This window comes from Camelina sativa, chromosome 7 (genome assembly GCF_030686135.1).
Source record: "Camelina sativa cultivar CO46 ecotype springtype chromosome 7, ASM3068613v1".
Classification (NCBI taxonomy): domain Eukaryota; kingdom Viridiplantae; phylum Streptophyta; class Magnoliopsida; order Brassicales; family Brassicaceae; genus Camelina; species Camelina sativa.
The window spans coordinates 16,379,977-16,506,131 of NC_141886.1; the positions used below are offsets into that span (position 1 = coordinate 16,379,977).

The 126,155-nt window shown below is 38.5% G+C and overlaps 6 protein-coding genes, 1 long non-coding RNA gene, 4 other non-coding genes and 1 pseudogene across 18 annotated transcripts; 9 read left to right on the forward strand and 3 right to left on the reverse strand.

Annotated features, from left to right (window-relative positions):
- The first annotated feature begins 18,945 nt into the window (after positions 1-18,945).
- On the forward strand, positions 18,946-19,052 carry LOC147941304 (small nucleolar RNA R71). The gene has a single exon (XR_015563056.1). It is a non-coding gene; the product is annotated as a small nucleolar RNA R71 (small nucleolar RNA).
- An 11,876-nt stretch (positions 19,053-30,928) lies between these two features.
- LOC104701125 (cytochrome P450 72A13-like) lies at positions 30,929-33,142 on the reverse strand. 4 transcript variants are annotated; one of them, XM_087456658.1, is made up of 4 exons: positions 32,441-32,657; positions 32,087-32,334; positions 31,555-31,934; positions 30,929-31,472 (listed from the first exon to the last, which is right to left on the reverse strand). In XM_087456658.1, exons 1-4 carry the CDS (start codon positions 32,609-32,611, stop codon positions 31,048-31,050), a joined length of 1,224 nt encoding a protein of 407 aa, XP_087312784.1. In that variant the 5' UTR covers positions 32,612-32,657; the 3' UTR covers positions 30,929-31,047. The 4 variants fall into 4 exon arrangements, with proteins under 4 accessions (XP_087312784.1, XP_087312783.1, XP_087312785.1 ...); XM_087456657.1 differs by having other exon boundaries at positions 30,929-31,481; XM_087456656.1 differs by lacking the exon at positions 30,929-31,472 and adding an exon at positions 32,755-33,142 and having other exon boundaries at positions 31,473-31,934.
- A 1,787-nt stretch (positions 33,143-34,929) lies between these two features.
- On the forward strand, positions 34,930-36,020 carry LOC109125016 (2-alkenal reductase (NADP(+)-dependent)-like). Its single transcript, XM_019227240.2, has 2 exons — positions 34,930-35,256; positions 35,719-36,020. The coding sequence occupies exons 1-2, from the start codon at positions 35,023-35,025 to the stop codon at positions 35,791-35,793; spliced, it is 309 nt and encodes a 102-aa protein (XP_019082785.1). The 5' UTR covers positions 34,930-35,022; the 3' UTR covers positions 35,794-36,020.
- A 7,636-nt stretch (positions 36,021-43,656) lies between these two features.
- LOC104701127 (acyl carrier protein 2, mitochondrial) lies at positions 43,657-45,282 on the reverse strand. Its single transcript, XM_010416769.2, has 2 exons — positions 44,796-45,282; positions 43,657-44,099 (listed from the first exon to the last, which is right to left on the reverse strand). Exons 1-2 carry the CDS (start codon positions 44,997-44,999, stop codon positions 43,923-43,925), a joined length of 381 nt encoding a protein of 126 aa, XP_010415071.2. The 5' UTR covers positions 45,000-45,282; the 3' UTR covers positions 43,657-43,922.
- Positions 45,283-45,534: 252 nt separating this feature from the next.
- Positions 45,535-47,062, forward strand: LOC104701128 (uncharacterized). Its single transcript, XM_010416770.2, has 3 exons — positions 45,535-45,752; positions 45,956-46,237; positions 46,341-47,062. Exons 1-2 carry the CDS (start codon positions 45,669-45,671, stop codon positions 46,217-46,219), a joined length of 348 nt encoding a protein of 115 aa, XP_010415072.2. The 5' UTR covers positions 45,535-45,668; the 3' UTR covers positions 46,220-46,237; positions 46,341-47,062.
- Positions 47,063-48,979: 1,917 nt separating this feature from the next.
- LOC104704611 (MADS-box transcription factor PHERES 2 pseudogene) lies at positions 48,980-49,838 on the forward strand (annotated as a pseudogene). Its single transcript, XR_015562046.1, has one exon. The product of XR_015562046.1 is annotated as an MADS-box transcription factor PHERES 2 pseudogene (transcript).
- A 3,231-nt stretch (positions 49,839-53,069) lies between these two features.
- On the forward strand, positions 53,070-54,953 carry LOC147941305 (uncharacterized). The gene has a single exon (XM_087458461.1). The coding sequence runs from the start codon at positions 53,070-53,072 to the stop codon at positions 54,951-54,953; it is 1,884 nt and encodes a 627-aa protein (XP_087314587.1).
- Positions 54,954-76,342: 21,389 nt separating this feature from the next.
- On the forward strand, positions 76,343-82,790 carry LOC104701129 (uncharacterized). Of its 4 annotated transcripts, none has more exons than XR_015561327.1 (6): positions 76,343-76,589; positions 76,686-76,737; positions 76,848-77,058; positions 77,147-77,242; positions 77,838-77,907; positions 82,692-82,790. It is a non-coding gene; the product is annotated as an uncharacterized LOC104701129 (long non-coding RNA). The 4 variants fall into 4 exon arrangements; XR_015561328.1 differs by having other exon boundaries at positions 77,147-77,227; positions 82,692-82,789; XR_015561326.1 differs by lacking the exon at positions 82,692-82,790 and having other exon boundaries at positions 77,838-78,052.
- A 3,855-nt stretch (positions 82,791-86,645) lies between these two features.
- Positions 86,646-86,752, forward strand: LOC147941306 (small nucleolar RNA R71). Its single transcript, XR_015562951.1, has one exon. It is a non-coding gene; the product is annotated as a small nucleolar RNA R71 (small nucleolar RNA).
- A 9,288-nt stretch (positions 86,753-96,040) lies between these two features.
- Positions 96,041-96,147, forward strand: LOC147941307 (small nucleolar RNA R71). Its single transcript, XR_015563051.1, has one exon. It is a non-coding gene; the product is annotated as a small nucleolar RNA R71 (small nucleolar RNA).
- Positions 96,148-103,760: 7,613 nt separating this feature from the next.
- On the forward strand, positions 103,761-104,084 carry LOC147941308 (uncharacterized). Its single transcript, XM_087458462.1, has one exon. The coding sequence runs from the start codon at positions 103,761-103,763 to the stop codon at positions 104,082-104,084; it is 324 nt and encodes a 107-aa protein (XP_087314588.1).
- Positions 104,085-117,495: 13,411 nt separating this feature from the next.
- Positions 117,496-117,602, reverse strand: LOC147941309 (small nucleolar RNA R71). Its single transcript, XR_015562942.1, has one exon. It is a non-coding gene; the product is annotated as a small nucleolar RNA R71 (small nucleolar RNA).
- Positions 117,603-126,155: the final 8,553 nt, after the last annotated feature.

The window sequence follows — 126,155 nt, forward strand, 5'->3', positions numbered from 1 at the left end:
TTTATACAATAGTCCCTAATACTCCCCCTCAAATTGGCGCATGAAGATCCCGAATGTCCAACTTGCGTAGAAGATAAGAAAATTGCGGACCGCCAAGAGACTTAGTGAAAATATCAGCAAACTGGTTGGAAGTGTGTATCTTGAAGGTCGCAATAAGCCCAACCTTGAGTGCATCACGTACAAAATGACAATCAGCTTCAATGTGCTTAGTATGCTCATGGAAAACAGGGTTTGCGGCAATATGTAGAGCAACTTGATTATCACAGAAAAGTGATATAGGAGTATCATGCTGAACCCCAAAGCAGGATAGAAGTTCACGTTCCCACTTCAATTCACCCGTCGTGTAACGCATCGCCCGATACTCCGCTTCAGCAGAAGAGATTGAAACCGTCTTCTGCTTCTTTGTTTTCCACGCAATAGGAGACCCACCTAGAAGTATAACATAGCCAGACAACGAGCGACGAGTAAGAGGACAAGTCTGGTAATCAGCATCACAATAGGCAGAGAGTGTAAGATCAGTATTAGCAGTCAACAAAATCCCTTGTCCAGGACAGCCTTTAAGATAATGAACCACCCGAAGTGCTGCTTCCCAATGTTTGACCTGCGGTTGCTTGAGAAACTGTGCAAGAATATGAATAACATAAATAAGATCAGGACGTGTAACCGTGAGATACACTAAGCGTTCGACAAGACGACGATATCGCCCTAGATCAGCATAAGGACCTTCTTCAATGACTTGCAACTGATGATTCTCTTCCATTGGACTCGCAAATGGCCGGGAGGCTAACAATCCACATTCGTCAATAATATCCAAAGTATATTTGCGTTGAGACAAATAGATACCCTGCGGAGATCTTGCAACCTCGATACCCAGAAAGTATTTGAGATGACCCAAATCTTTCATTTTAAAACATTCACTCAAATACTCCTTAAACTGAGAAATAGTTCTCGAATCATTGCCACCAATCAACAGATCATCAACATAGACCAAAACGTATAGCCTCATATCTCCACGTTCAAGTAAAATAATGAGTAATCAGGATATGTCTGAACAAAACCATACTCGAGTAAAGCATTTGTTAGTTTGGCAAACCAACAACCGGGTGCCTGGCGCAATCCGTACAAAGACTTGCGAAGGCGTAAAACTTTATTTTGACCCGATCCTCGATAACCTGGAGGTAATGTCATGTAGACCTCTTCCTCTAAGTCACCATGAAGAAATGCATTGTGAACATCCATTTGATGCACCTCCCAATTCTTTGCAGCCACCACTTTAAGAAACATTCGAATCGTAGTCATCTTGGCAACAGGAGCAAAAGTTTCTTCATAATCTTTCCCTGCAATATGTCGATCCCCTCGAATAACCAGACATGCTTTATAGCGTTCGATAGAACCATCAGAACGATGCTTAATGGTGTAAACCCAATGACACCCAAGTGCTTTCTTTCCCGGGGGTAGATTGGTTTCATACCATGTATTAAGCAATTCAAGAGCATCAACCTCAAAACCCATTGCCTCGCACCAAACCTTTATTTGAACAGCTTCAGCGTATGTCTTTGGTGCCACTGCAGCAGTAACTGCCGCAAGAAAAGCCCTGTGCTTATCCGAGAAACGATCACATGTAACATAATTTGAAATCGGATAGAGGACCGTACCTGGAGAAGAAGATGCTGAAGTGGGAGTGCGTGGTGAGGGATCAGTTATACATTGCGTTGTGTTCAGGATATAGTCATTCAACTTCACTGGAGGTTGCTTTCGACGTTTGCCAATTCCCAACTCTGGTTGAACATCAGAAACCAACAGAGGTTGGTTAATCTCCCCCTAAGATCGATCATTCTCCCTCGTAAATCGATCAGTCTCCCCCTTAGATTGATCAGTCTCCTCTGTCACTGTGGCATGTGACGGAGCTGTAAGTGAGTCTCTAGATACTGCAAATGGAAATACATGTTCATGGAAGATAACGTCGCGAGATACAAAATATTCCTCCTTCTCGATATCAAAGACTCGCTATCCTTTCTGACCATACGGATACCCCACAAACACACACTTGTGACCCCGTTCTCCAAACATATCCTTATCATGTGACTTGTTATGAGCAAAACATAAGCATCCAAACACCTTGAGACGATCAAACAGAGGTGCCGATCCATATAGTAATTCATAAGGTGTTTTTCCATGAAGGATAGTAGATGGCATTTGATTGATCAAGTGTGCAGCCGTCATAACACATTCTCCCCAAAATTGAATTGGTAAGCTTGCTTGAAACATGAGAGATCGAGACACGTTCAAGATATGACGGTGCTTGCGCTCGACACATCCATTTTGCTGAGGCGTATAAACACAAGATGTTTGGTGAAGAATTCCTTCATGCTCAAAAAATGCCCTTAAGAACATAAATTCAGATCCATTGTCACTCCGCACAACACGGACTTTTTTGTCAAATTTCTAGCAACCATCGCACAAAATTTATTAATGGAATTGGCCACTTCTCGTTTTTCGTGAAAAAGATAAATCCAAACAGCTCGGGAGTAGTCTTCCACGATAGTAAGGAAATATGAAGCGCCCGAAGAAGAAAGAGTACAATAAGGTCCCCAAACATCAAAATGAATCAAATCGAATAACTCGGCAGCTTTATTAGAACTTTCATGAAAGCAATCACGAGTTTGTTTAGCTCGAAAACATACGTCACAAATAACTTCTGACTCCGCAGTTTTTCCAACTTCAACAGACCCCCACAAAAATGATAACACCCTACTAGATGGATGTCCTAAACGGTGATGCCATAAGTCTCTTGCTCCTGAACTGGATGCTGCCTGAGCTTGAGTCCCCATAACACCATGCAAAACATAGACTCCTCCGCACTCTTCACCGCCAATCAGCATCTTCAAAGTAAGATCCTGCAACACACATAAATCTTCAGTAAACGTCATTGAAACCTTTGTCAATTTAAGTAACTTAGCAACAAATATCAAAGAGCATTGCAATTGTGGAGAGTATAAAACTCCCCGAAGCCACAAATCTCCCCCTAAACAAATATCCCCTTGTTTAACAGCAATTGCTCTATCACCATCTGGTAATCTAATCGAGCATGGATATATATCACAAACATTGCTCAAAAGGTCCAACTTCCATGTCATGTGGTGAGAAGCTCCTGTATCGATAATAAAATCTACATTATCTCTCTTACTGGTCAGTTTGTCAACAGAATCTTGCTTAGTTGTGTTGACAAATTTTCAAACCGCACGCCACTGGTCATCCGTTAATTGTGGGAAAGCACTCTGATCAAGCTCCACTTTCCTCGTCCCAACATGAGTTGCTTGAACAGCATTCGACTGTGGTGCTTGTGTGGAATTCACACGACCTCCATTGCCTCTTCCGCGGCCAGAGCCTCCAAACGCTCCACCACCACGACCAAACCTCCCACGAGCACCACCTCCTCTACCACGACCACCAAATTCACGCCCTCTCTCTCCCCACCATTCGGGATAACCTTTCAACTGGAAACAATTGGCTGATGCATGCCCATACTTCCCACAATGAGTGCATGTTACATCTTTTTCACGAAAAGGTTCACGGTTAGTACGACTGCCATGTGGTCCAGCGGCCACCGAGAACCCGACAACATCTGTGGTGCTTGTCTCCCTATTTCGTATCACTGTTTGTTGTCTCTCCTCCCAGATGATACGTTGATAAACTTGAGAAAACTTAGGTAGAGGGTCTAAGCTCGTAATTGTAGAACGTATTGTTCCAAAGCGAGCATCATCGTAATTGTAGAACGTATTGTTCCAAAGCGGGTACGTATTAGAAGTGTATATATATTAAACATAAAATTATATTAATAAAATATTGAGACATACAAATTAAAATTTTTATTACCTTCTAAACATTTATCTAACAACTAATACATATTTAAATTAATTAATAATTGAAAGGTAAAAAAAATAAAGAAAAAAAATAAACACTAACTAGAGGGGGGGGTATTCAACTTGATGTTTTAAGGATTTGGTAGGATTTTAATATTTTAGAATTTTGAAAGATTTCAGAGATTTTTAGGAGATTTGATTGTATTTTAGATTTGTTTTTATTTTTATTTTTAGAAAATGAAATGTGATTCTATAAGATTCTATGATATTTTATTGGTAAACTTTGTGTGATTTTAGAATATTTTGCAATACAAAAAAAAAGAAAGAAAATCTGTCGAAAAAGAAAGAAAGAAGTTGTGGGAGATGAAGACGTAAACTTGTCGAGACACCACCACAGAGCCTAAATTATGCAAGAAAGAAAAAGAAGCTTTAAGTGAAATGAAGAACAGAGGAAGAAGATGAGCAAAAGGGAGAAGAAGAAGGTGGAAGACACATGAGGAGAAGAAGGAACAAGTCAATAAGGAAGTTGGGCTTAGTAGTTTTGTGTGTGTGTTGTAAGAAAAAATCCACGTGATCCTATATTTCAATTGTTCTCTATAGACAATAACCAAAACAGCAGAGTAAAGGGACAAAGAGAGAGAGAAGCAAACATGAATAGAAAAAAAAAAAAAACAAACGTGAAACAAAAAAATGTCGTGTGATGAGATACAACTTGAGGAAGAAGATGATGTGGCCATAGTTTCAGTATTAAATAGTTTCAGCATTCTCTATTGTGTAATCAGACATGAGAGAAAATTGTCATAAGTTACTTGTGTTCTGTTCTAATTTTCATTGTTAAACACTTGATTATCCCATAATTGTGACCTATCATCGTGAATGTGTTTCTACGAACAGAGATGGTCTGCGGAGAGTTGCCAGAGTTATCTGCGGAGAAAGCTTACAGAACAGAGATGGTTGTGGTTTTAGGACTGTGTTTTTTTGTTTTGTTTTTAATGAAATCCTTTAAAATTCCACCTCAAAGGGTATGATTTTGAGAGGAGTATTTTTTAACTAAAAAGCAAAGAAAAAGTCTCTTAGAATCATTCAAAGTAGTATTCTAAAAAAAGTTGTGATATTTTGAATAACAAGAAATTTTAAGTTGGTTTTATAAACTATTGATTGAATAACAAGAGATTCTGAATTATTTTAAAGGATTTATAAAAATCTTAGTTGAATAACATAAGATTTCATAAAATTTTTTTAAATTAATTGAATAACAGAGGATTTTAAAAATACTTTAAAAGGTTCAATACCACCCTCTAAGTAACAATTAGACAAACAACACTTTAAAACACACAAGAACAAGTGACGTGGGGCAATTGACGAAGTCACTAGTCCATGAGAACAAGGCCCCGCCCATTATCACTGTCGATTGTCTTCTCCGTTCAAATCGCATCTTCTAAAGCCATCTCCGTCGTCGTATGTTCAGGCCCATGGTGCAAAGTAATAAACAAATGTTTGTTTCATCTATAAGCCGAAAACTATTTCATCTTTTCCGATTTAACACCACGACGCTTCTAACCACCTTATTTTGGGAATCGCAAAAAATTGGTATTGGTGTAATAGGTGAGAATCAAACTGTGGTTAAGGGGTCAATTTAGAGGGAGACGAACCAACTGTGCTACTGATAATTATCTGATTTATATGCAAAAACAACCATTTTATTATTTTAGGGGGTCAATTACCCCTACCTCCTACATAGGTCCGTCACCGTATAGAGTCATCATAAACTAATAACATAATAATTCAATTCATTAACAATTTTAGATTCTTTTGTTTTAGTTGAATAACAATAAACTTTAAAATGATTTATTAAAATTTAATAACTTTTTACAAATCACAAACTAATGTCACCAAACTTTAAAAAGATTTAACAAAATTCCAATTGAATAACAATAGATTTTACGTAACATTGAAAATCATTAAAACTTTATTGAAATCACAAACCAATAACAATGAAAATACGCTTGAAGAATATAAATGACCGCAAGTCACCTCGAGCGAGCAACATCAATTACTAACATTTTTGTAGCATATTGCATATATAAATGTTTGGTCCAAAGTCTTTCTAAAAAACATGACCACCTTCAAGTCCCTCCAAGCTAGCTATTATGCACCTCACATGGAAAATTATGCAGATCCAGTCTAGTCTGAATTCTATTACTATCACAAAAACTTAATTTATGATTATATTTCTTGTGGAAGTTACTACTATTTTTAATATCTTAATAGACAAAGTTCATTGTAGATGTATACCTTCTTAATATTATCACATAGGTCGTTTTTGCCTCGGATGACTCTAAGGTTCCCTCTTTTCATAGTTTGATCACGTGGAAATCCGTTTTTGTCCATTCTGCCATGTCCAGAATATATCAACCACTAAATATCCTTGGTTTCATGATCATAATGTGATGATGTTACCATACTTGTTGCAAGAGTATATGTTGAGCCATCTTTAGTTGTCATATACTCAATGTCGGTGACCGTATGTTTGTAAAGTCCGACTAAGCTCATTTCACCTCATTAATAGAATATATCGCCTACTTGTACTCTAGGAACTGTAAAAGACCTCTTTTTCATAGTAGTTTGGACCTCCATAAACCTACAATTAGCGTCCGCAGTTGTAATAATGTCTTTCGAGAGTTTTAGTTGGCATAATTCTTCGTTAAACCATGTCAAACTGCATAAAAACCGACTCTACTATCTCATGGTTTCCGGTTTCTCTCTCTGTTTTAGTCATTCTTGAATCAAAAATTTTAACGTCTGCAACCGTTCTGCTATTGGGATCTTCTGTCTTACAACCGCAGAACGGTTGCAGATGTTAAAATTTTTGATCCAAGGATAACTGAAGCAGAGAGAAACCGGAAACTACGAGATAGTGGAATCGGTTTTGATGCGGATTGATGCGGTTAGATGAAGATAATGCCGAATAAAACTCTCGAAAGGCATCCTTACAACCGCGAAAGCCAATTGCAAATTTATGAGGGGTCTAAACTAATATGAAGAAAAGGACTCGTCCAATTCCTAGAGTACAAGTAGAGGATATTTTCTATTATTGGGGTGAAATGTGCTCAATTGGACTTCACAAGCATACGGTCGTCAGCATTGATTATATGACGGCTAAAGATGGCTCAACAGATACTCTTGCAACAAGTATGGTAACATCATGACTATATGATAATGAAACCAAGGATCTTCTGTGGTTGATATGTTATGGACATGGCGAACAAAGAAGAATGGTTTACCTCGTGATCAAACTATGAAAAGAGGGAACCTTGCACTAGATACAAATAGAATGAAAGGAAATGATGTTAGAGTCATCCAAGACAGAAACGACCTCTATGAAAATACTAAGAATGTATACATTTTTGATGGACTTTATCTAATAAAATATTAAAAATAGTTGTAAATTCCGCAAAAATCATAACTATTAAATTTCTGTGATAATAATAGAATTCAGACTAGATAGTCTAGAAAACGAGAACCTTGTAAGGATGGGACCTACACAACACCAACCATCCTTCCTGCTTCTTAACCAATCTATAAACGCAAAACTTTCCTAAGAATTATGGAACTGTAACATAATAATCAAATATGTAAATATATATGCTTCTGAAACAAAGACACAATTACCAACAGTTTCAAACTTTTTTTTTTTAATAATCTCTCAAGGAAATAAGGGTAAAATCTCAATTCTGACAACACATTAATCAAGTAAATAAACAAAAAAATTCACAGCTTCAAGAGAAAATTAAAATGCATATATATAATCATCAACATAAGCTGTATATAAAACAATAAAATAGTGAAACAATAAATTGAATGAGTAAGTACCTTGACAGATCGAGAAAATAGATTTAGATTACAAAATAAGGAGTCGGAGACAAAAAGAGAAAAGGAAAACTACAAATGAGAAATGGTGGAAAAATATCAATTGGAACATTGTTTTTTTTTCTTCTTTATGAGAGTGTGGTAGAGAGGAAAGAAAAACCCTCTATTTAAAAGAATTTTAGGATGATGCGTTAGATGAACTTTCACCGTAGAAAGTTTTAGTCATTAATAACCCCAGATTTTTTTCTTACAATTCAATGTATCTTATGATTTACTCATTAATTTGTTTTGGGGACATTTGTTAGAAAAATCTTTAAAATGAATGGAAAATATCTATATTTTCTTTTTAAAATAATATATTTTACATATATGTAATATATTCAGCTATTTTGAAAAAGTTGAATGGGTACAACTAAAAATAATGAATCATATAATTATATGTTAAGTTTATAAACAATTTTTTTTATATATATAGTCAAACTCATACAAATTGAGATTTTGGTTTGATTTATTAATGTTTGAAAATTTGAAATAATCATGGTTTCACCAGGATTTTAAAATTTGGAACGACATAACAGGTTGGACTGGCAACAAACTTAATCAAATAAATAATTGGTTAGATTCTATTAAATTTGTGAACTATCAAACTAGATAGATATATATATATGATGAAAACCCATTTGAGACAAATACAAATATTTAGGGGCGGACGTAACTCTCTTTCCGTTTGTCATGTTCCATTATGTCCTACACTCGTTCTCAAATTTTTGTTGCATAACAGAAAGCATTTCCAATATGGGACATTCCAGATATGGGACAAATTTGTCTTTATGATTGAATACGGAGGGGAACAGACAAAAACATAAATTCTCGAACTCCCGTATGAAATAAACATAAATATAATTTATAGTATATTTATATATCATATGTTATAATAAAAATATTACAAACTTAATTGAATTCTTTATTCTTATTATTTTATATATGGTTGACCTATATAGATTATGCTTTTTATTTTTTAATATTTTTAACTGTTATAGAACATATTTTATGTATTTTTATTTTTCTTTGATTTTTAACGTATGCTAGTTCAATTGAAAATAGTAAGATTTTTTTAGAGAAAATGAAATGTATTTTAACCTGTAATAGAACATGTCAAGAATTAGAATTATTTATTTAGTATATGTAAACATATTTATATAGTATAACATCAGTAACCCTATTTTTATTTTTGGTTCAGTTTCATTTTGGTTTATGGATATTTGTGTGTTTGAGTGTTAATCAGTACTTTATGACTTGGATTAGACCCACAGTTGGCCTGGAAACGATTAAAATTAGTTATAAATGAAAGAACATAGGCATGTATATTTTGTAATCATATTGGCTGTAATTTATTTTTTTATAGTCACGGTATGTTATTAAATTTTAGGGGAAAATCATTAGTTTGTATCTTAAATTAAATATTATAGATATATATAAAAAATTTGTCTGAAGTTTCAATCCAATAGTTTTAGGTTTTTTTTTGGCTAGTTTCTTTTTTTAGTGGATTAAATATTAGGATGATTTTTTTTTTTGTCGTCTGATAAAACAAAGTCTGAAGCATACAAAAACGAAAACAGATAGCAAAAAAACAGTAAAAAACAATGACAAAAAAAAATTATTAGGGTGATTACTTGGCCGTCAGGAAAAAGGGATGATTGAATTTATTATTTTTAATTTTTTCTAAAGAGTACAATAGCCAATGCGTGAATTTATTATTTATAATCTGTTAGATCATTAATATAGTACGAAGCGCTTGTGGCAGTTCTTTATATACATAGATTTTTTCCAAAACGTATGCGCACAAACCAATTTGGCTTAAGAACATATACATATGATGAAGTTGTTGAATGGATATATTAATGTTTCGTTGCAACGACAAAAGTGAAGAAATATAAGTAGAAAGATTTTTGGTCACAATATTTTGAAGACAGTTAGGGTTAAAAACACATATCCTACATACTGAGATCAGGAGATATTTTCTGCTAAGCCAACACCAAGACTGCCAGGTTCGTGCAAGAGAAGAACTGAAGCAATTTTTCGGCGATAAAGAACCAGATACAAAAGGCCTTAACCAGCTCAAAGTTGTATGTAAAACCAACTTAAGAACCTATCAGTACTTTTGTTGTGTGTTACATGGCTTAAGCATTTAATTTCGTCCAGCCATGGATAACACTGTTACGTCGTGGCATATGCTAAAAAATCGAGCATGCTACAAAACTAGGTTGCAATATACATACACTCATTCTTGTATTATTATTTTCATGTGTCGCCCATTGGCTTGGCAATAAAGTTGAGTTTGTATTAATTGATGTGTTATTTCAGTTTGAGCTAAAGAATAAGTGAAAGTGAATAAATAAAAAAATTTCTGTTAAGCCAATACCAGTTTATTTTCTTGATATAAACAACGGCAAAAACAACGACATCCATATATAGAATTCGTCCATATATGGAATGGCATCCACGTGCGTGTGGGAAGGTGATAGGAAATATCCGAATTCTCATGCTTCTTCTTAGGATGATTTTAAGATATATATGTTTGATTGAGCTGTGTTGTCGATGGATAATTTTAAAGCTTGGACGCGGAGGGAGATCGTATACGGCTGAGAGATATATTTAAGTACACTACGTCGGATATAATTAAAAAAATTTCTGTTAAGCCAACACCAGTTTATTTTTTTGATATAATCAACGACATCCATATATGGAATTCGTCCATATATGGAATGGCATCCATATAATCTGCGTTGTTGACATCCATTAATTGATGTGTTATTTCAGTTCGAGCTAAAGAATAAGTGAAAGTGAATAAATAAAAATTTATTGTTAAGCCAACACCAGTTTATTTTCTTGATATAAACAACGACAAAAGCAACGACATCCATATATGGAATTCGTCCATATATGAAATGGCATCCGCGCGAGTGTGGGAAGGTGATAGGAAATATCCGAATTCTCATGTTTCTTCTATGGGTGAAATTAAGATATATATGTTTGATTGACCTGCGTTGTTGATGGATGGATAATTTTAAAGCTTGGACGCGGAGGGAGATCGTATACGTCTGAGAGATGTAAATAAGGACACTACGTCGGATAAAAATTTCTGTTAAGCCAACACCAGTTTATTTTCTTGATATAAACAACCACATCCATATATGGAATCCAGATATGGAATGGCTAAAGAATACGTGAAAGTGAATAAATAAAAAAATTTCTGTTAAGCCAACACCAGTTTATTTTCTTGATATAAACAACGACATCCATATATGGATGATATTAATATATATATGTTTGATTGAGCTGCGTTGTCAATGGATGGATAATTTTAAAGCTTGGACGCGGAGGGAGATCGTATACGGCTGAGAGATGTAATTAAGGACACTACGTCATATGTAATTAAAAAAATTTCTGTTTAGCCAACACTAGTTTATTTTCTTGATATAAACAACGACAAAAACAACGACATCCATATATGGAATTCGTCCATATATGGAATGGCATTCGCACGCGTGTGGAAAGGTGATAGGAAATATCTGAATTCTCATGTTTCTTCTATGGATGATATTAAGATATATATGTTTGATTGAGCTGCGTTGTTGATGGATGGATAATTTTAAAGCTTGGACGCGGAGGGAGATCGTATACGGATGATAGACAAGTTTTCACCCAGGGTATCAATTCCCTATGCAGTTGTAGTACAAAGGGTTATCAATCCAAATGGTTATCTATTGCTAGCAGGAAGGATATGATCAGATAGGATTTTGATCTAACAGTCCTAGAATAAATGAAAGACAAGAATATAAACCAAGAAACCACACGACCTAAGCACTCGATGCAAGCAATCGAGTACAGGATCATGTGGGGTGATCGAGTAAGCAATTAGGATATGAACAGCTCGAGGTATTACTCGATACAGGTTATCGTGTACCTGATCGGGTAAGTGGTCGAGTAATGAAAGAAAATGCAAACAATTAAAATACGAAAGCTTCTAAGGATGGGGTAATTGAATCCTAAGTATTCTTGACCAGTACAGATGCCTTACATGCCTCAAGCAATTATTTCCTAGACAATGAATCTCTAAAACTTTGTCACCACACTCTCGCACTAGCAACAATCAACCTTGATCACTTCCCTACTCAACTCTCGTTGGAGAAACATGACCAATCATGCATTAAGATCGATTCATTATTGTCCGTAAACCCCAACTCATCTAATCTCTTACTCATAGCGAGTGAACCTCTAGCATTGGCTGATTCAAGCATCTCATCTACACCTCTCGGTGGTAAAACACCCTAGATCTAATCTCAACCTCTCGGTCTGTTGACAACATTAAGAACACTAACCTAGAAGGAAATCTATCAAACATTTACAATCAAACTAAGGCATCCTAACAGATCAAGAACACAAAATCATCTATCCCATCCCTAGAAACTTTACTACACTACTCGGACATAATAACAAGAAACATAACAACGAATAAGAATGAAAATTGCATTATATTAAACAGTAGAGTAAAGTAGAAAGAGTACAAGATAGAAATCTAAGAAAAACGATAAAAACTATGAAAGAAAATGTAAAAACAAAAGGAAAAGTGTTTAAGTCGCTCAGTTCTCTCACAGAAGCTCTCGCTCTCTGGTTTGAGGGTCTGCGGCGTGCTCGTTTGCGAGCTAGGAGAGAAGGGGGTTTATATATGGAAACCCTTTTGACCTAGCTTCCCAGACCTGCCCGATGGTCTACTCGATGGGGTACACAAGGATGAAGTCGGGTTACTCCTCGGGTGGATCTTCGGGTTGTTCTTCATGCTCTTGGATCCTCCTCGATCGTGTTGGGGTTCGGACTTGTTCTTCCAGCTCGATGGCTCCTTCGGGTACATGTTCGAGTTTGTCCTTGTTTTTCCCCATTTTAGGCTCTTTAGCACCTGTTTTCATCCAAAACATGCAAATGCAAAAATGCAACACCCTAAATGGTCTAAAAGTGAATTCCTACAGTTAATGACCTAAAAATGCTAAGTTAAGGTTATGAACAATGCAAAATATGGACAAAAAAGGATGCTAAAAACTGTAAATTAGAGAGTTATCAGACCCCCAAACTTAAATCTTGCTAGTCCTCTAGCAAGGAAGTAAGAGGGTGCAGTTTCAAAGTGGGGACTCATAACCTTTATATGCTAAGCGAAGGATTCAAGCTATAGTCCTTAAAGATAGTTTAATGGTGCTAAGATCAATCAACATAATTACAAATATTTTTCTATGCTTATTACCAAGGGTAAGGCTTTTTAGTAAGGTGGTTTCAAACAAATTCTTTGGGTGGTTTTCTCTCAAAAAAAGGAATGCTAGACAGTTGTGAAAACTATCTAAGATTGAGAACAATTTGGGCATACAAAGCTTAACTCTTGATGATCTACCCCTTTCTCATTCACTTTTTTTTTTTTTTTTATCAAACCCCCTAGAAGTAAACTACCCACATCCTTGATTTTAACTCTCTTTTTTTTTTTAACTCCTTAAGGTTTAAACTTTAAATTTCCAGCTCTCTCTCTTTTTTTTTTTTATTTTTTTTCTTTTCTTTCTTTGCTAGACTCCTAATATATATATATATATATATATATATATATATATATATATATATATATATATATATATTCTTTCTTTCGGAGACTATAGCAAGATCTTTTCCTTTGATTCTAACCTTAGGGACTTTTTTATTTATTTATTCCATAACCCAACCCCAAATAAACATAATAACCACCTCACTTTCAAAACCGAATCTATTAGCTAGTTCAAATCCTAACTTAGCTAAATCAAGAGGCAGTTATTTCTCGTTCTCAATACTCTCAAGGTTTCACAACCTATAATACAATGAAAAAGGCCTCACTCAACAATTCACAACAAGGTTTGAAAGAAAGGTTTGGGTTCATGGGTAGGACAAGCAATCGGGTTAAACGAAAAAGATTGGTAAAATGGAGTGCTAACCCGAATTTAGAGTTACCATGAGCAAGTATTCAAGTTCCATAAGCAAGACAATTAAAGTTCAAATTAAATCCAATAATATAGAGATGTTCTAATGTTAAACAAGTGGAGGAAGAATTCAAAAGACATAAGGTTCTAAGCAAAGATTTTTCATTTTTTTCCAAAGATTGATCTAGCAGCAGTAAACTGTGACTAAGGGCTATAGCTTCAATCCTAAGGTTTGATTTTAAACAAGGTAGTTTTAATTATTGTCCCCTAAGATGCATATGCAACAATCCTATATGAAAAAAACTAGACTCAATCCTAATATGTAAATGCAACTACATGAACACTCTTTTTTTTTTTTTTTTCAATGCACATAGATGCAGACTCAAATGAATAAATATAGCATGCAAAAATTTGAAATAAGAAAAATAAGAAAATAAAACACAATGTTAAATACATTCTAGGACCCTCCCCCAAACTTAAATTACACAGCCTCTGTGTTAATAAAAGTTGGAAAAAGAGTCCAAGAATCACACAAAATGAATTAAACTAAATCCAATGTTATATACAAGGGTCGGATGAAAGTGGTACCTTATGGGTTGGTGAAGAAGGAGGTTGCAGCAGCCTCCATACTCGCCAAAGTGTAGCCAGGGTCGTCTCTGGCTTCAGCAGGTGCCGGTGTTTGCTCATCAGCGAGCTTAGAAATATGCACAGACGACTTACTCGGACCAGCATCCGAGGTGTTGATCGAGGGTGGGATCGCGTAGCTCATCGGTTAGGGTATCGGGTAGTACGATGAGTACGACAGAAGAGGTCCAGAATGATCACCCGTGTATCTACTCGCAGGGTGCATCGTGTACGGCATCGTGAATGGCATCTGGTAAGGTGGAGGGAAAATACCTGAGTAATCACCCGATTGGGTGCTCGATGGGTGCATCGGGTAGTTCATCGTGTATCCCATAGGGTTAGGCATCGGATAAGCACCTAAATGGCTTCTCCGCGATGCTTCAGGTTGCGTGATGTTCTCAGCTTGGGACTCGTATGATGATGCTCTTTAAGGTTCTGGAGGTGGCAGTCCTCGAGTTCCTCCTATCGGTCCGCTTCTCCCCATCCAAGTTGGTGCTTGTGCCGAGGTAGGAGCTGAGGCACAGCTTGTCTTGTCTTGCATCTCCTTGATCTGACCTCCCATAGTCTTCACCAAACCGGTGAGATCTTTCACCTTCTTCACCAAAAACTTGTTCATCCTCTTCAACCATCTGATCCTCTTGTGGGCTTCCCTCACTCCAACCGGTTGCTTTTGAGAGCACACATACTCCTCAAAATCGAAATCTTCCGAGCTATCTCCCTGTCTCTGCCCGGTCTCCTCTCATTCTCAGCTTCAGACTCCTTCTTTGGATTGTACAGCTCCTCCAAAGGTGGTGCAAAATCGATGTTGTCTCCCAGCCGAACCTTGGTGCATATGACGTTAGGTAGGATCATTTGGGCGGCTCCGGCGGTTGGATGGATGAACTTGAAAAGCATCATATCATTAGGCCTCTCATGGGCCAAAAATCTCGCCAGCACGAGGTAATCCGCATCCAGCCAACTCGGTCCGTGCACAATTCCCTTCAAGGGCACATCGCATGCCACCAAGATCGGTGTAATCAGTCCTCCTATGGAGATCTCTCTGCCTCCTTCTCTTCTCTTAATCACCCAAGACTTGAGGTAGAGGAACTGATCGAGCAGTACAAACAACAAACTAGTATCCGCAATGTCTCCAACTAGTGGTGTACCATCCCTAGCATTGTCCAAAACTCCACACAATGCAATATCCAGCAACTAGTGGTGTACCATCCCTAGGAAAAAGAGTGCATGCGAGAGACTTGTGAAAATACCTCAAAACGGGGCTCCTTATTTGAGAGGATTTGGAGCTTGTGGACTTGTAGGGGATCTTGTCTCCTATTGTCATCCATAGGGACCTCATCTCTTTCTTGCTAACCTCCATTCCTTCTCCACTGCTAGCTTTGAAGCCATACAACGTCTCCATCTCTTTGAAACTGAGCCGGTACTCCTTGTTCTTAACGGAGAAGGTGATGAACCCGATCCCCCCATCGGGTAGTAGGGTCGGGTGGTCCTTAAAGTAGTGCAGCTTCAAGGTCGAGAGAAAGTGGACCGTCTCCTCCTCATAGACTTCAAGGTGGGATCGAATCATTTGGCACATGTCAAACAAGAACTCAACATCTCTAGCGATGCCCAACTGCTTCATGGTTTCACGGTGAGGGTATCGCGTACCGACAAAGCTCATCTTCCGGAAGACCTTGAAGAGTCTTGCCGGAGTCTCCGCCTCCTTTTGCTTCAGCCTCCGTGAGGCTTGGCGTGTTCTCTCTCTCCGCTCCTCCTCTCTCTTTTGGTTCTCCTCCTCTGCTCGTTGATCCTCTTCCTCAACTGCTCTCTCAACTACCCTCTCAGCTTTCTCTGAAGCCGGTCTCTTCCCTCTTGCAATCGCAGCTCTCCTCCTTGATCGAGAGGTTTGGATCTCCCCTTTCTCTTCTCCTCCAGCATCAAAATCGACCTCCATGGGGTCGGTAATGGTTCTTTCAGACGTAGACAGGTCCCTACGTCGAGGAGATCGGCAAACAGCACTCGCCATTGGGCTCGGTGAGCGAACTCGGTGGTCTACTCGATCAAATGTTCAAGCACCGGATCGGGTTGAGCATCGGGTTGGGGAAGCGAAATGTCTAGCCAGCGGTTGGGAATACAGAACCTTTCCTCTCCCTTGGGAATCTCGAGGTTCGGCGGTATCAACTCCGGTTGTAGCAGCGGTGGAGGTTGATCTTCTTCCCTTCCTTTGGTAGGTTTTCGCGTGTGACTCCATGTTCGAATCCTTGAGAAGAAAAAGTAAGCTTCGAGGTTAATAGGGTTAGTTCCCAAAGAAAATCGAATAAGACTTGAGGTTTTGAGAGAATAGAAACTTAAAGCTCTAGGGTTGAAAGAAGACTTATCGGTGATAATGAGGGAGAAGGGTTTCGAAACCCTTAAGTAGGCTAGGGTTTGGTTGGTAAGATTTACCGAGAGTGGGCTTGGCATGTGGAATTCGGACTCCACTCGCCACCCGAACATGGACACGATCAGGCGCGTCGAGTACGGTGTTGGGTTGACCCTCAGGTTCTCCAATTTCGTCTTTTACTTTTCCATTTTTTTTTATGAAAATTCAAAAATAGAAAATGAGATAAATCAAATAAATCAAAATTAAAACAAAACAAAAGATACCTTTGGGACTTCCTCCCAAGTGAGCTTGTTTAAAGTCGCTAAGCTTGACTCTTCATGCTCCTTAAGCATGGGTTCTTTCAGGGAGAGGTTCTGGGATCCTCTCCACTGTAGCAGGCCGGTTCAACAGATTCTCCAGGTTTTGTCCAGGTTCTAAGGCAAATGTGGTATTGACCTCCTCAAGATGTTGTACCTTCCTCTGCTTGGTCTTAATGGAAAAAGCTTGACCATCAATGGTTGGCCTTTTAATCCCCTTCTTCACATCAAATTTTATCTTGAAGTGCTCACCATGCTCTATTCTGATCTTGCCTTGCTTTACCTCAATCACAGCACCAACTGTTGTCAGGAATGGTCTTCCTAGAATTAGTGGATCATCTGGTTCTTTGTCCATATCAAGGATCATGAAGTCAGTAGGTACTTCAACTCCTCCAATCCTGAGAGGCAGATTTTCCAGGATCTCAATCGGATGTCTGACCGTTCCATCAGCCAGAACCAAATACAGATTACTTGGTTTAAAACTGGTGAATCTCATCTTGTTGGCTACTGACAGCGGCATAATGCTAACTGAATCTCCAAGGTCGCACAAACAATTCTTGAAGATCCGAAGTCCTATCGAGCATGGTAAAGTAAAAGAGCCAGGATCTTCCAAGTTTTCCTCGATTCGCAGCTCAGGATCCAAGCACACTTCACTCCTGGGAATTTCAAACCCAATTTCTTTAACAGCTTCCTTAACCTCATTCTCCAGTCGAGCTGCTTCCTTGGCAGCTTCCTCCTGAAGTTCGTGTGGTGGCAAAAGCTTAAGTGGTGGAGCTTTACGCTTTTCCATACGCTCTGCAAGCGCCTCCAGCTGGATGTCAAGTGCAGCATTGAACCTTTCCTCTAGCTCCCCTTCTGCTGTTGCAGGTGGTTGAGGCTGATCTCTCTTCTCAACATCTACTCGATGCATCATCCGATCACCATCATCGGGTAGGTGATCGGGTTCCACCTCGGGTTATTCTTCAATTTGTGATTCTCGAACTAGTGCTCGATCATCAACTCGATCAGTCTCCTCTGGTGAAGGCTCGGGTTCATACTCGGATATATAGTACTTGGCCTCATTTTTCATTGGGTGATCCATATCCTCCCCATCTTGTTCATCATTGTCCCCAGTGAGGTAGGCCTCATAGTCATCATCAAGGAAGATGGCTTGGGCAGTGGCATAATCCTTAGGGTTTTGAACAGCCTTTCCTGGGAGTTGGTTAATCTTTGGAGCTGGTTGGTTGTTGTGGTGGCCTTCCAGGTATCTAACTTTAGTGTTGCTCATCTCTGTAAATCGTTTTGCGATGTCCATAGATGTTGAAGCCTGATTCTGAATCATTTGCTAAATGAGGCCGCGTAACTCACCTTCTTGTGATTGGTTCTGTGGACCTTGAGGTTGTTGGAATCCAGGTGATTGGTTGTAGTTTCCAGAGTACTGCTGCTTATGTGCATAGCCTTGGTTGTACTGGACAAAAGGCTTCTATTGTACCTGGTTCCCTTGAACTGCAGATGGGTAAGTTTGGTCCTGAGGAATGGCAACATTCGGGTTCCGATAAGATAGATTCGGATTCGGTTTGTAATTGTTGTACCATTTGTTGTAACCTCCCTGATTGTTAATGTAGTGAACATCCTCTATCTGTATAGTCTCCCCATCTTGTTGTAGAAACTGCTCTTCCTCTGATATTGAATGAACGTGCTTCTTCTGGTTGAGGATCTTGTCGAGCTTGTCATTGAGGGCTTGTATGTCCCTCTTGTATTTGGCATATTCCTCTCCAGTAGATCGCATAGTGCGATCGTAGTCCTCATTGTAATGCCCATCAGATTGAGCTAAGTTCTCCACTAGGTCCCAACCTTCATCAACATCCTTGTTGAGGAAGTTACCATGGCTTGCGGTGTCCAGCAACATCCGAATCTTGGGGACCACTCCTCTGTAAAGTGTGCTCAGCAATGAAACATTGCTGAAGCCGTGATGTGGACATCGGGTAGTGTATCCCTTGAAACGTTCCCAAGCTTCATTGAATGTTTCATTGTTCTTCTGAACAAAGCCGGAAATGTCATTTCTCAGCCTTGCCGTTCTGGAGTTGGAGAAGAATTTGGCCAGGAATGCCTTCTTGCATGCTTCCCAAGTAGTGATGGACTCCTTGGGGAGTTATTTCTCCCATATGTGTGCTTTGTCTCCCAAAGAGAATGGGAAAAGCCTGAGTTTGAATCCATCCTCACTAACTCCATTGATCTTAGTGAGGCTACAGAGCCTATCAAATTCATCCCGATGATCCAATGGGTCCTCCATTGGCAAACCATGAAACTTATTACTCTGTAACATCTGGATGAGACTACTCTTGATCTCAAAATTGTTGTTCTACACAGCTGGTGGCACAATGTCATTCCTTTGAGTATGAGTAGATGGAGCATCTCCTGCTCCTATATTGGTCCTTGCTTGAGGAGCTGGTGGACCGTTTTGATTATTCATCGTCTCCTCAATGATTGCTGGTTCCGGTTGAACTTGTTGTTGTCTGAGTAGCCTTGGTCTGTCGATGTTGTCGATGAATGGGCTCAGGTTCTGGCTACCTCTGGATCGTGTTTGCATGCACAGGTAAGTGTCCGAGTGTGTACACGAGGGTCAACTCGATCCAGGTGATCGAGTGACGGGTCGGGTGGGTGCTCGGGTTCTACCTGAGATTTAAAACAAACAAGAACGAAAGCAAACAAGTTAGATTCCGAACCAATATAAACAAAAGGAACTTGATCTAGCAAGTGCTGAAATCCTAAATGTAGCAAAATGAAATCAACCAAATGGCAACAGCGCCAAATTGATAGACAAGTTTTCACCCAGGGTATCAATTCTCTATGCAGTTGTTGTACAAAGGGTTATCAATCCAAATGGTTGTCTATTGCTAGCAGGAAGGATATGATCAGAATGTTACAAGTCAAGCCAAGCAGATAGGGTTTTGATCTAACAATCCTAGAATAAATGAAAGACAAGAATATAAACAAAGAAACCACACGACCTAAGCACTCGATGCAAGCAATCGAGTACAGGATCGTGTGGGGTGATCGAGTAAGCAATTAGGATATGAACAGCTCGAGGTATTACTCGATACAGGTTATCGTGTACCTGATCGGGTAAGTGGTCGAGTAATGAAAGAAAATGCAAACAATTAAAATACGAAAGCTTCTAAGGATGGGGTAATTGAATCCTAAGTATTCTTGACCATTACAGATGCCTTACATGCCTCAGGCAATTATTTCCTAGACAATGAATCTCTAAAACTTTGTCACCACACTCCCGCATTAGCAACAATCAACCTTGATCACTTCCCTACTCAACTCTCGTTGGAGAAACATGACCAAGCAGGCATTAAGATCGATTCATTATTGTCAGTAAACCCTAACTCATCTAATCTCTTACTCAGAGCGAGTGAACCTCTAGCATTGGCTGATTCAAGCATCTCATCTACACCTCTCGGTGGTAAAACACCCTAGATCTAATCTCAACCTCTCGGTCTATTGATAGCATTAAGAACACCAACCTAGAAGGAAATCTATCAAACATTTACAATCAAACTAAGGCATCCTAATTGATCAAGAACACAAAATCATCTATCCCATCCCTAGAAACTTTACTACACTACTCGGACATAATAACAAGAAACATAACAACGAATAAGAATGAAAATTGCATTATATTAAACAGTAGAGTAAAGTAGAAAGAGTACAAGATAGAAATCTAAGAAAAACGATAAAAACTACGAAAGAAAATGTAAAAACAAAAGGAAAAGTGTTTGAGTCGCTCAGTTCTCTCATAGAAGCTCTTGCTCTCTGGTTGGAGGGTTTGCGGCGTGCTCGTTTGCAAGCTAGGAGAGGAGGGGGTTTATATATGGAAACCCTTTTGACCTAGCTTCCCAGACCTGCCCGATGGTCTACTCGATGGGGTACACGAGGATGAAGTCGGGTTACTCCTAGGGTGGATCTTCGGGTTGTTCTTCATGCTCTTGGATCCTTCTCGATCGTGTTGGGGTTCGGACTTGTTCTTCCAGCTCGATGGTTCCTTCGGGTACATGTTCGAGCTTGTCCTTGTATTTCCCCATTTTAGGCTCTTTAGCACCTGTTTTCATCCAAAACATGCAAATGCAAAAATGCAATACCCTAAATAGTCTAAAAGTGAATTCCTACAGTTAATAACCTAAAAATGCTAAGTTAAGGTTATGAACAATGCAAAATATGGACAAAAAAAGATGCTAAAAACATGTAAATTAGGGAGTTATCAACGGCTGATAGATGTAAATAAGGACACTACGTCGGATGTAATTAAAAAATTTTCTGTTAAGCCAACACCAGTTTATTTTCTTGATATAGACAACAACATCCATATATGGAATTCGTCCATATATGGAATGGCTAAAGAATAAGTGAAAGTGAATAAATAAAAAAAAATTTGTTAAGCCAACACCAGTTTATTTTCTTGATATATGGATGATATTAAGATATATATGTTTGATTGAGCTGCCTTGTCGATGGATGGATAATCTTAAAGCTTGGACGCGGAGGGATGATATTAACATCCATATATGGAATTCGTTAAAATATATTGATGATATTAACACCAGTTGTTTCTTCCATATAAACAACGACATCCATATATGGAATTCGTTAAAATCTATGGATGATATTAAGATATATATGTTTGACTGAGCTGTGTTGTCGATGGATGGATAATTTTAAAGCTTGGACGCCGAGGGACATCATATACGGCTGAGAGATGTAATTAAGGACACTACGTCAGATGTAATTAAAAATTTTCTGTTAAGCCAACACCAGTTTATTTGCTTGATATAAACAACGACATCCATACATGGAATTCGTCCATATATTGAATGGCATCCGCGCGCGTGTGGGAAGGTGATAGGAAATATCCGAATTCTCATGTTTCTTCTATGGATGATATTAATATATATATATATATATATATATATGTTTGATTGAGCTGCGTTGTCGATGGATGGATAATTTTAAAGCTAAGACATGGGGAGGGAGATCATATACGGCTGAGAGATGTAATTAAGGACACTACGTCAGATGTAATTAAAAATTTTCTGTTAAGCCAACACCAGTTTATTTGCTTGATATAAACAACGACATCCATACATGGAATTCGTCCATATATTGAATGGCATCCGCGCGCGTGTGGGAAGGTGATAGGAAATATCCGAATTCTCATGTTTCTTCTATGGATGATATTAATATATATATATATATATGTTTGATTGAGCTGCGTTGTCGATGGATGGATAATTTTAAAGCTAAGACGTGGGGAGGGAGATCATATACGGCTGAGAGATGTAATTAAGGACACTAAGTAGGATGTAATTAAAAAAATTTCTGTTTAGCCAACACCAGTTTATTTTCTTGATATAAACAACGACATCCATATATGGAGTTTGTTTCATATATGGAATGGCATCCGCGCGCATGTGGGAAGGTGATAGGAAATATCCAAATTCTCATGTTTCTTCTATGGATGATATTAAGATATATATGTTCGATTGAGCTGCGTTGTCGATGGATGGATAATTTTAAAGCTTGGACGCGGAGAGAGATCGTATACGGCGATAAAGAACCAGATACATAAGGCCTTAACCAGCTCAAAGATGTATGTAAAACCAACTTAAGAACCTATCAGTACTTTTGTTGTGTGTTACATGGCTTAAGCATTTATTTCCATCCAGCCACGGACAACACTGTTACGTCGTGGCATATGCTAAAAACGCGAGCATGCTACAAAACAAGGTTTCAATAGACATACACTCATTCTTGTATTATTATTTTCATGTGTCGCCCATTGGCTTGGCAATAAAGTTGAGTTTGTATTAATTGATGTGTTATATCAGTTCGAGCTAAAGAATAAGTGAAAGTGAATAAATATTTTTTTTTGAAAAATTGTTAGAGAGTTCTTTATAACTTTGTTGATTACGTTTTCTACGTTTTGTAAGTCTCCCAAACAATCTCTATATTTTAATGATATTTTCAATAATTTTACTTGTGTAAAAAGTGTATAGAGTCGTGAAGTAATTTTAGTGTAGTGGCCAATGGTCTAAGTTACTTAGAATTGGGAGCGGGTACGCGAAAGCGGAAGCGTTTGAAAGCGAGAAAGCTGATTTTTTATAAAAAATTAGGAAGCGGGTAGGTATTAGAAGTGTATATATATTAAACATAAAATTATATTAATAAAATATTGAGACATACAAATTAAAATTTTTATTACCTTCTAAACATTTATCTAACAACTAATACATATTTAAATTAATTAATTATTGAAAGGTAAAAAAATAAAGAAAAAAAATAAACACTAAGTAACAATTAGACAAACAACACTTTAAAACACACAAGAACAAGTGACGTGGGGCAATTGACGAAGTCACTAGCCCATTATCACTGTCGATTGTCTTCTCCGTTCAAATCGCATCTTCTAAAGCCATCTCCGTCGTCGTATGTTCAGGCCCATGGTGCAAAGTAATAAACAAATGTTTGTTTCATCTATAAGCCGAAAACTATTTCATCTTTTCCGATTTAACACCACGACGCTTCTAACCACCTTATTTTGGGAATCGCAAAAAATTGGTATTGGTGTAATAGGTGAGAATCAAACTGTGGTTAAGGGGTCAATTTAGAGGGAGACGAACCAACTGTGCTACTGATAATTATTTTATTTATATGCAAAAACAACCATTTTATTATTTTAGGGGGTCAATTACCCCCTACCTCCTACATAGGTCCGTCACCGTATAGAGTCATCATAAACTAATAACATAATAATTCAATTCATTAACAATTTTAGATTCTTTTGTTTTAGTTGAATAACAATAAACTTTAAAAGGATTTATTAAAATTTAATGACTTTTTATAAATTACAAACTAATAACACCAAACTTTAAAAGGATTTAACAAAATCCCAATTGAATAACAACAGATTTTACGTAACATTGAAAATCATTAAAATTTTATTTAAATCACAAACCAATAACAATGAAAATACGCTTGAAGAATATAAATGACCGCAAGTCACCTCGAGCGAGCAACATCAATTACTAACATTTTTGTAGCATATTGCATATATAAATGTTTGGTCCAAAGTCTTTCTAAAAAACATGACCACCTTCAAGTCCCTCCAAGCTAGCTATTATGCACCTCACATGGAAAATTATGCATATCCAGACTATCTAGTCTGAATTCTATTATTATCACAAAAACTTAATTTATGATTATATTTCTTGTGGAAGTTACTACTATTTTTAATATCTTATTAGACAAAGTTCATTGTAGATGTATACCTTCTTAATATTATCACATAGGTCGTTTTTGCCTCGGATGACTCTAAGGTTCCCTCTTTTCATAGTTTGATCACGTGGAAATCCGTTTTTGTCCATTCTGCCATGTCCAGAATATATCAACCACTAAAGATCCTTGGTTTCATGATCATAATGTGATGATGTTACCATACTTGTTGCAAGAGTATCTGTTGAGCCATCTTTAATTTTCATATACTCAATGTTGGTGACCGTATGTTTGTAAAGTCCGACTAAGCTCATTTCACCTCATTAATAGAATATATCGCCTACTTGTACTCTAGGAACTGTAAAAGTTCTCTTTTTCATAGTAGTTTGGACCTCCATAAACCTACAATTAGCGTCCGCAGTTGTAATAATGTCTTTCAAGAGTTTTAGTTGGCATAATTCTTCGTTAAACCACGTCAAACTGCATAAAAACCGACTCTACTATCTCATGGTTTCCGGTTTCTCTCTCTGTTTTAGTCATTCTTGAATCAAAAATTTTAACATTTGCAACCGTTCTGCTATTGGGATCTTCTGTTTTACAATCGCAGAACGGTTGCAGATGTTAAAATTTTTGATCCAAGGATAACTGAAGCAGAGAGAAACCGGAAACTACGAGATAGTAGAATCGGTTTTGATGTGGTTTGACGCGGTTAGACGAAGATAATGCCGAAAAAAACTCTCGAAAGGCATCCTTACAACCGCGAAAGCCAATTGCAAATTTATGAGGGGTCTAAACTAATATGAAGAAGAGGACTCGTCCAGTTCCTGGAGTACAAGTAGATGATATTTTCTATTATTGGGGTGAAATGTGTTTAATTGGGCTTCACAAGCATACGGTCGTCGGCATTGATTATATGACGGTTAAAGATGGCTCAACAGATACTCTTGCAACAAGTATGGTAACATCATGACTATATGATAATGAAACCAAGGATCTTCAGTGGTTGATATATTATGGACATGGCGAACAAACAATAATGGTTTACCTCGTGATCAAACAAGAATGGTTTATCTAATAAGATATTAAAAATAGTTGTAAATTCCACAAAAATCATAACTGATATGATCGTGGACAGCAAGGAGACAGAAGCTGCAGAGAAACCGGAGATCGTGGGAAGGATCACTCGTTCAAGAGCTAAGGAGATGGCCAAGGAAGCTCATGCACTCATAGCTGACGGGTCATTCAATCTACTGAGGATCCAAGTCTTCAACATATCCACCCTGAAGACTTCACCCGGTAATGATAACTAGATAACTTAGGTGTGAAGTTTGTACTCTTTTTCCCATAGCTGAGTTTTGTCCCAATGGGTTTTCTCGGTATGGTTTTTAATGAGGCAAATGGATCACTACGTCGAGTTATCTAGAAGTCATTACCAATAGGGGATAATGTACAAGTCACCATGACTTCTGTATTAATACAAGTGACTTCTGTACTACTACAGATCACCTAGACGCTTCGTTGTTTTCTTATTTCCTTTACACGCTTTGTTGTTTTATTTTGAACTTCCTGTTGTTTGGAGTGTCGAGCCTTAGGGTTGATTATAAAACCCAAAAGCGACGCCTCCTGGTTTGGTAGAGAATAAGTTTTATGTAACAAGTATTGTTGAATCTTTCTTCTCTCAATCCGAACTCGTGAATGCGTTCATGATTCCGAGTTTCTAAACATTTTGTGATTAAGAAACTCTTCACTTTATTTTCGAATCCATATAACCATCTAACACTTCTCACCATCGAATCATTGCTTTTCTCTCTCGAACATCACCTGCCGTCACTCGCAATCCACTTGTGCATCATCACCATCAATTCACGTCGCCAATTACCTGTCATCAGCCTCCATCAGAGTTTCATCCTAGGGAGTTCGTATTAATAACTATTAAATTTCTGTAAAAATAATAGAATTCAGACTAGATAGTTTAGAAAACGAGAACCTTGTAAGGGTGGAACCTACACAACACCAACCACCCTTCCTTCTCCTTAACCGATCTATAAACGCAAAATTTTCGTAAGAATTATGGAACCGTAACATAATAATAAAATTTGTAAATATATATATATGCTTTTGAATCATATAATTAAATGTTAGGTTTATAAAAAAAAAATTGAGATTTATAAAAAATGAATCATATAATTAAATGTTAGGTTTATAAAAAAAAAAAATTTATATATAGTCTAACTCATACTAATTGAGATTTTAGTTTGATTTTTGGTTTGGTTAATTAATGTTTGAAAATTTGAAATAATAATGGTTTCACCAGTATTTTAAAATTTGGATAGACATAACAAGTTGGACTGGCAACAAACTTAATCAAATAAATAATTGGTTAGTTTCTATTCAATATGTGAATTATCAAACTAAATATATATATAACCGTTAACAACGATGAAAACCCGTTTGAGACAAATACAAATATTTAGGGGCAGACGTAACTCTCTTTCCGTTTGTCATGTTCTATTATGTCCTACACTCGTTCTCAAATTTTCGTTGCATAACATTAAGCATTTCCAATATGGGACATTCCGGATATGGGACAAATTTGTCTTTATGATTGAATACGGAGGGGAACACACAAAAACATAAATTCACGAACTCCCGTATGAAATAAACATAAATATAATTCGTAGTATATTTATATATCATATGTTATAATAAAAATATTACAAACTTAATTGAATTCTTTATTCTTATTATTTTATATATGGTTCACCTATATAGATTATTTTTTTTATTTTTTAATATTTTTAACTGTTATAGAACATATTTTATGTATTTTTATTTTTCTTTGATTTTTAACTTATGCTAGTTCAATTGAAAATAGTAAGATTTTTTTAGAGAAAATGAAATGTATTTTAACCTGTAATAGAACATGTCAAGAATTAGAATTATTTATTTAGTATATGTAAACATATTTATATAGTATAACATCAGTAACCCTATTTTTGTTTTTGGTTCAGTTTCATTTTGATTTATGGATATTTGTGTGTTTGAGTGTTAATCAGTACTTTAAGACTTGGATTAGACCCGCGGTTGGCCTGGAAACGATTTAAATTAGTTATAAATGAGAGAACATAGGCATGTATATTTTGTAATCATATTGGCTGTAATTTATTTTTTATAGTGACGGTATGTTCTTATTAAATTTTAGGAGAAAATCATTAGTTTGTATCTCAAATTAAATATTATAGATATATAAAAATTTTGTCTGAAGTTTCAATCCAATAGTTTTAGGCTTTTTTTTGGCTTATTTCTTTTTTATAGTGGATTAATTATTATGGTGATTTTTTTTTTGTCGTCTGATAAACAAAGTCTGAGGCATACATAAACGAGAACAGAGAGAAAAAAACAGTAAAAAACAACGACAAAAATATAATTTATTAGGGTTATTACTTGGCCATGGATATATTAAGGACAATTCTTGGGTTCACTCCTAATATATGAACTCTTTTGTTCACTTCTCCTTATTTTAGCCAATAAGAGTTTGACATCTCATAATATATTTAAGAACCTATTTATTCACCTCTTTATAAAATAAGGGAACAAAATCTGTATATATTATTATAAAATTTAAAACTTAAACCGCTTATTTATAAACCCAAACCGATATATAATTTCATTCTAATTGTAAAATATAAACCCTAACCATCTCATTTGTAAACCCAAACCGACATATAATTTCATTCTAATTGTAAAATCTAAACCCTAACCATCTCATTTGTAAACCCAAACAGACATATAATTTCGTTCTAATTGTAAAATCTAAACCATAACCATCTCATTTGTAAACCCAAACCGACATATAATTTTGTTTTAATTGTAAAATCTAAACCCTAACCACTTCATTTGTAAACCCAAACCGACATATAATTTCGTTTTTATTGTATAGTCTAAACCCTAATCACTTCATTTGTAAATCCAAACCGACATATAATTTTGTTTGAATTAATTGTAAAATCTAAACCCTAATCACCTTATTTGTAAACCCAAACCGATATATCATTTCATTCTAATTGTAAAATCTAAACCAAGCCAATATATAACTTTCTTTAAAAAAAAAATTATACAGAATTTGTTTCCTTAATATATATTGTTTTTTTATTTAATTTTGATTTATTTTTTTAAACAAGATAATGTATAGAAGATTCTCATTGGTTGATAAGGAAGAAGTGAACAAGAAGGTTCACCCTAGGAGTGAACCTAAGTATTTTTCATATATTAATATTTGGTTGCAACGACAAAAGTGAAGAAATATAAGTAGAAAGATTTTTGGTCACAATATTTTGAAGACAGTTGGGGTTAAAAACACATATCCTACATACTGAGATCAGGAGATATTTTTTCCTACGAAATAATGGTCATAGAGATAATGTACTTTTTTCGTAGAGTACAAAAGAAATAACAAATGGACGGAGAATAATGGAGGTGGACTTCCTTAATAGATAAATATATATTTTCTCCGTTTCATAATATAAGATGTTTAGAAAAGTATTTTTGTTTTATGATATAAGATATTTTCAAATTTCTATACAACTTTTAGATTAATTTTATATTTTATAATATGCAGTCTTGTTTATGATTGGTTAAACTTTCTAAAGTAGTTATATCTTAATATACATATTTTTATATATTTTGAAACGGAAGGAGTACATATTTTTCTTATATAATTTTGTTTCCAATATGGCAATACCTGTAAATCTGCAATGGAAGCATAACATGAAATTTCCTAAGAAAATTCTGAGAGTTGTTAATATCGTTATCTTTGCAGGTAAGTGAAACACGATGTAGGGCAAGTCTTTTTTATATATCTTTAATGCAAAAGGAGTCGCAGTGCTACTCTGAGGCGATAATTATCTCAAGGTAGCCCAACAACAAAGATGTTGCTAGGATTAATCCTGAAGAAGGTAAAATAGACATGATTACTAATATAAAAAATATTCAGAGACATTGATTAATAGAAAACAAATATCTAAAGAAAAAAACACCTGCTCTACAAAATCATTATAAAAAAGTGTGTTAGTTGTAACCATATTAAAATGTTAAAACTCATACATAGTTTACTTAAATATTATAGTATGAGTTTAAGATTCAAACTAATATACATTATCTAACATATATTAACATTCACCATCTCTCTCGTTTAAGCTGATTATGGATATACAGTACAATGATAATTTAAAGATATGAGCGTAATATATATATATATATATATATATATATTACGCTCATATCTTTAAATTATCATTGTACTGTAAATACCTAACATGTTGAGCCGGATCAGAATTTACAAGGATGAAGGCATGATCACTAAACTAGTTTTTTTTTTGTCGGCAAACAATTCCATTTCATTAAGTAATTAGAATACAAATGAAAGGAGTTTATCAGTTATATATAACATACATTTATAGAACCCAACCATAAGAGGACTTTTTTTTGTCTTGCTTCCTTAGCTAAGGTATCTATCTGCCAAGCTATTTCATGTCGTGGATATTAACTTGAAACTGTTGACACCATTCACCATTATAAGGATATCTTCTAGATGTCCCCTGTCTATCTATAGGACCTAGAGGTAAGTGTCTTCTATGTGGAGTTGCAAATTCCAAGTACTTATAGAGGATTTGTGAATCACCACAATATGTGACATTCTGATAGTTCAGTGTGTCTTCATTTGGATTATCGCCTCTTTTAGTCTATGGCTTCAGCCTCCAGTACTGAGTTGGTAGGTTCTATAGATTATAGAAGATGATCCCTTGACAATGTAGTTTCCTTGTGAATCATCAAGCGTCGAACCAGTTCCTGCTTTATGATTGGGGCTTATCCAAGACTCTTGGACCAAGAGGCATCTGTACAACAGCGATAAGGAGTAATATGAGGGGTGAGATGCGCATTGTGATGTTTTCCACATAAGGTAGTCTAGGAAAGCTTGGTGAATTATGTCAAGTATGCTCCATCTCTTGTTGTTGGAGATTAGATCATTACGCGCTTTCCAGATTCTTCAACCAATAAAAGGAAATAGTTGCTCCTTCTGGTTTGCTGCTTGTTGGAGAGATAGCAGGATTTGGAAATTTTATATAAGAGATTGATCTTCAGGGTGGATGACTTTGTGTAGCTCTTCTTCATTCTAGTTCCTAGCTTCATGAGATCTGAAACCATATAAGTTGATACACTTCATCACACATTGACACCATCTCTCTGCAAAACCAAGTTTTCTTAAGACAGCTTCAGTTATATAAGATAGGATATAAAAGTCACTAATGATAAGAAGCAATTTATCTCTTAAGAAAATTCGAATACAATACAAAATCAATAAAACACGTTCGCTACAACATTGTCATGTACACGTATAACAAAACGTGTATTACCATATTAAAATGTAAACATTCATCCGTACTTTGCATATATATACATTGATACATATATTAGCTAGGATTCAAAATAAAATAGATTACCTAACAAATATAAGAAATATAACGTTGAAGTGAAATTTCTTCATCTCCGTTGCTATAACTAATCATGGATATAAGGACGATATACTTGATATCTTCAGTGTTGACTGGTACAAACTACAAAGGTTCAAACCCCATGAGATTTGAATATAGTCTAAAAGACGATGGGTGAGCATGGTCTTTACCTTATCGAATATATATTACCTATAGATAAGGTGAGTTTTTTATTATGACATGGACTAGTTTCCTCAGTGCTATTAAGTTTATTTGACAACAACACATTGCGTTATAGAATTATAGCTTCTGAATGATAAGAGGAGCACCAAATTGTGGGTGAATGGTCATGGCTTCGTAAGGTGCGTGAACGTAGGAAGGAGAAATCTCGAAGGAGAATCTCTGTAGAATCAAAGCCATTGCCATCTTTGCCTCCAACAGGGCAAAATTCTGGCCGATGCATATCCTTGGTCCCCACGCAAAGGCAAAGAAGGAGACTTGGCATTTTGTTGCCTTTGAAAGACCGTCTTTGAACCTCTCGGGCTTGAAATCTGCTGCATCGTTGCCCCACAGTTCGGTGTCCCGTTGGACTAGCATAATAGGTAGACTAACCTGAACCCCAGCTGGTAGTGTCAAGTCTCCTAGCTTCATCTCTTTTTCAGTAGCTCGCATCAGCTGAACTACTGGAGGATATAGCCTTAATACTTCATATAATATCATTTTCATATGCAAGGGATCAAATCATTCAGAAAAAAATTAACAACACACAACAAAAGTACTGATAGGTTCTTAAGTTGGTTTTACATACAACTTTGAGCTGGTTAAGGCCTTCTGTATCTGGTTCCTTATCGCCGAAAATTTGCTTCACTTCTTCTCTTGCACGAACCTGCCAGTCTTGGTGTTGGCTTAACAGAACCATTGTCCAAACCAAAAGTACTGAAGTACTGAAGTACTGAAGATGTCCAAACCAATAGAACATCTTGCACTCTTCTATCACTTCCTCAATGCTCAATCCATTTCCTTTCGCTTGACCCATATTTGACTCAAGAAGTATACCCAACAGATCGTCGTTTGGTGCTTCCCCTTCTTCTCTCCCCCTTATCCTTTTGTTAACGATCCCTCTCAGTATAACTTGGATCTCTCTAGATGCTGCTTTCATCCTTCTATTAAGCTTTGTTGGGAGATAACTATGCAAACACAACAAACAAAAAAACAAAAAAGAAAAAAACAGAGAATATGGTTCATAATATCTAATAGATTGCAACGCTAAAAGACGGTGAGTCAAGCTCTAAAGGGATTATTCGAAAACCATACAACTTGAGAATTTATCTTTCTTTACCTATGTCCAAGGATAAAACCTTTCCGAAAAGCTTGTATAACGAGCTCAGCTAGTTCTGCCTGGAGCTCAAATATCCTATGTCCTTCTTTGTAGCTGCTACCAAAAGCAGTTCGAGAGATCACATCTGAAGTCATATTCACAAGCCAAGGCCAAACATCCACCTCGCATGGAAACTTTTTATTGGAAACTAACTTATCCCATTCGTCAACAACCTCACTGCAGCTCTGGTGAAACGCTGGTACCATATTCTATACATAAAAGCAGAGGACACAAATCCGAGTGAACACATACATTCATACACACATAAAGAAAAGCTAACATGTTTCGGAACTACGGAAGATAAAGCCTTTAAACCTTGATTTTCTCAAGGTTGAAAGCCGGATTGATGATTCGTCGGTGTTTCGCCCATTTATCCCCATCATAGTTAGCGAGTCCAGTTTCTATCAATCTGAGCAAAGGGAACGTATGAAGCTTCGGGAAGTCGTAAACGCTGTTGAGCACTTCCTTGATTAGCTCAGGATCCATTATAGTGATGAATGGTATAGGTCCAAGCCATGTAAAGAAATCTTTCCTGTTCCAACCACATAGAGATAACAAAAAACTGAGACCTTTTCAAGATCACATACTTTTGAATAGTTTTGTTCTAAACAGAGTGGAAAAAAACCTACCGTGAGTCTTAAGCATTTGCAAGAGATAAGGCAAAACACGTGGTGTGATAACATCCGTTAGTTTGATGGGTTTGGATCTAGCCTCCATCATCATGCTAAAACTCTTCTTCATGTCGCCGACAAGAGGCGTGTAAGGAGTTCCGGCAAGACCTTGTCCTCTCAGGTTACTCTCAAGCATCTTAGGTTTAAACCAAACCTAGTTCAAAGTTCTCCATACCCACCACGCCACAACAGCTATAGCTACTGAAATTGTTATTGACGCTACTGATATCTCCATTTTCATTTCCCAGAGAGAGGATTTGAGAACATTCGCACTGTTAACTCTTTTATTGTGACTTGTGAACGTTATTGATCTTTTGCTCTACTGTCACAGTCATATATTGGCCATAAGAAGTGCAAGTAGCTTTTTTAGATTAGTTTGAAAATAAACTGTATGCGATAGAAAGTGGAGATATATTGGCCATAAGTTGTGTTGACGTTTCTTTATCAGTTGTCACTCACCACCATTCATGTGTTTTTGGTTTTTTCTACCAAAGAGTTGAAATGTTGTCCTTTTTTATAGGCCTTTTTTCGTCTAAGAAAATGACTAGAATGACAACAACAATCATGAAAAGATGAATAATGAAGGAAGTAAGCATGAAAAACTATGCCTACAATATGCTTCTACCAAAAAAAAACTGTGTCCGTTAAGTTTATGTGAAAATAAAGAATCAAAATATGATGAAATGGGATGAAAACTAAAAAAATTTACATTAGAAATTCAAAACCATGTCACTATGTCACAATACAGAAAAAAACAAAAAAACTATATATGTAATTTCAGCAGAATCATAAAACTAAATTATATTAATTTGAAAAATATAAGCAAAATATGATGAATGAAATGGAAAAATTAAGTTAGACAGAGGAAAGGAAAATATAGAATGTTAAAATATAGATTGAATGATATGTTAAACCAAAAAAAAAAAGGAGGAATGATATTGGTAAATTGTTATCCATATTCATTATTACTAGATTTTAACCTGCGGGACTATTTTTAAAAATTAAAATATTAAAAAATTAAATTGTATTTATTTGTTTATATATATATATATATATATTCAGTTTTATCATTGGTTATAACCCGTAATCACAAATTTTCTTATATATGTGAGATAATATTATTACGTGTACTATTTTCAAATCCAGAAATAATATTTAGAAAACCATATAATCAAAAATAAAATATTACAGTATCATTAATTTAACTTTATAAATAATTAGAATTGATAAAATAGTTTTTTAAAGATTTTTTAGAAAGATTTGTTCAATAATCTTTAATATACAATTTCACAAATTATATGCACATCAATTATAGTTATTAATTAAAATAAATTTAGATAATTTTATGAATATTTGATTATAAAGATATGCTAATTTTTTTTTAAACCTACGCTCTTTGAATAAAACATTATTAAAAATGGTCATTTTCTAAGTTATAAAACTACAAAAAGTTGAAACATCTTAGCTACTAATTATCGGTATATATAGGGGAGGAGATGTTTACAGTATGTTTTTAGGTTTTAAGTAAAAAAATAAAAACTAATATTTTCTAAAAATTTAAGAAATATTTGTTTAAACAATTAATATATTTTTTTTACAGATTAACAATTATTCTATAGATTGTCTTCTAAAATATAATTGACCCACAAATAGAAAACCAAATCAAAGATCTAACTTAAAATGTGCAAATCTTGGTTGTTGTAATTTAACTTTTTAAATTATGATATTAACGAATTTAAAAAATAATTTTAATCCAAAATAGCTAATGTTGTAATTTAAAACTTTAAATTATGATATTAAAAAATCTAGAAAATAATTTTAATCTAAAATAGCTAATGATATTAACAGCTTTGATATTTATTAATGAAAGTATAATAATTATGTTTCCAAAACTACAATGTAATTAAATTAGGATCCGAATTTTATGGAAAATTGTGTCTAATATTAGATTTGTAACAGTAATTAATATATTTAATATTAGTTCTGATTTTGGAAAATCGGTCAATCATTTTAATATTTTAGTTTAAATTTTATAAATTAAATTTAAATACTAATGATATTCCTTGTAAATACGTGTGAACTTCAGAATTTATTTCATAAATGTCTCTAAAAATGTATATATAGATCGTTTTACCAAACTCGATCCTAAAAAACCAAAACCAAATCATCTCTTGCAACAAAACTTGCTACTCCTCACCATTCTTTATCACATACTCAAAAACAAAAATGGAACAAGTTGAAATGGTACAGAACAAGAAAGTGATATTGAAGAAGTATGTAGATGGTATTCCTAAAGAAGAAGACATGGAAGTGAAGCTTGGGGAGACGATTGAGCTTAAAGCACCAAAAGGGTCTTCTTGTTTCCTCGTTCAAAATCTCTACTTGTCATGTGATCCTTACATGAGAGGTCGTATGCGTGACTTCCACGGTTCCTACTTGCCGCCTTTTGTTCCCGCTCAAGTATAATATTATTATACTTTACATTTTCAAGTTTTTTGTCAATTGCTTCTGTGATTGGTGTTTTTGGGTATTGTTTTGTTCTTTGGAAAATAAAATTTTGAAGATGGGTGTGTAAACATTGTACTGGTGCTATAGAGAGTTTTTTGCACACCAAGTGTTCGATGTTTTGACGGAACTTGTGAATGTATATAGAAATGCTCCCAAGTCTTGAGAACTATGTTGTTTGATTGGTCAATTGTTCATAATTGAAGAGGGATGTGTAATTATTGTATTTGTGCGGTAGAGAAATTATGCACACCAGTTGTTCGATGTTTTGGTAATCTCGAATGTATCATATTCTTGTTTTATTGGTAATTTTTATTCATATTCTTGGATGACTCTTTTACATGGTTCTTGGCTTGACTTTTCCGTTGTTATATACTCTGTATTAAGCGTATTGATAGTTTTGTGGTATTGATGCAGCTTATCCAAGGGTTTGGTTTAGCAAGAGTGATAGAGTCTGATGATGTTAATGTTGGAGTAAGCTTAAAATGGTAACTAGTCCTAGTTCTATTACAGTTTGGATATTAAAGAGATAAGGATTTGCTAGGAGTTGTCTAGATATGTGAGGATTCCTATTAGGATTAGGATTAGCAAAGTGGTATATAAGGATGTGTTGGGATGTGACACAACTTATAAGGTTTGAGAGAGAAAGAGAGATTGAGAGCTTGAGTTTTTGAGAGAGTTTTCTTAAGCTAATATAAAGGAGATATACTTTATATAAATCTTGTGTTCTTAAAGCAAACTTTGTTCTATATTTGGTATCAGAGCAGAGCAAGTTGATGTATGCAAACACAAATCAACAAACGAATCAAAACCAGCAGTACAAGGACTACAATGGAGATTTTGGAGGTTACAGAGGAAGAGGTCGTGGAGGTAGGTTTGGAAACAGAGGACGAGGAAGAGGACGTTTTGGAGGAAGAGATATGTCACAAGTTGTCTGTTTTAGATGCGATCAAACTGGTCATATGGCTTTTAATTGTCCAGATCGACTACTTAAGCTGCAAGAGACACAAGAAACGGACAACAAAGACACGGAGGATGCAGACGAGCTTCTAATGCATGAAGTAGTTTACTTAAATGAAAAACGAGTTGTACCTAGTAAGTTTGAGACTAGTAAAGATGGGGATAGCACTTGGTACCTTGATAATGGTGCCAGCAATCACATGACCGGAGATAGAAGATATTTTGAGAAGCTTAATCTGTCTATTACAGGGAAGGTTCATTTTGGTGATGATTCTCGAGTCGACATAAAGGGAAAAGGGACAATTGTTTTCATAGATCAGAATGGGAAGCAAAGGGAGATGACTGGTGTTTACTTCATCCCAGATTTAAAAAGCAACATCATCAGTCTTGGACAAGCTACAGAGTCCGGTTGTGACATACGATTAAGAGGGAAATATTTGACAATAAGAGACCAAGAAGGAAGACTCCTTGTCAAAACAGAGAAGTCTAGGAACAGGCTTTACAAAGTTCAAATGGGATTGCGAGATAATGCTTGCCTTTATCTTACAGAGATAAGTGAATCAGGTAAATGGCATGCGAGGATGGGACATGTGAACTTTGTAACCCTAGGAACAATGTTAGGAAAAGAATTAGTTCTTGGAGCACCAAAATTGTCAGTAAAAAAAGAGATTTGTAGTTCATGTTTGCTTGGAAAGCAAACTAGGCATGAGTTTCCACAAGAAACTGTCTTTCGAGCCACAAAGAAGTTAGAGCTGTTACATGGAGACCTTTGTGGACCAATAACACCAAGCACAGCAGCAGGAAATAGGTATGTCTTTGTGATCATTGATGACTTCTCTAGATATATGTGGACTGTGTTACTAAAGGAGAAAGGAGAAGCATTTGAGAAATTTCAAAAATTCAAAGCTGTTGTGGAGAAAGAAGCTGGGGAAACCATACAGGTTTTCAGAACAGATAGAGGAGGAGAGTTTGTATCTCAAGAGTTTAATTCCTTTTGTGAAGCTTCTGGCATAAAAAGGCAACTAACAACACCATATACACCACAACAGAATGGTGTTGTTGAAAGGAGAAATAGGACTTTGATGGGAATGACTAGAAGCATTTTAAAACATATGCATATGCCAAATTATCTTTGGGGAGAAGCTATTAGGCATTCGACATATCTTATCAACAGAATAGCAACTCGAGCTTTGAAGGAGAAGACCCATATGAATGTTTTCGAGATCAAAAGCCTACAGTTCAGCATATTAGGATATTTGGCTGCATTGGTTACGCAAAGGTAGAAAGACCGAGTTTAAGAAAACTTGATGATAGAACTCGTATTCTGGTTCACTTGGGAACAGAACCAGGGTCTAAGGCGTACCGTTTGCTTGATCCACAGACAAAGAAAATTGTTGTCAGTCGTGATGTTGTGTTTGATGAAACAAAAGGATGGCATTGGTCTCAAGATTTCTCTGCAGAAGAAAGTGATAAAAGTTTTAAGAATAACTATGGCATTTTTGGAAACCACGGTCTTCAAGAAGGTGATGAGACTACTGAGAATGAACAGATTCCTGAAGATGCATAGAGTCAGAAAGAGATAGGTTCGGGTGATGTCTTGGATTCACAAGAGCAAACGGTTAAGGTTGAGACACAACAACCTGCATTCACAAGTACAAACCAACCTGCGACTGCAGGTCAACCTGCAGTTTCCACAGAGCCAGAGTTAAGAAGATCAGAACGGGTGAGAGCTACACCAAAACATCTTGAAGACTATGTCCTGTTTGCAGAAGAAGAAGGCGAGTATATGCTTTTGTGTATCAACGGTGAACCTGCAAGTTTTGCACAAGCTAGCGAGTCCAAGGAGTGGATAAATGCTTGTGAGGATGAAATAGGATCAATAGAGAAGCTTAGAACTTGGGATCTTGTTGATTTACCCATTGGAGCAATACCAATTGGTTTTAAATGGGTGTTTAAGCTTAAGAGAAATTCTGATGGAAGTATCAACAAATATAAAGCCAGGTTAGTAGCAAAAGGATATGTGCAAAAATATGGTGTTGATTTTGAAGAAGTTTTTGCACCAGTTGCCAGGATTGAGACCATAAGACTTCTAATTGATCTAGCAGCTTCACATGGTTGGGAAATACATCACCTAGATGTAAAGACTGCTTTTCTTCATGGAGAACTCAAGGAAACAGTTTATGTTAGTCAACCAGAAGGATTTGAGATAGCAGGAAAAGAAGGAAAAGTCTACAAACTTAACAAAGCTTTGTATGGTTTAAGGCAGACACCTAGAGCATGGAATGATAAGCTAAATCAAATCTTGGAGGAGTTGCGATTTGTGAAATGTTCGAAAGAACCTTCTGTGTACCGAAAAGATGTTGGTAAAGATCTTTTGATCATTGGAGTCTATGTTGATGATTTATTTGTCACTGGAACAAGCTTAGGAGTGATTAACAAATTTAAGAAGGAGATGGCTGATAAATTTGAAATGAGTAATCTTGGGAAACTATCCTATTATTTGGGAATACAGGTTTGTCAGCACCAAGATGGGATAACATTAAGTCAGGCCCGGTATGCTCACAAGATCCTTGAGGAAGCAGGGATGTCTAACTGTAATTTAGTTCTTATTCCGATGGAGACAGAGTTAAAGTTGTCAAAAGCAGAGGATGAAGAAGAGATTGATGCAACTCTGTATAGGAAGAATGTGGGGTGTCTACGCTACTTGCTACACACTAGACCGGATTTATCCTATTGTGTGGGAATATTGAGTAGATACATGCAAAGTCCAAGGCATTCGCATGGTGTTGCAATGAAGCACTGCCTTAGATACTTAAGGGAACTATTCATTTTGGTTTGTCTTATGGAAGATCGAAGGTACCAAGATTGGTTGGTTACTGTGACAGCAGCCATAATATTGATCCTGATGATGGACGAAGTACTTCAGGATACATATTTTATCTTGGTAAGAGTCCTATCACATGGTGTTCACAGAAACAAGATGTGGTGTCTCTATCTTCTTGCGAAGCAGAGTTTATGGCAGGGACTGAGGCTGCAAAACAAGCGGTTTGGTTGCAGGATCTGTTGGTCGAGATCACCGGAGCTGCGGAAGAGAAAGTGACTATTCTGATTGATAATCAATCAGCAATAGCTCTTACTAAGAACCCAGTTTTCCATGGGAAAAGTAAACATATTCACCGACGCTATCACTTCATAAGGGAACGAGTGGAGAGTGGTCAAATTGAGGTGCTACATATTCCGGGAAATGAGCAGAGAGCAGACATTCTTACAAAGGCATTGGACAAGAACAAGTTCAAAGTAATGAGAGATCTTTTGGGAGTTCAAGACTTGTCAAGACAGAGCTTCAAGCTTAAGGAGGAGATTGTTGGAGTAAGCTTGAAGCAAGCTTAAAATGGTAACTAGTCCTAGTTCTATTACAGTTTGGATATTAAAGAGATAAGGATCAAATGTCTAGGAGTTGTCTAGATATGTGAGGATTCCTATTAGGATTAGGATTAGCAAAGTGGTATATAAGGATGTGTTGGGATGTGACACAACTTATAAGGTTTGAGAGAGAAAGAGAGATTGAGAGCTTGAGTTTTTGAGAGAGTTTTCTTAAGCTAATATAAAGGAGATATACTTTATATAAATCTTGTGTTCTTAAAGCAAACCTTGTTCTATAGTTAACTATAAGCCGGGCGACATAATCTCTGGGATTATAGGTTGGGAAGAATACAGTTTGCTTCGTAGTTCAGATAGCCTGCAGTTGAGAAAGATTCTGTCAGATGAAGATATTCCACTTTCTTATCATCTTGGACTTCTCGGTATGTATGACCTCATCCTCGCTTTGATCTAAACAGTTTGAGCTCACCATTACCAGACCCTATAGTTTGTTAGTTCTCTGATTCTTCTCACTTTTGACAGGGATGGCTGGATTTACAGCATATGCAGGGTTTTACGAGATTTGCTGTCCGAAGAAAGGGGAGAGTGTTTTTGTCTCTGCAGCATCAGGAGCAGTAGGACAACTTGTAGGACAGCTTGCTAAGTTACACGGCTGCTATGTTGTTGGGAGTGCCGGTAGTAAGCAAAAGGTTATTATTACTCTAGTCTCTAAACTAATGATTAGGAACTCTTGTTACTTGACTTGTCTTTGTGAAGTAACTTTTTGTGGACATTATTTCAGGTTGATCTTCTTAAACACAAGCATGGGTTTGATGAAGCTTTTAACTACAAGGAAGAGGCTGACCTTGATGCTGCTTTAAAGAGGTAATTCCAAGATTCAACCTAACGGATCAATTACCTTAATAGTCTCACTCGTTCGTTCTCCTGCATACCATCATTGTTTTGGGAAACGTGAAACCTGTTTGATTTGTTAAAAGGTCACTTATGATGTAATGCTTGTCTTGAGGTCATTATGGCTTGTATCTCTAGGCTTTTAATTATGCCATAAGGAACTTAATTTCACCATCATTGCAACTCTATTTACACATCTTATCAACACTGTGTCACTCTAGTTAGACAAAGAAAAACAGAAACAATCACAAGACAACATTTCCATAAAGGTAATAGTAAGATACTCTGATTATGCCACTTACAGTGATTTCTTGTGGCTAGCTCTACGGAATGAGATAAGTATCGTGCATACCGTGACTGAAATGTTTCTTTATCTTACTAACAGGTACTTCCCGGAGGGGATCAATATCTACTTCGACAACGTGGATGGATCCATGCTTGATGCAGCTCTCCTCAACATGAAGGTCCGTGGGAGAATCGCGCTTTGTGGAATGGTATCTTTGCAAAGCCTCTCAAGCTCATCACAAGGAATCAACAACCTATTCAACGCGATCCCTAAACGCGTAAGATTATAAGGGTTCTTGCAGAGCGATTACCTCCATATTTTCCCACAGTTTCTCGAACATGTCAAGGGATATTACAAGGAAGGGAAGATTGTGTACATCGAAGATATGTCTGAAGGAATCGAGCTTGCTCCTGCTGCACTTGTTGGGCTATTTTCTGGGAAAAACATTGGTAAACAAGTTGTTCGTGTTGCTAATTAAGGAGTGATTTGTTTCTAAATGTATATTGCATTATCTGTAATATCTTCTTGCCAAGTAAAGCAAAAGGTCTTGTGAATCCACTAGTTGAGGAAGGAAGTGTGTGTTTCACGAACGTGGTCTTGTAGATTTCAATTGGCTAATTGCGGGTATTATTAACATGTAGCATTCTCGGTGTGTCCCTCATCTTCGCACATGCCGGGTGTTATAGAGTGGTCTAATGGTTCGTCAATGCAAATTTCCTTTGTTCAACCTGCATCTGAAAACGATTGGCCTAAGAACATGATTTTTAGTCTAAACCTTTTTTTGTCGTTTCCCTGAAATTTTTACTATTTGTGTAAGATATCACTAGGTGATCCTGTGCTAGAGCACGGGATTAAATATTTTGTTAGTTACTTTTTTTTTGTAATTTTTTTTTGTAATGTAGTTTTTTATTTGATTTATTTTCTTTGTTTATATAGTGTTTATTTGTATATTTGGGGTTATACAGTAAATTGGAAATCTTAATAGAGTGAGTAGTTTGTAGAATGTAGCTTTTCACGGAAACATATACACCGTAATAGTGGATAGTAGTTTTGTAAGAGAATAGACACTCCGCAATATTGTATAGTAGTTTTGTAAGAGGATAGACACACCGCAATATCAGATAGTAGTTTTGTAAGAGGATGAGTTTTTTTTTATTTTGGTTTGTCGTCAAAAGAGGAGAAGTTGCTTGTTAAATTTTAGTGTGAGATATTTCAATAGCTAGGAAACCATTGTATTTATAGTGAGATTAGGTATATTTAGGTTATCATTTAGAAGTTAATATTTATTATATCAAATCTCAGAAAAATTGTAAAAATACATGTTTTAACGGGTTTAACTTAAACTTTTTTTATATTTTAAAAATTTTAAGAGTAAAAATATTAATATTACTTAAATATTTTATAGACTTAAATATATTATAATATTTTAAACTTTCGACGGAGTTCAAATATTTATAATAATTTAAACATTATAAAAATTTAAATATTTATAATCTTTTCAACTTTTTTTAAAAAAACGTAAATATATTATAATATGTTTACTTTTTAAAGGTTTAAATATGCTCAAATATAGAACAAAATTAAATTGTTAAATTTGGATACCTGATAAATCAAGCGTCCTGCTCATTTGTACTCAAAACATATTAGTCATATATTTATAGTGATTATGAACCATATTCCAAAATATTTAGTCGATGTGGGATATACAGTACATATTTTCTGTAAATTAGTTTACAACTTTACATATATATAATTTCTACGTTTTTTATTCTTTCCATCTATACTAATCATAATTAATTACTATAATTTCGTTAAGTAAATATTGAAAAATCTAAACTGAATGATGATTTGTTTTTATTTAATTGTATTAAGTTGATTTGTTGTTTCCGTAAATATCTCACAATATAAAAGCAAATCAAATAAGTTTACATATATATACAATTTCATATTTAATCTATTGATTATTTTGGAAGCAACAAAGTCACAATCCATAAGTATTAAAGATTTCTCATTATTATTAATATTCGTAATAATTATAGGGATTAAGTATGATAGTAGTTAATATTTGATATTATTGAAGTCATTAAATAATCGGATACCAGTTTCCTTATTTATAGGGATGATACCTCTGTTTAGTTGTGTGAATAATTATTCTTAAATCAAACCAAATACACGATCCGAATATTATAATCCTGGATTACAAACGGATCCGCGAGTTTTATTCCTTCTATTACCGGGTTAAAGAGGATCCGCGTCCCGACCCAGTCGTAATTAAGTGGGCGATTAAGGGGTATATTGGTCATTTATTGAAATCGAAACTATATGGTAATTTAATTAAATTAAGTGATTCTCTAATCATTTTTAATGAAAAATGTACCAAAACAAAGTCATGGTCCAATTTGAGTCTAGTGGGTATTTACATTATAGATTCTAATTGAAGCAAAATGCTTACTATAACTATTTAAAGGTTTCTTATAATAAAAGCAAAAGATATTAATTATGTTTGAAGAAGTTTAGCTGCTCAAGCTTAAGCTATAGGTCTACTATAACTAGCCTAGGATTGAATGCAGCTATTGTAGCTGTTGTGAGTTGGTTTGACTTTGATAGCCATTAGTTAGGGATGAATTTATAGGGCCTATCTCTGCAGATTGTTGAAGGGGAGAATGGTTTTTTGAAGGTTTGGTCATTTGGTTGAAGTTTCATTAGCTTTGTTCTTATTTATCTTAGTATGTTATAAAACATGAGTCAAATGTAAATACGTTCCATCTAAATGAATGCTAAATTAGAAAAAGGAATTTCTTATGAGACACGAGCCTACAATACTTGGAGGGATCTCGTTTATAAAGTGCAGCAAATGTCTGGTGCATATATCTAATAAGAAATATTAAGAACATCAAAGTTCCTTGAACGACCTCGTAAATCATGCGGAAACACATCTAATACTTATGAAACCAAGAGTAGTAGAGACAAAAAAACAAAAGCTTATGCATTCTCATGACAAAAAGAAAATGTTGTTTGCTTCTTTACTTTTTATTAGGCTTAATCGAATCTGTGGACACAGCCGAGGCATGCATGAACACGCAGAAGAATTTGTTTTCTCTTTTCACTTAGCCTGAGGATGAGATGCAATAAAGTCAACGGCTAGATTGATGGAATGGATCTTGTCTGCTTCAAGATCAGGGATCTCAAACCCAAATTCCTCCTCCAATGCCATCACAACTTCCACAGTGTCCAAACTGTCCAACCCGAGATCGTTTTGGAAATGGGATTTTGGTGAAACCTGCAACAACAGTAGGAAATGGATTATTAGTACATAGTTCAAGCCATGTCATAGCAGACTAGAGAGCACTAAAACTGGAGAGACTGAGACTTCAGATGTAGATGACAAATGATTCGTTCAGATAGAGCCTCTAAGTTCTTGTTTAGTTGTCGTTCAAGAGAGCTAAGAAGCACTACATAAACACCCAAACACAAAGCCTAGAGTAAAAGAATGCACAAAAAGCTTACTCAGCTAAACTTCTGAAAAGCTTCAAAGATACTACACATACAAGATTGATATAACTCCTAATAAAAAGATAACTGAGATAGATGAGATGAGCTATCACTAGTAAGAGAACAGTCAAATGGAGTTTATCATTAGCTACAACCACCGAATAGAGAAAACAGGAAACCACCCAAACAAGTAAGTATGAGCAAAAAAGTTTCCAAATTGTTGCAATGTAGATACTCAAAAGTACGTACAGAATCACCCAAAAGGGCTAAAAGAAAGTAACCCAAAACTCTCAACACGAAAAAAATTTATCCTTTGTTCTCTCGCAAGTAAAAGTAAAATTTGCAGAATCCTAACTTCTCTCTACAGTCAATCAAAACTTTATAAATTCATCTAGATAAGCTTCATTTCTAAGGTCTTACTCTCACTCATCAACCAAATTCAAATAGCAAAAAATGAAAAGTAAAGAAATGGGTCGGATCGTACCTTAGAAGGATCGACTTTTTGGAAGTTTTTGACGACGGAGAGAACGCGATCTGTGACCTCAGATTTGTCAAGGAAAGAGCCTCTCACTTCCTCCGAGAAACGGCGGAGAAGAACGGAGAAAGGGAGTGCACATTCTCTAGGGTTTTGAATTGTTGGATTCACGTTGACCCTCAGGTATCTAAGCAAAGCACCTCTCGCCGCCATTGCTCTGTATTGAAAGTAAAAAACCTAGAAAGTTTCTTCTGCTGTGGCTCTCCAAAGGAGAGAGATCTGCTTGTTTTTGATATACAATGAAAACGACGTCGCTACGATTTTTAGTGGGCTTTTTTGTATTTCTCATTCGAGCCCATTAACTCTGGACTCTTAAGTGTTTTAATCTAGTATCAGTATGAACTCAAAAGACTGCAAGTATGTTTGTACGACACAGTCTTAAATTCTTGTCATTGATCTATTGTTTGTTTTTATGGGTTATAAATTTTTGATGTCTGGTATTTCTTTTTTTTTTTTAACTTCACTATTCTAAAAGCTGCTAAGAAAATATCTTTGGGGGATGTCATCAAAAAGAATCAGATCCTTGGAAAAAAAGAAGAAGAAGCTGTTTTATTACAATTGGTATGGTTTTGTATCATTTTGATTCGATATTGGTGTGGGTAATGAAGTGGGAGAAATAAAAAGAGTAGTAAAAAAATAAAAGACCCCACCTTATTCCCCTCAATAAAAACAAAAAACACAATAAATGTTATAACCAAAAATAATTGAAAAAAGTAGCTCGAGAGGAGTTAGAGAAGTAGAGGAAGAAGAAATTTGCTACTTTACCCAAAATCCCTAACCACATAAACCCCATCAAAAAAGAAAAGAAATATAAAAATAAAAATGAGAGCTTTAGAAGTATCGAAGATCTCTGTTGTTGTTTCGTTGCTTCTTCTCTTCTCAATCTTCATCAGTTCCAGTCACCAGGTGAGTCCTTTTTTTTTTTTTACCAATTTCGACCTCTCTGCTTTAGATCCCTCTTAAAGCTCTCTTCTTTTTCATCTGGGTGTTTCTTAATTTGTCAAAAAATCAAACCTTTAACTTAAGCTGAACTCAAAGTTTTGACCATTCTTTAGCTTTTTTTTGTGTGTGTTCTGATTTGGAAATTTTTACTGTTTGGAATTTGTTAGGTAAATGAGGTGTCACCATCATCATCTGAAGGAGAGATGAAGATGATGCCATTGATGGAGGAGAAGTTTATGGTGATGAATGAAACAAGAAGGAAGCTTGGGAGTTTTCAGATATGTTCAGTTTGTACTTGTTGTGGTGGTGCTAAAGGTCTTTGCTTGCCTTCACCTTGTTGCTATGCAATTAACTGCAACATCCCTAATAGACCTTTTGGTTACTGCTCTTTCACTCCCAAAACTTGCAATTGTTTTGGCTGCCATATCTGAGATCTCTCTTCTTTCATTGTAAGTTTCTAATTTTCTTCTTCTCTGTTGTTGTTCTTTGGTTTTTCCTTTCTCACTTTCCTTGTATTTTGACGTTTTGGGTTCTGATTTATTGTGAATCCAGGCTAGAGAATGGTGTGAATCTGAATCTTGATTCATCTGCAAGTGTGAAAGAGAAGAATATCTGTTCTTTGTTTGGTTCTTTTTTTATTTTTGTCTATAATTTTATTTTGAGTCTTCATTAAATTTCATTACCTACTATCTCAGCAACATCATCATCCTCATTAATTAAATGGTCTTTTTCTGCATTTTTAAGGGTTTTTTTTTTTGAGAATCTAGTTCACACTTCAAGCAAGATTTTGTGCTTTTTTTTTTCTTCTCTCTTCAATCAATTCTCTATCTGTCTTTCTTTCTTTTTTTCATTCTCTTGTTTGCTTATGTGTGTTAAGAATTTAGCATATTTTGGAAAGAGTCATTTTTTTGGTTAAGCTGGCAATTAGGTTTAATATTTAATGTGGTGATGATGATGGTGTTGATGGTGATGGTGATGGTGGTGATAATGAAGCTATTAAAGTTTTTTAAGTCTTTGTAATGAGTGATATGTTAAGAAAAAATATTGGATCAAGTATTAGTGCTCTGTTATGATCTGATAAGATCTAAGTGTTTCTTTTAGTTTTAAAATAGAGAGTAAAAAAAGAAAAAAGAAACAATTATTCATCTTCAAGTGCAGAGAGAGAGAGAGACTAGACAATGTCTTTGGATATGTTTTTATTTTATTCACAGTGCAAAAGAGACACTGTTATTATTGTAAGAGATGTTTTAAATCAAATGTTTGTTCCAACTCTCTCTCTATTGTGTAGCATATTTAATTTGCAAGATCTGTAAATTTAATTACTAATTGTTCAATATTATTCACACATGGGACATCTTAAAGTTGTCTTTGGTGATAAATTAGTCAATATGTGTTAAGTGTTTAGAGTGTTGACCTGACCACAGCTAGCAGCTTCCCCGTGATTGATTGGCTTTTATTAAATCGCACAGTTTGCATTTATATTCACAGGTATGTTTCATTAAACCCTAAACTGTTATCGTAAATATTAATAAATAAACTCAGATATAAGATAAAATTTAAGATACTAATTCTGTCTACGGTACACAGTCTATGGGTAATTAAAATGTCCGAGAACAGAATTTTGTTCACATTAGAACATTGATCAACTCAAAAGTAACCCCTACACTACATTTACACTGTCTGGTCAGTCTTAAGAAGTGATGTTTGAGTTAAGCTCTAACTCCAGATTGGTCGGACACCCTCTCTCACCTTACCACATCAAGATACCATATACCCCTGTGGAGGTAGAGGAACTCTCGAAGGTAACCGTGGTTGTATCGCCTCGCCTCATCTTACATAAAAGATTGATAAGGCGATGAGAGACAAAATCAATTCGTTGGACCACTAATATTGCTCAATAAAATAATCATATATATATAACTTGTTCTAAAAGCCTTTTAAAATCAAATACTACTAGACAAGTCTCGGCACTTGATTGATCTTATTATATTCGGAGTTTCGTACTATGCTTGCTATGAAATATATGAGTTAGTCATGGTTATTTATGACACAAAGATATCAAAATTTTCTTTTATATTTGAAATTGTATCTTGTTTTATGATAAGGTTTTTATCATTAAAATTTCTAGTTGTAGCGGTAGTTTAGCTCTTCCCTATAAGTGATTTTTAATGTTATTCTCCAGTAATAAAATTATTGATGTGGAAGCCTCTTATCAAAGGAACAACATTTTATTAATGTTTTGTTTATAGAGATTCAACCATACAATTATATATATATATATATATATGTCTAATCTCATAGGACACCTCCAATTTTACTATATTTTAGAGTTAAACTCTATTATAGAGCAACATTTGTTCCAACCATACTCTATATACCTCTACTCTATATGTTACTCTAAAATATAAGGAAATATTGAGATAGCTTTATATTTACTTATTTAGAGTATTTTTTCTTGTTCACCGAGTAACTTATTATCAACTCTATTTATTTACACTAACTCTATTATAGAGTCAAATATAGAATAACACATTGGAGAAAAACTATGCTTTATTTTAGGGTTATTCAATATTAAAATAAAAATTAGAGATATACATTGAAGATAGTCTAATAAATTTTGAAAAATGTTAGGTTTTGGATTCAAATGGGAAAATAAGGATGGTTATGGCCGATAAGATGTCATAAACCAGATTTTTGAAATATACAATTTTACCTAGACTTTTATTTGAATTATTACTTTCTATCATACTAATATTAGCTTTAATTTTTTAAAAATATGTTTTCCTGTTAAATATATTAAAACTGATATAAAATAACAACAAACAGAAAAAATATGAGTTGAATATATATCTTAAATTACTTTTGATGTATTTTTTTTCCCTCCAATGGACTTCCTAAATTAGAGATAATCAATTTACATATGGAAATACATTATTTTGCCTAAATGTCTTATCTTTATTATGCCTTTAAAAGGTATAATATATGCATGGGTTATCTCTAAAGTTAAATGTTATCATTTTATACTCAATCACATGCCTACACATATATAAGGGTAAAACTTATAAGATATCTTGCCATTTTAGTTTAATTGAAAATTAATTAGTCCAACAAAAAAATAAGAAATTCCTAATAAGTAAAATCACCTTTTATTTATTATATAAACAATCATCATGCAAAGGAATCACACTCACACATAACAAAGATAATAGATATGAGGAAGAAGGTGAAGTTGTCGCTCATAGAAAATGCAACGGCGAGGAGAAAAACATTCCTGAAGAGAAAAGAAGGACTGCTGAAGAAAGTTAACGAGCTGGTGACTCTTTGTGATGTCAAAGCATGTGCGGTCATCTATAGTCCGTACCAATCAACTCCGGAGGTTTGGCCATCAAGGGAAGGTGTTGAAGAAGTAATGTCAAAATTCATGGAGTGTTCGGTGGGAGAGCGGACCAAGAATATGGTGGATCAAGAGGGTTTTGTATGTCAAAGGATCGCCCAAGAAAATGAGCAATTGAATAAGCTGCATGAGGAGAACCGAAATTCTCAGATTCAAGATTTTATGTTTGGTTGTCTTGAAGGGAAGATGGATGTGCGTCATTTTGATGGAAGGGATAAGGGAGATTTGAGATCTTTATTTGAAAAGTATCTCAGTGTTGTTACTCAGAGGATTGAGATCCTAACTAAGAATGGTGAGTCTTCTTCATCTTTACCTCCTCTTATTGCAGATGCAGCTGCCCCAATCGATTTGAATCAAAATCCTAACGTTGAAGAGCATGAGGACATTCTCTCCATGGACAACAATCACCAACAACCTGTAACCGCTCGTCTCGCTGCCCTCACCATTGCTGATGCTGATGTTTCTGCTCCTAACAACACCAAGACGCTTTAGTCTAAGAGATTTATTCCGAGTGAAGTGATTGACTGTGTTGCATTTTCTGTTTTATTTCCATCTTAGAAGACAATATTCATATATGATGTCTTCTTTTTCCGTTAATTGCTGTAATAATTAAAGGTTTTGCCTTTATATCTATTATCATGTTATTTTGATTACTAGCTGATGTGTCTGCGTGGAAAAGTTTAGTTATTTTTAAAGTTTTAAGTAAAAAACTAAACACAATAGTTTTAACAAGTTAAAAGACACCAAAAACGTACTCACATCATGGATTCCAGGAGAAATCAATAGACTTGCGAATGAGAAAAGTGTAACTTTCTAACCAATTTTAAAGTTGTTCAAATAATTAGCCATTTAATTAATGAATAAGATCTTAACCTAAATTTTGTGTTTATGATCTTCCTTGGAATCACTCCACATTCGAAGTCGTATCAGCTTTGTCCACTTTTTATGAAAATTGGTAAATATACAGTCAAGTCTATATATGTATTAGATTGGTCATAATATTTAAAATCTGAACGACTTTGCGAAATCCAACAGTAAAGTGATTAAAAATTTCAAGAGGAAACAGTAGAGAGGTTATTTTAAATCAAATGTCAATGTAAACTAAAATATTTTTATGTGATATGCTATTTAAGGATATTTATTAGGAAATTCTCAACTACGTAATCGAGGAATACTATGTGAGTTTTGTTGTGTAAGATTTGGTTTGCGACAAGAAACACTAAATCATGTAGTAGTCTAAAGGAATCTATAACATCCTAAATTTGGGCCCTTTGTTAAATTTCATCAAATCAAAATTTCCTTTCATCAACTTCAAGTATCTACAAATTTTATTCTTTTTTTCGTAGAAGACAACATGAGATAATAAATTTTATTATATATTTTTTCTATAGATATTAATTATGATTTACATGGAAAAGAAAAACATGTATATTCTACGTACAAGTAGGATTGTAGGAATATCAAGCAATAAGCACGGTCCAATCAGCATATATGAAATGTCTATTTTTAGAGCATAGAGGACATTCAAACACCACATAATTTAAGTTATAATTATGCGAGCTCTTCTTCGTCCTCCTTTTTGGAGATGTAAGAGCAACTTCAAGATGCTCGTCGTAAGATGATGAACAGTAAGAGGACCAAAATATTTCCCTTTCTCGAATCTCAAATTTGGAACAACTTGTCTTATACTTCAAGAACATAGGTCTAGATTCAGCTGAGTTTTCGGATGTTTCACCACCAGCTACGGTCCCAGGCTCTACATCAACCAACGTCCCAGCCACTACACCAGTCAACGCCCTAGGCACTATGCCATCTACTGTCCCAGAAACTATACCATCCACCACACTAATCACTACAGCTGCTAGTGAGCGAGACAACAAACAATTCACCAATTTCCTCTAACTCTCTGATCCTTCTATTTAATCAACTTCTTGGATTGAACCTTTTGGAAGATATGTTGTATGTTTTGTTCATGGTGGAACAAATGTGTTTGATGTTGGTATTTTGATTATGAACGTGGAACAAATATGTTTGATGTTCGATATTTTGATTATGAACAAATGTATATAATCACATATATTTAGGTTTAAATTCATATTTTTAGCTTTTATATTGACAAACAAATGAAAAAGGAGTTACTTAGTAGTATCAAATCATCTCGACATTTGTTACCATTTGCAGACAAATTCAGTCACATATTATAAACACAGAGGTGACAAAACAGTTTCAAGTTCCTGACTACCAACTTAACTTGGTGGCAATGGTTTCATACTATTTTGTGAATACTTTGTGAGTTGTGACTAACAACAAGCTTTGTTCTTTTGTCTCCAATTTGGCTTCTCTATAATGATGGAAATAAATGACTAAAGGGTAAGTGTCAAAATAGTTGTAAAATGTACAACACTTTTAGTTATTTGGTATGATAGTTTGCGACTTATTAACGATCACTTTTAGGTCACAAGGCTACGACGTTTATACTTGTTATGAATTATTTTGACTTATAACATTGCATATTGGTCACAAAATTTATAACTCCAGTATAATAATAATTTGAATCCATCGCTAATATACGGGTAGTCAAAAAATCATTATACATTTAATTTGCAACCCATGTGCAACCTATGATAATTAATCTCGTAAAGAAGTTTTTAGATACTGCAGGTTTGTGATGATTTTGTGGGTCACAAAACATAAGTTTTCTTGTATTATTCTATAATACAAGTTTTTTATTCATTCAAAACCCTAATCTCTTAATTTTCATCATTCAAGCACATGCCTAATACAAACCTTTTAATTGCCTAAAAGTGAACTTACAAGTTCTATGTATATGTTTTTGTAATGACCTAGAGAGAAACGGATCGGAGCTATATTGTATCTTCAATATATATAATATAGATCACTACTCTGGGAAATACAAGTCAACAATATTCATTGATTTATACTTTGTCATCAAATCTTTATTGTTTTATACACACAGTAAAAATTCTCAAAACATGTAAACTCAATGAAATATATATATCCATTCGTAGGAATATGCTATAATGCACTAAATCACTCAAAAATAATATAATGCACAAAATCAGTCAAACAAGTATGAGCTATGTTGTACCAAAACCAGAATACTAGCATACATGATAACATGCTCTGTGTGCGTACAATTATCGTAGTCAAGGAGGTGCATACTATAAGAACAAGTTTGGGAGGTTGGTTTATACCGACTCTTCAAGTCTTCATGTGTAATCATTTTAATGATCGAAAATCTTTGTAGATCACGAAACCTCCCTCTAGGTAGAAAAATGTGGGATATACAAAGAAAGAAAAACTACAAACCAAAAATTGCACAATTTATATCTTAGTCCAGAATAATTTATATTTCTATAGACAATTTCTACATGATAACATGTTCTGTGTGCTTCAAAGCCAAAGAGATTATCTTGCCAAAGAATCTATATTTTTGTAGACAATTTTCTTCCATCGAGGGTGTTGGATATAGGGGAAAACGTCTAGAGTTGTTTGGAGATGGTATGAAGAGCTTGTTTTCAAGATCAAAAAGGTAGTTGCAGACTAGAAAAAGCCACTCTCTTAAAACTCCATCGCCTTCAGCTTCTAGCCTTCTACACCTGCAAACTGGAACATTTATCTAAGCATGGAACTATTGGTGAAGGCTATGTTAATCTTCTAGATGTTTCTCAGAATATTGTCAAGTTTCTATATCTCTTTAGGTGATATTGTCTTTCTATATATTGCTTGTATAGTCGGTCTCTTAAGGTTGTATATATACGTTTGTCATTATCAATGAAAGGCAGAATCTTTTGGCACAAGTCTTATTATGGTATCAGAGCCAAAAGCAACAACAAAACCCTAAAAGTTCAAAGTTCGTAGTTGACATGGGAGAAGGCGAGAAGAAGGAAAACTTTGAAGCGAGTGAGACAAAGGTCGCGGAAGCGATGTCTTCACCATATTATTTGAGTACTGCAGACAGTCCGGGAAACTTGATTACAACGATGCAGCTTAAGGGGGAGAATTATGAAGAATGGTCTAAGCATGTGCGGAATGCCTTGCGAACCAAGCGGAAGCTTGGATTCATTGATGGAACCCAGAAGAAACCAATTGTGGTTGCAGAACTCGAACAGTGGGAGGTGGTGAATTCGATGTTGGTAGCGTGGATAATGAACACGATCGAACCCACGCTTCGTACAACTATCTCCATGGTTGAAGAAGCTAAAACTCTATGGGACGATTTGAAGTTGCAGTTTTCTGCAGGTAATGGAGTTCGTATTCATGAACTGAAATCTGAGATTGCGTGTTGTAGACAACAAGGTGAATCAGTAATGGTTTATTATGGAAAATTGAAGAAGATGTGGGACGAATTGGCTGTGTATAAGCCAATTCGATCTTGTCAATGTGGAGAAATTTCAGCGCTCCTACGGCAAGACCAAGAAGAGGATCGAACCCATGAATTTTTGATGGGACTGGACAGCGTAAAATTTGCCACGGTTCGCTCCACTATCACGAGTATCGAACCCCTGCCAAAGTTGTCACAAGTCTACCAAAGAATTGTTAGAGAGGAGAGACAGCAGACAATTACTCACAAAACAGAGGATCGTCCAGAGGCCGTGGGTTTTGCGGTTCAAGCTGGTTCATATCACAAGAACAATAGTGGGTATTCTCGTGAGTCCGATACATTGCGATGTGCTCATTGTGGAAAGAGTGGACATGAGGTGTCAAATTGCTATCAATTGAAAGGTTATCCCGAATGGTGGGGAGAGAGAGGAGGACGTACTGGTGGAACTCGTAGTGGTTCACGAGGTAGAGGGCGTGGTGGTGGCATGGTTGGAAGCTATGGTAGGGGACGCGGAAGTTTTCCTCAGACTCAAAGAAGCAACACATCAAACTTTACAGCCAATGCTGCACAAGTAATTCCACCACAAGGAGCAGTTGCTGCACATGCAACAAGAAGTGAAACAGAGTACGACCGGAGTGCTCTCCCACAACTCAACGATGAGCAGTGGTCATCTCTTCTTGCTTTTCTCAACACACGTCGACTGAATCAACCAGAAGACAAAGCTGAAAAGCTAAATGGTAAGGTCACACCGGTCGACTTTATAATCGACACGGGAGCTTCTCATCATATGACTTGGAATCTTGATTATTTAACTAATGCCGTTGATATCATGCCTTGCTCCATTGGTTTACCTGATGGAGATTATACTTTGGCAATTAAACAAGGAGATTTATGTCTCGGAGGTGATTTATGGTTGAAAGAAGTGCTTTATGCGCCAAATTTGAAATGCTCTTTGATATCAGTGGCCAAATTACTTAAGGCAATACGAGGCTCTTCCGTTACTTTCACCGCTGACTTGTGTGTTTTGCAGGACCATACCAAGACTATGATTGGTGCGGGTGAAGAATGCGGTGGGGTCTATATTTTCCGAGGATCTGTAGGAGGAGTACCAAATACAACAGCAGCTAGGAACTGTAACCGAGACTTGTGGCATCAAAGACTTGGACATCCCTCAAGTCGGGTTTTATCTTATTTATCATCTTCTATTGCTACACTTAAACCAGCCGAGAATGACGCGGTCTGTGATACTTGTTTCCGGGCTAAGCAAACCCGAGATATTTTTTATGAGAGTAATAATAAAGCTGCTGCAATTTTCGATTTGATACATTGTGATGTCTGGGGTCCTTATCGAACTCCTTCTTCTTCGGGAGCTAGATATTTCTTAACTATTGTTGATGATTGCTCTCGTGCTTTATGGGTGTTTTGATGGCTGAAAAACGTGAGGTGTCAGGCATTTTACAGAATTTTATGACGATGGTAGCTCGGCAGTTTGGGAGACAAGTAAAAATTGTGCGTAGCGACAATGGTTCGGAGTTCCTGTGTATGAAATCCTACTTCACAAATGAGGGGATCTTACACCAAACTTCGTGTGTAGCAACTCCACAACAAAATGGACGAGTGGAGCGGAAACACAGACACATTTTAAATGTGGCCCGTGCCGTAATGTTTCAAGCAAAATTTCCGATCAAATTTGGGGGGGGGGGGAGTGTGTTTTAGCAGCGACTCATCTTATTAATCGCACACCAACACCCATTTTGAAGGGCAAGACACCGTATGAGATCTTATTTGGTACACCACCATGCCTAGAAAGTTTGCGTGTGCTTGGTTGTTTGTGTTATGCTCACAAGACTAATCGAGACAAGGATAAATTTGCTGAGCGAAGTCGTAAGTGTGTTTTTTGCTGGGTATCCTTATGGAAAAAAAGGATGGTTGCTTTATGATTTGGAAACGGAGGATTTCTTTGTCTCTCGTGACGTTGTCTTCCATGAGACTGTTTTTCCGTTTTCGTCGGTGTTGTCGGCGGATGAGACTTTAAAATCTCCGGAAACTGATTTGGTGATATCACAATTATTGGATGATGTTGAAGTTTTTCCAGAAAATTCTACTGCTCTAGTTCCAACAGGGCAGCCACACGAAGATCCATCACCAATAATACAACCTCCAGTTACTGTAGTACGACAAGAAGCAGTTGTTGGACCAAACATGCAGATGCAAGAAGTAAAAGCATCACTGCAGTCTCATACTTCGCTAGAACCGCAGGCAGAAACACAAGACCATGTTATTGAACAAATGGGTGTCGGTCAAAGAAAAAAAACTCCGTCTGCACGTCTAAAAGATTACTATCTTTACACTACGATCTCGGATGACCCCCCACATCTCTCACCAACATCTTTCTCGTCTAATTCAGGTATGGTCTCCTATCCTATTGCGAACTATGTTACTTGTGATAGATTCTCAGCTAGCCATAAAATTTTTCTGGCTGCAATTATGGTGAATACGGCACCACGACATTATGCAGAAGCAGTTAAAGACGAAAGGTGGAGAAATGCCATGGGTACTGAGATTGAGGCACTCGAAATAAATGACACATGGGATATCACGGATCTGCCCCCAGGGAAGGTAGCTATCGGATGTCGTTGGGTTTATACGATTAAATATAACTCGGATGGAACTATTGAGCGTTATAAAGCCAGATTGGTGATATTGGGAAATCGACAAACAGAAGGAGTAGATTATGATGAGACAATTGCTCCGGTTGTCAAGATGACTACAGTGCGTATATTTCTGAAAATCGCAGCGGCAAAGAATTGGGAAGTTCATCAGATGGATGCTCATAATGCATTTCTTCACGGTGATTTGACTGAAGAAATTTATATGACACTTCCACTGGGATTCAAAGGTTCTAATGGAAACAAGGTATGTAAACTTAAGAAGTCTCTTTATGGTTTAAAACAAGCTCCAAGGTGTTGGTTTGCTAAACTCACAACAGCTCTTAAAGGCTATGGTTTCGTCCAGTCGAAGACATATTATTCTCTATTTGTTCTCAAACGTGGTGAGCTTCGGTTATACATGATTGTTTATGTTGATGATCTCCTCATTGGAGGGAATGATAGTGCTGCGATTCAACGTTTTAAAGGCTACTTGGGACAATGTTTCCGGATGAAAGATTTAGGGCCTCTCAAATATTTTCTTGGTATTGAAGTAGCTCGATCTTCACACGGCATTTACTTATCTCAACGTAAATATGCATGTGATATTATTTCAGAGTGTGGGTTATTAGGTGGTCGTCCAGTAGCAACTCCGGTTGAGGAAAATCATAATCTCACGGCGGATGGAAAAGATTTTTATGATGATCCCGATGGCTATCGCAGGTTGGTTGGGCGTCTAGTATATTTGACAATTACTAGACCTGAATTGTCTTATATTGTGAATGTTTTGGCTCAATTTATGCATCAACCTCAAAAAAAACATTGGTTTGGAGCTTTGCGGGTTGTAAGATATCTTAAAGGTTGTCCAGGAAAAGGGATTATGCTTTCCGCTAAGAGTGATCTTAGTATTTCAGCCTATTGTGATGCTGATCATGGATCATGTCGACTGACGCGACGGTCCTTAAGTGGTTTTGTGGTGATGCTTGGTGACTCGCCGGTTAAGTGGAGAACTCAAAAACAGAGAGTGGTGTCTCGTTCTTCAGCTGAAGCGGAATATCGTTCAATGGCTGACACAGTGTCTGAACTTAAATGGGATCAAGAATTGCTTTCATGTTTTTGAAATATCTCATGACAAGCCTGTAACGTTGTATTGTGACAATCAAGCAGCCTTACACATTGCAGCTAATCCGGTTTTTCACGAACGCACAAAACATGTGGAGTCTGATTGCCACTTTGTTCGTGATGAGATTACTGCTGGACTATTGCGGACTTCAAAGATACACACCACTGAGCAAATAGCTGACATCTTTACCAAAGGACTCGACATTCAGCAGTTTGAGTATTTATGTCGCAAGTTGGGCATTTGTGATTTACATGCTCCAACTTGAGGGGGAGTATTGGTGAAGGCTATGTTAATCTTCTAGATGTTTCTCAGAATATTGTCAAGTTTCTATATCTCTTTAGGTGATATTGTCTTTCTATATATTGCTTGTATAGTCGGTCTCTTAAGGTTGTATATATACGTTTGTCATTATCAATGAAAGGCAGAATCTTTTGGCACAAGTCTTATTAGGAACCACTACTAGAAGACAAGCCATTGGTGACTACTACTATAGTTGCTAATTAGTCGTAAAAACTTTATTTGCAACTACTTAACGACTACTTAAGTAGTCGTAAAATAACGGTCGCAACAAAATTGGTAATCTGCGACGAATTTTTGACTCTTAAATATAGTCGTTTATAAGCGACGAATATGTGACTATTAGTGATAATTGAGTTACGTCATCATATAGAAATATGTAATTATGTATGATAAGTGAAAAGTGTGCTTAAGGGGCATGATGTCTTGAAAAGTCGCTTATGTCAAAAGGCACAAGTGTAGAGTCACGAGTCTAATCCTTCGTCACGTTTCATCAAATTGTTTCAAGTCTATACACAAACATTGTGATCGTATTGTAAACTGCAACAAGTTTCATGTAAATAAAAATTTCAGTTTTCGTTCTTGTCTTCAGCAAAGAGAAGAGACAAAGTGTAACACCCCGACCGCCACCTATTTGTGGGCTCCATGTCCAATCCCAGTCTATGGACTCACCTTTTTTAATGAGCCTCACGTCCTTTCACTAGGTCCGTGAACCCATCAATATCCGATGGCCGGTTTGCTACGTCCGGGAGGTTTTTAAAGACTTGTTACCATCCCTACAAATCACCACATGATCTTTCCCTGTGTTTTGTCCTCACTCGGACAGTTTCAACAGTCACTTCCTAGAAGGTCACCCATCCTAAGACTACTCCAGGTCAAGCACGCTTAATTCTGGAGTTCTCTCAGGACCCTTGACCGAAAAGATAAGTGCACTTTGGTGACATAGGTGGCCAAACGAAACGACCGCACCTAGATTCCCAATCCTCACATAGGATCCACGGGAATCGATCTCACCGGAATCCGATAATTCTGACGAGACAACCTGTGTAGAAATCGCTTCTTACAAAAACTTGCTAAAATACACCAAACACCACCTCATCTAGTTACTGAGTCACACAACCAACCACTCCTAGCGACCGAGTAACAAGAGGTGTGTTGGAATATTTGATTCCGTCCAGCCACAGACAACACTTCCCCACAATTATTCCAACTCACTATCAACTCCTCTAGTGTCGAACGACACCTCCACCTGGTGTCGAATGTCACCCATCACACCACTTGCGAACCAACACACACACCGACGCTCACGATATCACTTCCGTCTATCTCTCCTCATCTAAACCTAACTCCCACTGTCCTCCTAGGACCCAAACATAAAACAACTTGCTGGTGTCGACCGACACCCCAACTTTACCACTAAACCGTCTATACCAAACTATAATACAAACACTTGATTAAAACATAAACCAACCGTTTATTTTACAAACCCACCATTGGATATGAAGTTTGTAGCACCATGAGGCTCCCCACCAAATTTCAGCCAAATCGGACTCTGTTTCATCCTCTAAACGTTGTTCCAAAGTAGCCATCTCGAACCAGTTCTCGATGTCTATTTGTAGGTGTTGGTGTCGACTGACACCACAATGGTGTCGAACGACACCAAACCAAAAATCACAAAATAGAACTTCCGTTTAAGCTCTATTTCAAGACAAACCCCTTAACGTTCAAAATCATTGATTCCCTAATCAAATAAACACAGACAAATGACTTACCTAGATAATAGCTATGAGAGAGCCTCTTTCTCTCTCTCAATCCACAACCAAGTAATCATATCCTTCTCCACACACATATAGATGATTGATCTCCCTTCTCCTTCTCTTAACCCTCCTCAAGGCTCTTTTTCTCTCAGCATCAAACTCACCCTTTCTCATTCTCTCCCAGAAGAGACGACAAGTCCCCTCCCCCCCCCCCCCCCCCCCCAAGAGAAGAGGTTGTTAAGCCTTTAAAAGACTTAAGGTTTTCTCTCCAAACCCAAACTAAGTTAAACCGAGCAATTTCAAAACAAACTGAACGACCATAAATTTAATGGTGTCGACCGACAACCTCTTTGGTGTCAATCGACACCCACCCAAAATTGAGTTTGGGATGTTATAATTCTCCCCCTCTAACAAAAGATTCGTCCTCGAATATGCAAAACACCGCCACTCGACCAGAAAACTCATTCAACCAGCGTCGCAACGGTTTGCACCACCAAACCATCCGGTCTGCTGCAACCAGGACATCAATGGACCAAACCACCATGACCCCACTCGTCATTCCATCCTGACCCCATCGGGTAACACCATCCCGACCCAACCGGTCAATACCATTCGACCCCACCGGTTCACATTATCCCGACCCCACTGGGCCACACCATCCCAACCCCACTGTCTGCACATTCCTGACCCCACTGGTCCACACAATCCTGACCCCACTGGTCCACACAATTATGACCCCATTGGTCCACAGAATCGTGACCCCACTAGTCAAACAAAGTCCTGACCCTAATGGTTAACACTAAACCCGGGATTGAACCACCATCAACCCCGACATCTATATTCGGTAAATATGCTTAGTCACACACCCAAAACATTATTTGCTCCCAACTCATCCACTCTCAGGACAAAACCTTTAAGCCATACCGATTTCACTCTCAAACCACCGTCCACGAGTCATACAGTCTCACTCTTGGGTCTTCACCCACGAGATCTTGGTACCAGGGGAACTACCATCCCCTTAGAAGAACCACCATCTCCCAGGAGAACCACCATCTCCTATGCCTCTCTCAGGGCCCACCACCCCTCAAGCTATCGGTATATAGTGAAACTACCATCCCCTCAGGAGAACCACCATCTCCTTATGAGTTGTTCGGAACCCAGCGTCCCTAGAGCAACCAAATCTTGACGTCTCTAAGCACCTCCCGACAAGAATTACCTCCCCATGTCCGCGTAAAACGTCACAATGTCATACTAACCACCATATACTCTTTCCCGAAAACTCACATCCACCTTGGCCACTCCTAGGCCACACTCCAAACATTCCAACCACTTTGGATGTTCACACGCACTCTTTCGAAAAATAGACAAATTCTAACTATTCATAAAACTTTCTATTTTTAGAAACTTTCTATTTATGGAACCTTTCCCTGTATAGAAATTCCGAGCTATCTTCCTAGACAAGTCTATTTCTATTACATAGCCTGTCCTAGAACCGTTTAAGCTTTGATACCAAACTGAAACGCTCCACCCAGATTCTCAATCCTTACATAGGATCCACAGAAAATGATCTCACCGGAATCCCATAATTTTGACGAGACAACCGGCATAGAAAACGCTTCTTACAAAAACTTACACAAATACACCAAACAATACCTCATCTAGTTACTGAGTCGTACAACCAACCACCGCAAGCGACCAAGTAACAAGAGAGGTGGGCTGGAATATTTGATTCTGTCCAGCCTCAGACAACACTTCCCCACAATTATTCTAACTCACTATCAACTCCTCTAGTGTCAAACGGCACCTCCACCTGGTGTCGAATGTCACCCATCACACCACTTGCAAACCAACACACACACCGACGCTCACGGAATCACTTTCGTCAATCTCTCCTCATCCAAACCTAACTCCCACTGTCCTCCTAGGACCCAAACACACAAAAACATGCTGGTGTCGCTCGACATCCCAACTTTACCACTGAACCATCTATACCAGACCATAATACAAACACTTGATTAAAACATAAACCGACCAATCATTTCACAAATCCACCGTTGGATATGAAGATTGTACCACCATGAAGCTCCCCACCAAATTTCAGCCAAATCGGACTCTGTTTCATCCTCCAAACGTTGCTCCAAAGTAGCCATCTCGAACCAGTTCTGATGTTTGTTTGTAGGTGTTGGTGTCAACCGATACCACAATGGTGTCGACCGACACCAACCCAGAAATCGCAGAATAGAGACTCCGTTCAATATCTCTTTCGCAACAAACCCCTAAACGTTCACAGCCATTGATTACATAATCAAATAAACACCAAACAACATGACTTACCTGGATAATAGCTAGGAGAGAGCCTCCTTGTCTCTCTCAATCCACCACCAAGTAATCACATCCTTCTCCACACATATTGATGATGGATCTCCCTTCTACTTCTCTTAACCCTCTTAAGGCTCTCTTTGCTCTCAGCATCAAACTCACCCTTTCTCATTCTCTCCCAGAAGCGACGACAACTCCCCTCCCCCCCCCCCCCCCCCCCAAGAAAAGAGGTTGTCGAGCCTTTAAAAGACATAGCTTTGTATAGTTTGCTTACAACAACAACTATCAAGCGAGTACTAGAATGGCTCATGGGAGAAGATTCGGGTTCTAAAGCTGAACATGAAGGAAGCTCAGGATCGGCAGAGGAGTTATGCCGATAAGAGGAGGAGAGATCTTGAGTTTCAGGTAGGGGACAGAGTGTACCTCAATATGGCTATGTTGCGAGGTTCGAACAAGTCATTGACAGAAACTAAGTTGAGTCTAGGGTATATAAGTCCGTTCAGGGTGATTGAGCAGGTAGGACGGGTAGCATATAGGCTGGAGTTATCTGAGGTTATGCGTGTATTCCACAAGGTTTTTCCATGTGTCTATGTTGCGAAAGTGTCTTCGCAAGGATGATCAGTTGTTGGCTAAGATTCCTGAGGATCTTTAGCCTAACATGACATTGGAAGAGAGACAAGTGAGGGTTCTTGAGTGGAGAATCAAGGAACTTCGGAAGAAGAAGGATCCTTTGATGATAGTTCTATGGGACTGTGATGGTGTTGAGGAGAAGACTTGGGAGCCTGAAACATACTCTTTTCTCTATGGGTAAACCTTTGAATGAATGTATGATAACAAACAAACAGACTACGACTATGATGCTCAGATACAATGCAAGAGGTTTCAATACTCTTATGCAGTTGTAGTATAAGAGATGCTAATCCATAAAGGGTGATTATGCAAGCATTTAAGATGTGAAAAGTGATTCAAGTTAAGCCAAGTATGATTATGAGTTTAAACTAACAACCTAATGTCAATAATGAAAATGCAGAATGTAAATTACTTAGAACAAAAATTAATGCAACGTAAACAAAGATAAAGTAAGCAAAGACTAAGTTAAATAGTAGCAATAACTAGATATAAGCAATGAAAAACTATAAAGATGCAGGACATAAACAGAAAGTAAACTAAATGAAACGGGAATGTAAACTAAGCAACCCAGATGGTGCTCGATCAAGCACTCAACCGTGTGCATGGTCGAGTGGCTAGGTCGAGTGATAAAATATGAAGAACATAAGCTATTTTGACTTTAAACGGATTAAAAAGCAATGAAACAAGACTAGATGCGATAACAGATAATCAAATAACAAAGTAGGCTCCTAGAGATGGATTCATGGGCTGGTGTTCAGACTGTGGCTATCTAAACTGGTCAACAAACCTCAATGAACATGAGCTATCCATAGAAAATGTTCTTAAAGACTTACTAATCCACTCTCATGACAGAAGTAATCAAGTTTAGTAACATCCTAACCCAACTCTCATTTGTGAAACCATACTAAACAGGCTTTAAAGAACCAGATCATTATTTGTCAAAAATCACCTTAGACAACTAATCTCTTAGGCTAAGCATGATAATCTCTAGTATTAGCTTTATCTAACAAGCTAAACATTGGTATGATGCAAAGAAGCTTAAGATCTGTTCTTACCCTCTCAGATATAAGAACAGCTTAGAGGACATCTAACCCAGAAGAGATCTATGAGCAAACAAGCTTGACCAATCTAAAATGCCTTAACCCTAAACCAGCCTAATCCATCTCTATAATCCTAGCTCACTACTCAGATGAACAAAACATGATAATGATAAACTTAAACCCATAAATTAATGAAACTAACATGATGAGAAATATGAGATAAAGATCTATAACTTTATATAAATAAACAAACTCAGATTCTCAATACCCAGAAAGTTATGGAACTTACAAAGTATGAAAATCTAGAGAAAACCAAGAACAAAAGTGGCAAATGATGTAAACCAATGCTAAAAACCCAAAAAAGGGTAAAAGCTAGGTTTTTGGTGGCTGCTAATGTGTTTTATGACCTATCCTGAGTTTTGGGAGGCCATGGGGTACAAGAGATATTTATAGGATAAGAGAGAAGCCCTAAATTAGCTAACAGACAAAATAGAGAGGCGGCTTGATGTGCTCGACCATGTACGGTCAAGTGGCTATGGTCGAGTTGTATTTCTTCTGTTTCTTCACTGGTTGAGTCCCTGAACAGCACACGGTCGAGTGTCTTCGGGTGTGGTGGTTGAGTGGCCTCTAAACCTTTGATTTCTTCTTGTTTCAGCCTTTTTCTGCTTCACTGGTTGCACTCTACTCCTCTTCAGCTCATTTTCATGCTCCTTGGGGTCCAAATCACCTGTTTAAACATGAAACAATGCAAATCCTAATCTAATGCATAAATAGACCTTAAACTACACAATAATGACAAAACTAGCTAGTAAATCATGCTAAAGGTGTAAATAAACAATGGTGAAACATGGTAAAATATATGCATATCAACTCTCCCAAACTTAGTCTTTGTTTGCCCTGAAGCAAATATACAAGACATAAGTAGGTAGTGAGGTTTGAAAGTGGGATCTCGGAACCTAAAACCTGTTAATAGAATAGCTAGAATCAATGTCCAAGTTACTAATACCATGATGCCAGGTGAATGAGCTATACTTAAAGATTTAGATAAGCCTTTCACAACCCTAACTGATTCAAACCTTAGACATCCAAATGCATTCAAATCAATCATTACCTTTAACATTCATTAAACAAGAACATGAATTAGATTATGCAATGTTTAAACTCATTTGGCTTGGTAATAAAGGCATAGAGACAAAGATGGTCTCTCTTTTAGAGTGGGACTTATCAAATACAAGGTTTCTCTCACAAAAATTGGATTGAGCATTAGAAGAAGGCTAAAGGTAAGAACACTTAGACACATACAATAACAGAACCTTGTCTACCCAAAGTGTTTGATCCTAACATTCTAACCCTAAAATCTCCTAGTTTTACCCTTTATCTTCATCTCTTCTCTTTTACCCTTTTTCTTTTTTGTTTTTAAGTCTTCAGATAGGTTTCTTACTTGATTTCTCTAGTGGAATGGATGTTTCTTTTCTTAAAAACTAAGGTTCTCTTTTTTACTTGTTTCCCAAGTCATAACAAGACTCTTTTTTTCTTTCTTTCTTTTCTTTGACCAGAACCTTATTTAAAACTTTTATACCACCCCATTCTTTCACTTAGAGCTTAAATTTATTTAAAAACACTTCTCTTCTAAAGAATTTAACCTTTTCTTTTTCTTTTCCCTCTTTCCTTTTATTTTTCAAACAAACCAAGTCCCAAACCCACAAATTAAACCACCTAGTCCTATCTAGTTTGAAAAATGCAAACTAGAACTACACAAGGCTTTATTCCTGTCAGTTCAAACTTAACACTTTCTACCAAGCTCAATCCTAAAATAGGCCTCACACCCAAGAATAAACATGGCTTGATAGAAAAGTTTGTTATAGGTAGGAGAAACTGATTTAATGATGAAACCAGTTACTTGGATCAACAAGAGTGATAAAAAGAAAAAAAATAATTCAAATATGTAGTATCTACGAGTTTAAAGCAATGCATAAACTGATAATTAAAGTCTATACACTACAAAAAAACTTGTCCAAAGCCACAACAAAATTTGTCACTATAACCCATATTTTATGGCTATTATCCTAATAGCATCGGAAAGCCACAACAAAATTTTATGGCTATAACGTTGTAGCTAATTTCTCGTTGTGGCTATTCCCGGAAAATTAGCCACAGATTTACCACAACAGATTTTGTGGCAAATAACCACAACTTGCAACAAAACAAATCGTATCTATAACATTTATATTTGTGTTTTTTTGTGGTTATTTTTGTCATGGATATATAAAAATTGTTTGTGGCAACTTAAATTATTTATTAAAAAAAACATCATTCAGTATTACAAATAAACATATACACAAACATATACATACACATATACATATACGATTATCTATATACAATACAGATTCTTTCCTTCACTCTCTGATTCCTCTTCTACCGAAGTTTTTTTATTTGTGGTTTTTTTTCATATATGAAACCGTCAAAATCTGAAAAATACAAAAAAAAAAAGACGACAAAACTAGAATAAAACAGAAGATCTAAGAGATTAGAGCTTGAAATTAAGATAAACTGGAGTAATTTAACTTTAAGATTGATGAAAGAAACAACTTAGCTTCTTAGAGAATCAAAAACAAGCATAAGACTTCCAAAGCTTTCTGCAACAAATAAGAAAACACAAATTCAATAAATAGTCAACAAAATAATTAAAAAAAATTACAAAACAAAACCAAGATCTAGATACCAAAACCCTAAGATTCATAGGAAAATCCAAATAAAGATTGAAAGAAAAAAGGAACCCAATCAATTCGAAGAACTTCCCTACAAGAAATTGGTTTAATTGAGATAAGAATAGATAATTTTTTCTCTTCAACTTTTATTAAAAAGGAATAGATCTGGGTAGATGAAAGAAATTAATATATTGAAGTAAGCGAGATTCTTAAAAATATGGGAATAGGGATCAGAGAAAGAGTGTCAAGTCTAGAAAAAAAGCTCTGATCTATCTGAAACAACCCGAACCTTTTTTTTAATAAAGATAATATATAACTAAGCATCCCATACTATTTAATTAAATCAACCCAAACCGCAACTCAACATTAAACCAACAACCATTATGCACAGCGGAAACATATCAATAATACAAACCAATACATCATCAAAACAATAACATTCCTAACCATTCTATCCAGCCACCTAACATAACTCTTACCAAGGTTCCAACATAAATATTATAAGCAACAACACACAAATGAGACCATAGATCATCCTCCTCCTCATTGCCTTGATGATTCCACGATCACACCTTGCCTTTAATTGCACCACAAACACAAATTGAGATGCATGAGTATTTTATAAACACTCATTAAGGCAATCTTCCCATCTAATGGACTATACACACAAGCAATAGAGACATCTCTAACCATCAACCAACAATCAACAACCAACAATAACAAACCAGGACTCTGCATCGACCAACACCAACCATGCATCGAATGACACCAACTGGGGTTGCATCGACCAACACAAGCTTGCATCGACCGACACACACACTGCATTGACCGACGTATGCTCGATATAGCATGAAAACCTTACGTTTAACGCGCCGTTCTCGCATTTGCATCTACTGACGCACGAAATGCATCGACCGATGCACATGCCGAGCATCGTTTTCCCAAGATTCTCGCCGGATCTTCGTTTCTACAACCACAAAACTCGAATCCAAGCCCCAAGAAAGCTTCCCTACGTCCCAAATAACATTCTAACAAGCCAAACAACACATAAACAAGCAGATCAGAGAAATCTCCAGCTTCGATAAGCCATGGTCATGCACTTACCTTTTCTAAGAAGATTTTGAACCTCAAACAAGCAAAACAACGCTCCTAGGAAGCTCCTACAACGATCCCAGCTACAGATCTCTACAGGAACAACACCCAAGAACCTCAAGAACACTCAAGAACACTCAAAAACTCTTTCCTCTCTTCTTTTCTCCAAAAAATGGCCAAACCTCGGCCACAACACAACAAACCCCTTTTATACACGTTTTATAGGGTTTTCCTAACCCGAAATGCAATGTTTTACTTAAACTCGTCTGCATAAAACCGACCTTGCATCGACCGATGCACATAGCGCATCGACCGATGCATCCCTTAAACCGGGATTCCGGTTCGCGGATGTTACAATTCTTCCCCACCAACTAGGATTCGTCCTCGAATCCCGCAATATCGTCCATCCATCAAGGACTATCATGCAACCGTCACCACGTCCTGCACATCCTCCGACCGGACTGAACACATCCAACAAGGCTTCCCGTGCAACTGCTGCAACAGTCCACACATCCACGTGTCCCAACGGCTCACACAACCTTGACCTCACTAGTCAGCACAACACAAAAATCACGAGATCACTCTCGACCTCCAAGGTCTACATCCAGTCACTATGCTCATACCCACGTTCTAGACATTGTTTGCTCTCTCACTCATACATTCTCAGGTCGCAACCCTCGAACTGCACCGCCTGCACTCTTAGACCGTCGTCCTCGAGCTATACCGTCTCATTCTCGGATCGTCACTGATATATCATGGTTTTTGTGGTTTTTAACCATGGTATAAGTGTACTTTTTGAGTCTTTTGATTTGCTTTCTAGGTTGTTTTTGAGTCTTTATAGGTTTATGTACTCATTGGCACGGATGGAACACAAAAGAGCAAAAAAGGATGATTTGGAGCATAATCAAAGCATTAATGCTGATCAACGAAGGTGGGAGACAAGTTCAAGAGTATGCATCGACCGATGCTACCTCTGCATCGATCGATGTAGCTGCCACAAGCCAATCAGATGTTTTCTCACAAGCTTTAGAAGATTTACAAGCCCAAGTTTCCCTTATTTGCAATTAAGGCCCAAGACGTGTTTTAGAGTATATTTAGGATTTTTATGGTCATTGTTAAGACCTTAGTTTTTCTCTAGAGAGAGTTTTATTCTGCAACCTTACTGAAAGAAGAGATATTGAGAGCTTTGGGAGAGATAGATCTGATTTCATCTGTAGAGAGAAGATTCTTGAACTCCCTTCTTACTTCTTAATTTGAATTGCTTATTATTCAGAAAAGATGTTTTGTTCTTCATTGAATATGTCTGAGTAGCCTGCTTGTTAGGTTTAAGGTTTTTCATAGGGTTTTTATGGTTTATTAGATCTGTTATTTTTAGGATTCATTATCTTCTGTGATCTTCATCTTAGGTTGTTCTTCATATTAATTCCTGATTGGTCACATAGAATTAATAATCTAGGAAAATAAATTGATATGAGAGTATAATTGATTTTCCTGATAAAAACTTTTGATGAGCAAAATTATTTCCTGCAAAGAGATTTGATTTACTAATTTTGTGAAGAATCTAAACTTGTTTTTAAAGCTGATTTTTAACTTTGAATTTTACAAAGAGATTTGAATTTTCTGGTTTTAAATTAAGATAATATTTGCAGTGAGAACTGATATATTTTACAAAAGAGTTTAGAGTTCTAGATCTAATTTAAATTGCTTGAATCCTATTAATTTATTGATTTAATAATCTGTGATTTCCTGAGAAATTCCCTAGGCCTAGCTATTTGATCTTTTGAATTTACAACACTTTTTAATTTTGTTTCTGCATCGTTTTTAAATTAATATTTTGATTTAGCATAACTAAAAGATTAATTAGATTATTGTGTGATCTAGAGTCTCTGTGGATTCGACCCCTAGAGTATTACAACTGCAAGGTTGTTAGTACCATTAGGGTATTACAATTTGACCATATCAAATTTTTGCGTCGTTGCTGAGGACCGAACCCGGGTCACCCGCGTGACAGGATAATCTCTGCATTCAAGAGCTGTTTGGATAATCTCTGCAAAGTGCTAGCTAGATGTGAAGAGAAGCACTTAGTTCTTGATTAGGAGAAGTGCCATTTTATGGTTAGAGATGGTATAGTGCTTGGTCACAGGGTTTCAGAAGCTGGTATTGAAGTTGACCGCGCTAAGATATAACTGATGACAGGTCTTCAACCACCAGATAATGTGAGGCTGGTCAGGAGTTTTCTTGGACATGCAGGGTTCTACAGACTCTTCATCAAGGATTTCAATAAGATAGTTAGACCACTTTCAGCTCTATTATGCAAGGATGTCAAGTTTTAGTTTACTGATGAATGTCGTTTAGCTTTTGAACGGATTAAGCAAGAGTTAGTGAGTGCTCCAATTGTTCAACCACCAGATTGGGATTTTCCTTTTGAGGTAATGTCTGATGCCAGCGATTTTGCAGTGGGAGTAGTGCTAGGACAGAGGAAGGATAAGAAACTTCATGTTATTTACTATGCTAGTAGAACACTTGATGATGCTCAAAAGAATTATGCAACAACGGAGAAGGAGCTGCTAGCAGTAGTGTTTGCTTTTGAGAAGTTTCGTTCTTATATGGTTGGATCAAAGGTAATAGTTCATACATATCATGCTGCACTCAAATACTTGATGTAGAAAAAGGATGCCAAGCCAAGGTTATTAAGATGGATTCTTCTTCTTCAAGAATTTGACATTGAGGTTAAGGACAAGAAAGGGATAGAGAATGGAGTAGTTGATCATTTATCAAGGATTAAGATAGAAGATGATGTTCCAATTCATGATTCACTGCCAGAGGAGAATGTCTACTTTGTTGAAATTGGTTCTCAAGCTACATTGTCTCGGGAAGTTTTGCAGACTCGTGGCAATGCATCGATCGACTCAGCTGGTGCATCGATCAATGCTGAATCTCGATACGAACAGGACTTGGCGATTGCATCGACCGATTCATCATTAAGCATCGATCGACGCTTGGTTCAAGAATCATCGGGTTATGCGTTTGATGACGACGTGGCTGCTGTAACTACTTCTGATCAACCGTGCTATGCTGATATCGCAAATTAGCTTGCTGCAGAGGTGGACCCAGACAAGTTTACAGGGTATGCTAAGAAGAAATTCTTGAGAGATCTTACGAGATACTATTGGGATGAACCTTACTTGTATAAGCATTGCAGTGATGGAGTTTACAGAAGATGTTTAGTAGAAAGTGAGGTACCTGACGTTTTGTTTCATTGTCATGGATCTGACTATGCCGAACATTTTGCTACATTCAAGACAGTTTCCAAAGTTCTCCAAGCAGGCTTTTGGTGGCCAACAATGTTCAAAGACGCTCATGAGTTTGTCTCAAGATACGATGCCTGTCAGCGGAAGGGTCAAATCAGCAAACGGCATGCGATTCCACAAAACTTCATTCTTGAGGTTGAAGTGTTTGATTGTTGGGGCATTGACTTTATGGGACCGTTTTAACAACTACATCCTGGTTGCTGTTGAATATGTCTCCAAGTGGGTGGAAGCTATTGCAAGTCCCAAGAATGATTCTGTTGTTGTTCTTAAGCTGTTTAAGACCATTATCTTTCCACGGTGCGGAGTGCCTCGGATTATTATCAGTGATGGAGGTAAGCACTTTATTAATAAAGTGTTTGATAAGTTGTTGAAGAAGTATGGAGTTCAACATAGAGTAGCCACCCCATATCATCCCCAGACTAGTGGTCAAGTTGAGGTTTCTAACCGCCAAATCAAAGAAATCCTTGAGAAGACAGTGGGTGTTACAAGAAATGATCAGGCAGCCAAGTTAGATGATTCACTTTGGGCATATCGGACTGCATATAAGACACCACTTGGCACTACACCTTTTCATCTGCTTTATGGGAAAACATGTCATCTTCCAGTGGAGTTAGAGCACAAAGCAGCCTGAGCTGTTAAATTGCTGAATTTTGATGCCAAGACAGCTTCAGAGAGAAGGTTGGTTCAGCTGAATGAGCTGGATGAGTTTATACATCATGCATTTGAGAACTCTAAGCTATACAAGGAGAGAACCAAGGCTTATCATGATAAGAAGATCATCTCCAGAAATTTGGAGCCTAATAATCAAGTACTTCTGTATAACTCTCGCTTGAAGCTGTTTCCAGGTAAGCTTCGTTCTCGCTGGTCCGGACCATTCACTATCCAAGAAGTCTGCCCTTATGGAGCTATTGTGCTGCTAAACTCCAAGGGAGAGAAGTTTATTGTTAAGGGACAGAGAGTGAACCATTATTGGGCTAACGCCGGGATACCAGACGGACACATTGTGCGTTTGGATGATGCACCTTCTACCTAATCCGCTGCCAACTCAAGCTAATGACTTAAAACAATCGCTGAGTGGGAGACCACCCACTGGTAGGATTTAGTTATTTTTATTTTTATTTTTAGGATTTACTAACTGATATCTTGTGTTTTTGTTGGGTTTTAAGCCTTGTTTTTGCATAGTTTCGTTGTATAATCTTGTCATTTTAGGTTGCTTTAGGAGCATTTTCATCTAGTGTGTTATCTCTCAGGTTCATGGAGTAATCTCAACACATTTGGAGCATTTGGACTTGTTTTGGTGCAAAGAAGCAAAGAGAAGTGGAATTGGAGAAGTGACAAGGGATAAGGAAGCATACACGACCATCATCGGTCAGGACAAGCGGCCAAGCACCGGCTGATGGAAGAGTAGGCGTGCATTGATTGCCAGGAGCAGCGGCCAAGAGCAGCAGCCAAACGGTGGCCGAGTGAAGAGGAGATGCATTTGATCGTCAGTACCAACGACCATCCCAATCGGTCAAGAGCTGGCCTATGGAGTTCAGTAAGAGGAAGATCGCCACCACCAGCGGCCAAACCATGGCCGCTGGAGCCAACACCACACTTGTTTTAGTTTTAATCCGGGTTTGACCCAGTATGTTTTGGGTTGACCTAGGTCCTTTTCTGTTTTCCTATAAATACTCTAACCCTATTAAGGGGAGACTTATCTCTTATCTTATCTTTTGTTTAGTAGCCACTTAGGGTTCTTAAGCTTGTTTACTCTTGGTTTCTTGAATGATTGAGTACTTCTAAATTTTTAATAGCAATTTCTTATTCAAATCTCCTATTCTACAATCTCTAATTATGATTTCACAAAGATCAAACCTCTACCTTTGTGTGATCATAACCATGAGTGAGTAGATCTTTTAGAACTTTGGGCTAGGTAGATTAGGGAGATAGATGATTGATCTTTGATGTCTTAAGTATTCCAATCACAACGGTTGCATCAGAATCATCCTTTAGCATTGGTAGCCGTGTTCTCAACAAGTATAGGAGTTGTCTATAACCAACAAATGTCCAAGCTTTGATATGTGCAAGAAATTGGTTTAGGGGATGTCAAAAAATTCGTAAAAATTCTACGTTTTTTTGCATATTGTATTTGTAGTTGATGAATTTATAGGTGATGAGTTCTGATTTTGTTTTGAATATTGTAGGTGATGAGTTCAAGTTTGTGGAGGAGGAAGGAACAATTGTTGCTACTTAAGTTTGGCTTTGTATTGTTGACTTTGCTACTAAATTTGGTTATGTATTGTTGACTTTGCTACTAAATAGTTTTGTGTTGTTGACTACTTGATTTTAATAGTTATGTGTTGTTGATTTTATTTTATGCAAAATCCCCAATCATATATAGTCTCCATTTGTTTCTTGTTTCTTAAAGGCTAAAAAATTTTCCATAATCTAAGAACAATGGAAGAATCAAAGAACAATACATAACCAAATTTAGTAGATTTTATAAGTGAAAAATAACAAAAAAAAATTAGATTTTGTTAAAGAAAATAACAAAAACAAAAATCAGATTTTATGGTTGAACAAAAAAAAATCCGATTTTATGGTTGAACAAAAAAAAATCAGATTTTATAAGTGAAAAGTAACAAAAATAAGATTCAGATTTTATAAGAAAAAAAATAACAAAAATAAAACTCATACATAATAGATGAAAAACAACAAAAATAAAAGTGGGTTGTCCATTTGGACATGGTCTTAGTGGGTATGAACACATTTTGGACCATTGTCCATTTGGGACTGTCTAATTTCTGCCCATTTTTAAAAAAATGTCTAAATAGACTCGTTCAATGGTTTGACAGCTCTAGTGGCAGGAAAGGAAGGAGAGAAAGTGGGAGGAAGAGAAAAAGACTTAGGTCAAGTCGTCAAGAGAAAAAGTTAATATAGTAATTAGGTTAAAGAGAGTAATAAATAAAATAAATGGAGAGTAAAGCGGTAACATTTTTCACCAACATAATCGTTGAGATAATTCTTAAGTCTTTACTAGGGATCGGACCCGCACGTACGTGCAGATGTTTTTCTAAATACTTTTTTCAAGATTTTGGATATGCACTTAGGTGTTTTGATTTATAACACATGAGTTTTATAGTAGCTTTATATTCTAATTTTAGTATAGTATGTATAATCCAAATTTATATTGGTTTGATTTCAATATAGTTTGCGAATGTTTGAAATAAGACGGATTTCACATGGAACTTGGACAGACATAACGATGAATCCGAATGAGTTGTTAACCAAATTGACCATTTAAATTTCTATCATACTTATAAACTATCCAACGGGAAAAATAATCAGGAAAATGAATTAAAACATCGTCAAGCAGAATAACCTAAATAGAGATATAAAAAGGATAAACCCCAACACGTTATACCGGTCGAGTTTAAAATCTTTTGACCTTAGAAAAACCCGTTTCGCGAGATTTACAGGAGTAAATAGTTCCACATACTTGAATTGAAGACATGATTATAATATCGATTTTTGTTCGACCGTAACCTGTTTTCCAATTAGTTACGATTACCTTTTTTTAAAACAAAATACTCGAATTTAGAGTTAAAATTAGGCCTGGGCAAAATATCTGGGTCCAAAAATCTGATCCGAAGCCAATCCGACAAATCTGATTCGAACTGTATTCAAAATTTTAGAATATCCCAACGGGTTCCAAATCTCTAAATCTAAAAACTCGAACCCAAACCCGATCAAAACCAGAATCCAAACAGATATCCAAATATACCTGATCCAAACCCAAAGTATAGAAATACCCAAACGGATCCTATATCTCTAAACCCGAAAATCCAAAATATTCGATCCGAACTCGAACGGTACCCGAACGCCCAGATGTAGTAAAAATTAGGCTTGGACATTCAGTTACCAAAATTAGGCTTTCATTTGGTTTCGGTTGGTTTGTATATAGAGTAATATAATAAATATTCATATATTTTGGAAGTTTTGGTTTAGTTTGGTTATTAATAGATAACCGTAACTAACCAAAATTAACCAAATATAGCAAATAAAATAGTTTTCGTGTTGGTGTAATTGTTCAAACCTGTCATGTTGCATTCGTCTTGCAACATATTTTATAAATTATATAGCATATCCGCATCTGCCATGCTTGACTTTATATGATTAGTGACGTTTTACTAAATCACTATCTCTTAATTTGTTTGAACAGTATCACTCTTATATTTTATAAAATATATTTAAAGAAAAAAACTAATATTAATAATAAATAATTTTAAACATAAAAAAAAAATTCGTAGAGAAGCTTAAATTTTTGAAAATTAGTTTACTTATATTTTAAACTATATAACATGTTAATACTATATCTAAGATACTTTTGTAATTAGTTGTTAAATATTTTCCAAAAAATAGGAATAACTCATAAATCTGTTATATTTAATAAAAACCTTTGGATTTGTGAACCATCATGATAATATCATATAAACTAAAAACCCTTAGTCGCATCTGTTAAGCGAGTTTTGATTTTTTTGATAAGCCAAAATATAGATACTAATAAACCTGCGATACATCGCAAAAAATATTTTGGTTAAAACATAATTTATTATTTTAATGTTTAATTTAATTTATAATTTAATAGACAAAACAATTAAATATGATCAGCGGAAAACAAATTTCCTACATCGGTAACATGCTAATGAGTCATATAATTTATATGATTATAATATAAGATTTATTATATTTTGTGTTGGGGAAAAAAAATTACCCAAACAGAATTGTAACCTAATCTCATCGTAAAATTCATTTGTCCCTCTTTTTTCTTTTTTTCCTCCGCCTCCTCTCTTCCTCCTCCGTAGCCTCAAAATTTGTACCTTAACCAATCTCCTCCTCTGATTTGTCTCATCTCATCACGAAGACTGGTTAGTCCTCTGAATCTAGTTCAATTTTAGAAAGCGATTTCTTATGAGTTTTTCAGATTACCGACCAGAATTTCTTGGGTAAATTGTAAATTTATCTCTTTAAACATTTTGTAGGTTCTCTTCCATTCCTTGATTGATTTTGCATTCCTTTGAAAAAGTGGTGGTGCAGAATACAACGTCAGTTTTATCTTTTCTTGAAGAAACAGTATACACATGTAATCAATTTTTTGGGTTTTCATCGACTTGATTTTTTTTTTTTTTTTTTTTATGACTCGATAGGTTTCTTATCGTTGATAACCCTCAATTGGTTTAGGATTTACAAAGAATTTTAATGATTTTATGTTCTTGCTGATTGTTAAAATTATAGAAAATTGAAAGTTAAAAATGAACGATTCTAAAGAGATTGTTTAGGAAGTTTTTTAAAATCTTGATGATTTGTTTTTTTTAATCTTGTAAAATCTTTCTATTTGATGAAAGAGTTTTCATGACTTTTGTTATGAAGGAAATGATATAAAATCCTAAACCAATAACATAAAATTTGAATTCATTAACAATCCAAGATTCTTTTGTTTTACTTGAACAACATAAAACTTTTAATGACTTTATAAAACTCTTAATCCAATAACACTAGATTTATCAAGATTTTAGATAATTTTTTACAAATCTACAACCAATAACACCAAATTTTTAAAGAGTTTTTAAAAGTCTTGATTGAATAACAACATATTTTACCTAACTTTTAAAGTTATTAAAATTTTTTCTAAATCCTAAACCAATACCTCCCCTTGTCACAACAAAACATTTATTTCGTATCATTTAATAACCTATACATAAATATCATCAAATTGTATTTTAGATTTTAATGGGCCATAAGATGAAAACTTTTATTAATTGGATCAGTAGGATTTATTTAAATCCGATATTGGCCCATTAAGAATATTATCTTCGTAAAGATGTATCCGGGAAAACAAAGAGACAACAAAATACAAACAGTCAAACGATATACAGAGTGTTTTGTCGGTTTGAGAAAAAAAATTACTGAGTTTTGTCTGATCGAGCAAAAATGGAATCAAGACACCTAATAATCCATATCGGATATCTCCGAGGCAATGATATTCTCGATCGGAATCCCACGTTAAAGCAACATGATCGGATTTATTCTCGATTAATCTGATCAGCTGTCTTTTTGTATTTCTCTGATTTCGATTTCAAAGGAAAAGTAAGGTAATAGATCGACCTTTTATTTATATATTCGCCTTTTCAATTAGGAAGATTCGATGTAGATTTCTAATTTTCTTGTTCTATTTCCTATACATATAGCGTCGATCTGGATTCCAAATGGATTGAATCGAATATGGATCTTCTTCTACAAGTTTGAATCTATTTCCAATTTTAAATTTTGTATTTGTTATTGAAATGGAATCAATATTATGATTGATATTTAATTTTATGTTTCTTTCTTGATTTGTTATCACGAAACAGGATAACCCCATCAAGCCTAAATGAAAGATAAGCAAAAAAAACCCTTTCGAATATTGTTTATCCATCAACTCTGATGAATTCGAAACTCTAATAGTTATGTTTTGTCTGTTTAGGATAAAATTTTCTTGAATTAGACACTATTATAATTCGACAATTGGATTGAAGGAGGGGTATGAACATACTGGGTTTACAAAAAAATTTCAAATGAAAGGTAAGAAAGCTAATAAATTTGGTTGAACACCGGCTGTAGTGTTAATTTTCGTTTAACAAAACAAATGAGAAATTTGTTTACTTGTCAGGGTAATTCTGGTTTTGGCCAAAGTTTCAACTACCTTACAAAATGGGACGTATAGTAATGAGGAATTATATACACTATCCTGGTAAGTACTATCCAGGTAAGTACTATCAAGTTTTAATTCAACAAAATTATTTTCTCCTAGAAATATTTATTAGTTACATAAATTAAATAGTTTATGTTACCAATTTATAAAAGTTTACCAAAGTCTGTATTTATAAATTATATTAAATAAAAGTTATCAATGGTATGGAAAAAAGTTTGAGAATAAACCTACGGATGAGACAGTAGGTTTAGTTCAAACACAAAAAAAACCATAATAAATTATTACAACAGCATCTAAGTTTTAAAAACAAAACGTTTGCTTAGAACCATACCAATCCATGAAACTCTTTCACTCATTTAGTTCCACCACTTCAACATCCTCGACAGTCTTCACATCATTTGAAAACATCCTGTTTTTATAACACAATTCAAATTATGTTTTCGAAAACAGAGCTTAGAAAATAATATAGATTTAAATAATACACAAATAGTTAATCAATAATAGTTACCTTCACAAATGTGTATGGTATAAGTTTTAGGGAAAATGATAGAAACTTACTGCAGAATAAGACAATATCATCTCTATTGTCTCACCAGTGTATGTTGTATATTGCTTCCATGTATGGACGATCTTGACTCTTATCTTCCAGGTTTTTTGAAGGCTTTGAGCTCGGAAACATGTGTAAAACCATTGGTGGTCACCATGACTGCGATAAAAAAGTGAATTTCTACTATGTTTGTATGAATGTTTGATGAGTTTTATGATTTACGGTGTATTTTATGGTTTTTATAACAGTTGTTCTTCGTAGCTTTGGGTGAAAGGTAGAATATTTGATGCAATCAATGTAATATATTCTGTTTGTGATTTGATTGTGGGTTTGATATAAAACTGCATAGTAAGATTAGAGATTCAATCCAACTGTTTCTGTTTTTAGTTTATAGCATATTTAATTACGAAGAACAAAAGGCAATCAATTCAAAAGGGTAGTTGTGATTGTTAGAAATGAGAATAATTGTGATTAACAGAAAATATATGCAGTTAATAAATTGATTTCATTTAACTGATTGTTATGATACGCAAGAAGATTACAATTTATTAGAAGATTTGCTCTTGTACAGGTTTAAGAAGAAGATGATGTTTGGATACACGTCTAATATAACTACAATCCGAATAACATAATCCCAAACAGATCAGATCCGCGTGTTTTGTATAGATTGTATTACATCTTTGCTCTTAAATTTTTTTTCTTTCTCTTCTTCCTTTCTTTCACCGTAGGGACAATATGTGGAATAATTGTAAATTTTTTTTTTTGCTGGAGTACTCTCTAATTAATAGTATAGATTTTTCACCAACATAAGTGGATTGCATCTCCACTTAGTCACATTTCTTATCTCTTTTACTTGTTTATGTGTTAGACATAATTCAATCATGTAGATTAAATATTTTGTTTATCATACGTGTAAATTTTGGTGCATAGAATTTAGAGTAGCCACAAAATAACTATAGCTATGAAAATAATAGCCACATATTAATCTTTTGCTAATTTATGGTTAATTAGCTATAACTAGCTATGAATTTTTTTGTGTGGCTAATTAGCCACAAATTGCTACAACATAGCTACAACATGGCCACAACATAATTTTGTGTTTGGTTTGTGGCTAATATATGCTAGCTACAAAATAGTTGTGGCTGTTTTATGGTTTGGAGAGATTTTCTTGTAGTGATATTAGGTTCTTATAAGTAGGAAATGATGTCAAATGTCAACATGCTTTAATTTAAACCTGAATCCAATGTAGGAATTCTAGCCTTGGTTCAATCTTATATATCTAGCCACTCAACTAGCATTAATGTACTATTAACTTGGGCACTGATTCTAGTTTAGTGAAGTTAAACAAGTTAACAAGGCTAAACTCATCATAGATCCTTAATGCAATATATGAAACAGTTCTATATGAAACATGTTAACAAGATCTTAATATGCAATGCAAACTACATGAACACTCTTTTTTTGTAAAGATTTTTTCGCAAAATTTTTTAAATTTTAAGTGTTTTTCTATGTATTAGATGAAATGCAAGTACTAACATGATAATGCAAAAAATTTGAAATAAGAAAATAGAAAACAATGTCAAATGCTGTCTTAAACCTTCCCCCCAAACTTAAATTACCCAGTCCCTTGTGTAATAAAAATTTGAAAGAGAATTTAAGAACCAAAACAAACAAAACATGAAATGAAATGGTATAAACAATGAGATAGGTGGTGTTGGTACCTCATGGGTTGTGGAAGAAGTCATCTACAACATCATTCATGCTGTCATAAGAGTATCCAGTGTCTTGAGCATCCATTTGAACTTTTGGTGGAGAGGGAGGGAGTTCGACAATGACCACGGATTGGCGCACGGTCGAGTGCCTGATCGAGTGGCCTGGTCGAGTGGGTGGTGGAGGATAGAATGGCTGTCCTGGCTGCCCATAGTAGATGTGTTGCATGAAAGTAGGGTCCACATAGTAGTGAGGCTGGTATGGAGGATAAGCATGGCCATAGGGGTAGCTTGGATAAGCTGGTTGAGCTGGGATGCCATATGGAGGTCTAGGCAAGTGCTCGGCCGAGTGCATTGCAGGTGCTCGGTCGAGTGCTGGTTCGAGTGCACTGGTCGAGTGCCTCAGAAACTGCTGTTATGTGTGAATTGAACCTCTTCTCCTCTGTAATGGCTCATATGATGAAGCTCTTGAAGGTTCCATTGGGTTTTCAGCCCTAGGTATGGCTCTAGTGGATTTACTCCTCCTCAAATGCTCAGAATGTGCTGGAGATGAGTTTCTACTCTTCAACTCAGCAATCTCTTTCTTCATGCCTCTTATTGACTTAAACATCTTCTTCACATTACTCTTCAAAGTATTGATGGTCTTACCATGCCACTTGTTCCACTTTTGAAGAAGTGTCACCCTCTTGGCTGTCTCTCTCACTCCACTACTATCTCTTGGTTGGGGCTCATATTCTTCAAAGTAGAACTGCTCCTCTCCTTCAGCCATATCAACATCTTCAGCTTGGTCTTCTGCAAATGGGGCTGTTCCATCAAATAATAGCTCAGCTGCTGGCTAGAAATCAATGTTAAGCCCTTCCCTTATGGTTGTTGCTTCTTGGTCTTCTCAGATTGAAGTGGTACATTAGCAGCCACAAGGATTGGAGTGATGATACCTCCAATGCATAGAACTTCAGTTGAGTCCTTCTTGTACAACTTGCTGACCCAGCTTCTTTAGTAGGTCATTTGATCAATGAGGACCATGGCAAAGTCAGTTGGCACTCTACTCCCACAAATGGTGTTCCCATCTCTTGTTTTGTCCATGACACCATAGAGTGCCATGTATATCACCTTGGGTTCTCCCTTATTCAAATTCCCAGTTTCTTTTCTAGCAAAAAGAGTGTTGGCAAGAGCTTTGTGAAAGTAGCTTAGGACTGGACTTTTAATCTTGGAGCTTTTGGTCTTGGAGGAGTAGTATGGCTTATCCTCACCAATGTTTTGTCATAGAGAGTAGAGCTCCTCCTTGGGTATCACTATGTTGTACTCAGTTCTTGTTTCGAACCCATAGAGTGATGCTAACTCTAAGAGTGACAGCTCATAGTGCTTGTCCTTAATGGTGAAAGTGATGAAGCCAACTCCTCTCTCTGGATCAATCATATCAGTGAAATAGTGCATTTGGATGGTGGCTAAAAACTCACAGCTTTCTTCTTTATACTCCTCTATGTTCATGCCCATGAACTTGGTTAAGCTGCAGTTTTCAAAGAGAAGCTTCACATCTTCAGCAATACCAAGCTTCTCCATGGTTTCCTTGTGTGGATATTTGGTCCCTTGGAACTTCATGGACATGAAAGCTTCAAAGAGCTGGCGTGGTGTTAAAACACCAGAATCTGCCTGATCTTCACTTTCACTTTCTTCTTGTTGAACATCAGCTACTGACCTCTTCTCACTTGCTATGTTCCTCCTATGCTCTTCATAGTCAACCTCCATCTCTTCATCACTCTCAGTTCTCTCCAAATCTTCCTCAACAGGCTGATTTCTCTTCTTCGTATGGCCGCTCGACCCCCTTCTCAATTTGGCACTCGATCGTTTGCCTGTTCGAGTGGGTGATCGAGTGCTTTCACCAACCTCTCTCCTTGAAACAGGTGGTGCATCACGAATTCCCATGAACTGTTCAGTAGTCTTCTTGGCCTTAGATCGGTGAATAGCAGCTTGTTCTGGTGTTTCCTTGTCTTGGGAAGACATTGTGAAAGAAAACTTAAAATAAATAGACTCAAAGCTCAAAGTTAATAGGTTAGTAACCCAAAAAACAAGAGAACTAAGCTTTGAACAGAGCAATGAAAGTAAAGAGAGATTTCTAGCTAGAATTTGAGTGTTTATGCAAATGAGAGAGTGTGTGGAGTGTTGTTTCGAGTTTAGGTGCTTATAAAGAAGCTAAGGGGACAAAGAGACAAGGGTGGAGCGTGTATACCATTCAAATTTGAATTTGGAATCTATGATCCACTTTTCTGCCACTCGACCCTACTACTCGACCCCATTTGGTCGAGCATGTGCTCAATTTTGAAAATCAAACTCCTTCTTCCCTCCACACGATCGAGCACACAATGGGCGGTTTCGAATGGGCTTCTAGGCTTCTAAGGTGCTCGATTGAGTGCTTCTAAAAGGCCTGCTCGAGTTGTGTAACATCCGTGAACTGGTTATTGTATTTTCGGAGTGGGTGTCGACCGACACCAGGGGTGTGTCGATCGACACCACTATTTCTGGGTTCGTCGGGTTTGTTTTTAATTCACGATTTTGGTTTGGTTGGTTTGGTTTAGTTATCTAAACCGAGTATATAAGTGGAGAAGCGATGAATTAAGGGTTTTATGGTGTGTCTTGTCGCCGTTTGCAGAGGAAAAAGAGAGAAAGGAGAGAACTTGTGGTTTTTGAAATTTTTGCTTGTTCTTGGTGGTTTTTGGTGAGATCTGTAGCTGTAGAAGGGAGAGTTGTTGTTGAGAACGAAGGAGAAGCTTCCTAAGGTGTTGTTTCCACCGTTTCTCAATCAAATCTTCCTGCAAAAGAGGTGAGTGCATGACCGTGGTTTATCTAAGTCTGAGAATCCTTTGTCTGCTTGATTTCTTGTGCTTTGTGGTGTTGTTCTTGTTTGTGGTGGTTGTGTTAGGTTCTTATAGGTTCCTAAAACTTTTGGGTGAGTTTGGGGCGGATTGGAGATGATTGGAAACGGAGATTTGATGATCAACTTCGAGAAGTACGTGTCTGCGGGTGGTGTCGATCGACACCGATGTTGTGGCCAGTGTCGATCGACACTTCTCTGGTGTCGGTCGACACCAACTTGTGTGTTGCGGTTTTTCCTGGTTTGTTGTGTTGTTTGTTGTTTGTTAAACATTGGAATCTCAGTTGCTTGTGTGTATAGCCCAGTAGATGGGAGGATTGTCTCACTAAGTATTTGTGATAATACTTACGCATCTCAATTGTTGTTTGTGGTGTGCAGGTATGTGACGTGGAATCATGGCGATGAGGAGGAGGATGATCTAGGGTCTCTGATAACAGGTTTTTCACCCAGGGTATCAATTCCTTATGCAGTTGTATTACAAAGGGTTATCAATCCAAATGGTTGTTTATGCTAGCAGGAAGGATGCAATCAGAATAATGCAAGTCAAGCCAATAAATATTGGGGTTTTGTCTAACAATCCTAAAATAATAAAAGAAAATAATATAAACAAGGAACCACACGACCTAAGCACTCGATGCAAGCATTCGAGTACAGGATCAGGTGGGGTGATCGAGTAAGCAAAGAAGGTATGAACAACTCGAGGGGTTACTCGAAGCAGGTGATCGTGTACGTGTTCGGGTAAGGGATCGAGTGATGAATAGAAATGCAAGCAATTAAAATACGAAAGCTTCTAAGGATGGGATAATCGAATCCTAAGTATTCCTAACCAATACAGATGTCTTAAATGCCTCAAGCAAATATTTCCTAGACAGTGAATCTCTAAAATCTTATTAAAACACTCTCGTGATAGAAACAATCAACCTTGATCACTCTCCTACCTAACTCTCGTTGGAGAAACATGATGAAGCAGACATTAAGATCCGATTCATTATTGTCAGTAAACCCCTTACACATCTAATCTCTTAGGCTAAGTGAGTAAACCTCTAGCATTGGTTGATTCAAGCATCTCATCTACACCTCTCGGTGGTAAAACACCTTAGATCTAATCTCACCCTCTCGGTTTGTTGACAGCATTAAGAACATCAATCTACAAGAAAATCTATTAAACATATACAATCATCTAAGACATCCTAACAGATCAAGAACACAAAATCATCTATCCCATCCCTAGAAACTTTACTACACTACTCGGAAATCATAGCAGGAAACATCAAAGCAAATATAAACGAAAATTGCATTATATTAAACGATAAAGTAGAGGGATAAGAGTACAAGATAGAAATCTAAAGAAATGATAAAAAGTTATGAAATAAAATCTGAAACAAAAGGGAAAAGTGTTCGAGTCACTCAGTTCTCTCACAGAAGCTCTCACTCTCTGGTTTGAGGGTCTGCGGCGTGCTTGTTTGCGAGGAAGGAAAGGAGGGGTTTATATATGGAAACCCCTTTGACCTAGCTTCCCAGACCTGCCGGAGGGTCTACTCAATGGGGTACACGAGGATGAGGTCGAGTTAGTCCTCGGGTAGATCTTCGGGTTGGTCTTCATGCTCTTGGATCCTCATTGATCATGTTTGGGTTCGGACTCGTTCTTCTAGCTCGATGGCTCCTTCGGGTACATCTTCGGGTTTGTCTTTGTTTTTCCCCATTTTAGGCTTTTAAGCATATGTTTTCATCCAAAATATGTAAATGCAAAAATGCAACACCCTAAATGGCCTAAAAATGAATTCCTACAGTTAATAACCTAAAAATGCTAAGTTAAGGGTATGAATAATGCAAAATATGGACAAAAAGGGATGCTAAAAACATGTAAATTAGAGAGTTATCAGTCTCGTTTGTGTGTTGTTGGATATATTGTTTATGTTGGAACCTTGGTTAGCGTTATGCTAGGTTGATGGATAGAATGGTTAAGAATGTTATTGTATTGATGATGTATTGGTTTTGTATTGTTGGTATGTTTCCGCTGTGCATAATGATTGTTGCTGGTTCAATGTTGAGTTGTGGTCTGGGTTGGTTTAATTAAGTGGTATGGGACACTTAATTATATAATGTATTTATTATTATTAAAAAAAAAAGTTGGGTTGTTTCAAGTTGCCTCAAAACTCTTTTTCCACAAGTCCAAAACTTCTTAAACCCACTTGTAATCCTATATAAAGCCTTCCCAACACAGACATGAAAGAAAAAACAGAAAAACTTCAAGGAAATTAAACTTATGTACAAAGATACCTTAGGGACTTCTCCCTATTGAGCTTGTTTATAGTCACTAAGCTTGACTCTTGGTGTCTTATCAGGCTTGGTTTGGTGACCAGAGACGTGATGAGGTCCCCCCTGGATCAATTTGATCACCATGAACCTTGTTCTTGGTCACAACAGTCTTGGCACTTGAACCTTGCTTATTCTTGAACTTAAACCTTGACATTGCTTTCTTTAGAGACATCTTGTTAAGTTGCAATTGGAGATTTTTCACCAAATCAGTCAACTCTTGAACTGAAACCTCGAGGTCTTGAATTGATCCCTCATGAACTGAAACCTTTGCTTTTGAGTACTTTTCATCTTTAAAAGACTCAACATCAGCTTTTTTTTCTATAATAAAGGGTTGACCTCCAATGGTGGGTTGATTTGATGGATTCTTGATATCAAACTTCATAGCCAATCCCACAGAAATGTCCAGGCTGATTATACCCTTTTTAACATCAATAACAGCTCCAGGTGTAGCCAAAAATGGTCTCCCAAGAATGATTGGATCATCAAGCTCCTTTTCCATCTCTATTATGACAAAATTAGTTGGTATTCTGGCTTTGCCTATCTTTACTGGAAAATTCTCCAGTTTACAAACCACATCCTTCTTAGAACCATCAGCTAGACTTATATAGATATTACTTGGCCTGAATTCTTCATATCCCAGCTTTTCTACTATTGAGAAGGGCATGACTCTATCAGAAGCTCCAAGTTCACACAAGCACTTGTTGAAGTGCATATAGTTTAGTGAGCATGGTAGGTTGAAAGAGACTGGGTCTTCAAGTTTGGTTGGAATCACAGCTGTTCCAATGTCTTTGAAATCCCTCTTGGCTTGATTCTTAGCCTTCTGCTTGGATATATCAAGTAACATGTCTTTATAAAGAGGATATGGGTCATATTGTTCCATAGCAGGCCCTCTCTCTTCTTCTTTCTTCTCAACAGTCACTTCATGTTGAATAGCCATCAAATCCTTTTGCTCAAGATTTTCTTTGAGTTTCCTAATCATTTGTTCCTTGAAACGTCCTGGGAATGGCAGAGGTGGTTTATATGCTGGAGGAATGTATCTGGTAGACTTATCAGACTCAGTAGGAACCACTCAATCAGGCACTCGATCGTGTGCTGGGTCGAGCACACTATCGAGTGTCTTCTTTGCTTGATTCTCTGCTTCATTCTGAGCTGAAACTTGTGGAATATCCTCCCCCTCTTGAACTTCACTGTCCCCAGTGACATGTTGCTCAGTAACAAAGATAGCCTTGGCTGTGTATTCTCTTGGGTTTTGAATAGCTTTGCCAGGCAGCTGATTAGGCTTAGGAGCTGAAGTTGATGCCAGACTGCTCTCCTTGAACTTTACTTTAGCTCCAAAACTTGATATTCAAGTCATTATATGTAGAATCTATCCTCTAGTTGATCTCAGCAAATTTCTTTGTTGTTTCCATCTGACCACTAGCTTGGTTAAGCAACAGCTGTTGCATTAGAGTTCTTAAGTCTGGTTCCTGGGCTTGGTTGGTCTATCCCTGGTGGGGGACACATTGGGCCTTGGAAACCTTGTTGTTGCTGTTTTGGTATGTAATTGTTCTGCTGTTGTGGTGGTGGAGGTAGATAAACCTGATCTTGAGGATTTGCTACATTGGTGCTTCTGTAGGATAGGTTGTTTGGCTTATACTGATTGTAGCCTTTGAAACCACCTTGGTTCTGCACATAGCAAAGCTCAGCAATCTCATTCTTCCCATCTTGAACTGTTGTGTCTTCTTCACCAAGAAAATGTATGTTCTTTTGTTGACTAAGCAATATCTTATCCAACTTGTCATTAACCACCTTCAAGTCTTTCTTATACTTCTCATCTGGACCAGAATCAACAAATCTCACAGTCCTATCATAGTCTTCATTATAGTTCCCATCAGACTAAGCCAAGTTCTCCACTAGTTCCCAGCCTTCATCTACATGTTTGTTGAGGAAGTTACCATTGGAAGTTGTATCTAACAACATTCTGATTTCGGCAATACTCCTTTGTAGAGTGTGCTAAGTAGTGACTCATTGCTAAAACCATGGTGTGGGCATTGTGTTTGATGTCCTTTGAACCTCTCCCAAGCCTCACAAAAGGTCTCATTGTTCTTATGGATAAAACCTGATATCTCATTCCTCAATCTTGCAGTTCTGGCATTGGAGAAGAATTTGGCTAAGAAAGCCTATTTACAATCATCCCATGTAGTAATAGCACCAGTTGGAAGTGTCTTCTCCCATAGATGAGCCTTGTCTCCAAGTGAGAAGGGAAACAACCTGAGCTTGAAGCCATCTTAACACCATTGATCTTGGTTAGACCACAAAGTCTGTCAAATTCATCCAAATGATCTAAAGGATCCTCCATTGGTAAGCCATGGAATTTGTTTGCCACGATCATATTGATTAGCCCACTTTTAATTTCGAAAATGCTGTTGGCTACAGCAGGAGGTACTATTCCAGTTCTTTGGTTGTGTGTATTTGGAGCATCCCCTGCTCCAATATGCCTTGGTCTTTTATTCTGGTTGTTTGGTGGATCCATCAGCAACTGATCTTGCTGTTCTTGAAGGATTCTGGCTTTCTGCTGCCTCAAGTCTCTTGGTAAGCGGTTTATATGATCAATGAACTTTTGTAGGTTCATGTTTCCTTTGGATCTTGTCTGCATCAACCGACTCTATCACTCGCTCGAACTGACACACGGTCGAGCACTGGCTCGAGCAGCTGGTCATCTTACTGAAACGAGGAAACTGGCTTGTTTCTGGGTTAGTGCTCGATCACTTGCTTAAAAGGCACACGATCAAGTGCTGGTTCGAGTGACTACCTGAAACTCAAAACAAGATACTAGACAGTGGTGAGCAGTTAGTAACATAACTTAATCTTGAACCTTTGTAAAACTTAAATGAAACAAATCAACACCCTAATGGCAACAACACCAATTGAAACATACTTTTTACTCTATGTGTAAACCTTTGAATGAAATGTATGATAACAAACAAACAGACTAAGGCTATGATGCTCAGATGAAATGCAAGAGGTTTCAATACTCTTATCCAGTTGTAGTATAAGATATCAATCCATAAAGGGTGATTATGCAAGCATTTAAGATGTGAACATTGATTCAAGTTAAGCCAAGTATGATTATGAGTTTGAACTAACAACCTAATGATAATAATGAAAATGCAGAATGTAAACTACTTAGAAAATAAACTGAAACAAGATTTATATAGTGGTGTGAATGATGATGTATGCAATGGTGAGATATGAATGGAATGATGGATGGGTGTTTCAATTCCCCTTATGCTATTGCAGTACAAGAGGTATCAATCCTAAATGAGTGTTTGTGAACAATTAAGATATGCATATGAATCTAAGTTAAGACAAATGTAAAGATTGTTTGTCACTAACAATCCTAGGAAGAAAATGTAAAATGCAGAAAATAAACTACAAGAACTAACAACTATATGCAAATGAAACTGAATGATTGAAACAGTGATAAAGCAAGAACATAAACAGAGACTACTACTAATGAACTAATGCAAGATAATTAATGAACTGAAAACTAAATGTATGCAACTGGAATGAAACAGGAATGAAACAAGACAAACACAAATCATAGACACAGAGTTCTGGGGATGAACTCGAGCAGCACTCGACTCGAGCAGCACTCGACGCAGAAGCAGAGCAATGCAATAAAAACAGAGTAATGCTAAATCCAATCAAACAACAAGCAAGCAACAGGATTAAGACTAAGATTTCAATAAACAAAGAAGGTCCTGAGGATGGATTCATGGGATGGACTAATCATTGTGGTTATCTAACTTGGTCAACAAATCTCAAGCAAACTTTGAGCTAACCTCTAGACATATTAATCTAAGACAAGTTTCTCCCACTCTCATGGTCAAGAAACAATCAAACCTATGCAATTCTAGACTTGTTCTCACACAGTAAAGAATCTACACAAGCAGGCATTAAGCAATACATCTCAAACCAAACAAGACCTCTAATCTCTTAGCAAGCCTAATGGTAAGCTCTAGATCTAGCCTTATCTATGCTTCCTAAACATTGGTGTGATGCTAAGAAGCTTGAAATCAGACTCTACCCTCTCAGATATAGAATCAGCATTAAGATCATCTACCCTAGAAGAGATCTACAACAATCAAGCTTGACCAAGTCACACAAACCACAAGATCAATCCATCCTAACCCATCCTCAAGATCCTAAGGAAACTACTCACAACAATACATGGTGATCAAAGTCAAAAACCCAGAAAATATTGAAACTTGCATTATTAGAAAGATTAAACAAAGATCTTCAATATTGATGAAATGATGAAACTCAAATTCTCAATATCTTGAAAGTTATAGAACCAACAAAATATTAGAATCTAGTCTTCTTTCATAAGGAAGTACAAGATCTTAAAAATAAAAATGCAAAAGGAATAAAACTAAAAAAGGTAAAAACTAGGTTTAGGGAATATCTAAAAAGTTGCACACTTTGGTGGCTGCAGGTACAAGGCCTTATATAGGTGAGGAGGTGGAAGCCCTAAAAATAGAAAAAAGTCAAAGTAGTCAACGGCTCGGTCAACTCGACCAGTGCTCGGTCGAGTCCATGGTCGAGCTGGCTTCTCTCGTGCACACTCCACTCGGTCGAGTCCATCTACCCACTCGGTCGAGTGCTTGGTCGAGTTGGACTCTGGACCTTGGTTCTTCAGCCTTAACTCTCTTGCTTTCCTTTCAAGATTGCTTCACTTCTCCTCAGGATTGTTTTCATGCTCCTTAAGCTCCAAAATCACCTGTTTATGCATGAAAAGATGCAAATGCAATGCAACTAAACTCTAATGCATGATTAGTCCTAAAGCTACACAATAATGATGAAAATGGCTAGCAAAAGATGCAAAAGATGTGAATAAACTAAGGGAAAACATGGTAAAATATATGAACATCAACACCCCCAAACTTAGTCTTTGCTTGCCCTCAAGCAAATAAACAAGACATAAGAAGGTAGATGAGGTTTGAAAGTGTGATCTCAGCTCCTAAAGCTTACAAATAGACTATCTAGAATCAATGTCCAAGTTACTAGTACTATGATGCAAGTTGAATGAGCTATACTTAAAGACTTTAGACAAGCATATCACAACCTTCACTGATTTGAGCCTTAGACATCCACATGCATTCAAATCAACCATTTCCTTTAACATTCATTAATCAAGAACATGAATCAATTCTATGCAATGCTTAAACTCATTTGGCTTGGCAGTAAAAGGTTTAGAGACAATGATGGTCTCTTTTTAGAGTAGGGCTTATCAATATCAAGGTTCTCTCATAAAAAATGGATTGAGCTTTAGAAGAATGCTAAAGGTAAGAACACTTAGACACATACAAGAACAAAACCTTGTCTACCCAAAGGCTCCCAAAGTGTTTATCCTATCAATCTAAACCCAATTGATCCTAGTGCTACCCTTTAACTTCTTTTCTTCTTTTTCACCCTTTTCTCTTTTGGTTTTAAAGTCTTAGGAGAGGTTTCTTATTTGATCTTTCTAGTGGAATGGGGGATTCTTACTTATTTGCTATGGTTCTCTTTTCTTCTTATTCTTAAGACATATAAGCATTTTGCTAGACTTCTTTTTTCTTTCTTTCTTTTCTTTAACTAGAACCATCTTTAAACAACCTTATTCTTCCCATTCTTTCACTAGACTTTAAATTTTCTTAAACACATTCCCCTCCTAAAGACTCTAAACTTTTCTTTCTCTTTTTCCTCTTTTCTTTTCAAAACAGCCAAGTTCCAAACCCAACAAGTGAACCACCTAGTCCTATCTAGTTTGAAAAATGCAAACTAGAACTACACAAGGCTTTACTCTTGTCAGTTCAAACCTAACACTTTCTACCAAGCTCAATCCCAAAAATAGGCCTCACACACACAAGAATAAACATGGCTTGAAAGAAGGTTTGGTTAGGGGTAGGGAAACTGATTTAAAAGTGAAATCAGCTACTTGGATCAACAAGAGTGGCAAAAGGAGAAAGATGATCCAAATAAGTATATGGTATCCATGAGTCTAAAGCAATGCATACATTGATAATTAACAGTCAATATTAGGTTCTTATAGATAGGAAATGGCATCAAATCACAACATGCTTCAATTTAGACCAAATCAATTCAGGAATTCAAGGCTTGGTTCAATCTTATGCTTCTAACCACTCAACTAGCATCAAAGTACTATTAACTTGGGCATTGATCCTAGTCTAGTGAATTAAGCAAGCTAACAAGGAAAAACTCATCATAGATCCCTAATGCAAACAGTCCTATATGATAAACAAAATACTTAATTATGCAATGCAAACTACATGAACACTCTTTTTTTATAAAGATTTTTGCAAAAAAATTTCAAATTTTTATGGTTTTCCTATGCCTTAGATGATTATGCAAGTGCTAACATGATGATGATAAAAATTTGAAATAAGAAAACAAAACACAACATCAAATGCTATCTCAAACCCTCCCCCAAACTTAAATCACACAGTCCCTTGTGTGAAAGAAATTTGCTTGAGGATTCAAGACTTAAAACAAAACACAACATATGAAATGTTATGGTATATACAATGGTAAGGTGATAATGTTACCTCAAGGATTGGAGAAGAAGCTGTCCACATCCTCCTGCATACTATCAAAGGTGTAGCTGGGGTCCTGCTGGTGACTGGAGGAAGGTGATTGGGGCAGCTCGACAATGCCAATCGACCGTGACTCGGTCGAGTGCATGTCCGAGTGGGGGGGTCGAGCTGGACCGTGAGTCTCCATATCTTGAGTCTGGTACTGCTGGTACTGATGGTATAGTGCTGGATCCATAAAGTATTGGGGTGGTATGGGGGGTAACCTAGATAGCCTGGATAAGCAGCTGGAGGTGGGAAGCCAAATGGTGGTCTAGGCTGGAACTCGGTCGAGTGGCTCCAAGGTGCTCGGTCGAGTGGGTGCTCGAGTGACCCGGTCGAGTGCCTCGAAAACTGTTGTTCTCGGGTACTTGAGCTCCTCTTCCTCTGATTTGGCTCATACATTGAAGCCCTAGCTGGTTCCACAGGGTTTGCAACTCTTGAAAGTGCTCTAGTTGAGCCACTCCTCCTCAAAGGGCTTGATAGAGTTGGTGAAGAGTTTCCACTCTTCAAGTCAGCAACTTCCTTCTTCAGGCCTCTAATGGACTTAGCCATGTTGGTCACCTTCTTCTTGAGCTTGTCAAACCTCTTCCCATGCCATTTGTTCCACTTTTGCAGCAATTTCAACCTCTTGCTATGCTCTCTCACTCCTCTATTATCCCTTGGATTGGGCTCATAGTTCTCAAAGTAGAACTGCTCCTCTCCATCACCCATCTCTACATCTCCAGCTGCATCAACTCTAGGCTGTACTACTCCATCAAATAAGTACTCATCAGCTGGCCAAAAATCAATGTTGGCTCCTTCTTGAATGGTAGTAAGCTCTTTGTTTGGTAGGATCACTTGTTTCTTCCCAACTGTTGGCAGCTCAAAGTTAAAGATATGGATTCCTTGATGCATCTCCTTGGCTAGGATGAGTGTAGAGGTTAGGTAGCTGGAATCAATCAATCTTGGTGAGACCCCTTCTCCTCTAAGTGGAATGTTAGCAGCTTGAAGAATTGGAGTAATGATGCCTCCAATGGTAAGTGCTCCTCTTGAACCCTTGTTCTCAAGCTTGCCTACCCAACTTCTCAAATATATCATATGGTCTATCAGCACCATTGCAAGATCAGTCTCCACAGTGCTACCAAGGATGATGGTTCCATTCCTTGCTTGAAGAAGAACTCCATTGAGAGCCAAGTCAATCATCTTTAGCTCTCCCTCATTGATGTTTCCAGTTTCCTTCCTAGCAAAGAAGGTGTTGGCAAGAGCTTTGTGGTAGTACCTCAAGACTGGGCTCCTAATCCTTGACCTCTTGGAGTTGGAGGATGAGTAGAGCTTGTTATCCCCAATGGTTTCCCACACAGCATACAGTTCTTCTCTTGGAACCATCAAGCTCCTATTGCTCCCAACCTCAAAACCAAACACATCAGCCAGCTTCTTCATTGAGAGCTCATGCTTCTTCCCTTTGATTGTGAAAGAAATGTGACCAGCTCCTACTACAGCATCCTTCCTCACATATGTGTGCAGCTTGACAGTGGCTAGGAACTCACAGCTTTCCTCTCTATACCCCTCCATACAAAGCCCCATGAACTTGGTAAGGCTGCTCTTCTCAAAGAGACACTCCACATCTTCATCAATGGCAAGCTTCTCCATGGTCTCCTTATGTGGATATCTGGTTCCCAAGAACTCCATCCTCATGAAAGCATCATAAAGCTGCTTCTTTGACAATCCACAAGACTCAGCTTCTCCATCATCCATTAGTTCTTCTTCCTCACTTTCTTCTTCCTCACTCTCACTTTCACTCCCCTCTTGTTCAACCTCAACAGCTGGCCTCTTTCCTTTGGCCCTTGCTCTCCTCATAAACTCACTGAGTGTTGGCTCCCTTTCCTCCTCTGATTCAGTTCTCTCAGGATCTTCCTCAACAGCTGGGTTTCTGGAACTCGCACGCTGGCTCGGTCGGTCACTCGGACGGCCACTCGGTCGAGTGCATGCTCGAGTGGGACGTCGAGTGGACCTTCCAGCATCCTCTCTTGATTGTAAATCAACATCATGACGACCCTTAGAGATTGCAGCTGCTTGCTTGGACTTCTTAGTGATCTTGGAAGACATTTTTGAACGAAAACTGAGAGGAATAAACTCAAAGCTTAAAGTTAATAGGTTAGTGACCCAAAAACTAGAAAGAACTAAGCTTTGAGCAAAAGATGAACTTGAGAGAGACTTTAAAGCTTGAAATTAGATATTTTGAGCAAATGAGAGAGTGTGAGAGGTATGATCTCGTGCTAGGAGTATATAAAGAAGCTAAGGGGACAAGGAGACAAGGGTGGAGCGTCCATACCATTCAAATTTGAAATGGGAATCTTTGACCTGCTTCTTGGCTACCACACTCGACCAGCACGTGGTCGAGCTCCTTGACCAATTTGAAATTTCAAAATTTTTCTTCCTTTTCTCCCTCCACTCGATCGTTCTAGAAGCTTTGGAAACCAAATGGGCCTTAATCCTTACCCAGCTCGATCGTGTACCTCTCGTGGCCTGGTCGAGTGGGCTTGCGAACCTCCTTGCCCAAGTCCAAATCTCTTCTTACCCAACTACATTCTTAATAAAAAGCCTGTCTAACAAAAACATAAAAGAAAGCACATCAAAACTACTAACAAATTAAACCATATTTACAAAGGATACCTTAGGGACTTCCTCCCTAGTGAGCTTGTTTAAAGTCACTAAGCTTGACTTTGATTTCCTTCTTAGACTTGATCTAGATACCAAGGAGGTGATGAAATCCTCCCTGGAACCTCTTGGTCACTGTGAAGTTGATCCTTGATCACCTCACCCTTAGCACACAAACCATATTTCTTCTTGATTTTGAGCCTTGGTCTTGCTTTCCTCAAGGACCTCTTGTTCAGCTTTACTTGAAGATCCTCAACCATACTAGTCAACTCTTGAACTGACCTCTTAAGCTTTTCCACAAAATCCTCTTGAAGTGGGAGCTCAGCTTTTGGAGTTGCCTTATCACTTAACCCTTCTTGACCACCTTTGTCCTTGATAGTAAAAGGCTGGTCATCAATGGTGGGAAGGTTGGTTGGATTGTAGATATTGAACTTCATAACTACATCGTCAGCAATGTTCAAGGTCACAAGACCTTCCTTGACATCAATAACTGCTCCAACAGTAGCTAAGAATGGCCTCCCTAGTAAGATTGGATCTTCAGGCTCCTTGTCCATCTCTATCACCACAAAGTCAATGTGGATCCTTGCTCTTCCTATCTTGATTGGGACATTCTCTAACCTCCCAACTACCTCTCTATTTGTCCCATCAGCTAGGCACACATGGAGTCTAGTAGATTTGAAGTCAGTTCTCCCAAGCTTTTGAGCTATGGAATATGGCATGACACTTGTTGAAGCTCCCAAATCACAAAGGCATTGGTTGTAGTGAAGATAGCTAAGTGTGCAAGGCAGATAGAATGGACCTGGATCCTTAAGCTTGATTGGAATGATAACTCCTCCAAGGTCCTCAAGATCCTTCTCATCTTGAGCTTCAGCCTTCTTCTTTGACAAATCAAGCAAAAAGTCTTTGTAGAGAGGATATGGATCATACTGTTCCAAGGCAGGTCCTCTCTCTTCTTCTTGGTAAGCAATGGTGATCTCTTGTATGGCCAACACTTCCTCAACCACAGCTTCTTCCTTTAAAACCCTCTCTTCTTCTTGTTGCCTAGCCATCATCTCCTTTCTCTCAATGATTTCCCTAAGCTCCTTAATCTTTTGTGCTTTGAAACATCCTGGGAAAGGTAGTGGAGGCTTGTAGGCAGGAGGAATGTACTTGGCAGGTTTGTCAGCCTCGGACTGTCCAGCTCGATCGACCACTCGAGCACGCACTCGGTCGAGTGGCTGCTCGAGTCCATGGTCGAGCTCAGGTGCGAGCTCCAATTGCTTGTTACAAACATCACTTGGGGCTTCAGTAACTAATGAATTCCCCCAAACTTGAACTGCACTGTCCTCAGTGGCTTCTTCCTCATGAACTTGAATGGCTTTGGCTGTGAACTCCCTTGGATTTTGGACAGCTTTTCCAGGGAGTAAAACAATGTTACTATGTGAGGCTATGTTACTCTCCATGTACTTAACTCTGGAATTCAGACCCTCAAACTTCATATTCAGATCATTGTATTGAGATGTGAGCCTTTGGTTTAGCTCAGCAAACTGTTTGGCTTCCTCTATCTTCCCTTGTGTTTGACCAATCAACAGCTGTTGTACCATGGCTCTAAGGTCTTGTTCCTGGCATTGGTTAGTCTGAAACCGTGGTGGGGGACACAACTGGGGCTGGAACACCTGTTGCTGTTGTTTGGGGACATAGTTTTGGTGTTGTTGAGGCTGTTGAGGAGGGTAAACTTGATCTTGTGGGTTGGCCACATTTGTGCTCCTATAGGACAGATTATTGTTCCTAAACCCTCCTTGGTTATAACCCTTGAAACCTCCTTGGTTTTGCATATAGCATAACTCAGCAAACTCATTCTCTCCCTCTTGAGCTGGAGGCTCCTCTTCACTAACAAAGTGAATAGACTTTTGCTGACTTAGCAAGATCCTATCAAGCTTTTCATTCACCATTTTCAGATCCTTCTTGTACTTGTCTTCTTGATCAGTTGATGATGACCTTATGGTTCTGTCATAGTCCTCATTGTAGTTCCCATCAGACTGTGCAAGGTTCTCTACTAACTCCCAGCCTTCTTCCACATTCTTGTTGAGGAAGTTTCCATTGGAGGCTGTATCAAGAAGCATTCTGAACTTGGGAAGCACTCCTCTATACAATGTGCTCAACAAAGACTCCACACTGAAACCATGATGAGGACATTGAGTTTGGTATCCCTTGAATCTCTCCCAAGCTTCACAAAAGCTTTCATTACTCCTTTGAGCAAATCCAGAGATCTCATTCCTTAGTCTTGCTGTCCTAGCATTGGAGAAAAACTTGGCCAAGAAAGCCTTCTTGCATGCATCCCAAGTAGTGATTGCACCAGTAGGGAGAGTCTTTTCCCATAAATGAGCCTTGTCCCCAAGTGAGAAAGGGAACAACCTCAGCTTGAAACCATCTTCACTTACTCCATTGATCTTGGTAAGACCACAGATTCTGTCAAACTCATCAAGATGATCTAGTGGATCCTCCATAGGCAATCCATGGAATTTATTGGCCTGAATCATTGAGATCAATCCACTCTTGATCTCAAAGTTGTTGTTGGCAACAGTTGGTGGCACAATGCCAGCTCTTTGGTTGTGAGTGTTGGGTGCATCTCCAGCACCAATGTTCCTGGGTCTCTGAACCTGATCCTGTTGATCCATAGCTACTATAACCTCTTGTTGTTGCTGAACAACTCTCCTTTGCTTAGCTCCTAAACTCTTGGTCTTGTTGTTGATGTTGTCAATAGGCCTAAGAAGATTGTCCTTTCCTTTAGACCTTGTGTGCATTAACAGACACAAACGATTTTTGCTAGGCAAGCGACTGAGCACAGGCTCAAGTAGGAGGTCAAGTCGACTGGAAAATGATGGTTATAGAGACCCGGCTTCTGGCTCGAGCAGGTGCTCGATCACGAATCGGTCGAGTGGTGGTCGAGTGACTGGTCGAGTGGTACCTGAAATGGAACTTCAACCCAGAAACAGAAGATTCGAGTACAGCAACCTCACAAGCGTATAAAAGAACTTAATCTTAGACTAATATGGATCCTAAATGTCACAAAAACACACTCAAATGGGCAACGACGCCAAATTGAAACAAGATTTATATAGTGGTGTGAATGATGATGTATGCAATGGTGAGATATGAATGGAATGATGGATGGGTGTTTCAATTCCCCTTATGCTATTGCAGTACAAGAGGTATCAATCCTAAATGAGTGTTTGTGAACAATTAAGATATGCATATGAATCTAAGTTAAGACAAATGTAAAGATTGTTTGTCACTAACAATCCTAGGAAGAAAATGTAAAATGCAGAAAATAAACTACAAGAACTAACAACTAGATGCAAATGAAACTGAATGATTGAAACAGTGATCAAGCAAGAACAGAAACAGAGACTACTACTAATGAACTAATGCAAGATAATTAATGAACTGAAAACTAAATGTATGCAACTGGAATGAAACAGGAATGAAACAAGACAAACACAAATCATAGACACAGAGTTCTGGGGATGAACTCGAGCAGCACTCGACCGAGTGTAGGTCGAGTGGGTGGTCGAGCTAGACTAGACGCAGAAACAGAGCAATGCAATAAAAACAGAGTAATGCTAAATCCAATCAAACAACAAGCAAGCAACAGGATTAAGACTAAGATTTCAATAAACAAAGAAGGTCCTGAGGATGGATTCATGGGATGGACTAATCATTGTGGTTATCTAACTTGGTCAACAAATCTCAAGCAAACTTTGAGCTAACCTCTAGACATATTAATCTAAGACAAGTTTCTCCCACTCTCATGGTCAAGAAACAATCAAACCTATGCAATTCTAGACTTGTTCTCACACAGTAAAGAATCTACACAAGCAGGCATTAAGCAATACATCTCAAACCAAACAAGACCTCTAATCTCTTAGCAAGCCTAATGGTAAGCTCTAGATCTAGCTTTATCTATGCTTCCTAAACATTGGTGTGATGCTAAGAAGCTTGAAATCAGACTCTACCCTCTCAGATATAGAATCAGCATTAAGATCATCTACCCTAGAAGAGATCTACAACAATCAAGCTTGACCAAGTCACACAAACCACAAGATCAATCCATCCTAACCCATCCTCAAGATCCTAAGGAAACTACTCACAACAATACATGGTGATCAAAGTCAAAAACCCAGAAAATATTGAAACTTGCATTATTAGAAAGATTAAACAAAGATCTTCAATATTGATGAAAGGATGAAACTCAAATTCTCAATATCTTGAAAGTTATAGAACCAACAAAATATAAGAATCTAGTCTTCTTTCATAAGGAAGTACAAGATCTTAAAAATAAAAATGCAAAAGGAATAAAACTAAAAAAGGTAAAAACTAGGTTTAGGGAATATCTAAAAAGTTGCACACTTTGGTGGCTGCAGGTACAAGGCCTTATATAGGTGAGGAGGTGGAAGCCCTAAAAATAGAAAAAAGTCAAAGTAGTCAACGGCTCGGTCAACTCGACCAGTGCTCGGTCGAGTCCATGGTCGAGCTGGCTTCTCTCGTGCACACTCCACTCGGTCGAGTCCATCTACCCACTCGGTCGAGTGCTTGGTCGAGTTGGACTCTGGACCTTGGTTCTTCAGCCTTAACTCTCTTGCTTTCCCTTCAAGATTGCTTCACTTCTCCTCAGAATTGTTTCCATGCTCCTTAAGCTCCAAAATCACCTGTTTATGCATGAAAAGATGCAAATGCAATGCAACTAAACTCTAATGCATGATTAGTCCTAAAGCTACACAATAATGATGAAAATGGCTAGCAAAAGATGCAAAAGATGTGAATAAACTAAGGGAAAACATGGTAAAATATATGAACATCATAAACTAAATGCAATGTAAACAAAGATAAACTAAGCATAGACTAAGCTACAATAGCAATAACTATATATAAGCAATGAAACGAAACTATAAAGATGCATGACATAAACAGAAAGTAAACTAAATGAAATAGGAATGTAAACTAAGCAACCTAGATGGTGCTCGATCAAGCACTCGACCGTGTGCGTGGTCGAGTGGCTAGGTCGAGTGATGAAATACAAAGAACATAAACTATTTTGACTACTTTAAACAGATTAAAATGCAATGAAGCAAGACTAGATGCGATAACAGATAATCAGATAACAAAGTAGGCTCCTAGAGATATATTCATGGGCTGGTGTTCAGGATGTGACTATCTAAACTGGTCAACAAACCTCAATCAACATGAGCTATCCCTAGACAATGATCTTAAAGACTTAATAATCAACTCTCATGACAGAAGTAATCAATTTTAGTAACATCCTAACGCAACTCTCATTGGTGAAACGATACTAAACAGACTTTAAAGAACCAGATCATTATTTGTCAAAAATCACCTTAGACAACTAATCTCTTAGGCTAAGCATGATAATCTCTAGTATTAGCTTTATCTAACAACCTAAACATTGGTATGATGCAAGGAAGCTTAAGATCTGTTTTTACCCTCTCAGATATAAGAACAGCTTAGAGGACATCTAACCCATAAGAGATCTATGAGCAAACAAGTTTGACCAATGTTATGTTTCTTCACTGGTTGAGTCCCTGAACAGCACACGGTCGAGTGTCTTTGGGTGTGGTGGTCGAGTGGCCTTTAAACCTTTGTTTTCTTCTTGTTTCAGTGTTTGTCTGATTCACTGGTTGCACTCTACTACTCTTCAGCTCATTTCCATGCTCCTTGGGGTCCAAATCACCTGTTTAAACATGAAACAATGCAAATGCAATGCAAATCCTACTCTAATGCACAAATAGACCTTAAACTACACAACAATGACAAAACTAGCTAGTAAATCATGCAAAAGGTGTAAATAAACTATAGTGAAACATGGTAAAATATATGCATATCAGAGCCAGAGGCGAGGATGAAGGCAAGGTTCAAGAAGTGGTTTGAGAAGCAGGTCGCGACTTGAACTTGTCTAACCTGGTCCCAGCTGTAGTCTCTGGCTGGAGCGGGAATGGAGTATTCCTTCCCATCTCTCTTGTTAGTTGGTCTCTTAGGGGTGGTTGGTTGTGCGACTAAGTAACGAGATGAGGTGGTGTTCGGGATACAAAATTCCGCGAGGCAGTGGTTAAAGAGAGAAAGTTTCCTGAAATAGTAATTTCTAAAAGAGGAAAGTTTCAAAAAGTGGAAAGTTCTAAAAATGAAAGTTTTATGGAAGTTAGAATATATCCATATTTAGTAGTTGTGAACCTTGGAGGGGCTTATGTGGCCTTTGTGGCGGACTTTTGAGTCATTGTGTGCCTGTTTAGGCGGTCATTCAGGATGTGTGGTCTTCGTGACGTTCTTTCGAAACGTGTGTCCTGTTTAGGCAAGATTAGATGAACATACAATTTTCATGTATTCAATGGACGTTTCTTTCAGTATTATCAGAGCATTTAATACATGGTCGACTCTTAAGTGTGATGATTTTACAAAATTCTTAGTTTTTGCATACAATCAGAATTTACAATTTAAACCAAACAATTACAATTCTCAAATTTTTTACCATATATATTGTAAATATTGTTGGATATGGGCTTCGTCCCCAACATTTTAGGAAGGCCAAACAAAAGATTCTCAAGACAGTTAGGGCCTAAAGTCATGGACCTGGCCCATTTGGCTGCAGGGGCAAAATCGTCATTTGCAGAAGAGACAGAGGGGACCCTAGGTCAATGGCCCACTAGAAATACCAGATGTCATTGTCAGAGCTCTGGATCCAAAATCTTGGCAATCTGAGAGAAAAGAGCAATTATTATCGTATTAACTGCGCTTAGATCTTTGATTGTATTTTCTGTACATTCTCACCTTCAATTCTACGTTAATAAAAGGACCAATTCCGATTTATCCTCATTAATATTTGTATTATTTATATTGTCAATTTCATACATCAATAATTTGGCGCCCATCGTGGGGCTAGACGAAATCCTTTCTTTGACGAAAAGAATTTGAAGACAAAGGTGTTTTTGGAAAACCAGAAGCATGTCTCACACCGATCTCTCCAGCAACAAAGGCGTTGACTCGACCGCACCACACTCTCCTACAGCTCGCGTCGACTCGACCGCACCACGCTCTCCTACAGCTCGCGTCGTATCTCCTAGGCCAACCATTTGGGGGCGCACTCGTTTGAGGACGAACCAGCTCCAAGGCGTCAATAGGTGTAACGCCCCCCGTTCGTGTAGCCGCTGGCGTTAACCCAACCGACCGTGAAGCCATAGGCGCTACGCGCGTTGCTCCAACCAATGGCCTAGCCAACGGCGCTATCCCTCCTGATCGTGTAGCTGCTGGCGACACTCCAAACAACCGCGAAGCAATAGGCACTACGCCTATAACTCAATCTCATCACACATCCGCACGCGTTACTATCAACCAAGCCGCACATGATGAAGCCGTACAAAGAGCCCTGGACCGGATGAGCGGTCAAGCAGCGCAAATGGCATCTCAAGGACAAAGTGACCACGCAAGGCATCATAGGCGACAATCTGAGCCTCGACACGAACAAAATGAAGACGCAGTGGCGCCACACACTCTGCGAGCTGAGCACAACACTCCGCGAGCTGAGCACATTACTCCGCGAGCTGAGCACAACACTCCGCGAGTTGAGCACAACGCCACCACCATTCCACGCATTTAGCACCACGCTAATGGAAGACCCCGACTGTAACACCCCCGAACCGTTCTATAAATAGGACGGCCAAAGATGCTAGATGATGACACTCGTAGACGGACAACCGAGGCTACCGAAACGAATTCAGTCTCCCTAGTCGTCCATACCACGGGCCATCCCACTCGAACATGGGTCCAGGCTTGCCAACCCTTACCATGAACAAATGTTTGGGCGGTCCGGACTAGACCATAATCATTAAGAGCCAACTCCGAATATAAAACATCTTTTATTTATACACAATATATCAGATACAGCGGAAATAGGTTACCAAAAGTCATATGTTATTCGTCGGAGCTAATCTCCAAAACATTATTCATACATATACTTGAAATTTATTTTACAAAAAGGCAGACAAACCTACACTGGTTTTCCTAACGTCTAGCTTCCCCTCTAAAATAACCCTCTATTGGTCACCTGCAAAACAAATAGGGTAGCATCATGAGTAATCTAAGATTACTCAATGAGTCTGGGATCTCTAATGTTAGTATACCCCAACCCCATTTCCCCAAGCACAAGCAAGATAAAATAACGTGATAAGGCAGCGTTACGCCACAAGCAAAAGAATAGCAAATAAATACTACTAGCTAGACTCCTAATACTCCTAGTATGGCCATCTACGAATCCATGATCTCCCAAGGAAATGTCTCCACCCCTAAACACAAAGTCTAAAGGATACATTCCTTCATACTACATCGCCATGTAGCGTCCGGCCGGGCATGACCCGCTCCGAACCTTCGTAAGCCATAACGTTACGGAGTTACACGCAACGCACAACAGATGGCGGGATACTCATGATTCGGCTAACCTTAGTTACCTAACTATAGTAACTAATAAGCAAGCAAGCATTCGGACAACATAATTGTAATGCGACTAAACGTCCAGCATCACGGCGATACCATCACAGAGCTATACCAAACAATCATACAGGCATCATAACAATAATGCAAGCAATCACACAATGCAAGCAGAATAATCCCAGAATAATACTTCCTAACAATCTAGGAATACTACTAAATAATCCTAAGTAATATTACCTAACCTCAAGCTAATTAATTAATTAAATATATAACTAACTAATTAATAACTAATAAACTAAATAAACTAAATATATAAATAATACTTAAATAAAATATTAAAATACTAAAATAATAAACTAACACCTATTCGCGTGCTACCCACACGCGACCGAACTCACAGAGCTAAGGTGGGCGGCTAAAGGCTTCTCCGAGAGCTTCCTTCGCGGGCTAATGCTCCTAGGGGGCTCTAGAGATTTTTGGGTGAGGAATGAAGAATGATGGACGAGGGTAGGGGGTTTATATAGGGTCGGTTTGGGACAGGATAATGATGGGCGATTGGATAAGATAAGGACAATGAACGGATAAGCATGGGTGAGTGGATAAGCTTCAATGTACGGACCAATAGCAGTCTGACACAGCAAAGGGGTCGTCCTTATCCACAAGGTCAGTCGGTTTATCCCCTTAAGCAGATTACTTGGCCGTACCATGGCCGTCCGTACTGCCCGTACGCGGTACACGGCCGAACCGAACAATTTTCCGACCATCGAACGTACCTTTCCGATCCTTAACGAACTGATCCTAAATCTAACGGTCAAAATCTAATTCTATTTACCTAAGGATGCCTAAGGATGCCTAAGTCACTAGACACACTTGGAAGATTCCTTGGCGCTAACTGTACTGAAGTTGGGTCGAACGTTACCGCACCAGTTTGATTGTCCGGGCATCTTCTTGGTACGGGGCATTACACTGACTCTCGTCGATCATCGTTGGACCTAATGGCGAGCAGCTGAGGGTACATTTTCAGACCAACCAGATGCTCGCGGATCAACATGCTGGGCCGAATCAATCCGAGAACGCTGAAAGAAGATTACGTCTCAGATGCACAGTGTAACAAGCGCGGCACCAGAGCTGGAGACCGTGTTGGCAGAGGCACGACGTTCGCCTTTCACCACAAAGGTCTCGGGTATCAGGGTAAGACGCAACAGCGATAATAACAAGAATAAGCCGGTACCATACGACGGAAAGGTCCCACTGTTTTTCTGAAGTCGACGGAAGGGAGCAGCAGCAGAGCAATCCTTGGAATAAGTACTACCGCGAGTCCGACGGTCCTAACTACAAGGGCAAATGTGGGTAATACGAATTCGACAAATTCAATCCAAACAATGACCCGCTTCTCGTAGAAATGTTGATCGCGGAAATCTCGGTGAGAAGAATTCTCATTGATACGGGAAGCTCGATTAACATGATCTTCAAAGGTGTGTTGATCCAAATGGAGATCAATCTGCGCAACACGGTTGCTGATACGCAGCCTTTGACAGGGTTCGACGGCGATACCGTCATGACTGTTGGAACCTTAATGCTCCCGATCTACGTCAGAGGTACGATGCGCGCTGTCGCTTTGACTTACCATCAATGCGTCAAGTTTCCAAATGCATACGGAATTTACACATTACACGGGGATCCTCTGATGGCACGAACTTGCTTCATTATTGAGAAAAAGATGTGAAACGCAAGGGCATTTGTGATTCCTGAATCAGAACCTCCGCAAGAGCCACAAACACTACCACCAAAATAATTTGTGATCTAGGTCAACGTCGATTTGTCCGATCCTAAACGCTGCATCGGCATAGGTGTCGAGCTACCACTAGCTCTACGGATGAGCTTGTCAAGTTTTTGCGTCAGAACGAAACTACGTTTGCCTGGACAATAGATTACATGACTGGGATCGACCCAAATATCACAAGCTACGAACTCCATGTTGATCCAACTTACAAGCCAGTTAAATAGAAGCGTTGAAAGCTTGGAGGAGAGCACACCGCTGCGGTCAACGACGAGGTACGAAAGTTGCTTGATGCTGGATCAATCACTGAAGTCCGCTATCCAGATTGGCTGAGCAACCCGGTGGTGGTTAAGAAGAAGCACGGTACATGGAGAGTGTGCGTCGACTTTACTGACCTTAACAAAGTCTGTCCAAAAGATAGTTTTCCTCTTCCGCGCATTGACCAGCTCGTCGAAGCCACGGCCGGAAAAAAAATATTGTCTTTCATGGATGCACAAAGATGATCGTGAGAAGACTGCGTTTATTACTGAACAAGACACTTTCTGCTACAAAGTCATGCCCTTTAGATTAAAAAACGCGGGAGCGACTTATCAACGACTAGTAAACAGAATGTTCGCAAGTCAACTTGGGAGGATGATGGAAGTATACATTGATGATATGCTCATCAAGTCAGCTCAGGTAGCCGATCATGTTGCACACCTGAAGCACTGCTTCGAGATACTCAACAAGTACAACATGAAACTGAACCCGGCGAAATGCACGTTTGGCGTTACTTCCGGCGAATTCTTGGGATACCTCGTTACGAAGCGCGGTATAGAAGCAAATCCGAAGCAGATCTCGATGATCATCAACCTTCCATCTCCAAGAAACACATGCGAGGTACAACGCCTTACTGGGCTCATTGCTGCATTGAATCGCTTCATCTCTCGCTCAATGGACAAGTGTGTGCCGTTTTACCAGCTCCTCCACGAAAATAAACGTTTCGAGTGGGATGAGAAATGCGAACTGGCAATCAAGCAACTGAAAGATTACCTATCATCTCCGCTAGTTCTAGCCAAACCCGAGCACGGAGAAACTTTGTATCTCTACATTGCCATCTCTTGTTCGGCTGTAAGTGGCGTACTATTCAGAGCAGAGCAACATCCTCTCTTCTATGTGAGCAGGACTCTCGATGGGGCCGAACTCCGATATCTAACTCTTGAGAAGCTCGCATACACGGTCGTAATATCAGCTTGCAAGCTCTGCCCCTACTTCCAATCTAACACTGTTGAAGTCTTGACGAATCAGCCTCTGCGAAAAATCCTTCACAGCCCGAGTCATTCAGGCCGCCTAGCAAAATGGGCAGTAGAATTGAGCGAGTACGACATTGAGTATAAAAACCGCACTTGCGCCAAATCTCAAGTTCTCGCAGACTTCCTCGTTGAACTCTCATCCGAACTTGAAGCTGACTCCCCTCCTCCCGAAATATGGACACTTCACGTAGACGGCGCATCATCGAAATTGGGCTCGAGAGCTGGCGTACGTCTAACCTCACCCACCGGAGAGATCTTAGAGCAATCATTCCGTCTCACCTTCACCGCTTCAAACAATGACGCCGAGTATGAAGCACTAATCGCATGATTGCGCCTCGCACATGGAATCAGAGTCAAGAAAATCCAAGCTTACTGCGACTCTCAGCTAGTCACGCACCAGTTCAGTGGAGACTATGCGGCAAGACATGATTGCATGGATGCCTACCTCAAAGTCGTGCGAGATCTATCTTAGAAGTTTGAGTCCTTTGAGCTCGTCAAGATTCCCCTAAGTGACAATGCTCCGGCTGACGCGCTCGCAACGCTCGCTTCAACCTCCGATCCCGATCTCTAAAGAGTCATTCCAGTTGAAAGTATTGATCAACCAAGTATCAATGTCAGCTTGTTACCACCTGCTACAGCCAAGTTTCTTGAAACTACGCCCTCAACCGACACAACCACAAGCCTGAGCAATGTCTTGGCAGTTGATTCCGCAGTCACAAGATCAGCCCCAACGGCCAAAAAATACAACCACCCCTGCCACGCCCATTCCAGCCACTGCCACACCCGATGTCTCCACGCGCGATGATTTGGAAACTGAAATTATAGTATATATCGCAGATGGAGTAATCCCAAAAGACAAGTGGGAAGCAAGGTGTCTCAGAGTTAAAAGCGCACACTACACGATGTTGGATGGCAATTTGTTTCTTTGGGATGCAACCGGTGCCCTTCTCATCTGCGTCAACACGAAGGACGTGACCGATATCATGCAAGAAGTTCATGATGGAGCTGGCGGAAACCACTCTGGCGGACGTGCTTTCGCACTCCGAATTCACCGCAATGGTGACTTCTGGCCAACAATGGTTGCCGATTGTTTCACGTTTGCAGCCAAGTGTGAAAAATGTCTGCATCACGCACCCTTCATCCACTCCCCGATCGAACTTCTGTTATCAACGTCACCTCCCTACCCATTCATGCGATGGACGATGGATATTGTCGGTCCGCTAAAACCATCAAACCAAAAGAAGTATCTCTTTATCATGACAGACTATTTCACTAAGTGGATTGAAGCGGAATCGTATGCCTCACTTGAAGCCGATGAAGTTCAGAATTTCATCTGGAAGAACATCATCTGCATGCATGGACTTCCCTACAAAATTGTGTGTGATAACGGCCCCCAATTCATTTCTCTCCAGTTTGAAGGATTCTGCGCTGGATGGCGGATACGTCTCAGCAAGTCGACTCCGAGATACCCGCAGGGCAGCGAACAGGCAGAGGCAACTAAGAAGACGAGCTTGACGCAAAGAAAGGTCTATGGGCTTACGAGCTCGACGGTGTCCTATGGTCGCACCGAACCTCCCCTCGCACTTCATCATATGGAATAGAAGCCCTCGCACCAGCCGAAGTTGGCAACTTCATCATAATGAAGGAAACAAAAATCGGCAATAATCAACCTTTGCGCGGAATTCGTCAATAAAGTACGAATGACCAAGTCATAAAGCAAAAACAACAAAGTTTGCAGTACCGAAAGGAAAAATACAAAAGAAATCAGCAATCAAATTCACAATGACAAAAAGAGAAATCAAAATGCAAGAACAACAAGCAATAACACGAGCACATAACACGAGGACATATCACTCGACACCTCCATCAGCAGTCTCCGGGAATGGCTCGAGATCATCATCAGGAAGCGGTGGTACCACAACTCCGTACACCTTCGCCTGGAACTCCTCTTCCCTAGTAGCAAGAGGCACCATCCTATCTTCGGGAATAGCAACACCCCTCTTGATCATCGTCTGTATACATTGCCTAGTCCCGGTCACTTGGGTAAGAGTGAGCAAATGGGGCTGCTTTTCGCGTGTTGCAATCACGTGCATCCTCAAACAGTCAATATGCTCCCGTTGCGCTCCAATCATGATGGTAGCCTTTGCGCGCTCCTGCTCTCCGCGCTCATCCCTCGCTTTCCTAAGATGCTCTGACTCAGATGTGAGCTTTCATTGGGACTGCTTAAGAGAAGCCGTCAGCTCTTTGACGAGAGTCGCATTCTCCTTACTCGATTGCTCAGCCTGAACAAACGCATCTTGAGCAAACGCGGTCTCCCTCTTAGCAGCACGCACCTTGTCCTCGTAGTCGCCAGTAAGACGGTTCGTCCAGCTCATTGCCTAAAAAATTAAGGGAGACAATGGGATTATGATTAAGTAACATGCAAAGCAAAGCAAACTGAAGAAACAGACTCTAACCTGAAACTGCCGACGAACGCATTCCTCATACGTGGTTGGACAAGCCAAATCACCAGGAGCAGGAAACGGGATGAAGTCACCATGAATTTTTCTGGCGAGGTCCGCGCAAGCCCGTGAATCGCTAGAGAACGCGTGATCTTTCAGGTTGTAGCGAAACGAAAACGAGTGATCGACGCCCACGCCACCATCCTCTGCGTGATAAGGACGCCTAGAGCTTCCTCCAGCATCACTCTGAGGACTCGAGAGCAACGTCCTCTTCTAGGAACGATCGCCACCACCAGCTGCTGGATCACTCCCACGGGACGTCGAAGAAGGCTTCTTTGTTGCACGAGCCGTAGCAACCTCAGCAGAGCGAGTCCTCGGGAACAAGCATCTCGCCATCCTCATGCTCCACGATGACAACCTCTGCGCCGGCCCGGTGTTGGGTGCAACAACCTTGGTTGCGACAACTGGTGCATCCTCGGCATCGAACAAATAAGCATAACAAGGCATCGGGCATTCTCCCATTTGCAAACCAGTCCGCGAACATGCAGAATAAGCAGAAGTGTGAGATACGAGAGCACACAAGTCTCGAGACGAAGACAAGCAAAAATTACAAGTCTTGAAGTGTGAAAGAACGGTCGGCCACTACAAAGTCCCACTCACAAGAAAAGCGGAAGCTTTGTTAATAAGATAAGAATCGCACACAGCTGAAGATGGAGGATTACCTGCGAATATAAAACAAATACGGTCAGCAAACAGAATAAAAAAATCAGAAGAACACGAACCCAACCCAGTAACGGCTACCAGGAGTCAATTACCAAGCAGGAGAACAAGTCGTGTCAGGATCTTCAACCAAAATGTCGTTTATTTCTACAAAGAAGAACTGCCTCCGCCAACCGCGAGACCTGGCATACAGCAAGCACAACATAGCCCCGAACTGTCGTGCATGAATTGCGTAACTAGCTCAAAGAGGTCCAAGATAATTGTGATGCCCATCGAGGCACCGATTATCATAAGTCCCACCGCGTTACAGATGGTGGGGATCGACAGCTGCGAGAATGCGATCTTCCGACGCACGCAGTGTAACATCCGTGTTCCGGGATTAGAGTTTGGGATGTGTTGAGTAAACCAATGGAGTGGATTTTAATTGATTTTGGTTTAATTAAATCCTAGTTTAATCTAATTAAACCAAAAATCCCTAATTTTCTCTCATGTCACGCCTCCTCTCTTCTTTTGTGCTTTTGTCGACATTGACATTGAGAGAGAGGGAGAGAAAGTGTGAGAACCCTTGGTTTTATGGTGTAAAGGAGGAAGAGAAGGAGATCAAGCTTTTTCCTTAAAGCAAAGAGAGAAACAGAGCTGTTAGGGTTTGGGAGAACGAGGATCCGATTGATCAAGTTGTTTCGAAACGTTGTAGCTAAGAGATTTTCGTACACTCTCCTTTTTACAAAAGTGAATTTGAGTTAATATTCTAGGAGATATTGGCAGTTTCGTGGGGCGTTTCGTTTCAGTCGCGGATTGAAACCAGCGGGTGTTTCGGGATCGATTGCGGTTTCATCTGCAATCTGATCGTGCGGAAATTTTGTGAGAAGATTCAGGACGGATAGACCTTACTTTTCACCAGAGGGATTAGAAAGTTAACGATTCTTTTTGATTTTGTGGTTTCACTTGTGAGGTTGTTCTTTTCTGATTTTTCTGGCAGTTTGTTTTCAATGTTTGTTTATTGTTCTGATCGGTTGTAGGAGCAAGTTTGGTTGTTCTTGGATATTGGAGAGCCTCTCATTTGGTTGTTGTTATTTTCGTGAATCACTTGTTAAGGTGAGTGCGTGACCATGAGTTTATCTCAGCGATTGGGTTGTATGACTTATCTGGTAGTTTGTGTTATTGGTTGTTCTGTTTAATGGTTGGTTTGTTATATTCTATTTGTAGTTGTACTCTCGATTTGCTTATGTGTATAGCTCGTAGATGGGAGGATCGCCTCACTGGGTATTTCTGGTAATAGTCATGCATCTCATTGTGTTTGTGGTGAAGGTAGAGTCAAAGTGTGATCGTGGGATCATTGTTTAGGATTGTTGGTTCTTTGGTTTATTGGTTATTTATTGGTTTTATTATTTCCGCTGTTTGGTGTGATTGTGGTTAGGTGGCTAGTGGATATGGGACCACTACCTTAGTTTTTTATTATTATATTATATTTTTATATTTATTATTTATTATTATATTATTATTTATTTTTAAAAAAACGGGTCGGGTCGTTTCATTTTGGTATCAGAGCCCTTACGGTTCTAGGTTTGGGTTCACTAGGCTTTGTGCTGTAGACGTTTGGGATTTGCATGCTTAATTGATTAAGTGAGTTAGTTAATTTTGTGTGGCATGGAGTCCCAGAACATTCTCTTCGAGCCTACTGTGTGATGCCACGGTGAGTTTTGGTTTTTGTGTTTTTGTATTATGTTAAGATTGCTTGTTAGCCTCTGTTCTTGGAAGTGCAGTGGCTAAAGGTGTTTGAGTTGTTGGTCAGGACGGGGACGTGGTCGTAGTCATGGTCGGGCAAGTCCCAAGGCCAGCGAGTGTGTGGTCCAGAGTTTCATGAGGAGGTACGTCAGAGGGTCGCAAGCGTATCAAAAGGGACCAGTGGGGTTAGCCGGTGAGCGTGTCGGGGTTACTGGGAGCCCAGGTGGATCCCAGGGTCAAGATGATCGCTTGGCGGATCTGTTGGCATACTGTTGGAGCGGTTACCGAGAGGGGTACTAGTGCAGGCTCCAACTGTGCCACATGTGGTGGGGTGCAGCCGAGGGCTGCAGATGTGGAGGACTTTCCATCTTATGTTAGGAGGATGGAAAAGTGGTAGATGACCGGTGCGAGATTCTTCGCGAGAGGTATCGAGCCTAGAGAGGCGGATAGATGGACATATGTAGTTAGAGCAGATATTTCTCTGTTTGGTGGGTAATCCAGTTGGATATTAAGATTTGTGTGGGTAGGCGCAACATTGTAATGTTATACTCGTACCACGTGAAGTACCTTTGGTCGAAAGATGTTTATAGTATTTAAGGATTGTTGCTCCTGAAGGGATGGTGGTTTTCCCATAATACTGATAGCTCGAGGGGCTGTGGGCTCCGAGAGTGGCAGAGGGGATGATGTTCTCTTGAGGGGATAAATAGTTCCTCTGATACCGAGATTTTGAGGATTATGGTCCAAGAGTGAGACGGTATAACTAGAAGATGGTGGTCTGAGAGTGAGATTGGTATGGCTCGAAGGTTGTGACCTAAGGGTGGAAGAGTTGGAAGCAAGCAATGCCTAGGACGTGAGTATAAAAATAACAACTGAATGTAGACCTCGAGAGAGTGTTGGTGGTTAAATCTCGGGTTTTGGATGTGTTGTCCAGTAGGTCAGGGATTTATGACTGGAGCGGTCATGAATGTGTGGGTGTTGAACCATGATTGTGCGGCCGGTGGTGCTGGAGTCCCGGGAAGGGGAGTTGCAGCAGGTATGAGCCGAGAAAGGCATGTTTGCCAGATACATAAGTTCACGAGAAGCCTTCATGGCAGGATAAATTAATCGTTGCGACGATGTTGGATGAAGTTCATTGGAGATGGACAGGGTTACTAGATTGAAGGTTTTGGTAAGCTTTATTGGAGGGAATAAGTCAAGTGGTTTGAGTTAGCGACCTGCAAAGCATTTGATACGGTGAATCAGAATATGTGAACGTATGGTACTTGTTTGTTTTATTACGCTCGTATTGATGATTTGCTGTGGAGAATTGCTAAGCGGAAAGTTAATTTTGGATTAAGCCATCTTGAGGAAGTTTCCCTTAGAGGCAAGTTACTAGAGGTTCTTGGACTGGCAAGATTGGTTGATTTTCAGATGGTGGTGAGTTGCTGTCAGCTACTTGATTATTAGTCTAGTTGAGCTGAGGAAGTAAATAGAGGATTCTTTCGTCTTATCACTTCACCGTGGGGGGCGTCGGTGGTGTTCATCAAGTAGAAGGACGAGGTTTTGGTTTATGAGTTTGTGGTGTTGCCGTTTGGATTGACTAACACGCCAGCAACGTTTATGAGATTAATGAACAGCGTGTTTCAGGATTTTTTGGACGTGTCTGTCATCATTGTCATTGACGTCATCCTGGTTTCCTTTTAAGAGTCATGAGGAGCATGCAGTGTATTTGAGAGCAGTTCTGGAGAATCTGCAGGAGCGGAAGTTGTTTGCTAAGTTGAGCAAGTGTAGTTTCTGGCAGCGTGAGATGGGTTTTCTGGGTCATATTGTGTCTACAGATGGGAATTATGTAGATCCAAAGAAGTTTTAGGTTATCAGAGATTGGCCTAGACCGCAAAATGCCATAGAGAATAGGAGTTTCCTTGGGTTGGCAGGTTACTACAGGAGGTTTGTGTAGGGGTTTGCGAGCGGAGCACGTCTGATGACTAGGTTGACAGGGAAGGATGTTCCTTTTATTTGGTCACAGGAGTGCGAGGAGGGCTTTGCAAGCCTGAAGGAGATGTTGACTTCTACTCCAGTTTTGGGCGTTGCCTGAGCAGGGAGAACCCTATGTGGTTTATACTGATGCGTCCAGAGTTGGTTTGGGGTGTGTGTTGATGCAGCATGGGGGAAACTATCCTATTCATGATTTGGAGATGGCTGCTGTAGTTTTTGCCCTAAAGATTTAGAGATCTTACCTTTATGGTGCAAAGGTACAGGTGTTTACAGATCATAAGAGCCTGAAGTATATATTCACTCAGTCTGAGCTGAACTTGAGACAAAGGTGGTGGATGGAGCTGGTGGCAGCTTATGATTTGGAGATAGCTTATCACCCTGATTGTAACGCCCCCAAACAGCCGTACGGCCGGACAGGACCGCGGACGGCACCAGAATGCTACGTGTTTGGGAATCGCACCCTGGTGGTCCGTTCGAGGGACGGAAGCTGCAGCTTCCCGACCAGCCCTCTTGGCTGCGACTCCGCCCGCGACCGAGGTTTGCTTAGGCTTTGCAACCCTCGCGGCCCTGGTGCGTTGTGTTGACCCGGACAAGGCCGAGTATCAAATGCAACTTGCCATCTTTCCTTCAAAACCGAATATATTACTTTAATAATGTACTACATTGAAAATAAGTTATTAAGCAATATACATAATAGTCGGATACTTCATAAAATACATCTTGAAAAATATAGGGTTTTACAAAAACACAAGAAAACAATCCTATCTGGTACCCTAACGTTTGCTCCTGCTCTAGACTCTTCCTAGACTTCCTACAAGACAAAAATTTATCATGAGTAATCTAAGATTACTCAGTGAGCCTGGGTACCCCCTTCCTAAACATGTATTTTATTTTTCCCTGCCCCAACTACCCCAACAAGCAAGGAAACAAGCATGAGGGTTAGTTCAATCACGACTCGACTCAATTAACCTAGACTCTTTACTCCTACACGACACAAAGACACCTAGAATATGACAAGGGTAACTTGAATACTCTAGACTCTTTACTCCTACGCAACGCTAGACGACTAGAATAATCAAGGATTACTTGGCTATCCTAGACTCTATCACCTATGGGCCCTCGATAATCTGTTCCATTCCAACCACTGCCCATGCGGAGACCACAAAGGAAACCCACATGAGCCAACAACAAGCTACAACGTCTTGTAGCGGTCACCCTAGTAGCGTGCTAGCCGTGACTTTGTCCCGCGCGAGTGGACATTGAGAACTCTCGCGAGACAACCAACTATACTTGGAAACAGAAGATCGACTACTCTATCCTAGCTACGACTCTAGAAGAAGAACTAATATAATTCAAGGGACTAGCTAAGACAAGTACTACAAATTCAAAGGGTTAGTGAAAATAACTCTAAGAATCTAGTACTATATTACAAGCAATTCAAATATTGCATGCAACCTCCCTATCTGATTTTTTAGCAAGAAAAATATTGCAAATAAAAATCTACCAATTTAATCATGCATGCAACCGATTTAACCAAATTTTAAGCAAGAATTTATTGCAATTAAAAATCTATCAGTTCTATCAAACATGCAAGTCCGTGGTCCAATTTTAAGCAAGTCCAAATTGCTAAAATAATGCATCAAGTTCATCATGAAAATATGCGGTTCAATTCTCCAATTCTCAACATGGATGGTGATTCCTAGCAAAACTACCACATAGCTCACCACAGGACTCACCATGAAAATATGCGGTTCAATTCTCCAATTCTAAATGCAGCAAGCAATGGGTACATACACGGTCAATAGGATCCATACAGCACCCCACACAAAACTACCACATAACTCACCACAGGACTCACAGCGATTCAGCAGATTGATGATCGGACTTCACAGCACCACGGATCAGACAACGTCCTTCTCAAGTCAAACAGCAACCGACTGCGTCCGAGCAGCGTCTCCGAACAGGTTCTCGCTTCGTCTCGCTCCGTCCCGCACAGCGTCTCGCCTCCTCCGAATAGCGTCTCTCTTTGTCTTTGAGAGAGAGCAACACTTAGAGAAATTTTCTGTGATTTTTCTCTCTTGAGCACGATGTCGTGAATGAGAGCTTAAGCCTCTTTATATAGAGCATTTGGGCGGCATTTCTCGCCAATGCATGGCGAGCACATGGCTAGCTTCTCTTCCACTACTTTGGCGAAACTTGGTGCGCAAGTCTCTCCTCCATATAATCTTCATCATTCCTTTGCATGAAATTGCGTAGGTTGATTCCTAAGAGAGAATCTTCTCTTGTATCCCACTTTTTGGTGCATGAATGCTTATTGACCAATTTCATGAGAAACAATGATTATGTTCCTCCCTTGTCTTCAACAACGCGATGATTACTCCTCCAAGCTTGCATGAAAATTCATTAGTTAATTTTATGAGAAAAAATCTCTTGAGTCGCTAGACAATGGCTCCTTAATTTCCGGACCGCTGTTTTGTTGGCACAGCGTTTCTACGAAAAAATCGTGTTTACCGCACGCTTCGTCCGTTATGTCTGCACGTTCTTGGTCTTGTCCATACGTTCTCCGTCCGTACCGCATCGCTATCGTCAGTACCGCAACTTCCCGATAGTACCGCAGTTTTCCGTCAGTACCGCATGTGTTCATCTACCCGGTCCTAACTGTCTTTGCCCGATTAGGTCCGACATGTGTGTATCGTCTCTGTCCGCATACGTCCGATGTGACCGTACTGCCTCTAACCCTGTCTGTACCGCCTCCGAACATGTACGTCCGTACGTCCTGTCCCCGTCCGTTCGTACCGTCTTTGTCCGCGTACGTCCGTCCTGACCGTACCTTGGCATGTTTGAGGTTTTTGACTTGGCCATTCTTCTTCTTCGACTTCTTTTCAGACTTAGCCTCTCGACCACCGACCATTGGCTATCTTCGGACTTGTTGATTTTTCCTTCGGACTTCCTTTGGTCGTTCTTCTTATTTTTCTCTTCTCCTCCTTTCCAAGTCCTTTCCGGGGCTTTTTCTCCAAAATTTTTAGTTGGATTTTTACTCTAGGTGAGGGTCATTACACTGAGAAGGCTTACTCGGTTGCAGATGCTCTGAGTCGGAAGAGGGTACCTGATAACTCTCTAATTTACATGTTTTAAGCATCTTTGTTTGTCCATATTTTGCATTGTTTATATCCTAACCTCAACATTTTTAGGTCATTTACTGTAGGAATTCACATTTAGGCCATTTAGGGTGTTGCATTCTTGCATTTACATATTTTGGATGAAAACAGGTACTTTAGAGCCTAAAATGGGGAGAAACAAGGTCAAATCCGAGCATGTACCCGAATGAGCTATTGAGCAGGATTAACAGTCTGAACACCAACCCGATCGAAGAGGATCTAAGAGCAGGAAGAACAATCCGAAGACCTATCCGAAGGGCAATCCGAGCTCATCCTCGAGCAGACCCTCGGGCAGGACTGAGAAGCTCGGTTTAATGGGTTTCCATATATAATCCCCCCTCAGAACAGAGAGCGAGATATGAGTAGTGAAGCGAGAGCTTCTGGGAGAGAAACTGAGCGACTTAAACACTTTGTCTACTTCGTTAGGATTAAATTTCATTTCTTTTTGTATTTTCGATTCTATACTCTTCTACTCTACTTCTATTTTTAATATAATGCAATTTTCGTTTATCTATGTTTCTATGTTTTCTGCAATGAGATATGAGTAGTGAAGTAAGGTTTCTACGGATGGGATAGACAATTTTGTGTTCTTGATCGGTTAGGATGTCTTAGCTTGATTGGTTATGTTTTATAAATTCCCTTCTAGATTGGTGTTCTTAATGCTATCAACAAACCGAGAGGGTGAGATTAGATCTATGGTGTTTTACCATCGAGAGGTGTAGATTAAATGCTTGAATCAATCAATGCTAGAGATTTACTCACTTAGCCTAAGAGATTAGATGAGTAAGGGGTTTATTGACAATAATGAATCGATTTGTATTGCCTGCTTGGTCATGTTTCTCCAACGAGAGTTGGGTAGGGAAGTGATCAAGGTTGATTGTTTCTATCAAGAGAGTGTTTTAACAAGATTTTAGAGATTCATTGTCTAGGGAATATTTGCTTGAGGCATGTAGGACATCCATACTGGTCAGGATCTCTTAGGACTCTATTACCCCATCCTTAGGAGCTTTCGCATCTCGAATGTTTACATTTTCATTCATCACTCGATCCCTTACCCGAACTGGTACTCGATCACTAGCTTCGTGTAACCCCTCGAGCTGTTAATATTGTTCTTACTTAATCGATCACCCCACCCGATCATGTACTCGAACGCTTGAATCGAGTGCTTAGATCATGTGGTTCTCATTTATTTGCTTTATTTTATTTCTTTTAGGATTGTTAGATCAAAACCATTTCTTGCCTAGCTTGACTTGCTTGCTTCTGATTGCATCCTATCTGCTAGCATAACAACCATTTGGATTGATAACCCTTTGTACTATAACTGCATAGGGAATTGGTACCCTAGGTGAAAACCATATTATCAATTTGGCGTTGTTGCCATTTGGTTGAATTTAATTTGCTACGTTTAGGATTTCAGGACTTGCTAGATCAAGTTCTATTATACACTTTGGTTTGGTACTGACTTGTTTACTTTCGTGTTTGCCTGTTTTGCATTTCAGGTACAACTCGAACGCCCACCCGACCCGTCACTCGATCACCTGGATCGAGTTGACCTTCGTGTCCTTTCATCGACAACATCGACAGGCGAAAGTTACTCCGACAACAACGAGTTCAGCAACACCAACCAACAATAATTGAGGAGCCAATGAACAATCAGAATGGTCCACCAGCTCCTCAAGAGAACACCAAAATAGGAGCAGGAGATTCTCCATCTACTCACATTCAAAGACATGGCATTGTGCCACCTGCTGTTCAAAACAACAACTTTGAGATCAAAAGTAGTCTTATCCAGATGATACAGAGCAATAAGTTTCATGGATTGCCAATGGAGGACCCATTGGACCATCTGGATGAGTTTGATAGGCTCTGTAGCCTAACCAAGATCAATGGAGTGAGTGAAGATGGATTCAAACTCCGGCTTTTCCCATTCTCTTTGGGAGACAAAGCACACGTCTGGGAAAAGTCACTCCCCAAGGAGTCCATCACCACATGGGACGCATGCAAGAAGGCGTTTCTAGCCAAATTCTTCTCCAACTCCAGAACTGTAAGGCTACAAAATGACATTTCCAGCTTTGTTCAGAAGAGCAATGAAACGTTCAGTGAAGCTTGGGAACGTTTCAAGGGCTACACTACCAGATGCCCTCATCATGGTTTCAGCAATGCTTCATTGCTAAGTACACCATACCGAGGTGTGGTCCCTAAAATACGGATGTTGCTAGACACCACAAGCAATGGTAACTTCCTCAACAAGGATGTTGATGAAGGTTGGGATCTAGTGGAGAACTTAGCTCAATCTGATGGGCATTACAATGAGGACTACGATCGCACTATGCGATCTACTGGAGAGGAATATGCCAAATACAAGAGGGACATGAAAGCCCTCAATGACAAGCTCGATAAGCTCCTCAACCAGCAGCAGCATGTTCATGCAATCTCAGAGGAAGAACAGTTTTTACAACAAGATGGGGAGAATATTCAGCTAGAGGATATGAACTACATCAACAACCAAGGAGGTTACAACAAAGGGTACAACAACTACAAGCTGAATCCGAATCTATCATACCGTAACCCGAATGTTGCCAATCCTCAAAACCAAATCTACCCATCAGCAGTTCAAGGGAATTAGGGCCAGTAAAAGCCTTTTGTTCAATATAATCAAGGCTATGCTCCTAAGCAGCAATATTCTGGTAACTACCACCAACCCATTGCACCACCTGGTTTCCAACAACAACAAGGCCCGCAGAGCCAAACCCAAGACGCTGACCTCTGCGGCCTAATTCAGCAGATGGTACAAAACCAAGCATCCGCTGTGATGGACAACACAAAACGGTTTGCAGAGATGAGCAACAAGATCGATTCTGGATACAACGACTTGACTGCCAAGTATGATTCCCTCAACACTAAGTTGAGGTACCTAGAGGGCCACCACAACAACCAACCACCTCCAAAGATCAACCAGCTTCCAGGTAAAGCTGTTCAGAACCCAAAGGACTATGCAACTGCCCAAGCCATCTTTCTTGATGATGACTTTGAGGACTACCTCACTGAGGACAGTGATGTTCAAGATGGGGAGGCTACAAATCATTGTGGAAGGAATGAGTATCAGTACTACATATCCGAGTACGAACTCGAGCCTTTACTCGAGGAGACTGATCAAGTTGACGATCGAGCACTAGTTGGAAAATCACAAAACGAAGAACCACCCGAGGCTAAACCCGATGACACGCCCGATGATGGTGATCAGATGATGCATCGAGTAGATGTTCAGATGGCGGATCAACCTCAACTAACTCAAGCTGAAGAAGGGGAACTAGAGGAAAGGTTCAACGCCGCTCTTCCAATTAGAAGCGCTTGCAGAGCGAATAGCCAAGCGAAAAGCTCCACCTCCTAAACTCTTACCACCAAACGAACTTCAAGAGGAAATCGCCAAGGAAGCAGCTCAGCTGGAGATTGAGGTTAAGGAGGCTGTCAAGGAGATTGGAAATGCAATATTGAGGAGTGGAGTGTATTTAGATCCCGAGCTGCGAATCGAGGAGAAATTGGAGGATCCCGGCTCATTTACTCTGCCATGTTCAATAGGTCTTAGGATTTTCAACAATTGCTTGTGCGATATGGGAACTTCAGTCAGCATCATGCCGCTATCAGTTGCTAACAAGATGGGTTTCAGCAGTTTTAAACCGAGTAGTATGTATTTGGTTGTAGCTAATAGAACAATCACACATCCGATTGGTGTCCTGGAAAACATGCCTCTCGGGATTGGAAGAGTGAAAGTTCCTACTGATTTCATGGTCCTTGATATGGATAAGGAACCATATGATCTACTGATCCTAGGAAGACCATTTTTAGCAACAATAGGAGCAGTGATTGATCAGAATTGAGCATGGAGAGCATTTTAAGATGGAATTCAGCGTCAAGAAAGGAATTAAAAGGCCAACTATTGATGGTCAAGTTTTTTCCACAAAGACAAAGCAAAGAAGAGTCAAGCATCCTAAAGAAGTCAACACTACATTTGCTGTGGAACCAGGACAAGATCAGGAAGATTGGTTGAGCCAGTCTGTCCCAGTGGAGAGGATTCCAGAACCTTTCCCTCCTAAAACCCATGCTTAAAGAGCATGAAGAGTCAAGCTTAGTGACTTAAAACAAGCTCACTTGGGAGAAAGTCCCAAAAGTATCTTTTTATTTTTTTCTTTTAATTTATTTATTTATTTATTTATTTGTTTACTTTGCATTATTTCGATCTTTACATATTTATCAATTAAAAAAAAGAAATAGAAATTTGGGGAACCCAAGGCTCTACCCGAATCCGTACCCAACGCGCCTGGTCGTGTTCCCCTTCGAGTGGCGAGTGGAGTCCGAATTCCACAAACCCAAGCCCACTCTCAGGGAAAGCCCAAGTTGCTAACCCTCTTCTATTTAAAGGGACTAGAACCCTTCTCCCTCAGCAGCACAAATCGATAAGTCTCTCAATACTAAAAGCTTTTTGCATTCCTACTTTCTATTTTTCTCTCAAGAGAATCGAGACTTTTCAATTTCTTGGGAACTAACCCTACTAATCTCGAAATTTAGTTTTTCTCTCTTTTCAACGATTTAACAATGGCTCCAAAGGTGAAGACTTACCAAAAGCAGAGGAGCAGATCAACCTCTGCCGCCGCTAGGACCGGTGGTGACGCCGCCGAAGCTTGCGATTCACAAGGAAGGGCAGATGTTCCACATTCTCAACCGTTGGCTGGACATTTCGCATCCCCAACCCGATCTGCCACCCGAGAAGGTGCTCGAGAAACCGATCATGTAGAGACCCGTTTTCTCTCCCCCGATCCTGTAGCGGTCGCAATCCGCCGATCTCCTCGACGTAGGGACCTGTCTACGTCCAAAAAAACCGTTACTGATCCTATGGAGGTCGATTCTGATGTCGGTGGAGGAGAACCAGAGGAGATCCAAACCTCGCGGTTAAGGAGCAGAGTTGCGGTTGCAAGAGGGAAGAGACCAGCCTCTGAAAGGGCTGATAAGGTGGCAGAGAGAGCAGCCAAGGAAGAGGATCGAGACTCAGAGGAGGAGAGCCATGACTGAGAGGAAGAGCAGAGAGAACGCACACGCCTGGCTTCGTGGAGGCTGAAGCAGAATGAGGTGGAGACTCCGGTCAAGCTCTTCAAGGTCTTCCGCAAGATGAACTTTTTTGGTACCCGCTACCCTCACCGAGAAACGATGAAGCAATTGGGCATCGCTAGAGACGTCGAGGTCCTGTTCGACATGTGCCACCTGGGTAAGATGATGCGAACTAACCTCAAGGCTTATGAGGAGGAGACGGTTCACTTCCTCTCCATGCTACGGTTACACTATTTTGAAGACCACCCGACCCTACTACCCGATGGGGGGATCGGGTTCATCACTTTCTCCGTGCGCACAAGGAGTACCGACTTACCTTCAAGGAGTTGGAGAAGCTGTATGGTTTCAAAGCTGGGAGTGGAGAAAGCATGGAGGTGATCAAGGAGGAGATGAAGTCCCTATGGCTGACAATAGGCGACAAGCTTCCTTACAAGTCTACAAGCTCCAAATCAGCTCAAATAAGGAGCCCCGTTTGAGTTATTTTCACAAGTCCCTCGCTTGCACTCTTTTTGCTAGAAAAGAGACTGGGAATGTGAATGACCATGAGCTCCAGCTGCTAGCAGTTGCCTTGTGTGGAGTATTAGACAATGCTAGGGATGGTACACCTCTAGTAGGAAATGTTGCGGATACTAGCATGGTCTTTGTGCTGCTCGACCAGTTCCTCTACCTGAAATCTTGGGCAATGAAAACTGAGAGGAGAGATGGAGCTGGAGAGATCTCCATAGGAGGTTTGGTCACACCAATTTTGGTAGCTTGCGATGTGCCCCTAAAGGGAGTGGTTCATGAGCTGAGATGGCTAGACATCGAGTACCTAACACTGGCGAGATTCTTGGCCTATGAGAGGCCAAATGGCATGTCACTCTTCAAGTTTGTCCATCCAGCTGTCGGAGCCGCCCAAATGATCCTACCCAATGTCGTGTGCACCAAAGTCCGGCTAGGGGACAACATAGACTTAACACCACCTCTGGAGGAGCTGTACAATCCGGAGGAGGAATCCGAAGCTGAGGGAGAGCAAGCAGAGCAAGGACATGGAGATAGCTCGGAAGATTTTGATTTTGAGGAGTTTGTTTGCTCTCAAAAGCAACCTGTTCAGGTGAAGGAAGTTTTTGGCAAGGAAAGTGAAGGACCTCACTGGCTCAGTGAAGGTAATGGGAGGACAGATCAAGGAGCTGCAAGATAAGGCAAGCTGTGCCTCAGCTCCCACCTTGGCTTATGCACCTACATGGATGGGTAGGAGCGGACCATTGGGAGGAATCCGAGGATTAGCACCTCTAGAGCCTCACAAGGCATCCTCCTACGAGCCCCAAGCAGAGGAGGATGTCACTAGATCAGATATATCACGGAGAAGCCACTCAGATGCCTATCCGATGCCTAACCCGATGGGGTACACGATGCCCTATACGATGCCATCATCGAGCACACCTCCGGGTGACCACTCAGGTACTTTCCCTCCGCCTTACCCAATGCCATATCAGATGCCCTACTCGATGCACCCTGCAAGCGGTTACATGGGTGATCATTTCGGACCTCTCCCACCATACCCATCGTACTATCAGATGCCCTACCAGATGACCTTCGTGACGCCTTACCCGATCAACCCCTCGGATGCTGGTCCGAGCAGATCGTCCGTGCGCATCTCCGAGCTCTCTGATGAGCGAATCCCGACACCTGGTGAAGCCGGTGACGACCTTGGCTACACGTTGGCGAGTATCAAGGCTGCTACAACCTCCTTCTTCACCAACCCATGAGGTACCACATTCATCCAACCTTTGTAAATAACGTTGCATTTAGTTTTATTTCATTTTGTGTGATTCTTGGATTCTTTTTCAGACTTTTATTTACACAAGGACTGTGTAATTTAAGTTTGGGGGAGGATCTGAGAATGTATATAACATTGTGTTTTATTTTTTTAATTTTCTTATTTCAAATTTTTGCATGCTAGTTTCATTCGTTTGAGTCTGCACCTATTTGCATTATAAAAAAGACCCAAAAACTTTGAAAAAAAAACTAAAAAAAAAAAAGAGTGTTCATGTATTTGCATTTCCATATTAGGACTGAGTCTAGATTGCTTCATATAGGATTGTTGCATATGCATTTTAGGGGACAATGATTAAAACCTCCTTGTTTAAAGTTAAACCTTAGGATTAAAGTTATAACCCTTAATCACAGTTCATTGTTGCTAGATCAATCTTTGGAAAAAAATGAAAAATCTTTGTTTAAAACCTTGTGTCTTTTGAAAGCTTCCTCCACTTGTGTGAAACTTGCTTGAACATTGCATCATCTCTATATTATTGGATTTAATTTGAACTTAAATTGTCTTGCTTATAGATTTTGAATACTTGCTCATGGTAACTCTAAACTCGGGTTAACACTCCATTTTTACCAATCTTTTCGTTTAACCCGATTTGTTTTTCCTACCCTTGAACCCAAACCTTTATTTCAAACCCTGTTATGAATTTTTGAGTGAGAACTTTTCATTGTGCTATAGGTTGTGAAACCTTGAGAGTATTGAGAACAACAAAGAACTGGCTCTTGATTTAGCTAAGTTAGAATCATTTGAACTAGCTATTACGATCGGTTTTGAAAGATAGGTGGTTAGCATTATTATTTGGGGTATTGAGGAATAAAAAGAAGAAAGTCCCTAAGGTTCAATTCAATTAGCTCTAAGTCTCTAAGTAAAAAAAATAGAGAAAAAGATCTTGCTATAATCTCCTAGAAAAGAAGAAGAAAAAAATATATATAATATAGGAATATTATTAAGAGCTTAGCAAAGAAAGAAAAGAAAAAAAAAAAAAAAAAAAGCCAGATGTTTAAATTTTAGACCTTAGGGATTATAAAAAAAAAAAAAAAAAAAGAGTTAAAAATCAAGGATGTGGGTAGATTTTATTCTAGGAGGTTTGATTAAAAAGGAGTGAATGAGAAAAGTGTAGATTATGAAGGGTTAAGCTTTGTATGCCCTAATTGTTCTCAATCTTAGATAGTTTTCACAACTGTCTAGCATTCTTTGTTTTGAGAGGAAACCACCCAAAGATATTGTTTGAACCATCCTTACCAAAAAGTCTTACCCTTGAAACCGATTGAGCTCGATTCACCTTCCATTTGCAAGAATTCGCCAAACGTTTTAATGAATGTGAAAGAGATGTTCTTTGGAATTGCAAGTCTTTACTAATAGTTGGAGGTTGAACTAGATCGATGCATGGTAATAAGCATAGAAAAATAGTTGTAAGTATGATGATTGATCTTAGCACCGTTAAACTATCTTTAAGGACCATAGCTTGAATCCTTCGCTTAGCTCGAAAGGTTATGAGTACCATTTTTAACCCTCATTCTCCTACTTCCTTGCTAGAGGACTAGCAAGATTTAAGATTGGGAGTCTGATAACTCTCTACTTTGCATGTTTTAAGCATCTTTTTTTGTCCATATTTTGCATTGTTTATACCCTAACCTCAGCATTTTTAGGTCATTTACTGTAGGAATTCACATTTAGGCCATTTAGGGTGTTGCATTCTTGCATTTACATATTTTGGATGAAAACAGGTACTTTAGAGCCTAAAATGGGGAGAAACAAGGTCAAATCCGAGCATGTACCCGAATGAGCTATTGAGCAGGAAGAACAGTCCGAACACCAACCCGATCGAAGAGGATCCAAGAGCAGGAAGAACAATCCGAAGACCTATTCGAAGGGCAACCCGAGCTCATCCTCGAGCACCTCTTCGAGCAGACCCTCGGGCAGGACTGAGAAGCTAGGGTTAATGGGTTTCCATATATAAACCCCCCTCTTATTCCTCTCGCCCTAGCACGCCGCAGACCCTCAGAACAGAGAGCGAGAGCTTCTGGGAGAGAAACTGAGCAACTTAAACACTTTCTTTACTTCATTAGGATTAAATTTCATTTCTTTTTGTATTTTCGATTCTATACTCTTCTACTCTACTTCTATTTTTAATATAATTCAATTTTCGTTTATCTATGTTTCTATGTTTTCTGCAATGAGATCTGAGTAGTGAAGTAAGGTTTTTAGGGATGGGATAGACGATTTTGTGTTCTTGATCCGTTAGGATGTCTTAGCTTGATTGTTTATGTTTTATAAATTCCCTTCTAGATTGGTGTTCTTAATGCTATCAACAAACCGAGAGGGTGAGATTAGATCTAGGGTGTTTTACCATAGAAAGGTGTAGATGAAATGCTTGAATCAATCAATGCTAGAGATTTACTCACTTAGCCTAAGAGATTAGATGAGTAAGGGGTTTATTGACAATAATGAATCAATTCGTATTGTCTGCTTGGTCATGTTTCTCCAACGAGAGTTGGGTAGGGAAGTGATCAAGGTTGATTGTTTCTATCACGAGAGTGTTTTAACAAGATTTTAGAGATTCATTGTCTAGGGAATATTTGCTTGAGCATTGTAGGACATCCATACTGGTCAGGAAAACTTAGGACTCGATCACCCCCATTCTTAGGAGCTTTCGCATCTCGATTTTTTACATTTTCATTCATCACTCGATCCCTTACCCGAAATGGTACTCGATCACCAGCTTCTGTAATCCCTCGAGCTGTTCATACTGTTCTTACTTACTCGATCACCCCACCCGATCTTGTACTCGAATGCTTGCATCGAGTGTTTAGATTGTGTGGTTCTCATTTATTTGCTTTCTTTTATTTCTTTTGGGATTGTTAGATCAAAACCATTTCTTGCCTGGCTTAACTTGCTTTCTTCTGATTGCATCCTATATTCTAGCAAAACAACCATTTGGATTGATAACCCTTTGTAATACAACTGCATAGGGAATTGATACCCTGGGTGAAAACCATATTATCAGTAGCTTCGGCTCAGGAGCAGGATATGGAGTCCCTGATAGGAGAGATCAGTGCGTTGAGGTTGTGTACAGTGTCTCAGGAGCCGTTGGGTTTGGAGGAAGTTGATAGGGCAGATCTTCTGAGTAGGGTGCGGTTGGCACAGGAGAGGGATCTGGGGCTGGTGAATGTCTCAAAGGAGGTTAGTTCTGAGTATCAGGTTTTGGCTAATGGTACTATTTTGGTGCATGGGCGGGTTTGTGTGCCCAAGGATGAGGAGCTGAGACACGAGATTCTGAGTGAGGCTCATGCGAGCAGGTTCTCTATTCATCCAGGAGCGACGAAGATGTATTCTGATCTCAAGAGGTACTATCACTAGGTCGGGATGAAGAAGGATGTAGCTATTTGGGTCGCGAAGTGTGATGTTTGCCAGCTAGTGAAGGATGAGCATCAGGTTCCAGGCGGGATACTGAAGAGTCTACCCATTCCCGAGTGGAAGTGGGATATGATTACTATGGACTTTGTGGTAGGATTGTCAGTGTCTCGGACCTTTGATGTTATTTGGGTCATTGTGGACCGGTTGACTAAATCTGCACATTTTTTTGCCATTAAGAAGACAGATGGAGCAGCGGTCTTGGCTAAGAAGTATGTGAGGGAGATAGTCAGGTTGCATGGGGTGCCAGCGAGTATTGTGTCTGATAGGGATTCTAAGTTCACTTCGGTGTTCTGGAGAGCATTTCAGGCAGAGATGGGCACTAAGGTGCATATGAGTACAGCTTATCATCCCCAGACAGATGGACAGTCAGAGAGGAC

What these genes read in the sequence shown, in the direction of transcription:
- LOC104701125 (XM_087456657.1), bottom strand. Translation starts at nt 32,611, where the DNA reads ATGGATCCTGAGCTAATCAAGGAAGTGCTCAACAGCGTTTACGACTTC. An exon ending in GGTTTTATCCTTGGACATAG is followed by an intron (nt 31,935 to 32,086) that starts GTAAAGAAAGAT and finishes GTGTTTGCATAG; the next exon opens with TTATCTCCCAACAAAGCTTA. An exon ending in CCTTAACCAGCTCAAAGTTG is followed by an intron (nt 31,482 to 31,554) that starts TATGTAAAACCA and finishes AATGATTTGATC; the next exon opens with CCTTGCATATGAAAATGATA.
- LOC109125016 (XM_019227240.2), top strand. Translation starts at nt 35,023, where the DNA reads ATGGAACAAGTTGAAATGGTACAGAACAAGAAAGTGATATTGAAGAAG. An exon ending in CGCCTTTTGTTCCCGCTCAA is followed by an intron (nt 35,257 to 35,718) that starts GTATAATATTAT and finishes GTATTGATGCAG; the next exon opens with CTTATCCAAGGGTTTGGTTT.
- LOC104701127 (XM_010416769.2), bottom strand. Translation starts at nt 44,999, where the DNA reads ATGGCGGCGAGAGGTGCTTTGCTTAGATACCTGAGGGTCAACGTGAAT. An exon ending in AAAAAGTCGATCCTTCTAAG is followed by an intron (nt 44,100 to 44,795) that starts GTACGATCCGAC and finishes CTGTTGTTGCAG; the next exon opens with GTTTCACCAAAATCCCATTT.
- LOC104701128 (XM_010416770.2), top strand. Translation starts at nt 45,669, where the DNA reads ATGAGAGCTTTAGAAGTATCGAAGATCTCTGTTGTTGTTTCGTTGCTT. An exon ending in TCATCAGTTCCAGTCACCAG is followed by an intron (nt 45,753 to 45,955) that starts GTGAGTCCTTTT and finishes GGAATTTGTTAG; the next exon opens with GTAAATGAGGTGTCACCATC.
- LOC147941305 (XM_087458461.1), top strand. Translation starts at nt 53,070, where the DNA reads ATGGGAGAAGGCGAGAAGAAGGAAAACTTTGAAGCGAGTGAGACAAAG.
- LOC147941308 (XM_087458462.1), top strand. Translation starts at nt 103,761, where the DNA reads ATGTTGATCGCGGAAATCTCGGTGAGAAGAATTCTCATTGATACGGGA.